This window comes from Stegostoma tigrinum, chromosome 25 (genome assembly GCF_030684315.1).
Source record: "Stegostoma tigrinum isolate sSteTig4 chromosome 25, sSteTig4.hap1, whole genome shotgun sequence".
NCBI lineage: Eukaryota > Metazoa > Chordata > Chondrichthyes > Orectolobiformes > Stegostomatidae > Stegostoma > Stegostoma tigrinum.
In genome coordinates, this window is record NC_081378.1 from 45,839,663 (window position 1) to 45,969,261 (window position 129,599).

A 129,599-nucleotide genomic window follows, 5' to 3' on the forward strand; every position below is an offset into this window, starting at 1 on the left:
TTGTGCCACCTGCAGGAGTGACAGAAAAATTCCAGGGATCATGTGGCACGGTGTTTACTTATGGATGAAGAGCTGGTGGTGTTGAAGGCAGTGAGAGATGGGTGTAAGGCTGGCAGCAGGAGTTGGTATGTATGGTAGCGTAACATTTAGGCAGGAATCCTCAGTGCCTGGGAGTGCAGCTCTGAGATTGATAGAGGTGTTGTGCATTGATTAGCATGAGTGCTTGGCGTTGCCTGAAGATCATTGATCACCCTTGTGAGGTAATTGAATGTCCTGTAGCTTTGCCTCCAGATCCTTGGCCCACCTACTTTCATTCTCTCCAGAGGGCAGAAGCTGGAGATCTCCTGTTCTTTCCGCACTGACCCCTGCAGAACCCTGCCCTCTCTCCTCATGTTTACCTCCACTACTAATGCCTTCAGCACTGCATATATGACCCTGGAACCCTCCCTATGTCCTTGCATTACCATAATTTCAATTCCAGCATTATCAGTCAGGACTGCTGTCTCTTAAGAGGGACAGTTTGCCTTGTTGTCTGCACACAATCCTGCCAATACTGAGCCCTCTTCTCCACTCCGCTAAATGCAGAGGCTACTTCCAAAGCAGATGAGTGGCAACAATTGAAGAATCTCCTTAGCCGCATGCAACAATGATGTAATTGAAGTGAGATGAGAGTGTCACTAGCTAGATCAGTGCTTATTTGCCGAATTGCTCAGAGGGAAGCTAACAGTCTGAGGTCTGTGAGTCTGGAGTCAGATCTGGTAAGGATGATGGTTTCTTCCCGAAAGGATGTTAGTGAACCACATGGGTATTTCCCAATGCTCATTGTGGTCATCATTAGATTCTTAATTCCAGATTTTTGTTGATTCAAATTCTACCATCTGTAATGGCAGGATTCTAACCCAGGTCCCCAGAACTTTTGATGGGTCTCTGGTTTAACAGTCCAGTGATAATACCACTAGGCCATCACCACAAAGTCTGCCCCTATATGAATGGGAGCAGGAAGCTCATTCTTTTGTCATGTCATTTTATGAGTTTGATGATTTTAAGACAGACTGTTCATGCAGAAGGCAATGTCAAGAACTATCTTCAGGCTTAGCCTCTTTTAAAAATCTGTTATTGCATATTAAAACAAACTGCTATTATACATGATAACAAGGTGTAGAGCTGGAAGAACGCAGCAGGCCAAGCAGCATCAGAGGAGCAGGAAGGCTGACATTTCGGGCCTAGACCCTTCTTCAGAATTTCTGTTTCAATTTCTGAAGAAGGGTCTAGGCCCAAAACGTCAGCCTTCCTGCTCCTCTGATGCTGCTTGGCCTGCTGCGTTCTTCCAGCTCTACACCTTGTTATCTCAGATTCTCTGGCATCTGCAGTTCCTACTGTCCCTGCTATTATACATGGTAATCTGAGATATGTCAGGTTCTAATCTTATTTCTACAGTATTGAAAGACTATTCTTGACATGTGTTTCTTTCTAGCAATCTCATAAGATCCCCTGTAACTATTTACAGCCACTCTGTGCAATTAATGCACATCCAGTAAGTACGAGGAGGAGATAGAAAATTTTTAATTAGTAATGGGTTAAAGGGTTTGGGAAGTGAGCAGGAAAGTGGAATTGAGGCTAAGATGAGATCAGCCATGATACTATGAAATGGTGGAGCAGGCTGAATGGCCTAAGTGCTGCTCCTAGTTCCTACGTTGTTGTGATGAAAGGGGAGCATTCCCATGACATCATCCCAAGGTTGCTCCGAAGCCCTGAAGCCCTTGGGCAACAGTCAAGAACTATGAAGACCCATCCACCTATCCAAAGCCTTCAGTTCTTTGGTAAAAAGATGTTGCAGGAATTATAGGAAAAGCAAAATCTGTGAGCCAAGAATCTGACACCATGAAAAGCAAGGAGGGATGCAAAACAGTCCCTTTGCAAGTTAACCTTTTTCTCAGGTAAGAACCAAACGTTTATGTGCAAAATCAAAACCCTTTCCCCAAGACCCTGTCTCAACTTCATCTCTCAATGTCCAGCCTTTTTTCTTGTTCAAGCACTTGAAAGACAGAGGCAATGTACCTTAAATAGGGATGACAAATTCTGCAAAATAGAAATACCAGGGAAGTTTTGGAGTCACATCACAAGTTTATTGGCTTGTGTATTGAGGTAATCTGTGGGTGGATTGCTTCACTGCTCTTGATGAAAATGGCCAATTCTGCTTATTGAACATGACACAATGTGACATTGGATTATTCGGTCTTGGTTTCTTTATCAGTTCCCATTGTATCTCAGTTGGGCAGCTGATGAGATTGAAAGGTTCTGTGTCGTTTGTCTGATTAACATGAGATGGTACAACCACTATAGTCATCCATACAGTCAGACAATTGTTGCTGTAATATCAAGCAAAAGTTCTACAATCAAAGGTAATACACATAAAGCTATCAATGAATATAACATTTTAAAATGACAAGAAGTCAGTATTTTATACTGTACGCATTGCACGGTTAGAAGAATAGTTATTGCAAATACTGCAACAGTAAGGTATTGAGGAGCAACTTCTTTACCAAGAACAAAAACAAAGTTGCTGGAAAAGCTCAGCAGATCTGGCAGCATCAATGAAGGAGAAAACAGAGCTAATGTTCTGGGTCCGGTGACCCTTCCTCAGCACGCCCTGAGTTCATTGGTTGTACACCTGCCTTGGAAAAACACCTTAGGATTTTGTCTAAGTTCTCCAAAGTGTTCCTTGTTAGTTTTCAGCACATCAGTTATTAGCACAGCAGCTGGACAAATGGCGACCTGAGGCAGACCCATCATCCACTGAAAAACTGAACAGGCTGACGATACCCCAAATGGCAGTTTCATATATTGGTACAAACCCTTATGGGTGTTAATTGTAGCAAACTTCTGGGAATCCTCATCTAAATGCAATTGCAAGTAAGCATGGGCTCATGTCCAGCTTTGTGGAGGACAAGCACCAGCTTTGCGTATAAATCCTGTCTGAGGGATTGAGTATTAACCCAGCTGCAAAAAGTGGTTTGCCATTTGTTTAAAAATCCCCACAAAGGCGAACCAACCCATTGAGCTTCACAATTGGTGCAACTGGTGCTGTCCATTCTGCAAACTGGGCTGGTTTGATGGCTCCTTCACTTTCCAGCCTTCTGATTTCTGCTTCTATTTTTGCCCATAAGGCAAATAGCACTGGGCAGACCTTGCAGAATCATGGAATTGCTTTCTGGTCAACATGCAAGGTAGCCTTGGTGTCTCTGATAGTCCATAGACCTTCTTGGAAGACTTCTGGGTAATTAATTCGAATTTCACTCAGGCAGCCATTTTCTGACTGAAAACATTGAGTCAATCTCAGTGAACTTCTTGTGAGCAATTTCGCACCATCAAGCTTGGGCCCAAGCCTTTTACGACAATTAATGGTAGTTGAACCAGCTACTTTTTGTAAGTGAACAGAAACAAAGTTGTAATCTTTATCAGTAAATGTTCACTGGTATAGGTTCATAGCCAAAATCTTACACAAACCTAATGGCTGGATTCCAGAGCAAATTTTGTAAAAAACTGGTATAGTAATCACTGATACAGTTGTGCTGTTATCGACCACCATTAAAACCAGATGACCATTTAACCAGAGATAATGGGAACTGCAGATGCTGGAGAATCCAAGATAATAAAATGTGAGGCTGGATGAACACAGCAGGCCAAGCAGCATCTCAGGAGCACAAAAGCTGACGTTTCGGGCCTAGACCCTTCATCAGAGAGGGGGATGGTGTGAGGGTTCTGGAATAAATAGGGAGAGAGGGGGAGGCGGAGTGATGCCCAGAGAGAGGAAGAAGAAGAAGGAAACAAAGGGGCTGTTGGTGATAAACTGAGAAATAGAGGAATGATGAATGGGTGCTAATGGGAAGGGTGAAGAGTTAAAAATGTGCTGGCTGTGCTGGCGGCAATCCATACAGAAGAGGATCTGTGGGTGTGGGGTTGGATATCAAACATGGATGAAGGAGATCACACTCTGAAACCTTTAAAATCAACGTCTCCAAGCAGATGTTAACTTCCTCAACCACTGCCGAACCTGAGCTACAGAATGCAAACACCCCATCCCACGCCTGTTATATCTGGTCAGTAATGAACTATGGATGTGAAGTCTGGAATATTGGGAAAGATGAAGAGAATAAATTAATAGGTTTGAAATGCAAGGTTTAAGAAATATCCCAGGATATACTGGGTGCAGTAAAGATCAAATTAAAGGAATACTGACTAATGCTGGGATGACAAAAGAACTCTCAAATAATATCAAATTGTGATAGATGGAGTTCTTCAGAAGGGTTGGAACTTAATTCCCTTTTAAGCGTTAATGGGAGAAGAACAAAACATCAAAAGTGAAGGAAGCATCTCAACAACATTAAAAGCTGGTTTCATCAGCATTCCAAAAGCCAGGACTTCACCAGTGCTCTTTGATTGGAAGTTTTGGAATGCCATGTTTGTCTCTGTTGTTCAGTATGGTCCCTGTATGACAACAATATAACCAGCATTTTTATGACACCATGTGAAAATGCAATATGGCCGTTATCTAAGGAAAGGTCTTGTATTTGGTTTGCACAGACATGGAAGTGATTTTAAAGTGCAGTTATTTTTGTAATGTAGGATTGGAATTGGAAAATTTACACACAGTAAGCTCACACAGATAGAAATGCAATGAATGATGAAAAATGCATTTATTTGTTTTTCCTAAGGTCCATGCTTAAGCCCCGTACAGCAAGGCACTCTAAATCACACCCTTGGTAATTGTTTCCTACAATTGCTACTCATTCTTACACTGAGCATTTATCTATGTTTGGAGAATATATTCTTTTTGCTGTATCAAGCATCAGATAATTTTTCTATTGAAAACAAAAGGATGTTCAGTAAACTCCAGAGCACAGGGGTAGCATGCAAAATGCTATTGGAAGTTTCTCATTGGTTCTGCTTGATGTAAATGTTTGCATTGTTTCAAAAATTGTGCTGAGTATCTAATGCTCTGTTGCAGTTCTCAGTTGAATGGTTGCATCCTAAAAAGAGTCTGCGGCTGGGCAAATGGGGGGAAGGTTCTATTGTCATATTTAGAAGGCACCCAGACAAGCATTCATTCCCTGCAAGCCAGGAGTATCACTTGGACTCTCACCACTGCCACAAGATGTGCCATGATCCTCCTTCAGATGGTAGGCTTTGCAAATGGCGGCCAGCATCCTATTATATACACCATAATGTGTGCATTTTGTCTCTACCAGATAGCGTTACCTGAAGTGGCAATACTTGAGTTATCCTTCATAAACTAAGAAACTAAAAAATAGGTAACATAGTATTGTGAGATCAAACAGTCATTCATTACAACTCAATAATATCACACAGATGTTACATTCAGAGATACATCTGGATCTGGGCTAACATTATGCTCTTTTGTTACAAAAAGTAGAATGCTTCCATCAGGATGACATTCTGTAAGAAATCTGTTTTAAGATAGAACCAGAGACATTCAGGTGGTGTGGAATGATTCAGTGACACCATGATGAGCATGTATATTAAAGGTGCACTGACTACTAACTGTGAAAAATAACATGATGCACCAGATCTTGATGCCATTTTGGGAGACAATTATGCAGATAAAATCAAGTTTAGGCTTTATCTGTGGAGCCAGGAGAAGCAAAAGACCTGACTCCTTCATCATCTTCTTTTCTTATGCACAACAAGTATCTACAAACAGCAATGTGATAAAATCAGTGGATGTGATCCAGTGATCTGTGATGGGGGGATGCATACTGGGCAGGGCACAAGGGAGGCTGCTTTCATTCTTCTTCAAAATACTGCCTTGGAAACTTTTACATTAACCTAAAACTGCAAGTCAATTTGAAGAAAATTGCCTTTTATCAATGCTATACTCATTGATTGAATGCACTCTTAAACTGCCCAGAAAATGTTAAACTTCCAAATGTTTAGACCTTCTCAAGTACAGTTAGGGATTAGTGCTAACCTAGAATCATAGAATCTCGAGAGCGCAAAAAGAGTCCATTTGACCCATCGAGTTGGCACTGACTCTCTGAAGACCATTCCACCCAGACCCACCTTTGTTACACAATAAATGAACTGAGCTAACAGCTTTATTTTAAGGTTCTTGGGGAGAGCTATAAATGGAAAAAAATGAAGTGAATGTGCAAAAATGTGCTGAAGTGTACCAGCTGAGCAAGAAACTTATGCACAGAGACACACGTGACTCTTCACTGAAGTTTAAGCATATCTAACAGTCTTACAGGGGTAGAAGGAATGATATTTTTCTTCCTTTTTATTGCAAAGAGACCATTCCAATAGAGCTGGTTCAGAATAATATAATTTATGTCATTCTTTTGTGTAATAAACATTTATGTTCTCTTGTTAAAAGTACATTGGCAGCCTCTTGCAAATGTGTTCAGTGACTGATCTCCTAAGCGATCAAAAGAGAGGAATTAAATTTTGATCTCTCAAACAGATTTCACTCTGGGACTGGCTCGTCCAGCATTATCACCAGCTGGGGTGATAACAGAGCAGGCATTCATCCTGGTCTGAGGACAGCAATAACAGAGACAGCACTTAGCCCCACTATCAATTTCAACGTTGTTGGTACAAAACACAAGACACTTTTGAAGAGCAAAAGATTGTATTTTTTCAATGCTTTTTGTCAATAGCATGAATTTATTGGGGTAAGTGCAATTTCAAAACTTGTGAATGCCTACAACTGTTAGAAGTCACATTTCAGTAGGTTAAGTAAGAGAACAGTCATTGGCATTATATGAAATTAAAGCATTAATCTTAATGACAGGCAATCTAATTAAGAAAGTGGCCCAAATGTTAAACCCAAGCACATAGTCATAGAGCAGTAGAGCATGGAAACAAATCCTTTGGTCCAACTTGTTCATGCTGACAAGATATCCTAAATTAATCCAGTCCCATTTGCCAGCATTTGGCTCATATCCCTCTAAACCCTTCCTATTGATATACCCATTCAGATGCTTTTTAAATGTTGTAACTGTACCAGCCTCCACCACTTTCTCTGGCAGCTCATTCCATACATGCACCATCCTCTGTGTGAAAAAGTTGCCACTTAGATCCCTTTTAAATCTTACTCCACTTAACTTAAACCTATGCCCTCCAGTTCTGGGCTCCCCCACCCCAGGGTAGAGACCTTGGCTAATCACCCTATCCATGTCCCTCACGATTTCATAAATCTCTATGAAGTCACCCCTCAGCCTCTGATGCTCCAAGGAAAATTGCCCCAGTCTATCCAGCCTCTCCCTATTGCAAAAAACCTCAGAACCTGGCAACATCCCTGTAAATATTTTCTGAACCCTCTCAGGTTTCCTTCCATAGCAGAGAGACTAAAATTGAATGCAATGGCATTTTCTCTAAAAATCAAGAGAATGGAAGAGAATGATGCTGTTGGTTTAGACAAACTAAACTACTTTAACTAATCTGTCACCTGTGTTCTGCAATTAAGCAATACTAAAAGGAATGGGTTGATATTTTAGGGTTTGACACTCATCTGCTGTCAGACAATCTTTGCTTGAATTCACCACAAATTTCGATTGAAAGACCTCTTTGTCTATTGGGGCAGGGAAAAGATATGTTTTAAATTACATTATGAGCTAAAGATGAAAGACAAAGGTTCAAACTAGCAAAAGGGAAATTTGAAATAATATAAGGAGTTGCTTCACAATTAAAGAATAATGTAGATGAGCAGTGGAGGTAAAACAGATGGCATGCGGAGAGAGACCAATATTCTCACAGAAAGATGTGGCACAGCATCATGGTTGCGGAAGACACACTATATTGCATGGCTGATAAAAGAGAATTTATGACTGTAAAATGTCCAGCTCTGCAGCCATGTTTCATGGCATAGTTGACTGTTATTATCAAGTGTGTGACAGCACACTATCACATGGTGGCCATTTTAGAATTAGAATTGGAGTTAGGTTTTATTGCTGCATACAGGAGCTATTGCAGGAGTACAGTGAAAAGTACACTCTGTTGCCACACACAGTTCCATTTTAGGTACAATGTACCTAGTCACAAATCTTAAGTGTTAAACCAGATTGAGTATAAAAATAAAGAAATAAAGAAAAAGTGGAAAGATGTATATTACAGCTCTTCATAGTAGAAATTAGTAAAATAAATAAAGTTTAAAAAAAAGTCATTATAGTTCTTCTACAGCCTGCAGAGGATCCACACTGGGGGCTTTCCACACGTGGCCTCATTGTCCCCTGCACTGGGCTAACCCCAGCCAGTCTGGTACGCCACTGACCGCCATCTGTGACAGGCTCAAATCACAGGGCTTCAGTCCGCCAGCTGCTGTGCTCCACACCAGGTCCGCTGACCCATGGCCATCCTGCATTTAACATGCCTTTAGGTGTCCTTACAGAAAAGAGCATCTTCTGGCAGAATGGATTCCACCCAGGGGTCAGAAACTTCCCAAACACTTGTCAGCAGATACACATGACATAGCCTTGGTACATAAGGTTAGGGATAATCCAATGCGATTCAACGTGTATATTAAGAGCAAAAGAGCAACAAGAGAGAACAGGGCCTCCTTAAAGATCAAAGAGTTTGTCTATGTGTTGAACCTCAGGAGATGGGAGGGATACTAAATGAATATTTTCCAAGAGTTTTTACTGTTGAGAAAGAAACAGAGGCTAGAGAGCTCAGGGAAATAAATATTGAAGTTTTGAAAACAGTTTACATTATAGAAGAGGAAGTGCTGGAGGTCATAGAAAGTATAAAGATGGATAAATCTCAGGGACCTGATCCAGTGTACCCCGAGACATTATGGGAAGTTATGGAAGAAATTACGAGGCCTCTAGCAGAGACATTTGTATCATCTACAACCATGGCTGAGGTGACCGACAATGGGAGAGTGGCTGAAGTTGTGCATTTATTTAAGAAAGGCTGTAGGAGAAGCCCATGAGCTATAGACTGTGAGCTTGACATTGGTGGTGGGCAAGTTGTTGGAAGTGATTTTGAAATACAGGATTTACATGCATTTGAAGAGGCAAGGAGTGATTAGAGATAGTCAGTATGGTTTTGCATGGGGGAAGTCATGTCTCACAACTTGAAGTGAGTTTTCTGAGGAAGTAACCAAAAACATCAATGAGGTCAGAGTAGTAAATGTTGTTTACGTAGAGTAATTAGTAAAGTATTTGGCAACATTCTGCATGGTAGGCTAATTAGTAAAGTTAGATCACATGGGATGTGGGGTGAGCTTTTGTCAATGGGATACAAGATTCTTTTGATGGTAGGAGACAGAGGAATTTGGTGGAGTGTTATTTTACAGAAAATCTTCTGAAGGGTCTAGACTCGAAATGTCAGTTTTCCTGCTCCTCTGATGCAGCTTGGCCTGCTGTGTTCATCCTGCTCTACATCTTGTTATCTCAAATTCATCTTGGAATTCTTTTTGAAGTATTTCCAAAGATGAAAGGTGGAGGAGAATTAAGGCGCATCCAGGAACAAGCCCTAAAGATGCACGTCAAGAAGTACTGAATCATCATAACTCAAGTGTTAGCTATCCCATTGCAATGAATGAGTAGTCAATGAATGAACGGTGAAGTTACACTGAGTCTCCACATGGAGTGCTCTCCCTGCCACTGAGAATCTCGAACCAGTGGTCACAGGGCCGGATAGTGGCGCATGCGCGGAACCGCTGCTCCGTCCTGACGTGACTTCCGGGACAGCCGCCCGGTGTCGGTTGGAGAGTGGGCAGCTGAGCTGCTATGGCGGCGGTGTGTGAACCTGTTCGAGCTCGGTTCGTCGTCGTTGGGGGAGGAGTGGCGGGGGTCACCTGTGCCGAGCAGGTAGGTGTGGGCCGGGTTGGGGGAAAGAGACACAGGAGGGGGTAGGTCAGCGAGGAGGACGGCAGGTGAGTGACATTGTGGGACTCGCTATCATGCTGCTATTCTTTTTAAAAGTTGTGGAAGAGAATGTCTTCTTTAGAAGTTAAGGCTCTTAATAGGAATAAGGCACATGTTAAAGGTATGAAATAAGAACTTTAAAAAGTTGATTTGAGTAGCTTGTTCACAGGTAGAGGAATGACTGATAATTGGGAGACCTTCAGAACTGTGATAATGAGAGTTCAGAAGCATCATATTCCTGGTAGAATGAAATGCAAGGCTGGTAAGATTAAGGAACAATGGCTGAATAAAGATATTTTAATTCTAGTCAAGAGTGAAAAAATATCGATATTAGATGTAAGCAACTGGGATGAACTCAATCTATTCAAAAGTATCAAGTGTAGGGGCATTCTTAAGAAGGAAATCAGGAAGGCAAAGATGGGATATGAAATAGCCTTGGCACATAAGGTTAAAGATAATCCCAAGAATTCTGCAAATACATTAAGAGTGAGAAAGTAGGACTCTTAAAGATCAATTAGATTGTCTTTGTCTTTGTGTTGAACTTCAGGAGATGGAAGATAAATGTTTTGCATTGTTTTTACTGTTGAGAAAGAAGTGGAGGCTAGAGAACCCAGGGAAATAAATGATGTTTTGTAAACAGTTCACATTACAGAATAGAAAGTGCTGGCAGTCTTAGAAAACATAAGTGGGTAAGTCCCCAAGACTTGATCAAGTGAGACCCAGGACATTGTGGGAAGTTAGGAAGGAAATTGCAGGGCCCTTTGCAAAGGTATTTGTATCATCTATAAACATGGTGCAGTACAGAAGGACTGGAGAGTGGCTTGTGTTGTGCCATTGTTTAGGAAAAGCCTCAAAACTAGACTTGAATCTGACATTGGTGAGTAAGTTGGTGATTTTGAAAGATAGGATTTATGTACATTTTGGAGAGGCAATTACTGATCAGGGTTTATAAGTGGTTTTGTGTGGGGGAAGTTGCGTTTCATGAACTTGAGTGAGATTTTTCAGAAAGTAACTAAAAAGATTGAGGGTAGATGTTGTTTGCATAGACTAATTAATAAAGCATTCAACAAGATTCTGCATAGTAGCTAACTAGTAAAGTTAGATTACATGGGATGCAGGGTGAGCTTGCCAATTGGATACCAAATTCTTTTGACGATAAGAGACAGAGGATTGTGGTAGAGGATAAAGTGTGCAGCTGGATGAACACAGCAGGCCAAGCAGCATCTCAGGAGCACAAAAGCTGACGTTTTGGGCCGAGACCTTTCTTCAGAGGGGGGAATGGGGAGAGGGAGCTGGAATAAATAGGGAGAGAGGGGGAGGTGGACCGAAGATGGAGAGAAAACAAGATAGGTACAGAGGAGAATATAGGTGAGGAGGTAGGGAGGGGATAGGTCAGTCCAGGGAAGATGGACAGGTCAAGGAGGTGGGATGAGGTGGTAGGTAGGAAATGGAGGTGCGGCTTGAGGTGGGAGGTAGGGATGGATGAGAGGAAGAACAGGTTAGGGAAGCAGAGACAAGCTGGGCTGGTTTTGGGATGCAGTGGGGGGAGGGGACGAGCTGGGCTGGCTTTGGGATGCAGTGGGGGAAGGGGAGATTTTGAAGCTTGTGAAGTCCACATTGATACCATTGGGCTGCAGGGTTCTCAAGCGGAATATGAGTTGCTGTTCCTGCAACCTTTGGGTGGCATCATTGCGGCACTGCAGGAGGCCCATGATGGACATGTCGTCTGAGGAATGGGAGGGGGAGTTGAAATGGTTCACGACTGGGAGGTGCAGTTGTTTGTTGCGAACCGAGCAGAGGTGTTCTGCAAAGTGGTCTCCAAGCCACCACTTGGTTTCCCCAATGTAGAGGAGGCCAAACCAGGTGCAATGGGTACAATATACCACATTGGCAGACGTGCAGGTGAATATCTGCTTGATATGGAAGGTCATCTTGGGGCCTGGGATGGGGGTGAGGGAGGAGGTGTGGGGGCAAGTGTAGCACTTCCTGCGGTTGCAGGGGAAGGTGCCGGGTGTTGTGAGTTTGGCGGGGAGTGTGTAGCGGACAAGGGAGTCACGGAGAGAGTGGTCTCTCCGGAATGCAGACAAGGGTGGGGATGGAAAAATAGCTTGGGTGGTGGGGTCGGAATGTAGGTGGCGGAAGAGCCGGAGGATGATACGTTGTATCCGGAGGTTGGTGGGGTGGTATGTGAGAACGAGGGGGGTCCTCTGGGGTGGTTGTGGCAGGGGCGGGGTGTGAGGGATGTGTTGTGGGAAATGCGGGAGACACGGTCAAGGGCCTTCTCAACCACTGTGGGGGGGAAAGTGGCGGTCCTTGAAGAACGTGGACATCTGGGATGTGTGGGAGTGGAATGCCTCATCCTGGGAGCAGATGCGGCAGAGGCGGAGGAATTGGGAATAGGGGATGGAATTTTTGCAGGAGGGTGGGTGGGAGGTGGTGTATTCGAGGTAGCTGTGGGAGTCTGGACTTGAAATGGACATCGGTTTCTAGCTGGTTACCTGAGATGGAGACTGAGGTGTCCAGGAAGGTGAGGGATGTGTTGGAGATGGTCCAGGTGAACTTGAGGTTGGGGTGGAAGGTGTTGGTAAAGTGGATGAACTGTTCGAGCTCCTCTGGGGAGCAAGAGGTGGCGCCGATACAGTCATCGATGTAACGGAGGAAGAGGTGGGGTTTGGGGCCTGTGTAGGTGCGGAAGAGGGACTGTTCCACGTAACCTACAAAGAGGCAGGCATAGCTTGGGCCCATGTGGGTACCCATGGCCACCCCCTTTGTCTGTAGGAAGTGGGAGGAATCAAAAGAGAAGTTGTTGAGGGTGAGGATGAGTTTTGCTAGGCGGATGAGGGTGTCGGTGGAGGGGGATTGGTCGGGCCTGCGGGACAGGAAGAAGCGGAGGGCCTTGACGCCATCTGCATGACGAATACAGGTGTATAGGGACTGGACGTCCATGGTGAAAATGAGGTGCTGGGGGCCAGGGAATTGGAAGTCCTGGAGGATGTGGGTGGTGTCACGGACGTAGGTAGGGAGTTCTTGGACCAAAGGGGAGAAAATGGAGTCCAGATAGGTGGAGATGAGTTCGGTGGGGCAGGAACAGGCTGAGACAATGGGTCGACCAGGGCAGGCAGGTTTGTGGATGTTGGGAAGGAGATAGAAACGGGCTGTGCGGGGTTGGGGAGCAATGAGGTTGGAGGCTGTGGGTGGGAGGTCTCCTCAGGTGATGAGGTCATGGATGGTGTTGGAGATGATGGTTTGGTGCTCGGCAGGTGGGGTCATGATCAAGGGGGCGGTAGGAGGCGGTGTCGGAGAATTGGCGTTTGGAGGTTGGAGTGGGTGATAGGGGTGGAGAGGTTGAGGCGGTTGATGTCTCGTTGATGACCCTCCCTCCACTCACCCCTTCACCCGCCTCCAACACAAGTCCTCCTCCTGGACTCCACCCCCAGGCCTCCTACCCTCCCTTGACCTCTTCATCTTCAACAGCCGTCAAGACATCAACCGCCTCAACCTCTCCACCCCTCTCACCCACTCCAACCTCTCCCCCGCAGAACAGGCATCCCTCCGCTCCAACCCCAACCCCAACCTCACCATCAAACCCGCAGACAAGGGTGGCGCAGTGGTAGTTTGGCGCACTGACCTCTGCATCACCGAGGCCAAATGCCAACTCTCCGATACCACCTCCTGCCCCCTTGATTGTGACCCCAACCCCAAGCACCAAACCATCATCTCCAACACCATCCATGACCTCATCACCTCAGGCGACCTCCCACCCACAGCGTCCAACCTCCTTGTTCCCCAACCCCGCACAGCCCGTTTCTATCTCCTTCCCAACATCCACAAACCTGCCTGCCCTGGTCGACCCATTGTCTCAGCCTGTTCCGGCCCCACCGAACTCATCTCCACCTAGCTGGACTCCATTTTCTCCCCTTTGGTCCAGGAACTCCCCACCTACATCCGTGACACCACCCACACCCTCCACTTCCTCCAGGACTTACAATTCCCTGGCCCCCAGCACCTCATTTTCACCATGGACGTCCAGTCCCGATACACCTGTATTCGTCATGCAGATGGCGTCAAGGCCCTCCGCTTCTTCCTGTCCCGCAGGCCCGACCAATCCCCCTCCACCGACACCCTCATCCGCCTATCCAAACTCGTCCTCGCCCTCAACAACTTCTCTTTCGATTCCTCCCACTTCCTACAGACAAAGGGCGTGGCCATGGGTACCCACATGGGCCCAAGCTATGCCTGCCTCTTTGTAGGTTACGTGGAACAGTCCCTCTTCCGCACCTACACAGGTCCCAAACCCCACCTCTTCCTCCGTTACATTGATGACTATATCGGCGTCGCCTCTTGCTCCCCAGAGGAGCTCGAACAGTTCGTCCCCTTTACCAACACCTTCCACCCCAACCTCAAGTTCACCTGGGCCATCTCCAACACATCCCTCACCTTCCTGGACCTCTCAGTCTCCATCTCAGGTAACCAGCTAGAAACCGATGTCCATTTCAAGCCCACTGACTCCCACAGCTACCTCGAATACACCACCTCCCACCCACCCTCCTGCAAAAATTCCATCCCCTATTCCCAATTCCTCCACCTCCGCCGCATCTGCTCCCAGGATGAGGCATTCCACTCCCGCACATCCCAGATGTCCACGTTCTTCAAGGACCGCCACTTTCCCCCCACAGTGGTTGAGAAAGCCCTTGACCGTGCCTCCCGCATTTCCCGCAACACATCCCTCACACCCCGCCCCTGACACAACCGCCCCCAGAGGACTCCCCTCGTTCTCACATACCACCCCACCAACCTCCGGATACAACGTATCATCCTCCAGCACTTCCACCACCTACAATCCGACCCCACCACCCAAGCTATTTTTCCATCCCCACCCTTGTCTGCCTTCCGGAGAGACCACTCTCTCCGTGACTCCCTTGTCCGCTCCACACTCTCCTCCAACCCGACCACACCCGGCACCTTCCCCTGCAACCGCAGGAAGTGCTACACTTGACCCCACACCACCTCTCTCACCCCCATCCCAGGCCCCAAGATGACCTTCCATATCAAGCAGATATTCACCTGCACGTCTGCCAATGTGGTATATTGTATCCATTGCACCCGGTGCGGCCTCCTCTACATTGGGGAAACCAAGTGGAGGCTTGGAGACCGCTTTGCAGAACACCTCTGCTCGGTTCGCAACAAACAACTGCACCTCCCAGTCGTGAACCATTTCAACTCCCCCTCCCATTCCTCAGACGACATGTCCATCATGGCCTTCCTGCAGTGCCACAATGATGCTACCCGAAGGTTGCAGGAACAGCAACTCATATTCTGCTTGGGAACCCTGCAACCCAATGGTATCAATGTGGACTTCACAAGCTTCAAAATCTCCCCTGCCCCCACTGCATCCCAAAACCAGCCCAGCTCGTCCCCTCCCCCCCACTGCATCCCAAAACCAGCCCAGTTTGTCTCTGCTTCCCTAACCTGTTCTTCCTCTCACCCATCCCTTCCTCCCACCTCAAGCCGCACTTCCGTTTCCGACCTACCACCTCCTTGACCTGTCCATCTTCCCTGTACTGACCTATTCCCTCCCTACCACCTCACCTGTACTCTCCTCTCTACCTATCTTGTTTTCTCTCCATCTTCGGTCCGCCTCCCCCCCTCTCCCTATTTATTCCAGCTCCCTCTCCCTATCCCCCTGTCTGAAGGGTCTAGGCCCAAAACGTCAGCTTTTGTTCTCCTGAGATGCTGCTGGGCCTGCTGTGTTCATCCAGCTCCACACTTTGTTACCTTGTATTCTCCAGCATCTGCAGTTCCCATTATCACTGATACGATTGTGGTAGAGGGTTGTTTGTCAGAACGGAAGCTTGTGACCAATGGTGTTCCACAGGAATCGCTACTGGATGTACTTTCGTTTTTCGTTATAGTAACAATTTGGATGAGCATATAGAAGAAATGTTTAGTAAGTTTACAGATGAAAGCAAAGTTGGTGGTGTAGTGGACAGTGATCAAGGTTGTCTAAGATTACAAAGGGATTTTGATTATTTGCCTCAGTTGGCTGAGGAGTGGCAGATGGCAGAGCAGTTCAATTTGGATAAAGGTCAAGTATTTTATTTTGGTAAAACAAACAAAGGCAGGAATTGTACAATTAAAAGTAGGCCTCAGGTACTGTTGTAGAACTGACAGACCTTAAGGGTTCAAGTACATAATTCTTTGAAACTTGCATCACAGACAGTAAGGCTGGCAGTGAAGGCATTTAACACACTTGCCTTCATTGCTCAGACCATTGAGAATAGGAGTTGGGATGTCATGTTGAGGTTGCACAGCAAGTTGGTGAAGCTGTGCGCCATTCTGGTAGCTCCCTTATAGGAATGATATTATTAAGCTGCAGAGGTTTGAAGAGATTTTTCAGGATGTTGCCAGGACTGGAGAGTTTGAGTTACAAGGAGAGGCTGGATATGCTGTGACTTTTTCACTCCAACATAGGAGGTTGAGAGGCAACCTTATACAGGTTTATAAAATGGCGGGAAGTGGGGGTGTGGGGAATAGTTAAGGTAAATAGCAAGGGTCTTTTCCCTAGAGTGGAGGAGTTGAAAACTAGGGTGTTTTTTTTAAGGTGAGGTGGAGAACAATTTAAAAAGGACATCAGTGGTGAATTTTTATACGAGTGGTTCATGTGTGGAATAACCTTCCAGTGAATGTGGTGGATGCAGGTACAGTTATAACATGTTTTTTTTTTAAAAAAAATTGGATAGGTTCATGAATAAGAAACGTTTTCAGGGATATGGGCCAAGTGCAGGCAGGTGGAGCTAGTTTAGTTTGGAAACATGACCGGCATGGACTGGTTGGACTGAAGGGTCTGTTTCCATGCTGTTTAACTCCATGTTTCTAGGATTGAGGAGACAGGTGAGTCGGGGGTGGATGAGTTAGTGGAGAGTTGGGTGGGGGTGGGATTGGGGGAGATGGCTGTTGGGGTAGGGCCAGGTGAGTGTGGGAGTAGGGGGAAGACAAGTTGGGAAGTGGATGGATGGGAGGGTGAGGCAACAGACTTGGTGTTTGTAGGGGGAATTGTGAAAGGCATTGAGATGGAAACTTGTGAGGGAGGAGGGTGGGAGATGGATGAGGATAGGGGATCAGGTAGTGGGTGTGAGAAAGGAGGGGGAATTGAGGTTACAGGGAAGGAGATGGGGCAGTGAGGTAAGCAGCAATGGGGGAGGAGGATAGAGGGATGAGAAGTGAGCAGGGGGAGGGAAATGGTGCCAAATGGAGCTCAACCAAAAGGATGGGGTTGGAGAAATGAGCCAGGTGGAAAAAATGGGTCCTGGTTGAGCAGGAGGAGACAAGTGAGCCAGGCTGTCAGGAGGCAGGTAGTTAGGGAATGAAACAGATGAGCTAGGGCAAGGGGAGGCAATTAACAAGAGGGTAGTTGAGGTGGTGAGATACACATGATGCAGGAGTGCAAGTTTAAGTGAGGCAGATGAGCAGGATGAGGCATGGCAGCAAGAGTGGAGTCAGCTGAGTAGAGAAAGGCACTGGGTGGAGGGAGAGAGAAAAAGAGCCAGTGGGTAGAGGGTGGAAGGACTACCAAGCTACCAGCAAGGCGGGGAGCAGAATCCTGGACAAAGACCACCCATAACTGTTGTTGACTTTCCTAACTGGAGCTCTAAATCACCATGGAGAGCCCCACCTGGGATCCCCCCTCAACATGTCCCCGTTGTCGGTGCCTGCCTGGGACTCTGTTTAATGCCAACGTTCCCACCATTAAACATACAAAGAAATTGTAGCCATAAATTGATTCTGACAGGGAAGCTTGGTTCGGAATCTCAGTATCTTTAAGGAGTCTCATTTAGAGTGTTGATACTGAGAGGATATGTTTAATGATCTATATCTAACGTTAATATGTAAGTAGCATTTGTAATTGTTTCTTTTTATTTTGGTAGCTTGCTGGTCAGTTTCCAGAAGATGATGTCCTTTTGATTACAGCGTCACCACTAATTAAGGCAGTGATGAACTTCAAACAGGTGTGCTTGGTTTATGATCAAAAAGACTAGCTCCTTGTCATTTTTACCTTTTTGTTTCTTTAACCCTTCACTAACAGAGTGGATTGTAAATTTGGCTTCTGTTTAAGGTTTCCAAGACATTAGAAGAGTTTGAAGTTGAAGAAAAGCCTTCTCACATACTTGAAGAGCACTATCCCAATATTAAAGTGATACAGTCTGCAGTTCAAAGACTGGATGCAGCAAATCATGTAAGAAAGTATTTCTTTCGAAAATGCATGCTTATTGATCACTAAGATTCATGGCGGTTGAATCAATGCAGAATATTCTATAATATCATCATATATATCTTGAAAAATATTATTCATAAGTTTAAACATTTTACCAATTCATATAGTAAACTTTCATTTTATTTTTAACTGTTATTTTACCAACGTATTGTCTATTTGTTCAAAATCTATTCCTGTGTTGCCAGAAAAATGCACTAAAATCGCCTGCATACAAGCAAACCAGTTCAGAGCAGATACAGACCACTCTGCTCTCGAGTCTGCTCCACTCTTCATTAAGATTGTGGCTAATCTGTTTACTCCACATGCCCACCTATCCCTGATATTTTTTACTCATGCTTATGAAGAATTTATCTACCTCTGTCTTAAAAATATTCAAAGCATCTGTTTCCACCTTTTGAGGAAGATAATTCCAAAGACTGAACCTCTGAGAAAAGATCATAGACGTAGGAGCAGAAATTAGACCATTCGGCCCATCGATTCTGCTCCACCATTCAATCATGGCTGATAAGTTCCTCAACCCCATTCTCCTGCTTTCTTCCTGTAACTCTTGATCCCCTTGATAATCAAGAACCTATCTATCTCGGTCTTAAATGTACTCAATGACCTGGCCTCCTCAACCTTTGGTGGCAGTGAATTCGATAGATTCACCACTGCCTGGCTAAAGAAGTTTCTCCTTATCTCCATTCTAAAAGGTCTTCCTTTTACTGTAAGGCTGTGTCCTCAGGTCCTAGATTCTCCTACCAGTGGAAGCATCTTCTCAACATCCATTTTGTCCAGGCCATTCAGTATTCTGAAAGTTTCAATTTGATCCCCCCTCTTCCTTCTAAACCCAGATGAGTATAGTCCAAGATTCCTCATATGTTAAGCTTTCCATTCCCGGGACCATTCTTGTGAAACTCCTCTGAACCCGCTCCAGGACCAGTACATCCTTCCTTAGATATGGGGCCCAAAACTGAGCACAATACCTCAAATGTGGCCTGACCAGAGCCTTGTAAAGCCTCAGTAGTATACCCCTATTCAAGTCCTTTGAAAATAAATGCCAACATTGCATTTGCCTTCCTGACTACTGACTCAACCTGCAAGTTTACCTTGAGAGAATCCCCTGGCACTTCAGATTTCTGAATTTTCTCCCCATTTCGAAAATAGTCCATGCTTTTGTCGTTCTTACCAAAGTGTATGATCTCACACTTGTCCACGTTGTACTCCATCTGCCACTTTTTTGCCCATTCTCCTAAAGTGTCCAAATCCTTCTGAAGCCTTGCCACCACCTCAATACTGCCTGCCCCTCCACCTATCTTCATATCATCTGCAAATTTAACCAGAATGCCCCACAGTTCCTTCATCGGAATCATTAATGTACAAAGTAAAATGTTGTCTCCCAGCATGGAATCTTGCAGAACACCACTTGTCACTGGCTGCCATCCTGGGAAAGACCCCTTTTATCCCCACTCTCTGCTTTCTACCAGACAGCCAGACTTCTATCCATGCTAGCACTTTGCCTCTAACACTGTGAGCCCTTATCTTTCACTTTACTTCTGTCTTCAGTGGATGATCCCTTTATCTTTAAACAGTGACGCCCAGTTTTAATGCCTTTGGAAGTTCAAGAGTACCGGTTCCCATTATCTAGTTAAATTCTCAAAAATCTCCAATATTGCTCACAATTCTGAATACAATACAGCAACTTTGTTTTAACTGGCACCTAATGAACTGGGACACTCAATAAAGCAACAAAATTATCCTAGTTTTTTTAAAATTTACTTACCTCAGTGTACATGTACTTGTTCAGTTGAATAACCACAAAATATCAACTGTTGATTCAATTTTGAGTCAGTTTTTTTCTCAGATACTGCAATGTCTGAGTGGTCAGTTGAGTGTGTGAGTGAGAAGGCTGTCTGCCATTTAAGTTGTATTTAAGGCAAAGTTGCGTTATTGTATGTGACTTATGCTGTTAATAAAATATAACTGGGGTGTGTATACACCCTGCATTACATTTCTGTTACTTATGGTAAGCAAGAAAGAAACTGGTGTCACCATCTGAAAATAATACTAAGGGGACCTACATTGTGCTGACTCGCCTTATGCTTGCCAGACCGTTCAAGGGAAGGATGTAGGCTTGGACGATAGCTAGGGACTTTTCCATTAACCAGAATACCATATTCTCTGCACGCTCAGAAGGCTAGATCTGTCTCTTTCCTCGTGAATATAAGGCATTTTATAGTGTAAATGAAACTAATATTTACCATAGCCACCAGCAGGCATTGCAGTGAGTTTTTACTTGATCATGTGGATCTCTTGATTATCCAGAATATTTGATCAACTTACATGCTTCTGGTCTCATTGATGCCGGTCAATAAAAAGGTTGCTGTCAAAATGAAGTCAAGATCCTGATGGGATCAGACTAGGATTACCAAAGTAATGCTACAATAAGTGACTTTGGTTTTGTGGAGCAGTTGAGAAAATGACCTGTTTTGCTCAGAGCACAGAAAGTTGGAATATTTAGTAAAGCTAATCAAAATTGAGGGGATTTGATCAAGAAAGTACAGAAATTGTTTACCCTGGCAAATAGATTGCTAACCAGGGGTCATAAATTTTAAATGATTGGTGGGAGTGCTAGAGGTAAATTAGGAAATTGTTCAGAGTTAAGATCTCAGATGTACTGCCTAAAATGATGGAGTCAAATTCCATCAGAACTTTTGGAACGAAATGTGATTGAAGAGACTATGTGATATGAGATAAGGCTGGGAGTGGACCTAAATTGGACAGCTGTTTCATGAACTATCACAGGGATGACCAACTGAAATGTTTCCTTCTGCTCTGTAAGATTTTATGATTGTCAGTACTTTTTTTTGACATTTTGTTAATTTATTTGCAGAAACTGCACACAGAAGAAGGCAATGAGTATATTTACGAGAAACTCTGTATATGCGCAGGAGCAAGGCCAAAACTGATAGTCCAGCACAATCCATTTGTATTAGGAATTCGGGATACAGACAGTGCAAAGGTGACAACCAATTTCAACTGAACCCATGTTGTATTCAAATTTTGGTGTATTAATTGTGAGTAAAGCTTTGAGTTCAGATATCTTGAGCCTTAAACTGCTTTTTCAATGTGACCTGAACTCTGAAAATGAAATAGTCCTTGAAGTATGCTCTAAGGTATGATAATTTACTTATGAGTTTGTAGTGATGTTGCATTTTCTTATTATTGCTTTCTATAATATCCACCACAGGCACAATAACTAATTTATGTAACAAGTTTCAATGTCACCAAAGCATTCCATGGTACTGCAGAGGACTATAGCTGGACAAGTGATATAAAAGCAAAGAAAATAACATTGGGACAGGTTACCAAAATCTTGATCAATTCTGTTTAAGCTATGTCTAAAGAAGAGTTAAGAAGCAAAAAGATTTAGGGAGGGAATTCCAGAGCTCGGGGTATGATCATCTGAGGGAGCTGCTGTGGATAATAGATTGTGCCTTGATTCAGTTATCTCTTTTGGATAATGTGATGTGATTTCATCAGCAGTAAAGTGCATTTTATGGAAAGTTAGAGAGCAGTCTTTTTTAACTTTAAAGAGCGCTAATTGGTTTTATGTTGTACAGTTGAGTTGACGTGTGTCACAAAGCTGAAGCTGTTGTAGGCAGTTAGACTCAGAAGTTTAAGTAATAAACTCCAAGTTTGCCTGGAAGCCATTGCAGGGTCATAGGGTTGGAAGAGGAGCAGCTGGAATGGAATATTGAATTTTAACATGCTGGGTATCAGACTGCAAAAGGACTCTCAGCAATTCCTACTAGGTGCAATGGTGAATGTTAGTTCCGTATACACAATAAAATGCCTTATATTCACAAGGAAGAAGGTAGATCTCTCCTAAGCATGCAAAGAAAGAGAAAAACCTGTTACTGGTGATGTTCTGGCAGTGCTTGAGTTGCTAAAAGCAAAGCAAAAGGAGGAGTCTGTTTGAGGGGAAAAAGGCATTGGAGGAAATCTATTTGGTCAAACATAGAAAGAATGCACCATGATTAAAGTCACAGAAAATATCACTTGTGATTTTGGGAAGGACTGTATTTGTCCTGTGGCAAGACTAGAAACCCATTTGGAGATAATTGCATTGGAGTTAGAAAACAATTAGATTGGATTTGAAGGTCATAACAAATCTGAGGACTTCGGAAATACCACAACAGATTATAAAGACTGGTGTTACTTTTTTGAAAATTGGATGATTTTCTAACAGTGGGAAACAGTACTTAAGGGGAGGCAAGAATTCATTGTCAACACACAATACAAGATGGAAAAGAGCCAGAGTCTAAAACCTACCTTGTCTGTAAATGAAGCACTAACATTGTAATTCATTAGAGTTTGAGCAGAGATCTAATAGAAACTTACAAGATAATGTATGGCTTAGAAAGGGTGGATGCTGGGAAGTTGTTTCCGTTAGGCGGGGAGACTAGGACCCATGGGCACAGCCTTAGAAGTAGAGGGGGTCAATTTAGAACGGAAATGAGGAGACATTTCTTCGGCCAGAGAATGGTGGGCCTGTGGAGTGCCAGGACACTAAATGTCTTCAAGGCAGAGATTGATGAATTCTTGATCTCACTAGGAATTAAGGGCTATGGGGAGAGTGCAGGGAAGTGGAGCTGAAATGCCCATCAGCCATGATTAAATGGTGGAGTGGACCCGATGGGCCAAATGGCCTTACTTCCACTCCTAATCTAGTCACCATTTAAGACATCTTTCTTTGGAATGGGGAGGTGATAAATATTAGTTGTTTCACAATTTGTGAAGCCAAAGGGGAGAAAAGATAAGGACTGTGGGCTACAATATGGCAATGCATTGTATAACTTGTTTTTTTTCTTTGTAGGAATTTCAAAGTTGTTTGGCTAAAGCTAAAAGGATTACTGTGATAGGAAATGGAGGTATAGCACTTGAACTAGTGTAAGTATGCCTTTTAGTGAAGTGTTTGATAAAGTACCCAAATTAAGTTAATCAGATTTAAGGGTTTAGAATATTGGCATTGGGAAGCATGAGCTCAGGGCTGAAGACATGAGATACAAATCTCTTCACTCTAGCTCAACCTAAAATGGTCCTGAGTCTGATTGTAAATGTTCTAATGTGAAAGCAGTGGGTTTCAGGTAGTCACCCATTACTGACAATCTCATGTATGTAGTCCACAGCGTGGATAGTGTAGGAATTGAAGATACATCACAATATTTCAGTCAAGGGGCTTTTGTTGAGTTTGGGCTGAGGCCTGTTGTTTGGGTAGATTAAGGAAATCTTTGCCATGTTGCATATGTTCTGGAAGTGTTTGATATTGTCTTGAAGGTGCCTGATTGGGAAATATTGTATTTCTCTGAACCCCTTGTGATATTTTTTAAATGCCTTGATTAAAATTCCATATTTTGTTATAAATTGTGATGTTTCTCTTGTTCAGTTGTTTCATGTGACCCAAAGTGTAGGAGTGTAAATGATTTTCCAGTGGCACCACTGAAGAGTTTGTGATAAGAAAGGAATCTAGCCTAGTAATTGTTCCTAAATTAGCAACAGATAAAATTTGGGGCTAAGGCCATGCTTATCATTTATTAATAAAACAAATGAGTAGGTATCCACTACGTTATGAATTACCATCCAAGTCCCATTCAGACACTCGGCAAATATCATGATCCAACACGTGTCTAGGTATTCTTTCATGACTGCCAATGTTGTAATGTTACTTGATACTTTTCTAAGAAGCTGCAGGAAAGAGATAAGTTAATTATTTGCCGATGGTATCAAGGAAGGTGGGAAAAAATGCTATGTGAAGTTGTCACTCCTGTTTTTAATTTAAAACAGCGTAGTGAATTGAGAAATATAGTAGCAACTTGTCAAATCATAGATGTACACTTTGTGGAGGCTGATGAAGGGAAATTGGATCAAAAGAGACATTGGAGACTGCGAGAAGTTAGTTGCATTAAATGGGCAGAATGATGAAAAATTCAATTTAATGCAGGTATACGTCACCAACAAATGAATTTCTGGATAAAACAGGAGCGGCTAAAACCTAGAAATTAATATCTTTAAAAAAAAATTTGAATGCCAGTGTTGGTTCCTGATCTTGTGATCTCACTTCCATTCTGAGGGTTGATTTAAGAGGCTGACCATTTCAAGCAAATGAAGGCAGTGCTTACCTATGTTACTTAACAGAGTTGGACCTGTTGTTCACCTTAAATGCTAGCCATTGAATACTACTTGTATGCTGTACATGTGTCCACCATGTTTAACAAATTGCCTGGTAAGAGCCTAAACTTGAATTTGTAACAGTAATATTTTCATTGGGTGCCTGAAACATCTTACAATTGTATTTTCGTTTGTATTTCTAGCTATGAAGTTGAAGGATGTGAAGTGATTTGGGCAATAAAAGATAAAGCTATTGGAAATACTTTCTTCGATGCAGGAGCAGCTGAATTTTTGATTCCTCAACTCAAAGCTGATAAGCCTGAGGTTCTTCTCCCTTGTAAAAGGACAAAATACACAACAGAAGGTAGTTGTCAAGATGCAGCTTTTACTATCCACTTTATAGTGAATGATGTGTCGATAACTTTAGGCCAATTGTGCTATTATTATTAAAGGTACATTATCATACTTGTATCTAATTTTAGAATATTTACCTTTCCCTTAACACCTTATGTGATAAAGTAGACCTGAACCTGACTGAAATTTCACTTCATCTTGCTGTTTAAGATGATCATTTTCAATGTTTTATTATATTGATGGGTGACCAATGTGTCAAGTTTGAGTGTTCCCTCACCAGAATTATATTTCTCTATTATTTCAGAAATCTTTTTAAGTACAGCCACGTTTCTTGAAACTGATTTTTTTTTAATGATGTCAGGAACTGTTGGATCTCTTGTAACCCCACGTAATTTGTCAAATACCGTGGTTTGGTGAAACTGTTTTTTACTTCTGCATGTGAACCACTGAAACTGAGACCATCTGAAGTAATTCATGAATTAAATAAAAATTTTAAAAATGTAACTGTGGCAAATGGTCTAGATGAATATCAGCTTGTAATTGTTTTGAATGCAGGTTTAGAACAGGAAAGGAAAGCTCTCACTGAAGATGGAGCACATGGCAGTGCTTTGGGACCGGACTGGCATGAGGGGATGAAGCTGAAAGGAACAAAACAAGTAATAAACTGTTTTTGATGATTCAAATCTGTGTTGTAGCACTTTGATTTTTCTTGCATCATCAAGTTTTTATTCAAAACCTATGCGGTATTTGCCATAAAGTCTCAGTTAACTTTCATACAGGGTACAGAGTGAGTGCTACACTGTTTAAAGTATTCTTTGGATGAAATGATGAGCTAGATCGCATCTGCCCTCATGAGTCTGAGTTCCCATGGTGCTATTTTGAAAACAAATGGGCTGTATTTGGCATTCTCCTGGCCAGTATTTATTCCTGAACCAACACCATTGAAAGGAATTATACGGTCCTCATCACATATGTATTTGTGGAGGTTTGTTGTATCAAATTGATTAGTATGCTTCCTACCTTATAACTAATGTCAAGAAGGCACTTAAGTGGATACAAAACCTTTGGGATGTCTTAAGGTTGTGAAACATGCTATACTTTAATTTGTTTCTCTCTTTCAGATTTCCCGCAGAGTCCATGTGGAATACCAATGTGAGATTGATAGGATTTACCTGCAAAATGAGTTTGCAGCAGCACAGAAAACATCATTGGCATTCCCTGAAAGTGGATCAGAAGAACGAAAACGAAAAGCAGATGATGGTATTTCAGATTAAGGTTTCTTTTTGTTTTGTTCGAATTTAACTTTTCTTTTGTTACACCATCTGACTTAGAAGCTGTTGTAGCCAATTTTACTTTTATCTGTAATGGTGCAATTTATGAAATAAAACACCCAACAGTGCCTCTCAGGAGTACTATAAAGCAAAAGTTGACATTGAACCATTTAAGGTGATATAATGGCAGAAAGCCCAAGCTTGGCCAAAATATGTTACAAGGAGCATCTTACAAGAAACAAAATCATGTGGACCGATTTAGAGAAAGAATTCCAGAGCTTAGGGCTTAGGCAGCTAAAGGCATGCTCACCAGTGATGGAGGAATTAAGATCAGGAATACTCGAGTCCAAAATTAGAGGAATACCGATACCTCGGATGGTTGTGGGCCAGAAGAAATTATTGAGATGGGGCAGGTTGAGAGGGAAAGGATTTTAAAATTGAGACTTTGCTTGATCAGGAGTCAGCAAGCAGAAAGGTGATTGGTGAACAGGACTTGGCCCGAGTAAGGGCACAGGCAACAATGTCAGATGGCATGACATTTGTAGCAGGTAAACAAAATGTAGAAAGCAAGCTAAGAGTGTTATTGAATAGTCAAGTCTAGAGTTGATAAAGACATGGATGAGGATTTCAGCAACAGATGTGCCGAGGCAGGAGTCAAATCTCATAATGTTATGGGGCAGGAGTACATGAACTTATTGGCTGAGCAGATATGTGGTTGGGAGCTCATCTGAGGGTTAAATGTGACCCCTGAGTTGTGAACTGTCTGGATGGATGGATGAATGAAGTGTAGTGAGCAATGTCCAGTAGTTTTATTCAAGTTTCATTGTTCTGATTTTGTTTTTAGTCATTACTTAAAGAAAGGAGGTTAAGCTTAAAACTGAAGACCCATTTATCTCCTCTTTGTAATCTGTGATTATTAGGATATTTCCAACCTAAAAGCCACAACATTGCTGCTGTGATGAATGACAGCTACTGCAATCTATGGAAATACTTGAATTTTAATATAGTTCAGAATTAATCTTGCTGTTTTGCAGAATAATTGCAATTCAAAATTCTGATAAATTTACATCCTTGTCTTGGGAGCCAGCATGATAAATCCATAGCTGACTGCAAAATGCTACAAACGAGATTCCTAACATTGATTTATAGATGGTGTATTTGATTAATTAGAATACACTGACATGCCAGTGTTTAACATACAGCAATAAGTAGTTGAAATAGCAAATGATTAAATATTAAAGGATATTAAATGAAAATTTTGCATCAGTTTTTAATGTGGCGAAAGAAATGGAGGTTAGAGAACTCTGAGAAATAAATATTGATGTTTTAAAAATAGTTCACATTATGGAGGAGGAAGTGGTGGAGGTCTTAGAAAATATAAAGGTGGATAAATCTCCAGGACCTGATCTATGCATCTCAGGACTTTGTGGGAAATTAGGGAGGAAATTTTGAGCCCTCTTGCAGAAATATTTATATCATCTAGAAATATGAGTGAGGTGTCTAATGACTGGAGAGTGGCTAATATTGTGCCTCCGTTTAAGAACGGATGTAGAGAGATATCTGGGAACGATGGACCTGTGAGTTTGACTTCTGAGTCTGAGGTGGGCGGGGAGGTGGAAATGATTCTGAAAGATAGGATTTGTATGTATTTGGAGAGGCAAGGAATGATTAGGGATAGTCAGCATGATTTAGTGAGGGAAATCATGTCTCTCAAACTTGGTTGAGTTTTTTTTGAGAAAGTAACAAAAAAGGTGGTTGAGGGCTGACTGGGAGACATTGTTTCCTTGGACTTTAGTAAAGTCTTTGACAAGGTACTGCATGGTGGACTAATTAGTAAAGTTAGTTCACATGAGATTCAGGGTGAGCTTGCCAACTGGATACAAGATTGGTTTAATGGCAGGAAATAGTGATGGTGGTGGGGGCTTGTTTTTCAGACTAGAGGTCTGTGACCTGAAGTGATCGGTGTTGGGTCGCCTTTAATCATTTATATTAATGATTTAGATGAGATTGTAGAAAGCGTGGTTAGTAAGTATGCAGATAATACCAAATTAGGTGTAGTGGACAGTGAAAATGGTTATCTGTGATTACATAGAGCTGTCAATTGGATCAATAGGCTGAAGAGTGGCAGATGGAGTTTAATTTGGATAATGCAAGGTATTGCAATTAGGTAAAACAAACAAAGGCAAGACTTATACAGTTAAAAGTAGGACCTCAGGTAATGTTGTACCAGGAGACCTAGGCATTCAGCCTAGCACGTTTGCCTTCATTGCTCAGACATTTCAGTACAGGAGTTGAAATGTTACATTGAGATTATAACAGGTGTTGCTTGGGCCTCTTCTGGAGCACTTTATCCAGTTCTAGTGTCTCTATATTATAGAAAGGATATTAAGCTGGAGAGGGTTCAGAATAGATTCACCAGGGTGCTGCGAGAACAGAGGGTGTGAGTTATAAGGAGAGGCTGGATAGGCTGGGACATTTTGCACGAGAGTGTAGGAGCTGGAGGGATGACCTTAAAGCTTAAAAAAAATCATGAAGGCTATTGATATGGTGAATAGCAGGTATCTTTTTTCTAGAATGGGGGATTTCAAGGGGACATACTTCTAAGGTGAGAAAAAGATTTTACAAAGACATGAGGGGAGAACACTTTACAGAATGGTTTGTGTGTGGAATAAACTTCCAGAGGAAGTGTGAGTACACATACAACATTTAAAAGACATTTAGGTAAGCACGTGAATAAGAAGCATTCAAAGGGATATGGGCCAAGCAGGCAAGTGGGACTAGTTTAGTTCGGGATTATGGTTGGCATGGACTGGTTGGACCGAAGCATCTGTTGCCTTGCTGTGTGCAACTGTATCTAGTCTTCTTTTCATAGTGCCTTAGGCATTTCAAAGGCGCAAAAATTAAATGAAGCACTACAATCTGGATGCAAGTTCATTAATCTCAATGTACGAATGAAGAGATAAAGTGAATATTTCCTTGCCTCTCCAAATACATACAAATCCTAACAATGGATACTACACGTTAGCTATTCTTTATTTATAGAGCTACAAAAAAGTGATTTCGTACAATATTCATGTTCTGTCAGAATGTGCGTTAGAATTCAGCCCAAACTGGTCAAAGTTCCTTCTATTTCCTGCTTATAATTATCTTGTACAACATATGCTTAGAAACAGTCCAGTCATCCTATTAAAATTATCACAGAAAACCTGTGTAATGACTTGCGTAGAGTTGTACAGCCATGTGCAATTACTTCTGAGTATTCCCTTGCTGAAACAATGAACATGTCTTACTGGAATTTACTTTTCTGTTCTTTTCAGAATCTTGGCCTATTTATGTACAATTGACAAATGGAAAAATCTATGGCTCTGATTTAATTGTGAGTGCAACTGGAGTAATACCAAATGCTGAACCATTCATCTCAGACAATCCTGTAAGTGATGTGTGTAATTGTTTCCAGCAGTTTACTCCTGCACTTGAAATCAGGGTAGTCCTTAACCAAGGATAGAGGGTATGTCTCCAGACAAATTCTGACTTTGTAAAGAGTGGGTTAGAATCCTGAATCAATTACTAAGACAGGTGTAACTATTTTTGTTTTACTTGGGATATCTGTTCAATACTTTCATTTATTCTTTCACTGGATGCACATGTTGCTTGCTGGGCTAACATGTATTGACTATCCCCAATTGCTGTTTAGAAGATGGTAATGAACTGCTTTCTTGTGCGGGTGCAGTCTATTTGGTGTTGGTACACCCAGTGTTGTTGGCAAAGGAGTTCCAGGACTTTTAAGCCATGACAATGAAAGGTCAGCAAAATAGCTCCAAGCCAGGAAGATGAATAGATGGGAGCTGCTATAGTTAGTTTGCTCATCATTGCTACAGTTCATACTTGCATCCATACAGGGAGCAAGAATCTCAAAACGCATGAATTCCAGATTCAAAACCATATGCTTGAAGAAATTTTTCATCTCCATCCTAAACGGCCAACCTCAAGCAACTCTAGTCGTTATGAAATGTGCCTGGGTTTGAATTGTTCATTTTCTCAGAGCAAGTTCTTTCAGAAAGCTACTATCAGTGGCCTTATCTGCACAGAACGTGTGCACGTTAATTTAGTTAAACAAGGGGTATTTGGCAGAACCTAAATATTAAATTCCATACTCTATACTAAATTCCCCATCTCTGACAAAATGTTGTATTACACGCAAACCTGTGCACAGTGTATGGATAATAACACAAAATTAGTTAACCAATTATGAAAACAAGAGCTGGAACTTGCTGATAAAGACCCTATTCTCAAAACCATAATGAAAATCCCAGTTAGAAGTAGACTTTTATTTAGTAACTGCATAAGAAATCAAATTTTAATTATTATTCATAACTTAAAACTGAAGTAAATACTAGCTTAGAGGTGTGGGTGGGCAATGGCCCATTTGGTACTATTGATAGATTATTAATCCAGAAACTCAGCTAATATTCTGGGGACCCAGGTTTGAATCCAGCCATGAGTGGAACTTGAATTCTATTTTTTTTCAAAAATCTGGAATTAACAATCTGCTGATGGCCATGAAATCATTGTCAGAAAAACCCATCTGTTCACTAATGTCCTTCAGGAAAGGAAATCTGCCAACTTTACTTGGTCTGGCATACACATGACTCAAGACCCACAGCAATGTGGTTGACTGTCATTTGCCCTCTGAAATGGCCTAGCAAGCCACTCAGTTATACCAATTGCTACAAAGTCTCAAAGAAATGAAACCAGACGGATCACCTGGCATCGACCCAGGCACCGAAAAAGACAATGGCAGAAACAGCCCCATCAACACTGCAAAATCCTCTTCACTAACCTCTGGAGGCTAGTGCCAATAATTGGGAGAGCTGTCTCTCAGTCTAGTTAAGCAACAGCCTGACGTAGTCATACTTATGGAATCAAACCCTTCAGACAACCATACACCACTGTCATATCTCCAGATATGCCTTGTCCTGCTGGCAGGACGGACCTGGCAGAGGTGGCAGTCTGTGATATACAGTTGAGAGGGAGTTGTCCTCTGTGACCTCAACATTGCCTCCAGACCCCATGAAGTCTTGTGGCTTCTGGTGAAACATGGGCAAGAAGCTCTCCTGATTACCATGTGCCGTCCTCCCTTAGCTGATGAATTGGTGGTATTCCATGTTGGGCAATACTTTAGCGAAGTGGTGGCAAGGATTTCAATGTCCAACACCAGAAGTGATTCACCAGCAGTACTACAGATTCAGCTGGTCAAGCCCTAAAGGACATAGCTGCTAGACCAGGTCTAGGTAGGCGGTAAAGGAATCAACAAGTGGGAAAAGCATTTTTGGCCTTACCAGTCTGCCAGCTGCTGATGCATCTGTTCATGACAGTATCAGTAAGAGTGACCACTGCACAATTGTTGTGGTGAAGTCTGAACCATCACATTGAGAATGATCTCCATCATGTTGTGGCACTCTCTCCATCCTAAATGGGACAGACTTCAAACAGACTGGGCATCCATGAGGTATTGTGGGCCATCATTAGCAGGAAAATTGTACTCCAGTGCAATCTGTAACTTCATGTCCTGGCATATAGTCTGCTCAACCATTATCACTGAGCCAGGGGATCCGTCCTGGTTCAATGGAGAGTGTAGGAGGCAATGCCAAGAGCAGCACTGTATATACCTGAAAACAAGGTGTCAACCTGGTGAAGCTACCAAACAGGACTGTTTGCATGCCAAATAGCATAGGCAGCATGTGATAGACAGAGCTATCCCACAGTGAAAATCTAAGCTCTGCAGTCCTGCCACATCCTGTCGTGAATGGTGGTGGAGAACTAAACAACTCACTGGACGAGGAGGCTTCACAAATATGCCCATCTTCAATGATTGAAGAGGCCAGCATATCAGTTCCAAAGATGAGACTGAAAATTTCACAGCAATCTTCAGCCAGAAATGCTGAGTAGATGTTCAACCTCAGCCTCCTGCAGTAGTCCCCAGCATTACGGATAACAGTCTTGAGCCAATTTGATAACTTCACATGATATCAAGAAACACTTGGAGACTGTGGATACAGCAAAGGCTACAGGCCCTGACAACATTCCAGCAATAGTACTGAAGACGTGTGCTCCAGAACTTGCTGCTCCCCTAGCCAAGCTTTTCCAGTCCAGTCACAAAACTGGTATCTGCTCGACAATGTGGAAAATTGTCATTGTATGTCCTGCCCATAAAAAGCAGGACAAATCCAACCTGGCCCAAATACTGCCCCACTGGTCTACACTCGATCATCAGTAAAGTTATGGAAGGTGTCATCAAGCAGCTAGCAATAACCTGCTCAGTGTTGCCCAATTTGGGTTCTGCGAGGGTTACTAACCTCATTTCAGCCTTGGTCCAAATATGGGCAAAAGAGCTGAATTCCAGAGGTGAGATGAGAGTGACAGCCCTTGTTATCAAGGCTGTATTCATCTGAGTGTGGGATCAAGGAGCCCGAGCAAAACTAGAATCAGTGGGTATCACTGGGCAAACTCTCTGGTGTTGAAGTCATAACTGACATATAGGAAGATGGCCGTAGTTGTTGGAGGTCCGTCATCTCAGTTCCAGGACCCCTCTGCAGGATTTCCTCGGGGTAGTATCCCAGACCCGACCAACTTCAGCTGCTTCATCAATGACCTTCTGTCCATCATGGTTAGAAGTGGTGATGTTTGCCGATGATTGCACAATGTTCAGCACCATTTGTGACTCCTCAGATACTGAAGCTGTCCATGTTCAAATGCAACAAGATCATGACAATATCTAGGCTTGGGCTGGCAAGTGGCGAATAACATTTGCATCACACAAATGCCAGGTTATGACCATCGCCAATAAGACACAATCCAACCATCACCTCTTGACGCTCATTGGTGTTACCATCACTGAATCTCCCACGGTCAACACCCTGGTGGTTATCATTGACCAGAAACTCAACTGGATTTGCCACATAAACACTGGCTGTAAAAGCAGGCCAGAAGCTAGGAATACTGTGGCGAGTAACTCACCTCCTGATGCCTCCGAAGCCTGTCTGCAGTCTACAAGGCACAAGTCCAGAGTGTGGTGGAATACTCCCCATAATTGCAGCCCCACCAACGCAGAAGAAGCTTGACACCATCCAGGACAAGACAGCCCACTTGATTGGTGCTACATCCACTCCCTTCACCACTGTTGCTCAGTAGGAGCAGTGTGTACTATCTAGGGGATAATCTGTAGAAATTTACCAAAGATGCTCAGGCAGCACCTTCCAAACCTATGACCACTCCCATCGAGAAGGACATGGGCGGCTGATCTACGGGATCACCACCACCTTCAAGTTCCTCCCCAAGTCACTCTCTATCCTGACTTGAAAATATATTCCTGTTCTTTTACTGCTAGGTCAAAAGCCTGGCATTCCCTTCCTTCATGGCATTGTGGGTCAACCCACAGATGGATTGTTGTGGTTCACAAACACAGCTGTCCACCACCACCTCAAGGGATCTAGGGACGTGCAATGAATATTGGCCAGCCAGCGATGCCTGCATCCCACAGTTGAATTGGGGATTAAAAAAGCTAGCCACTTTTTCGGTTTAGTCCAATTGAACTAAATGGCTAGAGTCAGAATTCCTGAACTGTTATGACCAGGTGGAAGATTTTACTAGTTTGAGAAGAATGACAAATATGAAATTTCTGAGGACATATCAGGGGGTACTTTTCAAACCTGTGAACTCCACATCTAGAAGACCAAGGGCAGATGATCCTTGGGAGGATCATCACCTTGTAATTCACCTCCCATCTATACATCATCCTGACTTGGAACTAATTTGCCATTCTTTCATTAGAAATCTGGAATCCATTGGCTCTCTATCTAGCAGCTTAGTTAGCAGTCAAACTTGCTGCTTTTTCTGATGGTGTCAAGCTTCTTGAGTGTTTTATAGAGCTGCATTTCTTCAGGAAAGTGGAAAATCTTCTGTTATACTCTTGATTAATTTCTCGAATGGTGAACCAGCTTTGGGGAATCTCAAGATAAGTTACTTGTTATTCAACTCCTAGGCTTTGACCTACTCTTATAGCCAAAGTGCACGTATGGCTGATGCAGTTAAATTTCTGATTACAGTTAACCCTCATGATGAAAGGGGATTTACTGACAGCAGTATAATTAAATATCAAGGGAATATGGTGAGGTTCTCTTGTTGGAGATGATTAATACCTGACAGTTGTGTGGTGTGGTGTGTTGTGTTGTGTTGCTTGCCACATCAGCCCAAACCTGAATACCACTCAGTTTTTTAATGTATATGACAATGCTCAGTGTCTGAGGAGGTGCTGATTAGATTAAATTCCCTGCAGTGTGGAAACAGGCCCTTCGGCCCAACAAGTCCACACCGCCCCTTGAAGCATCCCCCTATAACCCCCACACCCCTGAACACTGTGGGCAATTTAACATGGCCAATCCACCTAGCCTGCACATCTTTGGACTGTGGGGGGAAACTGGAACACGCGGAGGAAACCCACGCAGTCACGGGGAGAATGTGCAAACTCCAAACAGACAGTCGCCTGAGGCTGGAATCAAACCCGGGTCCCTGGCATTTGTGAGGCTGCATTGCTAACTACTGAACCACCGTGCCGCCCCCCCCCCCGAGCAGAGTATTGTGCAATCATCTGCAAACATCCCACATCGGTCCTTAGGATCGTAGAATTATCACTGCAGAAGCAGCTGAAAGGGTTGAGTCTCGGACTTTACCCGGAGGAACGACTGCAGTGATGTCCTGGTGCTGAACTGTTTGGTTTCCAAAAACCACAACATTCCATTTTGTGCTAAGTGACTCCAAGTAGCAGGGAATTTACTCCTTGATGCTACACTCCATTAGATGATACCTTGATGTCAAGAGAGTCACACTCTCCTTGCCCTTGGAATTCAGCTCTTTTGTCTGTATTTGGACCAAGACTATAATGGTGCTGAATGGCCCTGGCAGATCTGAATGAGTGTCATTGAGCAGGCAGTTGCTGAACACTTGCTGCTGAATAGTATTTACACCTTCCATCATTTTGATTGAGAGTGCAATGATGTGGTAACTGGTCAGGTGAAAAGGCTGGAGTCTACCTGTTTCCTTGGACAACTTTTATTGTTCCATACAGATTGAGACTTAAGCCATGATTGCTTAGTGACAGAAGTACAGATTTAGTTATGCCCTTCTTGATTTGCATCTGCTTTTTTAGCTTTACCTTTAATTTATAAAATGCCTTTGATATACGGATAAATAAGTGATTTGATGAATTTTCTCCAAAGTTTCAACAACTTGGGCCATACAGTGATTGAGTGTGGGGTTTTGTTTGTCGTCTATATAAGAAATTTCCAATCCAGTCCATTGCAATGGTGGAAAAGGTTATGATTGTGTCGCTTACACACCACCTTGTGGATGTTTGCAGAACAGCCAAGCAAATTGTTTCCTAATATTTCAAGTGCTTCTGACAGGGGGGGAAAAAAGTGTTATTGTCCCCTTAAGTAGAAGAAATATCCAGGCATGTTGGTTCAAATGTTTCCTACCTCAACGTGTTGTGCCTAGAGGGAGGTCCTGAAACTCATTAAAGAAAAAACAAAATGCAAAAGAAATGTCAGCTGTTTATCATGTCACATGCTGCCCAACCGCAGTTTCTCCAGTATTTCTTGCTCATATATTTCAGATCTGCATACTCCATTTTTATTTTGTTTCCTTAAGGTCATTGTCTGTTTGTGCATGTCTCTGCTGGCATCCGGATTTAATGTATTAAATAATGCTGGAAATTGGGAAGTTAGTACAAGAATGTTGCATTATTTAACAAGTCAGTGTCGCCTCAGATATTTATTTCTTAATGAACAAAACTTGTGTTTTATGCCACTACTTATGGGAGTTTATTTGACCATTACACATTAGCTGCTGCATTTCCCTAAATTAGAACTGTACCTGCACCTCAACCCTACTTATTGGCTATGAACTTGTTTGAGACGTGTTGCATTGTTTGGATTATGAACTGAAATGTGAAGTGGCTGTTCTTATAAAAGATTATTGAAAGGCTTGATACACTTTTTGAAGCCAAGTTACCAGACATTCATTGTAAGCAGCTTTCCCCTTGAATTCTCTTACTGACCATGCAGGTCTCTGAGACTTGTGCGTGGCAATGACTTCTGGAATACTGCTATTATTTAGGCATGTTGATGCAAATTGCTGCGCATGAAGTGCAGCCATGCAACTTAGCAGCAGCATCGTTAGTGCTGTTCACACTGCTGTTCAAGCAGTGAAGGCCTGGGCTGCAGACTGCAGTGGTGTTGTAAAGGTAAAATTGAGCAAGCAATGTTGCTGATTGTCCTGTGTAATGGTGAAATGTTATTGATTACAAAGGCCTCCTTCCTGCTTACTGCTATGTGTTTGGCTGCTAGGTAGCCGTGGGTGTGATTGTTTGGCCAGAAGCCAGTGGACCTTGAGAATGTCAAGTGCTGTCCTTTTTTCCTGCAGTAAATTAAGATCTCAAGCTTCCTGTCGTAAGTTGTCATAAGGTCTGGATTTTAGCCAATAATTTGGAGACTTTATACGTGTGGATCCATCTGAAACTCCCACAAACAAACAATGGTGCATTAAGGAAGATTTCAGAACAGCATGTTCTGGCATTATAAAAGGATCATCTGACCAGGGGTTATTGAACTACCTTCCCAGTTCTTTCCTTCATCCGTAACACCATTTTTTTTTTTGTCTGTATATGTGTGTAAAGAAAGTTCTATAAGAAGGTTGGAGATGTAATTGGTCGTGTGTGAACAGTTCTAAATCATTTACTTGTTACAAATCTATTTATTTGTAAGTACAGAAACCACTCTGTGCTTTGTTAACCTGGGTCTAAAAGACAGGTAAATTGGTGAATTGTGTGTACTTTCACTACATCTTTAACTTGTAACAACTCGGGGACAAGCAAATTTCCAGCATGCTATCTCTGAAATCATAACAGTGTGAAAGGTGTTGTACAAATGCAAATTCTCTGTTTAAGGAATTTTTAATTAGATTGTAATGAAAGCAAAGACTTTTTGCACTTTTTAATGGAAAATTGAATTACTATTCGAACAACTCTATATGTAGAGTTAATTGAATATTACCCTAATATGGAGTGAGCGTAACAGGATCAAATGCCGACTGGTTTTGTCAATAACTTAAAATGAAGGAGAAATTCTTAAATTGAACATTTCATTTAAAACAGTTATCAGCAGTCATATACTGACAGTGTTCCAGTAGATAATTAACAATTATGACTTCTCTTTTTATAGCTTGATGTGGCAGAAGATGGGGGCCTTATAGTAAATGAGATGATGCACACCTCAATCCCAGATATTTTTGCTGCAGGTGACGTCTGCACTGTTTCTTGGAAGCCTCGTGCACTTTGGCAACAGGTACAAGACCCACCATCTGCCACCAAGAATTTTTCACTCATTAGAAAATGCAATTTGCCTGCATATTTACAGATTTTAAAAATTCATCTGCACAACCTAATAGATGCGACTGTGGACCCAGGCTAGACAGATGGGATATTATGCAGCAAAGTGTATTGCAGCAGAAATATCGGGGGAATCGATTGAATTGGATTTCTGCTTTGAATCATTTGCCCACGTCACCAAATTCTTCAATTATAAGGTAATTTTGAAAGTAGCTGCAACAAAATGGGTAGAATTTCAGGGAAGCTACACCCAGTTCTTTTGCCTAAAACCCATGCAGTCGCACTAATAAGGGAATATTCCACATGTACTGCTTTCTGTATAGATTTACCAGCTTTTACACCATGCATGATAAAGAATAGTCCTCTAGCGTTTTTAATGTAAATGACTTTGCTGTTGTAATATTTCACTGGAGAACTTCAGTTGTCATTTAATGCTTTCAGGTTGTTAATACTTTTCTTACCTTACAGGTAGTATTGCTCGGGAAGTACAATGGCCAGGGTCTGGGGCCAGATCACGAGCTGTTGCTGCGTTGCACCACTGGCCAGGAGTATGTGAAAACAGTGATGCAGAATGGAAGGATGAAGGGAGCTGTGCTTATTGGTGAAACTGACTTAGAAGAGACATTTGAAAACCTAATTTTAAATCAGATGGATCTTTCTGCATATGGAGAAGATTTACTCAACCCAAATATTGATATTGAAGATTATTTTGATTGAGAGGAACAATTCTTAACACATTTGCGTTTTATTAGGCAGGTTTGGATATTCTGCCCTGATAGACAATAGTATGGTACTTGATGGTTATTAAAGATTCCGTGGACCTAATGGCGCAGATGCAGAGAATTCCTGTACTGTCCTAGCGAATCGTTCTCCCTCAACCAGCACCGACAAACAGATTAGATGGTCAGAGCAAATTGCTGCAGTTTCAGCTTACTTAGCCGTTTGGAGACTTTGCTGTGTATAAATTGGCTGTTGTGTTTGTTTACAAGGAAGCAACAGCACTTTTGAAGCCATTCATTGACTCAGCATTTTTAAATATCTTGAGGATTTGTAAGATTCACATTCTACCCTGAAGAGTAACAAATGCCTTCAGTTGAATTTTCACAGAAACATTGTTAATTATTTCCATCTTTCTGGCTCCTCCAAACAAATTGAGTTCTTTTAACAAAAGGACGTGCTCAGAAATTGTTTAGCGTTTGACTAAGAGTGGCCTTATAGGAATTGTTACATTGCAAAGACAACAACTTGTAACTATTTTTTAATGGCATTATGCCAGCAGCAACACCTTGCATTTGTATGGTGTCTTTAATATGGTAAAATATCCCAGGCACTTCACAAGATTATCAAACTAAATTTGATTTCAATATCTAGACATTTGTGTAGTACAAGTGAAACTTGCAATTTATTTTGTCTGTGATCAAATTTAGGTAGACATTTATCCCCTTTTAATGCTGTCATTGTACTCAAGGCTGCTCCATATTTTTTTCAGATTAAGGCAGATGAATGTAGATATCTATTTTTAAAAAGTCACATGGCCATTGAAGCCACTGATGACTTGTCAAAGACCAATCCCTCTACTGGACGTTGCAGTTAGACTGCATATTTTCATTGCACAACAAATTACCAAGCATCATTACAAAATTTATAGCTCATTCATTGTTGTAAAGGGTTTTCTAGTACTGATGTTTTCAGTCCAAGTGTCCCAGAGTACCCTGACCATTTTATTGATTATGGTTTCAAGAATATTGTTTTTCTGGATTTGAATGAAGCAGTAGGATCAATGCTATGGAATTTTGTTTATATTTTGTCAGCCTTTTCTAATGTATTCCTCTGGTGGTTGCCTAAGAACCATTTTATGTTGAAATTGTATAGTCTAAGTTTGCAGCATCCACAAACAATGTACATTGTTTTAGTTTAGATATTACTTAACAGGGCATCTGAATTACAGGTGATTGACATGTTCAAGTTTTGAGGAGCAGTCAATAAAAGGTTAGTCCCTCATTAACTTTAAAAACTGTCTCTGAAAACCCTATGTACAATCTGACCAATCATTAAACAGTGATAGAACATTTGAATTATTTAAATCCTAATAAGCTTTTCCAGCAGGGTGTGTATTCTTTGCTTTATTGAATATTTTCCCCCTCAAAAAATCAAGGTCTGCTGTTCAGTACTGCCAGCTGCGGAAAGACAAATAGAATTAAGTTGTAAAGTCTTTGAAAGACAAATGGCTTTAAAAATCCAGGTTTGCTCACTACTTCTAATCCTAAAGCCTGATGTTTTACAATTTGAACATTACCTAGTGTTAGCTTGTTTACACAGGTAGTACTCTGATTTGGTAAGTTACAGTTCAAGTCCCACTCGAATATAAGCATGTAATCCAGTTTAGAGTTAGACACATTGCTGACCGAGGGAATGCTGCGTCGCACACTACAAACAGAGCCTCTCAGGAGCTGAGAACGAAGAAGTACAATGATCTTTTACGTGGCACCTTGTCAGGAGCCTTCTGAAAATCCAAGCATGACAGTAGGTTTGCCCCCTTATTGTCAACACGTGACTCCTTCAAAGAACTTCAATACGTAGTTTAAACATGATATCCCTTTTCCCAATCCATTGCTGAGTCTTCAGATTACCTTTTTAGTTTTTTTTCAAAGTACTTAGCCATGACCATCTTAATGACCAAATCCACTGTAAGCCCCTAAGATAGAGGAGCAGAGTTAGGCCACCTGGTCATGGCTGATGTGTTTCTCAACCCTTTTTCAACCCTCTTACCTTTTTCCCTATAACCCATGATCCCCTTACCAATCAAGAACCTACCTATCAATCAATGAATTGGCCGCTGCATCAATGAGTTCCACAGATTAACTACCCTCTAGTTGAAGAAATTCCTGCTCATCTCAGTTCTAAAGGCTCACTCATTCACTCTGAGGCTGTTCTCTCGGATCTAGTATCTCCTACAAGTGAAAACCTCACCTTCGCGCCCCCCCCCCACCACTGCATCCAGAGATCTCTGAAACTTACAGAATTCAATCAGATCCCTCCCTCAAATCCTCCTCAACCCCACTGAGTGTAGTTATGGAGTCGTCAACCATTCACTATATGACAAGTACTTCATTCCCAGGATCATTCTCATAAACTTCCTCTGATTTATTGTCACATGTACTGAAATACAGTGAAAAGCATTGTTTATGAGCGGTTCAGGTGCCTCACAGCAAGCAAATGATGTACAGATCAAATAAGAATTAGAGGCATGCAGTTTACGTTATTTGAGGCTTGAGTCCATTCAACAGCCTGATAATAAGCTGATCCTGAACCTGCTGCTGCGTGTGTTCAGGCTTCTATGTCTTCTGCCTAATGGAAAAGGCTGTAGGAGGCTATTAGCAGGATGTGATGGGTGTTTGATATTGGCTTCCTTTCCACAGCAGCAAGCCATGTAAATGGAGTCTGTGGATGGAAGGTTGGCTTCGTGATGGTCTGGGTTGTGCACACCATCTTCTGGAGTTTCTTCGGGTCCTGGGAGGACCAGTTGCCATACCAGGCCATTATGCACCCGGACAGTATGCTTTCAATGGTACATCCCTAAAAGTTGGTGAGGGATCTAATGGACATATCAAATTTCCTGAACTGCCTGAAGAAAAGGACCTATTGTTGTGCCTTCTTGACTGTGTCACATCTGCATGGCAAGTGGCAGACAGGTCGTTGGTTATCATCATGCCAAGGAACTTCATGCTCTTCACTCTCTCAATCTCCGTTCCACTGATGTAGATTGGAGCATGTTCTCTTTTCTTTCTGAAGTCGATCAGTTGTTTAGTTTTGCTAACGTTGAGAGACAGATTGTTATCATTGCACCATGTCACCAAGACCTCCATCTCCCTTCTGTATTTTGATTAGTCTTTGTTAGATATCTGTCCCACGACAGTGGTTCCACCAACGAACCTGTAGATGGCATTCGTTAGGAATTCGGCAACACCATTGTGGGTGTACAGGGAGATACAGTAGGGGGCTGGAGACACAAACTTGGTGGGCTCCAGTGTTGTGTTATTGTGGAGGAGGTGCAGTTACCTATCCACATTGCAGCCTGTGGGTCAGAAAACTGCGGACCCAGTTACACAGGGGAGAGCTGAGACCAATGTTAGAGTTTTGAAATTATCCCGGAGGGGATAATGGTGTTGAAGGTGGAGTTGTAGTCAATGAACAGGAGTCTGAAGAGGTGGTCTTTGTTTTCCAGGTGTTTCCCGGGCTCGGGCTTATGGCATCCGCTGCGGACCTGTTACGTCCATAGGCAAACTGTAGGAGATCGAGGCGGATTGGGAGACTGGAGTCGATATGGGCTATGACCAGCCTCTTGAAGCACTTCATGATTATTGAAGCCAGAGCCATTGGGTGGTAGCATTAAAGCACACTGCATGTGTTTTCTTGGGTACAAGGGTGATGGTGGCCGCCTTGAAGCAGGTGGGGATTTCAGCCGGTAGGAGGGAGAGGATGAAATTGTCGGTGAATACCTCCGCCAGTTGATGCACACAGGATCTGAGTGCTCAGCCGCAAGCACCCATGCAGGCCCTCTGCTTTCCATGGATTGATTCTTAGTAAAACTGATCTGACTTCTGAAGCGGTGACAGAGGGAATAGGTATGTCTGTGACAGGCATCACCATGTCAGTGGTATTCAGTTCAAACTGAGCGTGTCAGGGAGTGATGTGTCATTGTCCACTATCTTACACGGCTTCATTTTGTATCCTGTAATGCCATTTAGGTCTTGGCATACACGGGAGTCTGTTTGGTAGGGCTCTGGGCCTCTAGCATGGTCGGGTACTGTCTCTTGGCTTCCCTGATGACTTTGTGGAGGTCATATCTGGATTTTCAGCATTGGTCCAGGTCACCTGACTTGAATGCTGCATGTCAGGTCTTCAGTAGGGAGTGGATTTCCTGGTTCATCCAAGGTTTAAGGTTGGGCAACACTTGGTTTGACAACTTTGCACAGTCCTCCATACATTTTCTAATGAAGTCTGTGACGGTGGTGGCATATTTCTCTAGGTTTACCACTGAACATGGCCCTGTCCAGCATTCTTGGAGATGGTCTTCTGTTGCCTTCGACCAGCACTGAGAGTTTTTGTGAAGGATTCTCCTGTCCCAGCTCTTGCCTGTAGGCTGGGAGGAGGAACACAGAGTGCTGGTGATCAGATTTTCCAAAGTGTGGGTGGGGTATTGAGTTATAGGCATCTTTGGTTGTGTAGCAGTGGTCTGGAATGTATTCAGTCTCCTGGTGGGGCAGGCGATGTGTTGGTGGTATTTTTGCTTGATGTTGGCTTGGTTGAAGTCGCCAGCCATAATTGTATAGGGCCTTGGGTATTTTGTCTCCAGAGTATTTGTGGTGGTGTAATTCTCATCCAAGTGCTATTTGTCATGTCTGCGTGGGGTGAGATGTAGACTGCTGTCAGGATGGCAGAGGTGAATTCTCGTGGTAGGTAGTAGGGACAGCGTTTTACTGTAAAGTATTCTACGTCTGGGGAGCAGTGGCTTGCCAGGGTCCCTTCATCCGAGCTCCAGGAGGTGTTGATCAGGAAGCATACCCCTCTGCCCTTTGCCTTACCCGTGGACGCCATGCGGCCTATGCAGTGTATGGAGAACCCGTCAGCTTGTAGGGCACATTTGGGAATGGCAGGGTGAGCCAAGTCACTGAAACAGACCACACGGTAGTCTCTCAGATAGGGAAGTATAGATCTGAGTTCATCCATTTTATTTTCAATACTTTGGACATTTGCTTAGGAGTGTGCTAGGCAGGGGAGTCTTGAAACCGTGTTGTTTCAACCTCACCTTTGGGCCAGCATGTTTTCCCTGTTTCCTCATAGGTTTCCTGCAGCTGGATGATCTACGGAGTCGGTGCTGTGGGTCTGCTGCTCCTACAGGTAAGTGAGTCAGTTCAGGACAGTCTGGACCTCCTCCAATGCCAGCACATCTTTAGATTTGGGGACCCAATATGCTCTCAATATTCCGAATGCAGTCCAAAGAATATCTTATACAGCCTCAGCCATACATCTTTGCTCTTGTATTCTAGCCCTCTTGAAATGAGCGCTAACATTGCATTTGACTTCCGAACTGCCAACTGAATCTGCATGTTAATGGTAAGAGAATGCTGAAGTAGGACTCCCAAGTTCCTTTATGCTTCAGATTTGTAAAGTTTTACACCATTTAGTAAATAGTCTACATCTCTTCTTCCTACTAAAGTGCATCACCTCACACTTGCCTACATTGTACTCCTTTTGCCATTTCTTTGCTCTCTGCTGTGGCATGTCCAAGTCCTGCAGACTCCCCACTTCCTCAAAGCTACCCATCCCTACACCTTACCCCATGACAGACTTAAAGCTAACTGGCCTATAGTTTACTGTTTTCACCTTCCCTCCTTTCTTGAATAAGGTAAATTAAATTTCCTAGTCTGATAGAACCATTCCAGAACCTTGCAAATCTCAAAAAATTAAAACCGCGCATCTCCTACCCCATTAGTCATTTTGTTTAAGATCCTAGGAAGGCGTTTGAGGTCAACATACTGCTCCATCATAATAATAAAATGTGAGGCTGGATGAACACAGCAGGCCAAGCAGCATCTCAGGAGCACAAAAGCTGACGTTTCGGGCCTAGACCCTTCATCAGATGAAGGGTCTAGGCCCGAAACGTCAGCTTTTGTGCTCCTGAGATGCTGCTTGGCCTGCTGTGTTCATCCAGCCTCACATTTTATTATCTTGGAATCTCCAGCATCTGCAGTTCCCATTATCTCTGATACTGCTCCATCAATCTGCTTTGTATCGTTTCCGTAGTGATCGTATTCACCTTGGTCCTCTCTTCCTTTTACCTCCTGATTTATGGCTATTAATGGAATGGTTTTGGTATTGCCATGGCCCTGATGAGAAGGGAGCACTAGAAATTAAGCCCCACTATTCCAGTAGTGATCATAAATATACAAATAGCCACATTAATCACCTGAGATAGTAGGAACTGCAGATGCTGGAGAATCCGAGATAACAAGGTGGAGAGCTGGATGAACGCTGTAGGCCGAGCAGCATCAGAGGAGCAGGAAAGCTGACGTTTCGGGCCTAGACTCTTTTTCTGAAGAAGGGTCTAGGCCCGAAACATCCGCTTTCCTGCTATGATGCTGCTTGGCCTGCTGTGATCATCCAGCTCTACACCTTGTTATCTCACGTTAATCACTGAGATGGGTAACTTGCCAGACTTTGACCGCGATGATAAAACAATCCCTCACTAGGTTTCATCAATGAACAAGAAAGCAAAGCTCATTCCAGACAAACTTTGCCTAACAGTAACAAAATGGATTAATTCTAAAATGCATGCATAAACTATCTGACCCTTTAAATCCCAACACACGCATAGTCATTCACAATAGAATAGACACGAGTTCTCCAGATTTACCATGGGCAAAAAACTGGCAAAAAGGAATAGATACTGTGGATCAAGAGTTTAAACCCCACAGGTAGAATGAAGTGACTTTCAGTTGGTCTAGTTTCTGATGATATCATGTTGTTGCCACTTGTGGCGATCCTCAATTCAGTAGCTGGTCAGTTAGAGCTCGGGTTTTGCTTTGATTAAAGTTTTTTTTATATTGATTTTCTTTTTAAACCTGCAAAAGACCATGTCCTTCATATGCTTCCTAAAAGCCTGCAAGCAAGAGTGTAACTGCCTTTTGTCTCCTTGACAAACTACAAATTAACTGCAAAATCTGTTGCCAGGCAATCATTTTTCCAACCCAAAGATACTGTGTCAGCATGTCTAATAAAAGTACCAAATCTGGTTCTCCCAAAATACAATTTTGTGAAATCAATAGTGAACACCACACATTCCACCCATGACATGAGTCAAGAAAAGAACTTGAATACTGTGTAGTAACAAAAACAAAGTTGCTGGAAAAGCTCAGCAGGTCTGGCAACATTTGTGAAGAAAAAAATCAGTTAACATTTCGGGTCTAGTGACCCTACCTCAGAACTTCCACTCTCCTGCAATTTTAATACAATAGTATCTACATTTCAACTTTTTCCAATTTATATTTTAAATAAAATATTAATAGTATCCTCTATAATAAAAACAAAATGAATCATTTAATGTGCCATTTTCCTCATTTATTTAGCCCCTATTCTCTCCACACCTTACCTACTCTTTTTGCTTTCAAATACTTGGAGAAACTCTCGTTTTCATTTCTTTTTAAAAATATTTATCTCGCTTTCTCTCATTCTCAAACTTGTCTCTTTATTAATCTTTTTAGTCATCTCCTTGAAACAAAGTGTAATTCCCACTATAACGAAACATGCTGTCTAGACAGAAATATTCCACTACCGCTTCTCTATTGATTGATCTCTTCACCTACCGCAGCTTTCATGCTCACATTGTTACACTTATTTAAGTTTGAAAGAATAGCCTTACACTGACTCTTCTCCCCATCAAACTCAACTTCACTCATATTGTGGTTGTTGCTGCTTTTATGCTGAGGCCATTAATTAATTCTAATAGTAAGTTTAATACCTGCTGTTTGGTTCCACACTGTTCTGCTCTAAGAAAAAAAATTCAAAATATCATTCTATGAACTAGTCACCCAGGGTACCAGTTCTGATCTGAACTTTGCAGTTTAAATGTAGATTTAAATCTCTAGGGTCACTTTTATGTCTCTTTATTGCATGTATCAAATATTTCTCTGTGCATTCTGTGTTGTGGTTACTGTTGGTCCAGTGACCCCTTTTTTCCTGCTATTCTTCAGCTCCACCCAAACTAACTCTTAATTATAATCTCCCGAATCATCAAGTAATTTTTTACTACTGCAAGAATGCAATCCTTGATTAATAGTGCTACCCCTCCACCTTTACCTAGCTTCCTAAAAATATCACTCAGTCCTCAATATTCAGAATCCTATCCCTGTCATTTGCAGCCATATATCTAATGGCTAACAGTTTGTATTTATTCACCTCAATATATGCTCACAATTTGCTTAATTTGTTAGGAATGCTATGTTATGCCTTCTGATACAAAGCCATTGTTTGCTTTTTGTTATTTTTGTAACATCTAATGTGACAGTTGATGATGTTTCCTTTGATTTTTTTACCCCCCTCTGTCTTCCTGTCATTGTATGACTTTCAGTTCCCCATTCACTCTCCTGCCTTGACTCTACCCATTGAATTCTTCTTACTATCCTCCCTCCTTACACTGGATTAAAAGCCTATTACATTTCCAACTCTTGCCCATTCTGTAGAAAGATTGCAGATATGGTTACCACTGTTGACTCACAGTGCCAAAGGCCCAGTTCAATTCCAGTCTCAGGCAACTGTCTGTGTAGAGTTTGCATGTTCTCTCCATGACTGTGTGGATTTCCTCTGGGTGATCCAGTTTTCTTCCACAGTCTGAAGATGTGCAGGTTAAATGAACTATGCAGTGTCCAGGGATATGTAAGCTATGTGTGTTAGCCATGGAAAATGCAGGGTTACATGGATAGGGTAGAGGGGTGTGTGTGGGTGGGATTCTCTCTAAAGAGACAGTACAGATTCAATAGATCAGATGGCCTCCATCAGCTCTGTAGGGATTCTAATATGAACTGTTTATTCTGTTTTTCTCTGCACAGATGCTAACAGAACTGTGCATTTTCAGGTTTTCAATATCTGCAATATTTTCTTTGTTTATTCCATTGAGCTTCAATGAGACATAGCAACTGGAAACTCTAAATGAGACTGCATTTTAAGCAACAACTACAATTGACTAAATTGAAAGCTTATGAGTAAATCACGTAAAGAGCTTTGGGTGCTAGACAATTGGAATTGAGGTAGTGAAGGGGTAGTTGTAAATCTTTAGTGCTCACAAGGCTGGAAAAATGGTTTGGATGTTGATGGATGGAGAAATGAAACATGATGGATTTTTTTTTGAAGGGAACAGTCCCTTTGGATGTTAGGAGTAGGGGAAAAAATGTGTTTAAGGCTCATGATGATCCATTTAATGTAGAGGCTGGAGGGTGCATGGTAAGGACAAGAGGAACCCTATTACAACTCGCACTGTTTTATTCTAGCTCTGTCTCAGAATTCATGGTCTGGCAAAACTTTTGGTTTGTTCTTAAAATTTTTCCCATGCAGGTAGCTTTATAGGTGTCATGTTATATTAAATAGTCTAGTTAAAGTTTCAACCAGTTCAGAGAATTGAAGGGAAGCTGAAAATTCTTTAAGGCCTGCAGCTAGACTAATAATAGTGACATATCAGTAGTAGGGGGTAGGAGCAAATGCTGCAATAGCAGGAGATTTCTGGAATCCAAACCAAGTTATGAAACAAAATTTATAGGAGAACGATCCTAGCATAGTAATGTTTCTTGTCTGATAGTTTCCAAAATGGGCACACAGCTGCTAAATGCGGGTAGAAGATATTTTTGGCATACTTGTCTCTTTAGGGAACTTTAACACAAACCTAGCAGGAGGCAGGAAGCAACCTCCAAAAACTGTCCCAGAAAATCCAGAAACCAATGCAACAGGGTATTATTTTAGCACAAGTGCTGTGAATTTTTGGATCTCATGCCAGGTATTTGGATTATTGTGGTGCTAGTTACCACTGTGTAATGTGAACATTTCATGATGATAAATGTTAGCCTACATCAAAAAGACTGTGAAAACCATGATATGTAAAAATTGGCAAGTGTCCAAACTGGATATTAAGTATTCGCAGAATCCCTGCAATGTGAAAGCAGGCTACTTGGCCCCTCAAGTTCACACCGACACAACAGCATTCCAACCGGACCCAGCCCTCTACTCTCTCCCTGCTATCCAGCATTTCCTATGGCTAATCAACCCAACTTGCACATCCCTGACTAATCCACCAAAATTGCAAAACTTTGGACTGTGGGAAACCTGGAAGAGACCCATGTAGACACAGGGCATATGTGTAAATTCCATGGTCACCCAAGACTGGAATCAAACCTGGGTGCTTGGTGCCGTAAAGCAGCAGTGCTAACCACTGAGCTGTTGTACCATCCCAACTGTGTGTCCTTTTCTGAATTCTCAAAAATGTTTCTAACCTCACAGAGGCTCATTGTTTTGTCCTATTATAAACAAATGTCTGATGCAGATTACAAGCAGATACCCTCATTGCTTTCTATTAAAACTGTGGTTATCAGTGTATTGAAAATCAGGGACAAATATTTGCCAATATTTATCTTTGCACTAATTTTAACTTTTTTAGTTATATGCTCCTGGCTACTTTGACACAGGTAAACTCAAGCATAGTATTGTAAACTTGAAATTTTATTTCAACAAATCATGGGACAGCACATTAAATGAGAGAAGGCAATAACTCAAAATACATTATGGATAAAATCATGCAGAAATATGGAAATAAAAACAGCATAAACTGAATACTGATGGAATGATTGGTTTACCATAACTGACAATATTGAACAAATAGATTTCATAATTATGCTCCAGATTCCATGGGTCCCAGCAAGACCTGGCTTCTGTTTATTTTGATGCAATTATCATTGAGACTACTACTGGACTGTAGGTTTTCTATCTCATTATCGATGGTCAACAGGAGTGAAAACTGAACATGACTCATATTTGTACTAAAAAATAGGTACTGGAAGTAATCAGTTAATCACGACTAGTACAAAGAGACAAGGCTTCTGCCATTTTGGCTTTGTACTGTTCTGCAGGATTGTCTGAGGGGCACTAACACAAAATGCCATAACCTGTCTGAGTTACTGATATGGACGGACAGTTTCATTGTTGCTGGTTTCTCCTGTCTAATTAAATTATACTTCATTTAGAGTCAACTTTGGGAATAAATTCCATTGAATTAATTAAGATGAGCACATCACTTTCTACAGTTTTCCAATTTTACGAAGTCTTGAGAAATCAAACAGCTGTTGTGGCCAACGATGGTGTAAAATTTACCACAGCTGGTATGCTGTTGACTCAAACTAATTACGAAAATTATGATGTGAAGTGAATGCTGTTCCATGGGTGCTGTAATGTGGCGGCCATGAGAGATCAGATTTGCTGCTGGGTTGTGGACACCGATGTTGTATAGCAATCCCCAGTTGTGGCTGTTTTTGTTTTTTTTTGGCATCTACAAGTCTCAGCTACAACAGTTCCCAGCCTCAAAGTATAGGCCAGAAGTAGGCATTGGTGAATTTCTGATACCAACATATTCCCAATCCCTCTATCAATGGAATCTCAAGACTGCTGCTTTAAATGTGAATCAAAGTCAATTTTTTTTTCCCTTCCTAGCTCCCCAGCAATAAGCAGTTATTAAATTTCCTAATGACAGCCTGACACAGTAAAGATTGAACAAGCTGTTGTTAGGTGGAAACAGATGACCTGGCATTTTATGGCACAGCGCCTTACAGCTCCAATATCCTCCCTGCCATCCCAATACAATTCCAGTTTACACCACGATGTAAGGCAAAGTTCTTCCATTGTACCAGCAGTACACTCTTCCCTCTGAGGCAGAAAGTCATACTTTCAAGTGTCTAAGTAAGATGGAGATATCAGTGCAGTACTAAGACAGCACTGTTTTTTTGGATTAGATTTTAAACAGAAACTCTGTCCTCTCCAGGTGGAAGTTAAAGATCCCAAAGCATTTGTGAAAGAGTTGGGCGCTCTTCCTTGTCCAAATTTCGGTCATTACGTTACTTTTGAAATGTAGTAACCAATTTCCACTTGGTACTTAACTGGCTGTGAAGCAATTTGAGACATCCTGACATCCAAAGGCACTAAAGAAATACCAGTTTATTCAACCATGATGCAGAATGCAAGGGTACTGCATGATGCGTGCCATGGCCTAAAAAAATGTGAAATATCTACAATTCCACAAACATTTTGGATATAAAATTGGTACAGCTTTGCCCAAGGCAAAATGAAATCATTAACATATAAAACTGATGCAATATTTTATTGCACTTACTTACAAGAAAAGACTACAAAAATTATTTTGGTCAGTTTTATCAATGTATAATGAGCTCCACTTTCAACAATCCGTAACCATAACTGTTACCGTTGTCACGTGCTCATAAAGGAGAAATAGACTTGTCAGTCAGGTGAAATTTTCATTTTAGCCTAGATGACAGAACACTGCAGTGGAAGCACGAAAATGGCATGTGCATCAATTTAGGAAATATTAAGCGAAATTAATTTTTTGGCCGGACTCCTTTTCCATTATGATTATCACCTGTCTTTCAATTTTTAGCATTTGATTTGTTCAAGTTCCTAGCCAACCATTCTCGTCATCCTATTGCTTACAGTAGTTACTGCAAGAAGGCATAATTTTACATAAAAAGAAATGTGCTAAGAATGTGCAAAACATGTAATATTGTGGATTACTGCAAGCAACAAGCCTTAAATTTTGTGGAGCTCTTAGTTCTGAAACAGATTTTTAGCCGGTGCACTATAATGGCGTTTGTGATTACAAATCACACTTCTGCAGCATTAGGGCTCTTCTTAGCCATTTTTTTCCCCCTTAGCTGAGAAGTCTTGCAAGCTTGCTTCTGCTGAAAGCTTTCTAATCATCAGCATCTCTCTTCTCTCTGCATTCTCTTCCAAACTGAAAAAGTATTAATTCACTCCATTAATGGAACAGTCTTCTGAGGCTAAAGCAAAAATAAGTCTAGTTACTGTGCAATTCCTAGAAATTCTGGTGTTAGTTTATTTGCTGGGGTTAGGAACAAAAGGGATGATTAATGGATACAGTATTCAGCCCCAAGGGTGGATAAGATAGCATGATTGTAACTATCTTTCTCTGACCTTTCAGACCACTATACAGGAATCTGGAATGAGCATTAATTCAAATAGCAATGAAGGTGGGAAAAGTAGTGTTTTCACCCGATTTGTCAGTCTGACTATTTCAAAAATTAACATACAGATTAAAACAAATAATTTGTTACAGAGGATGGTTATGGCCTAAGGAAGAAGTGATTATTTTTTAGCAAAAACACGGATACACATCCTGGATTTATTTAGAAGATCCAACAATTTTGGGGACATTGGGTGGTTTTTTTAGAATAGATTGTCTCAGCTGCTATGTTGAAATTTATCACAGCCATCAAAATATACACAGTTTTCATAGCAGGGTTGTTAATGTGAATTAGCTTCAAGTATAAGCTCTTAAATAAGAATATTTTTGAGCTTTGTAGCTATAGAGGAAAAACCTCAAAGAAGTGCTACTTAACTGTAATAGTCTGAGCATAGCAGAGGTATGCATTGGATTGAGTGGCCTCTTATTTTGTTATTCCAATTCCTAGGGATATCCTACTGAACTACATTTGGAGGAGGGGAGGAGACCCCTTCGGATTAGCAGTGCTTATTTGAGCAATTACCTACATTGCATTCGGTCCTTCTGAATCTTTAATAAAGCATTCACAAGATCATACCAGGTCTTAGCAAGAGTGGTGTATTGCTGTTTTGCATTCACTTATGAGGGCATTGATACAAACTAAAAGCTTTCCCTCATGACCGTGATAGCATTAAGAATGTTAACTTTTAAATATTTATTGTAGCAATGGACCTGTCAACCAAATAGTGGATGAGGAAAAGTGTTGGAAAAGCACTGAGTCAACTATACCTTGTCCTCGTGGAGGCAAATCAGTCAAGGTTAAGTGGGATATCATCTGGCATCTTGCTTTTCTTGTTGGAGGTTACTTTGTTTGCAGTAGAAGTCTGTTTACGCTTACTTCCGGTCTCCTTCTGCTGAGCATTTGAGACTTTTTCTGGCACTTCTTCAGCAGAAGAATCCAACTACAGTTGGAGAGGAGAAGTTAGATCTTTTTAAAATCAAACATTTAGCAAACTAGCACATTTTTCACAATAACAGAAATTGCTGCAGAAGTTCAGCATGTCTGGCAGCATAGAACATAGAACATTACAGCACAGTACAGGCCCTTCGGCCCTCGATCTTATGCCAACCTGTCATACCGATCTCAAGCCCATCTAACCTACACTATTCCACGTACGTCCATATGCTTATCCAATGACGACTTAAATGTACCTAAAGTTGGCGAATCTACTACCATTGCAGGCAAAGCATTCCATTCCCTTACTACTCTGAGTAAAGAAACTACCTCTGACATCCGTCCTATGTCTTTCACCCCTCAATTTAAAGCTATGCCCCCTCGTGCTCACCGTCACCATCCTAGGAAAAAGGCTCTCCCTATCCACCCTATCTAACCCTCTGATTATTTTATATGTTTCAATTAAGTCACCTCTCAACCTTCTTCTCTCTAATGAAAACAGCCTCAAGTCCCTCAGCCTTTCCTTGTAAGACCTTCCCTCCATACCAGGCAACATCCTGGTAAATCTCCTCTGCACCCTTTCCAAAGCTTCCACATCCTTCTTATTATGCGGTGATCAGAACCGTACACAATACTCCAAGTGCGGCCGCACCAGAGTTTTGTACAGCTTCACCATAACCTCTTGGTTCCAGAACTCAATCCCTCTATTAATAAAAGCTAAAACACTGTATGCCTTCTTTAACAGCCCTGTCAACCTGGGTGACAACTTTCAAGGATCTGTGTACATGGACACCGAGATCTCTCTGCTCATCTACACTACTAAGAATCTTACCAATAGCCCTGTACTTTGCCTTCTGGTCACTCCTACCAAAGTGCATCACCTCACACTTGTCTGCATTAAACCAATCTTTGGGAAGAAATCAGAGTTACTGTTTCGGGTCCAGTCACCCTTCCTCAGAACGTTAACAATGCTTTCTCTCCACAGATGCTGCCAGACCTGCTGAGTTTTTCCAACAATTTCACTTTGTTTCTGATTTCCAGCATCTGCAGCTCTTTCAGTTTTTGTTGAGCACATTTTTAATGTATTTCTATTGAAATGAACCTAATTTTCTACCCAAAACCAGGTACAAAATGCCTGATCACTGAATCAATTAAACAGCAATACCAACTGATGCCTGGACATTGAGAATTTAAGAGGCTACTCCTTAGATGTTAAGTGTACAGCAGATATTAAAGTTTTACACATCATTCATTCATTTAAACTAACAGATGCCTTTTATGACTGTATAAGGAGAGTTACGGAGAACACGTTACTCGTGTAGTTGGTGCTGCTGCAACACATCACCTAGGACAAAACAGTACAGTTGACCAGCATCTGTGACTTGAACACAACAGCTGTTTTTGCCCCATCCAATACTATGAAATTACTTCCATGTGCAATCTACAGCATTTTTCTTTAATTACTTATTAATCCGTTGTGAGCTTTGTTGGTTGGGCCAAAATTCATTGCCCATAAATAAAAAACCTCGAGAATGTAGTGTGACCTGTCTTCTCAAGAAACTGCAGTTCAATTTATAACCTTAGCGACTTTCCACAGCAGCAAGTCCAGGGTACTGCACTCTCCTGTGCCACTAAGAAGGCAGAAATATCTTGGGAAACACAACCTCCAAGCCCCATACCTGGCCTGGGAACATATGATCATGCCTTTGTCGTCACTGGAGGGACTTACGTAATACAATTTGGTCACACCATCGGCACAGGGGGCACAGCGTATCTCCCGTCAACCCTTCAGGGCATCTAATGATGGTTATAAAATTAAAAAGGGCCTTGCCGGTATTCACATACACAGATCGTTTTTCCCCCAGTTCCTTCCTTCCTTCATTGGTATGATCACTCTTTCTGTTCTTACCATACCTGGACCGTACAGTTTTATATTAATTCTTACAATATTACCTTGTTACTTCTCAGTTTCATACGCACAGAAATGACATGGTTCTTATTGTTCAGCAGGTTTGCCTTGGGTGCTTCCTTCAAGTATGAAATTGTGGCAAATGCGGTAAAGCTGAAATCTTCTCTGTAAATCAAACACCAATTCAATTAAATTGAACAGGAGCGTTGAATTACAGTTAATCTTAATGGGTGCTTTAAGGAAAAAAAAATCCATTAAAGATTCTTAGAAATTGAGGCATATTTAAGGACGATATCATTTGGTCCCCTGATACTATGTACAGCAGTCAAATCTCCAATCCCATTTCCATCTCCAGGTCATATTTCCTGATTTATTCTTATTTTTCAATATCTCTTTTAAATTAAGTTACAATTTCTGACAGGATTGCCAATGAAGCATTCTACACATTTACACAGTATTCTGACTGCTCCAGGCCATTCTTTTTCTCAGTTTTCATTTGTGGAAACAATTATTCATCATTTGCCCTCTCAAAACTGTTCATAATTTTCACACCTTTCCTTAAGATCTCTCACTTACCCCTTTCTGAGCCAGTAGTAAAGCACCAGTCTTCAAGTTTTACTTCATAACTGTAACCTCATTCTTGCAAATCTTTACTGTTGCCAGTGCATGGTTCTAAGGATTTTTTTTTATTGGAAGACCTTACCAATGGATTGTGGTACTTACTTCAAGTATTGTTCTAGAAGAAGATAGACAATTAGTTCTTCCATTTCATTCCTGGAGAGATTTGGAGGGCTTACAGAAGCCACCCTGAGTTTGGAAGGTCCCTTTCCATTCCAGGCTTCAATGAGTTTCAGTGGGGTGAGCTTTTCACCGAGCTGCTCAGCTTGTTTCAGGATTTTGATCAGATCAGCACAGTAACTTGTGACATCGACCTTTTCATATGCTGCAAGACAAGACCAAAAAAATGCATCACCACATCAGAGAGACCTGACTTTCATTTTACACAGAAAGCAGGAGCAGGAGTAGGCCTTTGAGCTAGCTCAGCCATTCATTATGATGATGGCTAATCACACAATTCAACAGCCTGTTCCTTCTTTCTCCCCTATATCCATTGATTCCCTTCATCCCCACTTCTGTATACAACACCGTCTTGAAATTTGTTGGACTCCATTGTTTTTTGTGATAGCACATTTCACAGACACACCACTCTCTGGGTAAAGAAATTTCTCCACATCTCCACAGAATGATTTATCCTTAACCTTAGACTGTGACACCTGGCTCTGTGCTCGCTGTCATCGGGAATCTCCTCACTTCAGCTACCCCGTCTAGTCCTGTTAGGATTTTATATGTTTCTCTGAGATTCCCCTCATTATTCTGAACGCTAGTGAATATAATCCTCACTGATTCAACCTCTCCTCATACGCAAGTTCTGCCATTCCAGGAATCAGTCTGATAAACCTTCAGTGCACTCCCTTTAGCTCAAGGGCATGCCTCCCATAGATAAGGAGGCCAAAACCATTCTCTCCCACATAATAGCAGCTCCTATACAGAAAAGCATTGTCTTCTATCTCTCACAACGCTTTCAATTTCCAATCTGGAGTCTAAATCCTACCTATCAAGCAACATTCACATTACATTAGAACAGCTGTCTTTCAAGTTGTTGGTGGGTGGTTAGGAGTTAAAAAGTGGAATTCAATCCAGTCAAATAGATTCAAGTGAACAGTTTTATAAATTTCATTCTCCAACATCGTACTGGTGAAAGATCATTGACCTGAAATATTAGCTCTGTTTCTCTCTTTCCTGAGCGTTTCCAGCATTTTCAGTTTTAAATATCTCTACCATGGCTGGTTACAGTTACAGAATGTTGGTTTAATATAGCCAAGCGCCAGATGTTTCATTGATACAATTACGTGCACAGGTGAACAGCTATCCTCCTGCCAACTGTCCGATGCCATTGAAAGAGGTTTCATTATTACCTATGGTTGTGTAACTTTTAGTAGCGCAATTATTGTTGTGTGAAACACCAATCACTGTCTGGCAATTGCAAACGTGATGAGAACAGAAATGTGAAACTCACGTGCTGAGTCTAACAAAGACTAACTCTGAAAACATAAATAATGATTAAAGCAATGTGACATGCCAGTGTTTATATATTTTATTATACATTTCTGGCGTGTGATGAATGTCTGAATTCTAAGGTTTTGGAGTAGATTTGTAGGTTGGGTTGTGGATGTTGTGGTTGGTTGGCTCGCTCGATGAGCTGGTTCTGCAGAAGCAGGGGAATGAAACGTCCGCGGAACAACGAACCAGCTCGGTGAGCGAGCCAACCAACCACAAGAACGTCTGAGTTACCAATGCTTCCGTTTTGCTTTTAACGAAGTGAACTTGAATCCCTGACAATATTTTCTCAGTTTATATTGTCCATGTCACAGGAAGTGTTCAGAATTACTTTCTGAACTCAGTGCTTGCAACTTTATTCTGTTTTTCTGAACAGGACTCATGTTTTGGTAAGACTACGCAATCTACACAACAGTGCACAAATATTTCTGCACCTTGTTTTAGATTAATATTTTATCTAGTAAATGTTTATTTTTGTTGATTTGAACTCCTTGGGAATTAGTAAGAAATGAACACTGTCTGCACAGTAGTCATGTACAGTCATTTTACAATATGTTCGGAAGGCACTTAACAATTTCTGTCAAAAACAAATACAATTAGTAGAGCATGGAAACAGATCCTTCAGCCCAATTTCATGCCGACCAGGTATCGCAAGTTAATCTACTCCCACTTGCCAGCATTTGGCCCTCATCCCTCTAAACCCTTCCTATTTGTGGAAATATCCAGATGCCCTTTAAATGTGATAATTGTACCAGCCTCCTCCACTTCCCCTGACATTTCATTCCATACATGCACCACCTTCTGTGTGAAAAAGTTGCTGTTTAGGTCTCTACGTGTTCCAGGATGGAGGACAGAAAAAAATTGTGGCTGCAAGAGCTGCTCTTCAGTGTTGGAAGTGATCCCCTTAAATTTTTAGAGCAGTAATTACTGTTATATAAACTGTTGCATTGTTTTGGAGCTTTGGATTTAAAAACAATCAAAACAACAGCACTTTAAAAAATGGAGGAAGAGAGACAAAGCAAATTCCAAATGAGAGGTGAAAAAACCTTCTGTGCTGACTGCCTCAGCTGTTTGAGTTTCACGTATCTCTGGACACTGGAGTTTCTTCTAAGAAAATAAAATAGGAAGGAATTACATTAACAAAACAAACCAAGACGTGACAATTCAGAAAAGTACTTTACATGTTTCACTGTTGCAGTTGTCACACATTTTGTTGCACTTTGCGGAATCCCAAACTTCATCAAAATACTGTGCTATCTGCACCCGTCTACATCTGGAAATAAAGTACAATGATAGATTACAATAATGTTCCAGCTTTTGATTCTGTACAAACATGTGAGATTTCAAAGGGTTCCGAATCTGAGCAGCAATGTGAATGTACCATGTAATTACATGCAGCAAGTTACACCAGCACAGTGTCAATACAGTGTTAAAATACAGGCTACTGAGTTTCAAATTCCATCATCTGATCTTAACACTTGCGACATTCATAAAATGGTTTTAAAAAGAAGTAAACACTAACTTATAAGTAGCCACAGCAACTAGCTGACCACACTATTAGTAAAACTTCATGAAGCCAAGGAACTTCTTGGAAAAACAAAAAAACATGTCTGAATTGAAATTAATAGTTTTATTAAAAGGCACTGAAATAAGTCCACCCAGTCTGACATGAAGAAATCCTCATTTTCCAATTTGAGTTATACCTGTACAAAAGATGAAGCTGTCACCTGCAATTATCAGGCTTGGACAGATTGAACTCAGGCTTTAAAATAAGCCAGGAAGCTGCTTTGGGAAACTGGGCTTATGGCTAGAACCAACCGGTGAAACTGCTGTCTCTCTCCCTCGCTTATTCAGTCGCCCAACAAGGAAGAGAGCTTGGTCACATATTTAATTCAAAAGAAACATCAGGCAACTGAAATATTTGCCACTGCCGATGGTGCAAGACACCAATTAAACCACTGTGATCTTAGATTAAAACCCACTCCTCAAAGGGGTGCCATAGTCGTTCAGTGGTTAACACTGCTGCTTCACAGTGCCAGGGACCTGGGTTTGATTCCACCCTCGGGCAACTGTCCGTGTGAAGTTTGCACATACTCCCCGTGTCTATTTCAGTTTCCTCTGGGTGTTCTGGTTTCCTCCCACAGTCCAAATATGTGTAGGCTAGGTGGATTGGCCCTGGGAAATGCAGGATTACAGAGTGGGAGGCGGTTCTGGATTGGATGCTCTTTGGAGAGTTGGTGTGGACTCAATGGGCTGAACGGCCTGCTTCCAAACTGTAAGGATTCCATGATCCTATTACAAAGGCGAACTTGTGGATACTATATTTAGATTTCTCAAAGGCAATTTCTCCATTGAGGCCTTAGTGCCAAAAGCTTTACAGCGGTTCAGATTTCCATGAGGACTCAATGCCTGAGTTTTAAGACAAGTAGGATGTCTTGAAAGCACATTTTTAAAAAACTAGAATCAACAGAACTATTAATTGACTACAGTCTAAAAGCACCTTCGTGAATCCTGACAGTACGCCACCATCTCATACAGTTTCTGCTGTCCTACATTCTCCATGACCACCATCGTGCTTTGCCTGAAGATATCCATAAATCCATAATACAAAATACAATCGGCCTTAAGATCATCTCGACCTAGAAAACACAACCGGAGGAGGTATGTTATAGTAGATTATAATAGATCATTTTGATCGAGAGATGAAATCATCTCACAGACCAACCAACTACTCAAAATGCTGCCTGGTTTGAAATGTGATCTGAACTATGTTAGCTAATCCCAGCCAGGGAACAGAAAGATCATTACAGTCCATCTTAGGGGAACAGCAAAGAACACACATATGCTGGCAGGCTCAGCTGAGAATCTCATCAATGTTGATTTCTAGCCTCTTGTCGAAAAGGTAGCAGAGAGGACAGAAGCACAAAGTCACCAACTGCACAAAAGGAAGACATAAACAGAACTCGGGGCAGGGAAATGCTTCCACAGGTGCAATGCACAATACGCAAAATGAATGAACACAGCGTACCTCCCTGACCTGGTAGCCTCAGGACCAGGCCTTTGCTGCCTCAGAGAATCGTTTTTTTAAAATAACTCATTCCTTGAACCCAACCTCCTTCCACTATCACGTAGGCACTGACTTGTAAAAAAGCCTTTGCTTTGTGCAAACTTCTGATGGTGATCCTCAATTGGCTATCTGCCCATGGTGTTATCATGGGTGCTGGCTGCCTTCCTCATCTGCCTCTGTGAACCCATCTTGAATTTTGTCTGACTAGTATGCTTTGGTCATTTTTGATGAGTTTCTCTTTTATCATTTAAACAGTTATGACCCTGTGCTCAAAAATAATCAAGATTAGGAACTCTTACTTGCTGCTCTTTAATCTATTCAGTTCTTAAAATGTTGAGAATTGCCTTTACAGCAGTTAAATGGGGAACTCTGTTTGCTTTATCTTAAGCTCCCTTTACAGACATTAAGCACTAGGCACTCTGCTTTCTGCACTGTAAGATATGTCTTCTTTGGGAAACCAGAAGTACTGGGTTGCTAGCTCACAGATGGCCAGGCCAGAGAGTACCAGATTAGGGTGGCACACCCAATACTGGGTATCAACTTGCTTGCTGTTTGTGATGCATTAGAAAATAAAAAAGGGAAATAACCAGTTTACTTTGCAACTGCATCATCCAGTTATTAGTATTTGCATCCAGAATCTCATCATTAACTCAATCCCCCTTTAACCTTTGTAATTGGCATCTCTCACAACGTTAACTGGCAGGGATGTCTGCTCTCTTGGCAGCTGCTAATATTAAGTGTACACAATGCACATAATGGCAACTGTACTTGATTATGAATTTATGTTAAATCTATAATTTAAATAACAAGGAGCTCATTACAAGGAAGTTCAACATGTAATTTTGAAGATCTTGGTCCAATGAACATCCATTTGTTCACATTTTACATTTATTGTACAATGAATCCCAAAGGTACTGATTACTTCAGTTGTATCCTATAACTGTGCCCCGAAACTACTGAGTTTGTGAACATATTATAGTCATATCCAGAATCTAATGCAGATTACAAAAAATTTTGGTTGACAAGAGGCATATGTTTAGGATTAACATCTAAATGAGAAAATTAGAGGATTTATTTTTCACGAAGGAGGTTATTAGAACATTAAGTGATTTTGGAAAAAACGTATCGCATTCAAATGGAAACCGGATAACTATTTGAAAAGTGAGGTTATGATACAGAATTAGGAGAGAAAGAAAGAGATAAAAATGGTCTTTATTAGTGGTAAATTTTATGTTTCTATGAAAGACCGAAATGGATAACGTCACTGTCATGTTTGCTTACTTTATGACTGTCCTAAATTCACAAGTCTTTTGATACTTCACCTGCCCGTCCACTCTCTTGGTAGTAATTCTCCATTGACTTGCTGAGAGTCTGATGGATCACAAATCGCACATCAGCTTTGTCAATACCCATGCCAAATGCCACTGTCGCCACAACAACCTGAAAAAAGAAACATCTGACAATCAGAACCAGCCCATTAAACATTGCATCATTGTACTTTCTAATTCAGGACAGTTGGTTTCCCTCTTCCCTGCAAAAATCACTTGGGAGAACACTTGAATTCAAAACTGCAGACAAACGCAATTTTTTGCATCTACTGTGCACCATGCTCAATGGAAATAGGAATGCCATTTTTAACCAATATAAAATAACAGAAAAGCATTGGTCCATTATCATTCAGTTCCCTCCCACCAAAGGTTACATCATAGATTGCGCACGGAATTAAATACTGCTGTTAAACAGAATTATAATGTACAGGTTATTGTTATATGTACAGAAAGGACTTTCTGTAGATTAATGATGGTTGCACTGGAGTACACTGGGTGGATGTCTGTTGCAATTTCATTTAGCATTGTCTCTGAAATAAGGCTAAACCTCTGGAAGAGGAAATGAATCTTACAATATAAAAATCACAGCCTGTGCAATCTCCTCGCCGAACGTCAATTTCTTAAGCAGGCTTGGAGAGCTTTATTTTCTCCCAGTAGGTATTATGTTTTTTTCAGTATTTAATGGGAGATTACAAAACTTCAGGTGATCTTTGGTACACCTGCATGATTGGTACTCGAGCTATTTTGGATAGGTGAGAGACATCAATACATCTTTTTTGTTATTTCCTCTATAAATAAGATGGTAAATGGATGAATAAAGGAATAACTGCAAATACTTTATGCTACCTGCTCCTGGTCCGTTGACTATTTCCCATGATAGAAGGAGTATTTTAACATTCAATACTTGGATAGTAATCTGCACAATCTGAGACTACACACATATTGTAGAACTCATCCTATTTTTATCTTGTTGAATTGATAATTAGACAGGCTATCAGCAGCTTTGAGTGTGTACAGACAAGCACTGAAGGTGGAAGTTACTCATATTAACTTAACAATATGTCACTTAGTGCTTCTCTCTCTGATAGGAAAACACACAAAAGCGTATCTCTGTTAGTAAACAGTGTTTTACTTTTAAACATGCTATTTTGTGGGAAGGGTCCAGTGCAGGTTTGCGCATTTTAGTACCTTGGTAAAGGGCAGCACTTAGAGTTAAACTGCAACAGACAGATAGGAATGCCCCTACTTTAACCAAGTCTGTGTGTCAGTGGAGGGAGGATTCATAAATGTAGCTAATGTGACAGTGATTGATAGCAGTAAATACAGAGGTTTGGGAAAGGTTTTCAGCAGGCAGTGCAAATTAAGTTTGCACACAAAATTATTCTCTCAGTCGGGGCAGGGTAATAGCACTCCATCTTCTAAATCTGATGTTCACATGTTCAAGTCTTACAAGAGGATTGAGCATTACATTCAGACTGACACTGCACTGTTGCACTACCACTTTTCAGATGGGATATAAATTAAGGCTCTTAAACTAGAGAGGGTTCAGAAGAGATTTACCAGGAAGCTGTCAAGTATGAAAGGTTTGAGTTATAAAGAAGGGCTGGATAGGTTGGGACGTTTTCCACTGGAGCATGGGAGGTTGAGAGATGACCGTATAGAAGTGTATAAGATCATGAGGGCTATACAGACAGTTAATGGCAGGTGTTTTTTGCCTTTGGGTGGGAGATTAAGACCAGGGGGCATATTTTTAAGGTGAGAGGACAGAGATTTTATAAAAAGACAGGAGGGGTGTTTTTTTTCATGTGGAATGAACTTCCTGAGGAATTGGTGGTTGAAGGCACAGTCACAGCATTTAAAAGACATTTAAACAAGAACATGAACAGAAATGTTTGAGGGATACGGGTCAGCAGCAGCCAGATGGGACTGGTTTAGTTTGCGATTTTGTTCAGCCTGGACTGGCTGGCACCAAAGGGTCTATTTCTGTGCTGTATGACTCTATCCGCCAACAAAGATGAACATGAAATATTTTGCAGTGCTATTTCAAAGAGGAGTGGAATTTACCAGCAAGCTGGGGAGTAAGGCCCAAAGGATTAGGCTATTGGATTAGTTTGTGGGACCTTGCTGCGTGCAGACTGGCTGCACATATTTCCTATATTATGAACGACTACACTTTAAAAGTACTTAATTGACTATGAAGCACTTGAGTGGTCCTGTGTTCATGAATGGAGTTGGACCCTCTTTCATTCCAGTAAACAGCCATATTAAAATAAACAACCGTGAAGATTATGAAAAGCTGCTATCTAATTTTACTGACCTTTATTTTGTTTAAGGTCCAATCCTTATGAACTTTACTCTTTTCAGCACCCTCCATGTTGCCATGGTAACACCCAGCTGCTATGCCAAGCTTTTGCAGACTACTAGTGACCTGCTCAGTATCTTTCTGAGAAAGGCAATAGATTATTCCTGGCGGAAAAACGTTGGCACAGTCAAAATTACAACGCAAACTGCACTACACATTTAGCTGTAACACGCTTTGGGTATAATATTAAATACAATAGTACATGGAACCACATAAAACGGATGAAATGGTTACTATAATTTGAAGTGCATCATTTCTGCCAGATAGTCAGAAAAATCCATAAACATAATTGTGAAGATTTTATAACATTAATGAGTTTTATCATATATCATAATTATTACTGCAGAACTTGAGTTCTAAAGTGAAGGAAAAATTAATTTTGGTTTTCAGCTCAGTGAATCATAATTCTGTACATTTTGAGATAATTACAGAAAAGGATAAGACTGGTCCTCAGGTGTAAGTGCTAAATTGGCCAAAGGATCAGGCAGGATTGAAAAATTAGACCGGGGTGGGGGGGGGTTTAGTGGTGGGGAAGAAGAGATGTTCAAGAATAAATCCATTTGGGAGTCTTTTAGAAGCCAGTTGACCGGAGTTCAGGACAAGCACATTCCTGTGAGGACAAAAGGTAAGAATGCCATGATTCACAAACCTTCAATGACTGGAGCTGTTCTAAGTTTACTTTAGAAAAAGCAAGTGTACATATGGTTTAGGAAACTGAAACCTAATAAAGTCCTTAAGGAATATAAAGAAACAGAAAAGAAGTTAAACCAGAAATCAGGAGGGTTAGAAGGAACCATGCAATATCCTCAGCAAATAGGATTAAGGAATATCCCAAAGTATTTTACGACTATATTAGGAGCAAAAAGGGTAACTAGGGAAGGAGATAATGGGAACTGCAGATGCTGGAGAATCTGAGATAACAAAGTGTGGAGCTGGATGAACACAGCAGGCCAAGCAGCATCTCAGGAGCAGGAAAGTTATGACCAGAGAGTTGCAGTGGGAGAGGTTTTGTGCTCCTAAGATGCTGCTTGGCCTGCTGTGTTCATCCAGCTCCACACTTTGTTAACTAGCGAAAGGGTAGGTCTGCTCAAGGACAAAGGAGGGTTTTTATGCGTGGAGCCACAGGAAGTGAGTGAAGACCTTAAGGAGTACTTAGCATCAGTATTCACCAAGGGAAAAGACATCTGATGATGGTAACATTAGAGAGAGGTTTGTTGGTACTGTGGGTCCTGTTGATATTAAGGAGGTGAAGGTTTTGGGTGCCTTGAAAACATTAAGGCTGATAAGTCCTCAGGGCTTAATGGGATCTATCTCAGGACACTGAAGGAGGCAAGGGAGGAGATTTCTGGGGCCTTGACAAGGACCTTTGTATCTTCTTTAGCTACAGGTGAGGTCACAGAAGACTGGAAAATAGCAATGTTGCTTCTTTGTTTAACAAAGGGCGACAGGGATCATCCAGAAAATTGTCGGCCAGTGAGTCTTACATCAGCAGTAGGGAAATTATTGCACAAGGTTCTTAGAGACAAGATTTAGTTGCATTTGGAGAAGAGTGAACTCATTAAGTATAGCCAGCATGGCTTTGTGCAAAGGTGGTCTCGTCTCACAAATGCGATGAAGTTTTTTTTGAAGTGATAAGATGTTAATGAGAGTAAAGCTGTGTGAATGTTGGCGAGAAGGTCCTCATACTAGGCTGGTCCAGAAGATCAAATCACATGGACTCCAATGTGAGTTGGGAAGTTGGATACAAAATTAGTTTGCCATAGAAGGCAGAAGGTAGCTCTGGGGAGGTGTTTTTCTGACTGGAGGTCTATAACCTACGCAAGACTAAGTGAGGGGACCTCTGTTGCTTGTAAAATATATAAATGATTTGGATGAAAATGGCAATGGTCTGATTAGTAAGTTTGCGGATGACACAAAAATTGTTGGGAGTTGTGAATAGTGAGGAAGGATATCAAAGGGTACAGCAGGATATAGACCAGCTGGAAACTAAGGCAGAGAAATAGTTATGGGCAGCACGCTGGCTCCGTGGTTAGCACTGCTCCCTCACAACGCCAGGGACCCAGGTTCAATTCCACCCTCAGGCGACTGTGTGGAGTTTGCACATTCTCCCCGTGTCTGCATGGGTTTCTTCCGGGTGCTCCGGTTTCCTCCCACAGTCCAAAGATGTGCAGGGTAGGTGGATTGGCCGTGCTAAATTGCCCAGGGATGCTTAGGTTAGGTGGGTTAGACATGGGAAAATGTAGGGGTTAGGGGAATGCGTCTGGGTGGTATGCTCTTTGGAGGGGTGGTGTGGACACGTTGGGCCGAATGGCCTGTTTCCACACTGTAGGAATTGTATGAAAATGGCAGATGAAGTTTATTCCTGACACGTTTGAGGTGTTGCATTTTGGGATATCAAATGCAACGGGAAATACACTGTAAATGGGAGGACTCTTAGGAGCATCAACATACAGAGGGATCTTGGGATGCAAGTCCATAGCCCCCTGATGCAGTCAGGGGCTTTGAATACAGAAGCTCACAAGTCATGTTGAAACTATAATTAGACTTTGGGCAGGCCATATTTGGAGTATTGTGAGCAATTCTGGTCACCACACTTTAGGAAGGACGTGGAGGCTTTGGACAGGGTGCAGAAGAAGATTACCATGATATTGGCTGGATTGGAATGTATTAGCTATAAGGAGAGGTTGGGCAATCTTGCATTGTTTTCACTGGAGCGTCAGAGACTGAGGGAAGACCTGGTAGAAATATATAAAATGGTTAAAGGCATGGATAGTCAGTCATTTTCCCAGGGTGGCAATGTCAAATATTAGAGAGCAAAAGTTTAAGGTTGAGTGGGGCAGAAGTTTAAAAGGAGATGTGCAAGGCAAGTTTTTTTGTTAAATCAGAAAGCAGGAGGCATGAGGAACATGCTGCCAGGGACGATGGGAAAAGCAGGTACAATTACAAAGTTTAAGAGGCATTCAGACAGATACAGGCAGAGGATAGAGGGATACGAACCATGTGCAGACTGAAGAGATCAGTTTAGAATACCATCATGGTTGGCACAGACATGGTGGGCCGAACGGCCTGTTCCTGTGCTGTACTGTCCTGTTTTCTAAGATCTGACCAGGTTTCAGCTCCGAAACTATCAAAATGGTAAATAAGGTTGGGTATCAAGCACAGAGAAGTGAAGGAATGGAAAAGGATAGACAGTTCCTTTCAGGAGAATGTACATCTTTTTACATCAACAGGCATTACAGGCAAATATGGATTTAAAAAGGAATCAAAGAGATGGCAAAATTTTTTGTTCCAACTCCATTCATGGATACTTGACACAGAGTATAACCAGAAGATTGTGATGATTGAAATTCAATGTGAAAATAAGATACCAGATTTTCCTTTGTAACGTCCATTGATAATTTTGACTATATCTTCAATGCAGGCTTCAAAACTTGCTGGCTTTTGACGGATCTGTGAAATTAGAAGAAAATATAAGTTTAAATTCAGCAAGAACAGATGGCAGATCGACTCATTTGCCAAGCTTCCTCACTTGTCAAAATTTTGAACACTGTGTACATCTGGAACAACTTCTATTCATGTAGTTCCTTTAATGTAAGGAGACATCCAAAATTGTTTCTCGGGAGAATTATAAAACAAAGCATAATACCATGCAACATTAAGAGATATTAGGTCAGATGGTCAAAAACTTGGTCAAAGATGCATAATATACACTTGTGTTAAAACTGAATTTTTGGGACGATTTAATTAGACAAACAGTTAGGAGTTGACCTCTAAACAGGTCATGTTTTCAAAGGGCTTACTTAGAACTAGAAAGTAATGGGGAAGCCCATCATTAAGAACAACAGAAACAACTCTAGCCACATGGGCATTATGAACAGTCCTAAACTAGAGAATTTAACTTTGCTTCTAACAAGGGTCCTTTACGTACCAGGTAATAACCCATTTCCATGAAGATTCTTTATCCAGTTCTGTTTATGCTAAACTGGTCATGGAGCTCCCAGTTTTTCAGGTAACTAGCATTTAGTTCCAGACTGACCAGCTTTTTGCATGTTCAGTAGTCAGCCCATCAACATGGTGCTCCCACAAAATCCAAACAGGCACTGAACTTGAACCCATTCTTACATGCTCCCACTTTAGGGATCTCCACCAACCCAGGAGAGGTTATCGTGGCTTGAACAGAGCCTGCACTTTCAATACTGCTCAGGGGTCAAGGGAACCCACTGCTAAAGTTGCTGACCATTATTTTGAGTGGCCTGTGAAAGTGTATGAGATGCTCTGTGCTCGTCAAAGGCATGTCTTCCCAGCTCAGAAGGAAATCAAATATTACAATACATGACAGAGGGCAGTCAATTGGTAAGAAAAGGCTCCTGGGCTGAGGCAACTTTACGGAAATATTTCAGATCTTGAAGGCAATCAATAAACTGTGTCCCGTATGTCTGATATTCAAAGATAGATAGAAAATATGAACATAGAATTTATGTCTTAACCCTTCGCATTAAAAACAGACAGAAAACATATGGAATAGCAAAGCAAGACAGGTACTTCACAAAGCAGCATACTTAGAAAGTTTCAGAGAAGTGATGGATTAATATGGGATAATTAAAGTGCTGAGGCAAAATGTGTGAAAAAAATCTATCACCAACCAAAGCCCAACCTGATGGATAGAGTATTGCTCTAAATGCCCAAAGAAATTAGTAACCGTGGGCTGGACAGAAATGTAGTTAGTTTAAGAAGACTAGTGATACATTACAAATAAGTTTTGTCTCTTGAAGCTTACATGATTGTTTCAGATTGCTAAAACTATTCTGTGCAACTTGCCAATTTTTCTCTCCTTCCTTTGCGCACACCCCCCCAACAGTGAGCATCATTGCAGGTTATGGGGGTGGCAGACAAATCAACTTGAATGATCTTTCAGTTCACGTATTTAATTGTGTGAGAAAAACTCCAGTCAAAAGACAGCAAATCAGAAGATTTTTGGTGCTTGGACTTTGAAGAGTGTGTACAAATTTGCAATGCCTAAGATTTTCTATTCTTTCCCACCCCGCTCCTAGAAACGCACTAAGGTGATGCACCGATTATGAAATGGTTTTCACTGCCAGCTTCAAATTAAGAAATTCATCACCCTTCAACTCTGAAAATATATAAACATGGTTGTGATATCATGTGTTGAATATGAATGTATTTGACTCTGTGTGCAAATTCTCATAAAATATATTAATAAGGCTTAAAAAAACAGCAAGTTGTTCAATATTTTGGTGCATGTTAAGTACCTCGTAAAACAGATTGGGTCTGTTGAAGGAAGCTGTAAACATGAGGCATTTGGGAACACACAGGATTTTTTTCACATCCTCCAAGACATTGCTTGTTGCGGTTGCAGTCAATCCGATTAATGGAGTCTTTGGGAACTGACGTTTCAGGATACCAAGGCTCTTGTAGTCTAGAGGTAACAAAATTTAATGTTCATCTCCAAAAGCAATTCCAGGAATAAGTCTCCTCACCTTTTAAGTTTTTCCCATAAATAAACATCGTTAGAATTTATACCCATAAAGACAGTTTTAGTCATTTGTCTAATCAACACCTTATAGCGAATCTTCCAATCTGAAATAGGGCTCTGGCCAATATCAGATACAATGTTGAGATAGTAAGAACTGCTGATGCTGGAATCAGAGATATCACAGTGTGGAGCTGGAGGAACAGAGCAAGCCAGGCAGCATCAGAGGAGCAGGAAAACTGACAGTTTAGGTTGGGAGATAATGGGAACTGCAGATGCTGGAGATTCCAAGATAATAAAATGTGAGGCTGGATGAACACAGCAGGCCAAGCAGCATCTCAGGAGCACAAAAGCTGACGTTTCGGGCCTAGACCCTTCATCAGAGAGGGGGATGGGGGGAGGGAACTGGAATAAATAGGGAGAGAGGGGGAGGCTCTCCGAGCCGCACCCCCAGCTACCTACTAACCTCATCCCACCTCCTTGACCTGTCCGTCTTCCCTGGACTGACCTATCCCCTCCCTACCTCCCCACCTACACCCTCTCCACCTATCTTCTTTGCTCTCCATCTTCGGTCCGCCTCCCCCTCTCTCCCTATTTATTCCAGTTCCCTCCCCCCATCCCCCTCTCTGATGAAGGGTCTAGGCCCGAAACGTCAGCTTTTGTGCTCCTGAGATGCTGCTTGGCCTGCTGTGTTCATCCAGCCTCACATTTTATTAGTTTAGGTTGGGACACTTCTTCAGAAATGGGGAGAGGGAAGGAAGCTGGGAAATAAATAGACAGGAAGGGTGGGGCAGGGGAAGGTAGGTGGTATGGTGATAGCTGAGTGCCAGTAGGGAGTGGAGGGGATTGGCCAGTGGGGGTGCCTTTGGAAGGTAGTCTCAGGTTCCTTGGTAACTTTCTACAATGCATCTTACAGATGGTGCACAGTGCTGCTACTGTATGTTTGTGGTGAAGGCAGTGAATAATGAAGGTGCTAGATAATGTGCCAATCAAACGGGTTGCTCTTTCTTTGATGGTGTCAAACTTTGAATGTGGCCGGAGCTTCATTCGTCCAGCCATGTTGGGAATGTTCTGTCACACTCCTAAATTGTGCCTTCTGAAGAGTGGACAGGATTTTTGGACGGGTTGAGTGTCAGTTATTTAATGCAATCTTCCTTTTGGAGCCACAATGTTTATATGGCTAGTCCAGTTCAGTTTCTGATCAATAGTAACCCTCAGGATGTTGATTGTAGGGGATTCAATGATAATAATGACTCTGAATGTCAAGGGTCAATGGTTACATTCTCCCTTTTTGGAAACAGTCATTGCTTGGCGCTTTTGCGATGCAAAGGTCACTCATCACTTATCAGTCCTAGACTACTGTTCAGGTCTTGCTACATTTGGACATAGGTCACTTTACTATCTGAAGAGTTGTAAATGGTGAAGAACATTGTGCAGTGAACAGCCTGACTTCTGACCTTATAACTGCGGGAGACACTGAGGCAGCTGAAGGTGTCTGTGCCTCAAACACACTACCCTGAGAAACTGCTGTAGTAATGACCTAAAGCTGAGATGACTGATCTCCAACAACCACAGCCAGCGTCCCTTGTATTAGATAAGACTCTAGCGTGGAGTCTTCCCATTGATTCCCTCTGATTCTAGTTTGGCTCCTTGATATCACATTTGCTCAATGCAGCCTTGCCTTGGTGTTAGATGTGGTTAAGTTTCACCTCACCTTTGGAATTTTACTCTTTTGTTCATGCTTGAACCAAGGCTATAATGAGGTCAGGAGCTGAACAATCGTAGCAGAACGCAAACTGAATATCAGTGATAAGGTTATTACCAAGCAAGCGCTGCTTAATAGCGCTGCTGATGACCACTATAACCAGTTTACTGATAATAGAGAGCAGACGGATGGGGTAGTAAGTCTTACATAACACAGTGTAGAGCTGGAGGAACACAGCAGGCCAGGTAGCATCAGAGGAGCAGGAAGCTGACGTTTCAGGTCAGGAGGCTTCTTCAGACCCTTCTTACTATCTCTGCTTTTTGCATACAGTAAATACCTGGTCAATTTTCCACATTGCCAGGTCAATGCCAGTTTTGTAGATGTACTGGAACAGCTTGACTAGGGATACAATATATTCTGGAGCTCAAATCTTTGGTACTAATACTAGAATACTGTGAGCTCCCATTGACTGTGCAGTATCCAGTGCCTTCAGCCATTTCTTCATATCACGTGAAGTGAAATGAATCTACTTGGCACTTCAGACTGAATACTGTTGCAAATGTTTCGGCCCCAACTTTTCCACTGACTCACTGGGCTCCGTTACTATTGAAGATGGTGTATTTCTGCAGCCTCAATTTTCATGAGTTGCTTAATCATCTACTGCCATTTACAACTGGATGTTGCAAAACTTAGATATGATTCATTCATTATGGAATTGCTTAGCCATGGCTTTCATTTGCTGCCGCAGCAGTTCAACATGCAGGGAGGCCTGAGTTACAGATTTTCCAGGTTGACACCTCATTTTCACATGTCTGGTTAGTCCTGGCCTGCCGTCTTGCACTCGTTATTGAACGAGGGTTGATCCTAATAATGCTGGACTGTGAGATACGCTGGCCCAGGAGGTTGCAAGTTGTAAATTCTGCGGCTGGTGGCCAACAGCACCTCATGGATATCTGGTCTTGAGTTGCTAAATCTGTTTTAAGTGCACATAGACAGTTGCATCTGCAGCAGGCAGATTGGTGAGGATAAGGAAGGTTCTGAGGAAGGGTCACTGGACTCGAAATGTTAACTCTATTTTCTCCTCCACAGATGCTGCCAGACCTGCTGAGCTTTTCCAGCAACTTTGTTTTTGTTGTTGTTGTTGTTGGTGAGGATAAGGCCAAATATGTTTTCCCTCTCGTTGGTTCCCTGCTGAAGAATCAGTTGAGCAATTATGTTCTTTCGGCCTAGACTAGCTTGGTCTATTGTGTTACTCCAAAACCACACATATTGAAGTCCCTTACCCAAAGTTACAGCAGCACCCTTATCACCCTCAGCACTCTCCCCAAGTGCCGTTCAACATGGTGGCAAGGGAAATACGTGGTTTTTAGGAGATTTCCTTGCCCATTTTTGGCCTGATGCCATGAAAAAGCATGGGGTCTAGAGTCAATTTTGAGTTCACTCAGTATAATAAGACAGACTATTGTCTGAATATTGATAGACTGGGAAAGGAGTAGGTGCAATATTGTACACCAGTAGCTGAAAGTAAGCATCCAAGTGCAGCAGATGGTGAAGAAAATAAATGGTATGTTGATTTTCATAAAGAGAAAATTCAAATACAGGGCAGGGGTATCTTGTTGCAATCATGTATCTTAACTGGCCTCTGGGCAATTACGGATGGGCAATAAATGCTGGTTTGGCTAGTGAAACTCACGTCCCATGAATGAATAATATAAATACAGGGCTTTTCTAAGACCAACCTGGAGCGATGCACATAGTTCTTCTCTCATTACCTAAGGAAGATTGTTCTGGCTACGGAAGGAATAACATCAAGTGTACCAGACCGATTCTTGGGAGGCAGGACTGACGAATGAAGACAGACTGAAATAGTTTGGAATATGTCCACTGATATTTAGAAGAATGGTGGGGGGTTGGAATTTCATTTAAGCTTATAAAATTCTTACAGGACCAGACAGGATAATGCAGGAAGGGTGTCTGATGACTGGGGAAAACAGAACCGGGGTCACATCTTAAGTTTAAGGATGCAGGGTGGGCCTTTTAAATATAAGAGGAGTAGAAACATCTTCACTCAGAGTAGTTAGCCTGAGGGATTCTCTGCCACAAGAAAGTGGCTGAATCAAAAACTTTGAATGCTTTTAAGAACCTCTTTTAACATGATAGTACAGTACATGATGATGGTTACTTAAAGCTCGAGACTGTGGACAACAATTGGTTTCTCACTAAAGACTTACCTTTAAGGGATCAACAACTATAAATGTTGCAGCTAAAAGTAAGTAGTTACATCCCGTCATTCAATCATACCTATTGTCTGGTCCTGGGCTTGGCACAGATCACAACTTACAATACAAGATGGAAATGGCCAGGGCTTGGTAGATCTGGTATTGGTTTTTCTTCTCTACTTTCTTCAGAGGGCAGCATTCTCTATGCCCAGGTGGCCCTGGAAAGAGAATATGGAGCTTTCCTCCATGCTCAAGGCCTTTTGCAATTATCAGCTGGTCAAGGGTTGGACACTTGAGCATTTTTGTTTGGTTGGGAAGTTTTATGTTGATACTGAAGTTAATTTATTTGGATTGTCTGCTTCTTTCCTACATTATTGTTACCCTAGAAGAGGTAATGATGCTGAGTCTTCTTCAATGACCTTGGGGTAACCTAGTTATACCATTACTGGTCTATCAACATTAGCCCAGCAACTGCTTGTGGAGCAACTGTTAATTCATCAGCAGTGATAGAAATTTGACAAAATTGGAGTTACTATTAATAATTTCAAAAAAGTGAGATTTGTATCTTTGTGAAAAGGAAAATCAGGAAATGTTTAAAACGAGTGGACAATTTCATAGTGCTCATTTTAAATCATCTTTCAATAGTGAAAATTACACTCCCGTAATTGGAGCATTTTACACTTAAATGTAAATAGTTTAACTTGTTTCAATTCTACCGTACACTATTTACATATATAGTTGCAGTTGGTAGAAGACTAATTGGGTCATGTATTCAAATGCCAACTTGAGAGAATGCTGCATTGTTGTGGGGTCTGCCTTTTGAACAGATATTAAAACTGTCTTCTGTCCAGGTGACTGTTCTTCGACCAAACTAACATTAACAAAACTCCTCCCAAAAAGTACAGGTTAACCAATCATTCATCTCATTTGCTTTGTGCAAGGCCTACTGTGCTCAAATTGGCTGCAACATTTATCTATGTATTAACAATGACTGTACTTCACCAATCCTAACATTGCAATGGAATGGTATATAAATACAAGTTCCTTCCTAAAGTAGAACACTGACTTATGTACTGCCAACTAAATTCAATATGTACTGTCATATTTATTGATATATAGCATTATGATATGTTTTCCACATAAGGCATCAGAACGTACAAAGACCCATTAGTCCATTAAGCCTACTCTACACATATATTGTAGCACTGTGGCTAAATACATCCTAGCCAATAAACACCATCCATCCATTCACTAAGCTATGTGACCTCCTGAGAGGAAATGAAAAAGCTCAGAGGAAATACAGGGAATATACTCAGGAAAACTCTTCTCTGAACCGCCACCATCCCTCCCTCCAATTAAGTAAAAGTAATGAAAAAGACAACAGCCTCAAGAGTTATTTATTAAGGCACTCATCTTCTACATAACACAGTCTCTGACCCAGTGAGGAAAGTGTACTCCTCCCTCTTGAAGGCGATGTGCAAAGTTGACAACCAGACAACAATCCGCAATGAATTTCAGCTGCTCACTACTCTGAGAAAAGAGACTGCCTACATCCAATCTATTCTTAATTGTACATTGTTTAAATTCACAACCCCAGTCCTCGCCAATCTGTTCAAGTGGAATAATTTAAGAGGCATATTCTCCCACCTTTTACACACATACATACACACGCACACACACGAATGTATAAATTATTCTTGGTGTATCTTCCAATTCTAGGACATGGGTACCCACCAGGTCTGAAATCATGACCCCATTGACTGCAACAATGAACCTCATCTACAGCAATACGAGTCAGGCATCCTGCGTTGTATGCCTTTTCCAGCTTGGACATGAAGACTTTACTTTTAGCAATTTTCTCCGGGGTCACATACAGGAGCTTCAACTTGGAAGACTTATTGAGCATTTCATCATGGACCCACTTGATATGCTCCTGTAAAAAGAGACTTTTATACTTAAAAATCTGCTGTACAACAGAAGCCAAATGTCACATCATGAGGAAGTGGGTGAAGGAAAAGTGCTGGGGGCAAGCAGAACATCGTAATAAAACTCGTTTCCAAATTATAGAAATAAGTAAGCCAAATACATCTTCAGCAGCAGTTAGCGAACACAACTCTGAGGTCAACATAGATTCCACAACACAATTGCTGCCTCCATGTTTTTTGTTTTAGGGCATTCAAAAGTCTGTGTCATTGTTAGAATGGAATGAAAGTCAATAGCCAATTATGGCAAAACTGAACATAAGTACTGCTGAAAGAGAAATGTATTTTGTTGAAGGACTCAAAGACAATTCATACGAATACCAATGTAAAGAGAAGAATCAACACTTATACTGGACAATACTGAAAATTTATACTCAATTACATTCAATAATTATTATTATTTATAATTAAATTGGCATACTTGTAAACTGTCCCAATGACAAAATGTTCTGTAAATTCCGTATTTCTTCAACAATAACCAATGACATCCATATAAAGCTCATTATTACTTAGTGGCAGGAAGCAGAGGGTGACGACTAAAGGATACTTGTGTAAACAGAAGCCTGTATCTAGTGAAGTACAACAGAATTCGGTGCCGGGTCTATTGCTGCTTGTTGTGTACATCAATGATGTGGACATGAATGTAGAAAGCATGATCAGTCAATTCACAGCTGACATGAAAATTGGTAGTATGGTAAATAATGAAGAGAAAAGACTCATAGACATAAACAGGGTAGTCAAAACATCTGAATAGCAGCAAATGGAATTTAATCCTGACAAGTGTAAGGTGATAACATTTTGGGAGGGCTAATAAGGCGGGGAATATACACTGAATGGTAAGACTCCAACAAATACAAAAGATCAGAGGGGTCTTGGTGTATTTGTCCCTAATTCTTGAAGGCAGAGGACAGATAAGGTGGTTAAGAAGACATATTGGATACTTGCCTTTGATTGTCAAGGCACTGAATACAAGAGCAAGGTGGTTATGGTGGAGCTGTATATAACGTTAATTGGAACTGTGTACAGTTCTGGTCACCACACTATAAATCATAGAATCTCTACAGTGAGGAAGCAGGCCATTCAGCCTATTGAGTTCTCACCAACCTCTGACGAGCATCCCACCCAGACTCACCCGCAACCCTGCATTTCCCATGGTTAAATCACCTATTTTGGCCATCCCTGAGCACTTCAGGCAATTTAGCATGGCCAATCCACCGAGCCTGCAGACTTTGGACTGTGGGAGGAACCCAGGGCACCCAGAGGAAACCCACGCAGACATGGGGAGACCATGCAAACTCTACAAAGAGGGTGGAATCAAAACCAGGTGCCTGGTGCTGTGAGGCAGCAAGTGCTAACCACTAAGTCATTATGCCACCCCTTTATGGAAGGATTTGATTGCCCTAGAGAGGGTGCAGGAGAGATTCACCAATTAGCTGACCTGCAGCAATTCAGCTATGAAGAGAAACTAGACAGGCTGGGGTTTTTTTTTCCTTATAGTGGAGAAGGCTGAGGGGAGGAGGAATCTGATTGAGGTGTACGATGTTCTGAGTGCACAGAAACCTTTCCCCTTAATCAGACAGTTAATAAGCAGAGAACAGAGTTATAAAAGAAGGAGCAGGAGGTTTAGACAAGATTTGAGGAAATATGTTTTTCACCCAGAGGGTTGCGGGTATCTGGAACTCACAGTCTAAATGGGTTTGAGAGGCAGTGATCCAAAAAACATTTTTTAGGAAATACTTAGATGTATGCTTGAAATGCCAAAGCGTACATGGCCATGTGCTAGAAAACAGGATTAAAATAGATGGAAGTATAATGAGTTGCATTGACACGATGGGTCAAAAGGCCTCTTTCTGTACTGTAAAACCACTATGACTGTATGACATTGGTGAAGATCAAATGGTTAACTGCTGGGTTCATCTTGAAGCGTAACATCATCGAACCATTCTGAAGCATCTTAAAGAATACTGTGCGAAGATCACGCAAAACTGGCATGACCACCCTATACAGATACATACACAAAGAAAGATGGCATTTACACTTCACAAGACACTTGTACAATGAAAAAAAGTGTCGCATCGTACAGCACTTTGTGGTGAATCTGACACACAATTAGCATCATAGGGTCATACAGCATGGAAACAGATCCTTTAGTCCAACTCGTCCACGTTAATCAAACTTCCCAAAATAAACTAGTCCCAATTGCCTGCATTTGATCCATATCCCTCTAAACCTTACCAATCCATGTACTTATCCAAATGTCTTTTAAATGTTCTCATAGTAATAGCATCCATCACTGCCACTGGAAGTTCATTCCACACATGAACCACTGTGTGAAAACATTGCCCTTCAAATCCCTTTTAAATCTTTCTCCTCTCATCTTAAAAATATGCACCCTAGTTATGAAATGCCTCATTCTAGGGAAGAGACCTTTGCTATTAACCTTATCTATGCCCCTCATGATTTAAAAAACCTCTAAAACTCACCCTTCAACCTCCCGCATTCCAGTGAAATAAGTCCCAGCTTATCCAGCCTCTCCTTATAACTCAGACCTTCCAGTTCCAGCAACATTCTGGTAAATCTTTTCTGAACTCTCTCCAATTTAATAATATCCTTCCAATAGTAGGGTGACCAGACTGTACACAGTACCCCAAAAATACATCACTAATGTCCTGTACAACCTCAGCGTAATGTCCCAACTCTTACACTCAATGGTCTGAGCAATGAAGGCAAGGGTGCTAAACACCTTCATAACCATCCTGTCTCTAATGCAACTTTTAAATAATTACATAACTGAACCTCTAGATCTCACTGTTGAACACCACCCAGGGCCCTACCAATAACTGTGTAAGTTCTGCCCTTGTTTGATTTACCAAAATGCAATACCTCACATTTATCCAAATTAAACTCCATTTGCCACTCTTCAGCCCATTGGCCCAGTTGAACAAGGTCCCTTTGTAATTTTAAATAACCTTCTCCACTATCAACTATATGACTAATTTTGGTGTCATCTACAAACTTACTAACCATGGCTCCTAAATTCTCATCTAAATAATTTATATAAACGACAAAAGTGGACCCAGCACCAATCCCTGCGGAACACTGCTGGTCACTGGCCTCCAGTCTGAAAAACAATTAACTATCTGACATGCATGAGCTGGCCAATGAGCTAAATGCACCGGTGCTGGGCATATTTTTCTCTTTCTAAACTTTGCTTGATAACCTGCAGAATGTTGAATTTTGCAACAGTAACAGGCCATTCAGCCTATAGAACTTGTTCCAACATTCAGCTAAATCTAAATGTAATTTGGATAAATGTGAGGTATTGCATTTTGGTAAAACAAACAAGGGCAGGGCTTGTACAATTAATGGTAGGGCCTTGGGGAGCTTTGTAGAATAGAGAGAGCTAGGAATTCTGGTGCAGAAGTCTTTGAAGTTTGTGTCACATGTAGACAAGGTGGTTAAGAAGGCATTTTGCACATTTGCCTTCACTGCTCAGAACTTTTGAGTACAGGAGTTAGGCCATTATATTGAGGATGTACAGGGTGTTAGTAATGCATCTTCTGGAGTACGGTGTCCAGTTCTGGTCTCCCTGTCAAAGGAAGGATATTATTAAGCTGGAAAGGGTTTAAAAAGGTTTATAAGGTCACGAAGGGTATAGATAAGGTGAATGGCACGTGTTGTTTCCCTAGGGTGGGGGACTTCAAGGCTATGGTACATATTTTTGAGGTGAGAGGAGAAAGATTTTTAGAAGTCATACGGGGCAGCATTTTTACACAGACAGTGGTTCATGTGTGGAATGAACAATCCGTCCCAGGCCACCCATGTTGACGTGACTGTCAAGAAAGCCTCCAGAGAAAGTAGAGACCAAGGAAATTCAGCATAAATTTTACAGATGCACCACAGAAAGCATTCTATCAGGATGCATTAATGCTTGACATGGCAACTACTCTGCCCACTGTAAGAAATTAGAGCAAGTTGTGAACACAGCCCATACCATCAAGCAAGCCAACTCCCACCCATTGACTTCATCAATACTTGACATTGCTATGGAAAGGAAGCCAACATCATCAAAGACCCCTCCCACCCCAGTTATAATCTCTTCCAACCTCTTCCGTCAGGCAGAAAATACAAAAGCTTATATACACATACAAACAGTTCAAGAACAGCTTCTTCCCTGTTGTCACAGAGTTATAGAGCTGTACAGCACCGAAACACCCAACCCTCCAGTCCAACTCGTCCGTGCCGACCAGTATCCTAAATGAATCTAGACTCATTTGCCAGCACTTGGCCCAGATTACTCTAAACCCTACCTATTCATATAACATCCAGATGCCTTTAAATGTTGTAATTGTCCCAGCCTCCACCACTTCCTCTGCCAGCTCAGAACATGCTGGGTATCCAATCGACAATCTTCAAAATCCTCAACAATCTGACTTTTGAAGCCCAGGCACCTTAGTTTTTATTGAACTCATTTGTATTTGCTGATTTTCCTGCAGCAGGGAAGTTCAGAGAGGGATGTTTTAGAGCTTACGATTTGTCAATCCACAATCAGCGCATTGATGCCTGATCAGCAAATTGAGGTATCAGCAAGTACTGGTTTACATACAGTCTTTGATGTGTCATGGTCGAATATGCACTATGTCGCCTAGAGAAACATGGCACCCCAGAAACACGTTGTTCAGTGATTGGTGGTTAATAATGTTTGAATGATTGCACGCAGGATTATTTCCTAAAAACATTTAACGTTTAAAAATATTACTTGGATAGAAATAATGTGCAATAGAATGGGGAGAAAGCTGGAGATTACCTATTGCCAATGATGCTCATTTAAAGAGCCTGTAAGAACACAATCGGCTGAATGGCCTCTTGCTGTGCCATAACCCTTTTGCAATTCCGAGATTCAAAATAACAAGTAATAACATTGTTTGGGACTGATGTCTACTGGTAGAACAGCCAGTCAGCATACCTCCAATCCTATTCACATTAACTTTATTGGCCATATTTTACAAAGGCAATCCAATCCTCAAAATACATACGATTATTAATGGATGTAAAAGATTGTAAGGCTGTATTTGAAGAAAAGTAGTGGGCCATTCCAATGTCCTGGCAACAACTTGCACCTCAACACCAATGAAACATGACAATCAATGGTGCACGAAATTTGCCAACCAGTTGATATATTTACACATGTCCAGAGACGTTTATGGGCTTTTGCATGGCGGGTTGCTGTCACTCAGCTTTCCAAACATTGCACTGTCCTCTAGGGAAAGTCTCAGAACTATGTGAGCAGGGCAAGCAAATGTTTCTCTCCTTAATCAACCAGACAGACAAATTGTCAATGAGAAGTGCCAAGTCCAAATAATTAACTGTGAAAATTTGTAATTCAATGTGAAATCAAGTGCAACAAAAAAGAAAAATTGAAATAAATTAAGTAGAAAGATAAAATCTTTTAAACTTAACTTTTACTGAGTCTCTAACAATAATTAAAATCTGAAGGTAGAGATTCCACGTAAGTATTTTTTTCTTACCTTAGTACTATTGGAATTCAGCATTGCAGATGCAATACCCAATTGTTCTAGGACCATTAGCTGATCTTCCATCAACGAGATTAAGGGACAGATTACCAGAGTGAATCCTAATCAAAAAAATGAGCAATTAATTCAAATGCAACAGCTTTCTTCCACCTTCAACATTTTGTAAAAGTCCACATTACAATGAATTCTGATCAACTTAAATATTTAGTTACATATCTTTGTTAGATAAGGGCCTTAGCGCTATTTTATAAATGATGCATTCATAGAAAGAAATTGCTTTTCAGAGCAAGAGGTGTTATGTCTTACATAATTGTATACATAAAGGACAAAAATCACTACTGTCACAGTGATTTATCATTATACTTTTGAAATTAGATTAACCTTCTTCATGCTTGGCTGTGAAACATTTGGGACATCCTGAGGACTTGAAAGGGGGCACATAAATCTGAGTATTTTCCTTACACCATTCCCAAGCCGATTTCTCCAAAATCAGCAGCAATTATCATTTTAACACAATCATTTTGAACCAGGATAAAGCAAAAGAAAAAAACAGATTTAAAAAATTCACATGACAAAGCTCTCAAAATGTTTCTACAAAGCTCAAGGAATAGAGAAAAGAGTATAACTGAAAATATTATTAATGAATTTGGAGCTACATAAAATATTGAATTACTGGGGGAAAAAATGGAATCAGCAGTTTGCAGTACATACCACTGGAACAGACAGCTGGCAGCTCATAGCACAAGCTCTTCCCACCACCTGTCGGCATTATCAGAAAGATATCCTTCCCTGACATCGTAACATTGATGGCCTGAAGCTGCAATGGTCGAAAAGTTTGCAGTTTAAATACGCTCTTCAAAGTTTCATCCACCTTCTGTGACCATGAAAAATCTGGTCAGGAGTGAAAGATAAATCATACTGGTTAGCTACATATGCCAAACAAAAACAAACCACTGAGCACTAAGTAATCCATCAATGTTAATCTCTTAATAACAAACACCCTTTTCAGGAATTAGATAACAGCAATATTTAAGTTTCTAAATTTCATACAACTTTCAACCTAGCCAATAACCTGATACTTTGCATGGTGATCTGTTTAGATAATTAATGTTTTTGAATGTGTGTAGAACATTTTTTTTCAGTTACTTATTGTAAAAAAAACTCGTCCAAGTTAATAGTGTTCCGAGTTTAACTTAAGATGTTTGAGATTTCAAGTCGTCATACAGATCTTCACTTAGACCAAAATGGTGCTTCACTGAAGTGTAGTATCTGTTGGAGGTGCCATCTTTCAGAAGAGTCACAGAACCAAGAAATCACCAAAAGGTTAAAACAAAAATTCCTTTTAACTATGCAAAAGAAGGGTGGGGAGGTCTTCCAATGTTCCACTCAATATTTTTCCCTCAAGTATCGCTACCAAAAACAGCTCGTCTGGTGACTCATTTGCTCTTTGTGGGATCTTGCTGCACACACAGCAGCTGCTACATTTTGTGAAATAATTATAAATTTCAACAATAATGCAGGATAATAAAGGTAATCCAATATATCAGAGGGTAAGATTACGTATTATATATTAAATCATTCTATTTGCATCATTCATATTGATCAACATACCAACAACTGAAATTGGCCATATCTATTCAGCAATTTCTGACACATCAAGTGATTTCTAACTTGTATAAAGCATTCTAGCAGCAAAGTAGTAGAATGTCTATTTTGTTGAATGAGGTGAGTTTTGTTTTGAAACTATCATTCCAATATGTAGGTTCACAGTGGGAACATCCATTAGGACTATTCTCACCTGAATATCTTCATGGGAATTTCTACCCATTATCTTAGCCGAACAAAAAATTACATCACGCTCGTTTGGTTGATCTCATTGGAGCTCCCAACATGTATGGCTATTAACTGCAGGAGCTCTAATCTTTACACAATAAGAAAAGATGGAAGTGGAAGCAACCAATCTGTCACCACAACGCTGGCATTTCTGAGACATGTTCCTGCTGTGCAATGTTCAGCATAAAACTGTAATTCACCATGCTTACTTTTGGCTTTCACACAAATGCAACATCATTGTCCTAATTATTATAGAGCTCTCAGCTGACACGGTCAGTGCACAGCAGAGGTGAAAAAGTTGCCTCAACACAAATAACGTGCTCAAAATGAAACCCAGTTTCATCAAGAAACATTAGAACTTTACAGTTTGAAAAGATTCGAGTTACCACAAGGAGAATGTAGCAACACAAGGTATTTCTTTAAATCTCTATCGCTCCCACAGCAAACCTAAACAGGGCAACAAAGTCATGGCAGCATCCAACTCAGAGTGGCTGTAGATGTATTGCACATTTTTGCATGTCGGGTTCAGGCCACAGTTCAGGCTTCAATGAAATGTAAAAGGTGGCAGCCGATCACTGAAATTCAGAGCCTCATGCAGATCTCAACATTCACTGACACGTCTGACACCAGGAACTGGACTTGCCAACAAAACTTGGTGCAGCGCAGGTGCAGGGCCAGAACAGAACCAAGAGTTAAGCATGTATGATATTAGTTTTCTTTAAAAAGGTTTTCCTTTCCTTGTGGATGAGGGATGAAAGTGGGAGAAGGGCTGAACTGCTTAAAAGACATCTCCGTGGCTCGTTTACAGCAGGCAATTTCTGCTCATGTCCGCTACTTTTACTACAGTGACAGGCAAATTTGGGAGAGGCAGTCCAGGGAAATTATAGTGTAGCTCATGGATTAAAAGACAGGAAGTGTCTAGTCATGATTTTCGAGATCATAGAATCCTTGCAGTGTGAAAGAGGCCAAATGCTGACAAATCGGACTAGATTAACTTAGGATATCTGGTCGGAATGGGCGAGTTGGACTGAAGCATCTGTTTCCATGTTACATTGTACAATTATATGACTCTCCATCAAGATGTTGGGGTTAGGCTTGATGGACCAGCTGGTAATTTCCTGCTCTCCAAATTCTTGGGGTTTGTGTGCCATATCTCTAAGTTTCTGGCTCCCCTCCTCATTATTCCTAGTGCCTTCCTGAAACTACATCCCATTTGTTTCTAACAATTGGTAAATCTGTAACAATCTTTCGAGAAATCAAACATTTCCTAGTCTTGAATTCATTCCTCAGATCACCACATCTTAACTATTCCTAAGCCTAAATATTCAAACTTTTCTTTACAATGAAACACATTCAGCACTCAGTTCTGGAACCAACTTTACAGAGATTGCTTAAAATGGGCTAACACTTGCAACTGAGGTGATCTCAAAACAACCTGAGTGTCTGTAGAATCAATGCCACTCCCTCCTCAGAAGATTGTGGGTTCATGTGCCATGTCTAAGGGTCAATTATATAATACAATCTGGCACACTACTTCAGTACTTCCAGATGCTGTCTTTTTGATGAGACATTCAACACTCACAATCTGCTCAGTCAGATGAGCAAAAAAGATCATGTGTCATTATTCAAAGATGTTATAGTCAATATTTAGATTTCAAACAATTACATTTAACAAGTTGCTCAATAATTACATAGGCTTGCATAGGATGTATGGTACAGAAAGAAATCATCAAGCCCAATCAGGCCATTCCAATACTTATGCTCCATTGTAGCCTTCTCCCATATTAACCTGTTGTTGTCAACCTCCATTCCTATCTACCTCATGTGCTTGTCTAGATTCCCCTCAAAAACATCTATACTATTCACTTTCACCATTCCCTGTGGTAGTGAGCTCCAAGCTCTTTGAGTTAAGCAGTTTCTTCCAAATTCCCTATTGGATTTTTTGGTCACCTCTTTATATTGAGTCAGGCTCCATTTATGCTGCTTCCCACAAGAGAAAACATTCTCTCTGCACCTGCTCTATCAAGACCTTGTATATCTTTAAAAATCTATATTACGTCATCCCTCTAATGTTTAAAGAGGAGAGAGACCTAGCCTGTCAATTCTTTTCTGATAGTTATACCCATGCATTTCTAGCATCTTCAGAAACTCCTCTAACGTCTCCATACTCACTTTTACAATATGCTAATCAGAACTGCATGCAATACCCAGCGTGCTATGCCCCTTGTCTCATTGCTGTTTGGGGGAGTTTGCTTTGTGCAGATGGATTGCAGCATTTGATGCATTACAACAGCAACTGCATTAAAATAGAATTTATTGGCTGTGAAATGGCTCGAGACGTCCTCAGAGCTTGAAACGTGCCGTATAGAGTGTTTTCCTCTTTACTTAAAATCCTTTAATCAGAAGTGGATCTGATTTGATTTCACTGACCTTTCTTGTTCCAGTCCTCCGCAGATACAGCAAGCGCTGTGCTTGATCCAGCCCCGCTATTCGCCGAAGACTCTATCTTCGTTTTTAGTGCCTGCTCCTTTGCGACCAGCATCTGCTGTCTCTCCATAAGTTCTTGAATCTGCATCTCCAAGGCTTGAATCTCACTGGAAACTGATGCCAACTGCTCCTCCAGATCTATGCAAAATGCAATTTTTAATCAAAACGCTGATGTTATTTGGCCAAAATCATTGAAACCAAATGCAAGTATCACAACTATTTACATAAATTTGAAAAGAGATATAATTAAATAAGATTTAAGTGGATATTATTGATGCAGTTTTAAAATTTGGAGATATAATTTTACAGTGACATACACAACTTTAAAATGACACAGAAAACAGCCTCAGGTCAATCTGAGGTCGAGCTAAACACCTAAGTAACAAGCCTGCAAATCTTCCAGGTCTTTGCTTTAAGGAGTAATCTTAGGGACACAGACCAGTATGGAGCAGTAGTGTTGTAGTTTCCTTGAGGCGTCTCCATACAGCCTAGAATTACAAGAGCTGATCTGCAGTGTTCCTATCCGTCCCAGAAGGTGGATAACAATACAAAAGGGCACCTAAGTAGCTGATCATGGGAGGTTACCTCCCAAATATTGGAGAATAATCATATCAAGATCAAAAGCAAAGTGGTTTCCTTCTTTCCCTTCAAAACAAGTAAGCCAGGAACAAGTTGATTCTGGAGCCAACGCTGCAATGCTGTCAGCCAGACCTGTAGCTCCACTCTCTATTTTGCTCCTTTTAGTCAGCTTAGGGTACTGGAAGGGGACGGGCCAGAGGTAAAACCATGCAGAGTAATATGCCTAATGCACCAAATTCAGCAATGACTTAATCTGGACAGCTGCAACAGGTTTCAAGTGCACTTAGAGTTAAGGATGGGTTTGAAGGTCATCTGCTAGGATTTGAGCTGCCAACCTGTATGTATAATCTGTAAATAGACTCCTCTCATCCCCTTCCTTTAAAATAAATTAATTCACTGTCAAATAGCTGTGTATCATTATCCAATTCCAAAATAAATAGTGATCCAGATAATCCATAAGATTAATATATCCACAAAAATTATTTTGCCAAAACACAATCCTTCCGTAATGATATTACCCACTGTGTGCGCAAATACACTTGGACATCCTTACAGCCGCTCCAGTATTTCAAAGTCAATTGAGTTACATCACTTCAAATGAGGTCGGTTCACTCACAATTTTGACTTTTTGTTTTAAGGTGGAGTCTGCCTGAAGCAGAAGAAAGTTTTAAAACTGGACTCTTACAGACTGGGATCTAGAACATCCTCTCCTCTGCTTCTACTGCTTGAAAAACTCAAAAAGTCCTCCACCTTCTGATGGCACAATCTCTATCAAAGATTCAAAGTCATAAAGCCTCATCTTATGGCTCCAGGTATTGTGATTAATGGCAGCCACACAGTGACTCATGGCACGACTGAAACCTAGCAATTTCCTGTCAGAGGCTAGGTATCCAGTGGACGATAATCCTATGCCTTCAAACCTATAATATCTTTGAATACACCTTGTTCTGACAGATTACACTCCCTTCCCTGTACTGCGTCTAAATTGGAAAGTTCAGCAACCTTACAGTCCCAATATTGAGGCTCAACTGATGGGATTAGAGAATAGAGTACGGCCTTACTTCCAACTCTGCACCACTGCTTTGCAAAATAACAGCACTATGAGCACAGGTTCTATGAATAAGCCCTTTAGGTTGATCAGTCTCAACTGTCTGCATGTCAACTCCTCTCCATTAAACGTAAACCTATGCTGGCATGTTCTATCGTCAAACCAACCTGGGTAGAAACATTGTGCTGGTGCTCTTCAGAAAAAATTTCAGTACTGAAGCAGCTGAATTCAGCCCTAGAATATAGGACATGAACACCAAGCATCAACACCTTGAACGGCAAAAACTTCACCAGGTTTAGTCCAATCCCAAAATTTTAGTGAAACTCTCACAAGACAGCACTCACCTGAAACTGCCTCCATTCTTGCAAAAGTGACTCCTGAATTACTGGTACACCTTAAAAACCTATAAGAAAATATGCAACCAAGTGAATTCCTAGGGCATAAATACACAGCAATTGTAAGAAACTCAGAGTTTCCATGGATCCATATTAGAGACTTCACCTTAAGTTTCTGTAAGGTTTTCATCTCAAACATTACCTACTAAACTGGTCTTAAATGCACTGTGACTGAACAAAAACAGAAGTTGCTGGAAAACCTCGGCCGGTCTGCCAGCATCTGTGAAGAAAGAAAGTTAACGTTTCGGGTCTGGTGACCCTTCTTCAGAACATATACAGGCAGCATGTTGTTGAGCAGACGAACAAAGGTTACTAACTGCAGCCTGAGAGTTGTAAGCACATAACTCCATTTTATTTACACTGCCACTTCCTTTGCCCGCCTGATTTTCGAGTCTTGCACCGGACAGTTCAGCATTCCTGGTTGCTGCAAAAAACCTCAATTGCCCTTATCTGTTAGTAATTGCAGGCAGAGATTGAGGCAAATTAGTAGCAACTTGAATTTACACTTCATACAATGACACAATCTGTCCTGGCACATCTACAATGGTGTGGGGAAGGAGGTGGAGAGGAAGGGGTTAACTAGCAGAAATAACTGATCAAAACCAGAGACAAAAACACAACTTGGGGTTTGAAATATATTTCAATTTGGTGACTTTTAGGGTTCTGTACTTAACAAATAGGACACAAGAATTAATTCTGCAATTACAAACATTTTTGAATTGTTGTCATTATCCTCAAATGAATTTTAGCCATTGTTCATTTATTATTCAGCCATAAAAGGCTAGTGCTTATAACAGTTAACAGCTTTGCTGCAGAATGAGTCAACTTCCCAGAGAATCCAGACAACAGGAGACTTCTTCAGGAATTTTCAGTTCATTAATTTTTACATTGGTCCAGCTTTAAGCTAAATTTAGATAGACTGTGTTCACAGCTCAAGGTACTCAATAAATTATTTCTGCTCAGGAAGTGTTAGCAGAAGAAAGGCTAAGGACTATTTAGCTTCCTATAATCACATGGTGCAATGAGGAGTTGTTTTTAAAACTAAGCATAGCAATCGAGTGATTCATAACAAATTCAGACAAGATGCGAGGAGAATCTGAGTGGTGGAAAGTTTTAGAAATCAGTGATTCATAGTCACCTGTTCCACCAACACATACATACAAGCAGCAGAAATAGGCTGTTCAGCTGGTTGAGTATCCTCTGTCATTCAACTACGTCATATTGGATTTGACTGTACCCTTAAATTCATGGTCCGGCCTATTCCGATAACATTTCACCCTCATGCTTGACACAAATCTATCCACCTCTGCCCTAAATATATTCCTCTCTTAATTTAAAAGAAGATAGTACCTTGGTTTCACAATTGGAATACTTGAGCCAGTAAAAGTCCAGCAGCACACAAATAAGACAGAAATTGCTGGAGAAAACCAGCAGGTCTAGCAGCATCTGTTCAGGGAGAAACAAAGTTAATGTGGAGTCCAATATGATTTCTCACAAATAATAAATGCTTGTAATTCTCCTAACAACTTCATAAGATGCATCAGTACAAGAAGTATAGGGATTTACTGCATTTTTACAGGCTCATCTTACTTTCCAATTTTTGGTCTGTTGCCTTATAGGTTACAGTGCTTCAAGTGGACACCAAGTTATCATCAACATACTGGTGGGGTCACCAGTGATCAGAAACTCAACTTAGCTAGCTACATAAATACAGTGGTTGCAGGAGCAGGTCATAGGCTAGGAATTCTGTGGCATGTAATTCATCTCCTATCTTCCCAATGCCTGTCCACCATCTACCAGGCCTAAGTCAGGAGTATGACTGAATACTTTCCACTTGTCCAGACAAGTACAGTTCCAACAACACTTAAGGAATTTGACATCATCCAGGTAAATGCCAATTCACCCCATTCAGAAACTTCAACATTTGCTCTTTTCTCAGTAGTAGCAGTGTGTACCTATTTACAAGATATACTGCAGTAACTCATCAAGGCTCCATAGATCGCACCTTCCAAACTTGTGACCTCTACCACTTAGAAGGATAAAGGCTGTAGATACATGGGAAGATCACCAGCTGCAAGTTCCCCTCCAAGCCAACAATCTCTCCCTCAATGTCAGCAAAATGGAGGAGCCTAGTCATCGACTTCAGGATGTAGAGTGGAGGACATGCCTCTGTCTGCATCAGTGGTGCTGAGATGGAGATAGACATAGAACATAGAACAGTACAGCACAGAACAGGCCCTTCAGCCCACAATGTTGTGCCGACCATTGATCCTCATGGATGCACCCTCAAATTTCTGTGACCATATGCATGTCCAGCAGTCTCTTAAATGACCCCAATGACCTTGCTTCCACAACTGCTGCTGGCAACGCATTCCATGCTCTCACAACTCTCTGCGTAAAGAACCTGCCTCTGACATCCCCTCTATACTTTCCACCAACCAGCTTAAAACTATGACCCCTCGTGCTAGCCATTTCTGCCCTGGGAAATAGTCTCTGGCTATCGACTCTATCTATGCCTCTCATTATCTTGTATACCTCAATTAGGTCCCCTCTCCTCCTCCTTTTCTCCAATGAAAAGAGACCGAGCTCAGTCAACCTCTCTTCATAAGATAAGCCCTCCAGTCCAGGCAGCATCCTGGTAAACCTCCTCTGAACCCTCTCCAAAGCATCCACATCTTTCCTATAATAGGGCGCCCAGAACTGGACGCAGTATTCCAAGTGCGGTCTAACCAAAGTTTTATAGAGCTGCAACAAGATCTCACGACTCTTAAACTCAATCCCCCTGTTAATGAAAGCCAAAACACCATATGCTTTCTTAACAACCCTGTCCACTTGGGTGGCCATTTTAAGGGATCTATGTATCTGCACACCAAGATCCCTCTGTTCCTCCACGCTGCCAAGAATCCTATCCTTAATCCTGTACTCAGCTTTCAAATTCGACCTTCCAAAATGCATCACCTCGCATTTATCCAGGTTGAACTCCATCTGCCACCTCTCAGCCCATCTCTGCATCCTGTCAATGTCCCACTGCAGCCTACAACAGCCCTCTACACTGTCAACGACACCTCCGACCTTTGTGTCGTCTGCAAACTTGCTGACCCATCCTTCAATTCCCTCGTCCAAGTCATTAATAAAAATTACAAACAGTAGAGGCCCAAGGACAGAGCCCTGTGGAACCCCACTCACCACTGACTTCCAGGCAGAATATTTTCCTTCTACTACCACACGCTGTCTTCTGTTGGCCAGCCAATTCTGTATCCAAGCAGCTAAGTTCCCCTGTATCCCATTCCTCCTGACCTTCTGAATGAGCCTTCCATGGGGAACCTTATCAAATGCCTTACTGAAGTCCATATACACCACATCCACAGCTCGACCCTCATCAACCTTACTAGTCACATCCTCAAAAAACTCGATAAGGTTTGTAAGGCATGACCTACCCCTCACAAAGCCGTGTTGACTGTATTTGATCAAGCCATGCTCTTCCAGATGGTCATAAATCTTATCCCTCAGAATCCTTTCTAACACCTTGCAGACGACAGACGTGAGACTTACCGGTCTATAATTGCCGGGGATTTCCCTATTTCCTTTCTTGAAGAGAGGAATTACATTTGCCTCTCTCCAGTCCTCAGGTACGACTCCAGTGGAGAGCGAGGATGCAAAGATCTTCGCAAGTGGCGAAGCAATTGCATTTCTCGCTTCCCAAAGCAGCCGAGGACAAATCTGATCCGGGCCTGGCGACTTGTCAATCTTAACGTTTGACAAAATTTTCAGTACATCAGCTTCCTCTATCTCTATCCATTCCAGCATGCACACCTGCTCTTCAAAGGTTTCATTCACTACACAGTTCGATTCTTTCGTAAAGACAGAAGCAAAAAACTCATTTAGGGCTTCCCCTACCTCCTCAGGCTCCACACACAAGTTCCCTATGCTATCCCTGATCGGCCCTACTCTTTCTTTGACCATTCTCTTATTCCTCACGTAAGTGTAAAATGCCTTTGTGTTTTCCCGGATTCCTTCTGCCAAGCCTTTCTCGTGCCCCCTCCTGGCTCTCCTCAGACCATTTTTGAGCTCCTTCCTTGCCTGCATGTAATCCTCTCTAGCTGAACTTGACCCTAGCTTCCTCCACCTTATGTAAGCTACCTTCTTCCTTTTCACTAGAAGCTCCACCGCTCTCGTCATCCAAGGTTCCTTTATCTTACCCCTTCTTGCCTGTCTCAGAGGGACATATTTACTCATCACTCCCAACAACTGTTCCTTAAACCATCTCCACATGTCTATAGTTCCCTTACCATGGAACAACTGCTCCCAGTCCATGCTTCCTAACTCGTGTCTAATCGCATCATAGTTTCCTCTTCCCCAATTAAATATCCTCCCATTCTGCCTAATCCTCTCCTAGACGAGAGCTTCCAATTCCTAGGAGTAAATATCACCAACAATCTATCCAGGAACATTCGTGTCAACACTGCAGTCAAGAAAGCACACCAATGCATCTACTTCCTCAGAAGCTAAGGAAATTCCACATGTCTACAATGACTCCTGCCAATTTTTACAGATGAACCATAGAAAGCATCCTATTTCCACGAGAAATTACAGAGAGTTGTGAACTTAGCCCAGTCTATCACAAAAACCAGCCTTCCTTGCACTGACTCTGTCTACACTTCCCACTACCTTAGGAAAGCAACCAATATCAAAGATCCTCTCCGCTCCCCCCGCCCCCGCCAACAGTTATACTCACTTCCACCCATTTCCATCAGGCAGAAAAGATACAGAAGTTTGAAACCATTTACCAACAGATTTAAGAACAGCCTCTTCCCCATTGTTATCAACTTATGAATGGACCTCTCGTGTTAGAGTTGATCTTTCTATACACCTTCTCTGTAGCTGTGACAATATATTCTACATTCTGTTCTATTACCCTGATGTACTTATATAAGGTATGATCGGTCCAGTTAGCATGCAAAACAATACTTTTCACTGTATATCCATACACGTGACAACAACAAATCAAGTCGAATCAAATCAAAAGCCATACACCACCCTGACTTGGAAACAAAATTGCAGTTCCTCCATGTCACCCAGTAAAAATGCTGGAATATCTTTTCTAAGAGCACTGTAGGTGTCCCTACAACACACGCAGCTCACAACCACCTTCTGAAGTCCAATTAGAGATGGCCAATAAGTTATGACCTAGCCAGTGATAGAACATAGAACACAAAACAGTCTAGCACAGTACAGCCAAAGGGCCCATGATGCGGTGCCAAACGTGTACCTTAAACCTAAGGTCTGGCCCCCACCTTATATTATCATCCACATGCCTACCTAATAGACGCTTAAATGCCTCTAATGAGGCCGACTCCACTACCCTCTCTGGCAATGCATTCCACACCCCTTTCACTTCTGAGCAAAGAACCTACCCTGGACATCTCCTGTATATTTACTTCTACTCACTTTAAAACTATGTACCCTCATAATAGCTACCTCCACCCCAGGAAAAAGTCTCTGGCTGTCCACTCCATCTATACCTCTGATCATTCTGTACACCTCTATAAAGTCACATCTCATCCTTCGTTGTTCGAAAGAGAAAAGGCCTAGCTCTCTCAACCTTTCCTCGTAAGACCTTCCCTCTGTTCCAGGCAACATGCTGGTAAATCTCCTCTGCACCTTTCCAACACTTCCACATCTTTCCTGTCATGAGGCAACCAGAACTGGACACAAGACTCCAATTGTGGCCGAACCAGGGTTTTGTACAGCTGGAGCATAACTTCACGGCTCTTGAACTCAATCCCTCTATGAATGAAAGCTAACACACCGTATGCCTTAACAACTCTATCCACCTGGGTGGCAGCCTTCAGAGAATTTTGGACATGAACCCCAAGATTCCTCTGGTCCTCCACACTGCCGAGAATCTTTCCGTTAACCCTGTATTCTGCTTTCAAGTTTTTCCTTCCAAAATGAATCACGTCACACTTTCCAGGGTTAAACTCCATCTACCAGTTCTCAGCCCAGCTCTGCTTCCCATCAAGGTCCCTTTGTAACAAAGAACAGCCCTCTGCACTGTCCACAACTTGACCCACATTTGTATCGTCCACGAACTTATTAATCCACCCGTCCACTCCTACATCCAAATCATTTACAAGAATCACAAATGAAAGAGGACCCAAAACAGATCCTTGCAGTACACCACTCATAACTGAGCACCACATTGAATATTTTCCGTCCACTACCACCCTTTGTCTTCTAAGGGTCAGCTAATTCTGAATCCAATCTGCCACATTTCCCCCAGCCCAGGCCTCCTTACTTTCTGCATGAGCCAACCATGGGGAACCTTATCAAACGCCTTACTTAAATCCATGTAGATCACATCCACTGCTCTACCTTCATCCACGTGTTTGCTCACCTCTTCAAGGAATTCAAAAAGGTTTGCGAGGCATGATCCACCCCTCACAAATCCATGCTGACTATCTGTGCCTATCCAAGTGATCATAATGCCTATCTCTCAGAGCCCAGTGATCCTGACATCCCATGAATAAATAAAAGTCACCAATTTCTCCCTCAATCACCTTTTTAAGCATTGAGTTCAACCCTCAAGTCCCCTTAAAAGTTGCTATCCCCTTGCTCTAAGTCTATAGCTGGGTAACTGGGCCTTCCTGCTCACTCTTCCATCATGGCTCCCAACTCTTACAAAATGAAAGACAAGGGACACTTTGACTATAGAACCAGGAGTAGTGTCTGATAACAACTACAATCGAAGCGGGGAGGTTGTGTGAACATTACCACCTCTCCATTGGCCAACAGTCAGTCATAGAGATGTACAGCACAGGTCCTTCGGTCCAATTCATCCATGCCAACCAAATATCCCAAAATAATCTCATCCCATTTGTCAGTATTTGGCCCATTTCCCTCTCAACCCTTCCTATTCATGTAACTATCTAGATGCCTTTTAAATGATGTAAACGTACCAGTCTCCATTACTTCCTCTGGCACCTCATTCTGTACACACACCACCCTCTGCTTGAAAAAGTTGCCCCTTTGAGCCCTTTTACATCTTTCCCCTCTCAACTTAAAGCTATGTTCTCTATTTTTAGGCTCCCCTGCCCTAGGTAAAAGGCTTTGATTATTCATCCTATCCACGCCCTTCGTGGTTTTCTAAACTTCTATGAAGGTCGTGCCTCAGCCTCCGATAGTCTAGAAGAAATTACCCCAGCCTTTTCAGCCTCTCCGTATAGCTCAAACACTCAAACCCTTTCAAGTTTCACAACATCTTTCCTTTATTAGGGAGACCAAAAGTGGCCTAACTTTGCAATAGAAACAGAAACTGGAGAAACTCACCAGATCTGGCAGCATCTGTGAAGAGAGAAAATGAGTTAATGTTGAGTCCATTATGACTGAAGACTGGATTGGAAATATTAACTATTTTTCTCTCCACCACCAGACCTGCTGAGATCTTCTGCACTTTCCATTTTTATTTCAGATTTCCAGGATCCACGGTAATTGACTCAGTTGCAGTTCAGCTTGAACTACTCAAATTCATCTCAAAGATTGCCAGAATCAATATCTCACAAGCAATCCTAGAAAATAACATCCCTTAAGGAAACAAGGGAAAGAATGAAAATAAGAGATGATTTATCAAAAAGGGGAATGGTTGGTCACACCCTTCCCCCACGATTTTAGGAACTTTCACTTTCAGAAGAAAAAAGAAGTGTCCCAAATCTATCTAAACTTTCCTCTAAGCTAAAATTTACCCAAGGAAACAAACACCCTCAGCCAAAATTTCCAGAAAGCTACCCTCAGTGACTGGCACAGTCCAGTCCATCATTAATGATTCTGAGACGATACTCCAAGGACAAGTCACCAGACCCAAAAAGTTAACTCAGATTTTCTCTTCACAGATGCTGCTGGACCTGCTGAGCTTTTCCAGCAATTTCTGATTTTGTTCCATTGTCAACGGACGGCGCCCATCACCGCACAGCGCTGCCCTTCAGAAGCTCCACTATCTAAACGTGATCAGCTGTAACTTCATTCTGATCTGAGGCTAAATGACTGATCGGGATCTATCAAAGGGGTAGCATGGTGGTTTGGTGGTTAGCACTGCTGCGTGACTGCACCAGGGACCTGGGTCCGATCCCACCCTCGGGTGACTGTCTGCGTTGAGATTTGCACGTTCTCCCCGCGTCATGTGGATTTCTTCCGGGTGCTCTGGCTTCCTCCCACAGTCCAAAGATGCGCAGGGTAGATGGATTGTCCATTGCTATATTGCCCGTAGTGTTCAGGGATGTGTAGATAAGGTGGGTTAAAGGGGATAGGTCTGAGTGGGATGTTCTGAGGGTCGGTAGACATTTGATGGACCGAAGGGCCTGGTTGGCCACTGTAGGGATTCCATGATTCTATGAATAACTTGAGGATGCAAATATCAACCTGTCACCAAGGTCCCAGCCAATCAGTATCCAGGTGTCTCGCCATTGGCCAAGAGGCAGCCAATCACGTTCAGAGCGCCTTTCCATGATGTCACGCTCAGCATAAGCCACGAGCCGTTTTTATTTAAAATTCAAGCAGCCGAATGCTTTACAAACAAAACTCCGCCACAACCGACAGCAGTGGGAACAGCGCGGAACGGGACGTTATCGCAGTTACATTACCCACCGGCCTAGTCTCGGTACATCCCGCTCCCAACCAGCGGTAAAAGCGATGATGGCTGCAGCAGCTCCGGCTCCTGCGACTGACTCAGCCGCGGCGGGGGCGGGGCTTCACCCCGTCGATCAAAGGAATGGCCCACCAATTTCACCAAATCAGAGGCCGGAGTTCCGCTCACCCGTCGTTGGCTTGGAGCAAAACCAATAGAAACGCGCAATCGCCCCCCGTCACTCCAACGGCTGTCGACAATTCTCCAATCGAAGACAAGTAGCAACCAATTCCGCACACCGCTGCCGCTTCTTCTCCAATCAGAGGCGGTCATCCCTGGCCCGTTCCTGTCAATCACATCGCAGCGCCATGAATTGGGGGCGGGAGATCCTGTCAATCAGGCCCCATGCCCTCCGTGAGAGGCGGGGCCTTGGCCAATGGGTGGGGACGCCTGTGAATCACTGCCCTGCTCCACCCATAAGGGGGACGGACACTCCCGTCAGTCACATTCCAACCCCACCCCTTGGGGGCGGGGACCCTGTCAATCAAGAGTAGATTGCGGTGTTGTCCTGCCTCCGGAAGTGATGTGTTCTCGGTTTCTAGGGGGTGTTGTGAGGAGGTGCGTCGCTTCCGGAGGACGTGGCGGCTGATGTGGATTTGGAGAAGCCGATGAGAATTTGCGGCCGTCAACATGATTTCCCTCACGGACTCGCAGAGTAAGTGACCCCTCCTGGGGCCGCGGCAGGTTGCAGGCGCCGTTGGGCCGGGCTGTAGGGGAGAGAGCCGGCCCGTGTCTGCCCTTAGAGGATCCTAGCGCTTGCGGCCTTGGGCCCAACCTGGCTTCAGGAAACAGCTGCATGCCCCGAGTATCCAGTTCGGAATCGGAGACTTTGGCCTTAGTGAAGCAAGAGGCTTTCCAGGTGTGAGCATAGGCTCGAGGCACTGGGAGTTCCTCGTAAGAGAGCACTGGACTTCCCAGTGACTGCCCTGTCCCACTGTGGTCACTAACGAAAGAAATCCAACTCCCTAGCAACATTCCATAAGTGGCCGTGTCTGGGCTTCAAATCAATGAACCACACAATGCCAGTATGTTGCAGATCACTTGGGGAAATCTCTGCTTTCCTTTTGTGGTAATTAATTAAATGTCCCGCTGTACAGTGGGCTGGAGAGAACAACTTGGCCTGCTGTGTTCATCCAGCTCCACTTTGTTATCTCGGATTCTCCTTCCATCATCTGCAGTTCCCACTACCTCTGATCGCCATTAAAAACCTACTCATGGGATGACCGGAAAATCTTTGAAAGAACACTTAATATCAGCATCACGCCTGTTGCAGCATTGTTTTATTGCATTTATAATATTTGTTCCTTGGATGTGCGAAGATGCCCTGCATGGAGACTACTTAGGCTCTTCTAAAATACACTTGAATAGCGAAGTCAATAGATTACTAAGTTGCGTGCCTGACCCAATGATTTTTAATGAACAAAGCTTTTAAAATGGAGGGAGTCTGCACATTAAATTTCAGATATAAATGCAATGCTATGAACTTACTGCATCTTAATTAATGGTTAGTCTTATGGGCTGTGACAGGCACTGTACCTGTCAGATGAAAACACTGTAAATGAAAGAACTTGCATTTGTAATGCACCTTTTGCCACTTAGGTCATCCCAAAATGCTTCACTGTCAGTTTGTACTTTTCTAAAATGTTGTAACGTAGAATACTGCATATTTTAAGTATTCAATCAACCCCTGCAGTAATGCTTTAGTAAAAAGTGTCCTGCACATTTCCTTAAACACTGGGACTTTTACATAACACATGATATTTTGTTTAATCAAGCTTAACACCAGACTAGGATTGCTTCTTGCTAAATTAAAAACCTGAATAGTTGTAGATGCCATCAGGAAGAGTTGTCAAATCTTAGCATTATTGCACTAAATGTCAGATTAGAGCTGAAGTTACATGAACACATTGACATGGTGTATCTGAAAACACTTGACATTGAGAAAGTAGCTATACATTTCCAACCTTATATCCAGGATGGTTGAAATAATCTAATCGAGAAGTAAGAATATTTCTTTCAGGGACTACTTGCAAAAAATGTCTGCAAGTGCTAGAATTGCAGTACTCTTGATTTTGCAGTACTCTCGTATTTCAAATTTCCTATAATTTTTCAGTTTTAATACGAAAATGTTATTGTATCTAATCAGGAATTGTAATGCCTTTAATGCATGTCAAATGTGCCGGGTAGTTTAATGAAGCTTTTGGTCCACGGATTTTCATTCTGACTAGAGGCTTACTTTTGTGCAGATAAATGTTCGGCTGCATAATGTGAAAATGGTAATATGATTCGAGCTTTCGTCTATCACTGAGTGTAATATGCTAAGGCTTGTGATAATCTTTCCAGCTGGCATTTCAAACTATTATTGCGTACAGAGGATAAAGAACTCTATATATAAATTTGTTTTCCAAATGTATTTATTTGTAACGCTATCAAAAAAAAACTTTCAGGTAGTGCAGAATTTGATTTACCTGCCTTGTCAGCTGGTGATTTTGTCAGGTGTCTATTGAAATTCTTCATGTTTATAGCACCTCATAGATTAAGTTAAGCTCACCTACTTCAATATTGTTGCTATTTCAAAACAAGCCGTGAATTGGGTTTCTGTGCTTACCTGTACCATTCACTGGAGGAAGTTGCCAAGACGTTTGGATACTGTATGTTTTAGTTTGAACCAAGTCAACCTGTATCAGTGCTTTGGACAATCGGTGACACATGGCCAATATTCAGTGCTGCCAACACGTTATGTGAAGGTTAGGAAATGTTCTGGTGCTTTGGTAGAGATGGGCTTGATTTTTTTTGTTCTGATGTTGTTTGAGATGCCAGTGAGCATTTACTGACTGTCTCTAGTTTCCTTTCAGAAGGTGGCTATAAGTTGCCTTGAACAGCTGCACTTGAGTGTCTGGTAAATTTACTCTGGGGTACCATTGGGGAGTTTTGAGCCAGTAACAAGTCAGGAAAGTGAGTGACCAGGAAGAAACTGTGTTAATTTTCTTTGTGCTTACTGCCTATCTTGTTCTAGGTCATTTGCTGTTGTTAAGCGACTTATATATGATGCATGTGATGGCCATGGCAGCACTGACATTGAAGGAAGTGGATGCTTGAGATGGTAGATGAGCTGTGAATTAAGTGGCTGCTTTGTTCTTCGAGCTTTTAGGTTTTTTGAATAGTACTTCAGCTACCCATGTCCTGGCAAGTGGTGATTCATCCATCAAAGTCTTGACTGCTTTGTTCTATGTGGTGGAACGGTTTTGGGAAATCACAAGGTGAGCCACATGTTGCACAATATCCAGCCTCTAACCTGCTTGTTCATCAGTGTGTTTATGTGATTCCCTTAAGATGTTGATGGTCCAGGATTCAGCAGTAGTATTGTCGTAGACTATTGGGTGATGGTTAGATTCTCTTTTTTTTGTTTAAAAAGTCAGAAATTGCAGCCGATAGGATCTGTTGTCAAATGTCATTACCACTCAACAGTCAAGCTTGTAGGTGCTCATATCTTGCTGTATGTGGGTATAGCCACATCACATGTCAGCTAAAAGAGCCTCAAAATCTTTAAAACAATACATCACAACAGTGACGACAGTTCAGAACTACCTCATCGGATGTGCTCTGCCATGAAGTGTTTTTATGATTTTTACATTTTAGAGCTTAAGGTATGATTAAATAGCATATTTTGTTTAGAAAATTTGATTGTTACATAATATCCATGTTCATATTATTCTCCTGTGTTAATATTCATCTGTTAGTTCAGGTGGTGGAACCTTATTGTAATGTATTTGTACTTATTGTTTTGCAGAAATTGGAATGGGATTAACAGGCTTTGGTGTGTTTTTCCTGTTCTTTGGTATGATTCTCTTCTTTGACAAGGCGCTTCTTGCGATAGGAAATGTAAGTTTAAATGACTAAACTTGTATGTTTCTCTAAAGTCTCATTGTACCCGTCTTGATGTGTAGACAAATCTTGCTATTTAGATAGTAAGCATTTTACCTCTTCTCTTTCTTAAAAGAACGCTTTTTATTAGTGCCTAGGTCTGTTGACTGTTCTTATGAAAAGAATTCCAGCTCTGATGTCTAATAGGTGCTGGAAAACCATTGAGCACGTTTTGATTTCTGTTTTTATAAACGCTTAAGCTGATTGTATGGAGCTAAATGACGATGGGATCGCAATGACAAAAAGTATTGTGCACTGCTGCTTAACTCAATTTGCTATTAGGCGAGGCTAGAACCTTGATTGTGAAACCGATATACTCCAGTAGTATGTAATGTGTTGCCTTGAACCATCAATTATAATTCCTCCCACTCCTGCCACCACACATTTCATAGCCTATGTTGCACGACCCCTTTTCTTTTGGCTTGCTTTTGTTCTTCATCAAATCTGTCTAGGTACACAAACTAAATGGGAAAGGCAAAATATGATTGCAACTGCTGGATATATTTTTCTCAGTGCATATGATATGATAAGTTTAAGGAGGCATTAATATATTGAAATCCAGATGTCAGTACCAGAACTGATGCCTGTCTTGTAAACTTTCAGCTAACCCTTTTGAAACTCAGGGGATTACAGACCAGTGAGCTTCACATCAGTGGTGGGGAAACTATAGGAGAACATTAATCTCTACTTAGAGAGGCAAGGTTTGATCAGTTATAGGCAATATGTCTTTGTCGGAGAGAGATCATTGTCTAACAAATCTGAATATTTTGAGGTGGTGACCGGGAGTGTAAATGAGGTCAGTGCAGTTGAAGTAGTTTATAGATTTCAACAAAGTTTTTGATACAGAAGGTAAAAGCACGTGGGATCCAGGGTAAAATTGTATAAGCGTCTAGGCCTGAAACATCAGCTTTTGTGCTCCTAAGATGCTGCTTGGCCTGCTGTGTTCATCCAGCTCCACACTTTGTTATACACTGGGATCCAGGGTAACATAGGATTGGGATCAAAAATGGATTTAGTGGTAGTAGACAGGAAGTGGTAAAAGGCCGTTTGTGTGCCAAAGAACGGTATCCAGTGTTGTACTACAGGGGTGAGTGCTGAATCTCTCATTGTTTGTGACATATACAAACAGTATGGATGAGAATATCGAGGAGAGGGTGATAAGTAAGTTTGTGAATGACACAAAGATTTACTGGGTGTTGATAACGAGGAAGAAATTCTTGGCTTACAGGAGGATGTAGTTTGGTCAGATGGATAGATCAGTTGCAGATGGAATTCAACCTATGTGTGAAATGAAGCACTTTGGAAGAAATAATGAGACAATGGAATTGTCTTCTGTACTGTATGATTCTATGATTTCTGCCCACAAGTGACTGGTTTTCTTTTTCCTTTAGCTTTTTTAAAATGGCCTGATTGCTAAGGAAGTCATCAAGTACACCTAAGTTATTTGCAGAACATACAGCTATTATACTATTTCACACTAAAGAATCTTCGTGCTTAGGATAAATTACACTTTCACTTGATAGAACTTGCAGTTGGTAAGAAATAGATGAGAGATTCAGAGTAAGAATGTAGGTTTTGAAACTGCGTTAAAGATATTATAAATGTATGATTTCAACTATCTCAGATCAGTCCTTCAAGCAAACTTTATTCTTTCTTTTTACAGATTTTATTTGTGGCAGGCTTGTCTTTTGTAATCGGCTTAGAAAGGACTTTCAGGTTCTTCTTCCAGAAACACAAAATGAAAGCCACAGGCTTCTTTCTGGGTGGTATTTTTGTTGTGCTGATTGGCTGGCCAGTAATAGGCATGGTTCTTGAAATTTATGGCTTCTTTCTTTTATTCAGGTAAGATAAATGTGAACTCTTACTGAGCTTATTCTCCATGTGATTGTCCATGAAATTATGTTGTCATGTTACAAATAGCTGCTTTATTTTGAGTAATATAATTATTTTTAGAGTTAGATTTCTAGTTCCAGTAGTAGTTTGACGAACATATAAGACATTGGAAATCGTGATCTGAAGACTTTAGATTTCAGAACTCTGTTAAATTTAAATGGCATTGCTCAGCCAGGACTCCAGTGTTAACTGCTTTCGTTTAGTTACTTTACAGAAACTGTTATCTGATTTCGGTGTCTTTCAAATAAGGAAATTATTTTATTTTTAAAAGTTTTCCCTTTTTTTGGGATGTGGGCGTTGTTGGCTAAGTCAGCATGATTTCCCATCTCTCGTTGTGCTTGAGAAAGTGTTGGTGTGCTGCTACCTTGAACCACAGGAGTCCTTGAGAAGTAGGTGCGTAAACATTGCTGTCAGGAAACAAGTTCCAGTTTTTTCACCCAACAACAATGAAAGAACAGCAGTATATGTCCCAAGTCAATATGGTGTGTGGCTTGGATGGGAACTTGCAGTTGATGACACTCCTGTGCATTTACTTCCCTCCTACTTCTAGGATTCTTCTAGGACAGTGCTGTTGATAGAGCTTTTATGAATTTCTGGAGTGCTTTTAAATGATGCACTTTGCTGTGGCTGTGCGTTGACTATAGATGGAGTGAATGTTGAAAGTGATGGATGAAGTGCCAGTGAAGCTGGCTGCTTTCTCTGGCTTCCTGTGTGTTGTTAGAGTTGCACTCCCCAAGCAAGGGTGAAGTATTCTATCATACTCCTGATTTTTGCTTTGTAGATGGTGTACAGAGAAGCCAGGAGGTAAGTTATTCGCTACAGGGTTCCCAGCCTCTGACTTCCTCTTTGTCTGCAATTTTTGTGTGGCAAGCCAAGTTCACTTAGTTGTCAATAGTAGCCCCTAAGATGGTGATTGTGAAAGATCTGACCATGGTAATGCCATTAAATGTCATGGGAGTGGCTCGACTCTCTAAAGGAGGTGCACGTTGCCTAACAACTGCATGATGTGAGTGTTACTTACCATATTATCAGCTATGTATGGATATTGTCGAGATCTAGATCTTGCTGCACATGGATATAAAATGATGGAGTGGACTCGATGGGCCAAATGGCCTTATTTCCACCCCTATATCTTATGGTCTTATAAGTTGTGACTGATGCCAAATAGTTGTGACTGATGCTAAATATTGGGCAATCATCAATGAGCATCCCCATTTCTGAAGATTTGATAGAGGAAAGGTAGTTGAAGGTGGCTGGGACACGGACACAGATCTGAGAAACCACTGCTTTTCTGGGACTGAGATTATTAACATTCAACAGCTACATTCATCTTCAGTTCAAGATATGACTTCAAACAAAGGAGAGTCACCCCCAATCCTTATTAATTTGAGTGTGCTTGACATCAAGGAAAAATCATTCTCATTTCACCTGTGGAGTTCAGCTTTTTTGGCCATGTTTAGTCCAAATGTGTAATGAGATCAGGAACTGAGTGGCCATGGTGGAACCCAAACTGAATATCAGGTATGTGGGCAATTGCTTTTAAGTGCTGCTTAACTGTACTTAACATCTCCTTCCGTCACTTTGCTGATTTGGACTGATGGGGGAGTAATTGTTCAGATTGGATTTGTCCTGTCTTTTGTGTACAGGATGTACATGGGAAGTTTTCTACATTGCTGATTGGTGCCTATGTTATAACTGTACTGGAATAGCTTGGCTAGTGGTGCAGCTACTTCTGAAGCACAGACCTTCAGTGCAACTACCATGATGTTGTCAGAGCCCATTGCCTTCAGTGCAACTACCATGATGTTGTCAGAGCCCATTGCCTTCAGTGCAACTACCATGATGTTGTCAGAGCCCATTGCCTTTGCAACATATGTATTTTCTAAATACCCAAAGTTTAATTTTCTAAAATTCTGTTTCTTTCCCTTTGTCTCTGCTAGGGGTTTCTTCCCAGTCGTGGTTGGCTTTATTAGACGAGTGCCTATATTAGGCTCAATTCTGAATTTACCTGGAATAAGCTCAGTAAGTATTTGTATTATTCAGTGCATGTTAAAAATGACAGGATTATAATTTAAAGACTTTTTTTTTCAAAATCCAGAATGCTTAATGGTGTATTTAACTGATGGCTGTTCCAAAGACTACAGTCAGTGGCGGGCAGTGAATTTCAAGACCTGTTATTTAGTGAAACCATATGAAGTGAATTCTTGTTTGCAAGGAAATAAGTTAAAACAAGCATAAACTGGATAAATAATTGTGTTACACTATGAACCTTACTTCCAAATATGTATTGCATTTTGTCGGTTGAATGAAGTTGAATTTATAAAGGATTTTACTGTATTCTAAGATTGTATAAGTGCACAGGTACATATGAAAGTAAGAGTCAGGGAAAGGTAGTCTGCCAAGCTTATCCTGTACTGTGTTAGATCAGTCAATATCCCTGACCACCAAACTCCTCTATTAACAATCATGTCACTCCTACAATACACAAACAAAAGCTTTTCTTAAAAATAAAACATTAATGCAATGGGAATAACATTGAGGAAATTATTCCCATACCTTTCATTTCATTTACAGCAAAAACCTCTAACAAAATGTTGTAACTAAGTGCTTTTAGACACAAATCTTATTGACCCTCATCTTTGAATGTCAAATGAATTGCCCTCCATATGAGGAACTGAAAACTTGGCCACAAAGAACTATTCCTGGCTTAGTGTGAACAAGATCTTTAAAAAAGAAAAGTTCTTTTGACATGAGGTATCAAGGTTTTAGGAGTGATATAGCAAAATTCTTCGACCTTTGCAAAGTGTTGTCAACATGTGGAACAGACATCTAAATAGAATAGTGAATGCAAGGAATTTTGCAGTTGTTTGAGAAACAGTTGCATCTCTCCAGAGGTCCCTGTGGTCAAGTTTCAGCAAGATCAATGATAATGTGGCTGAATTACTGAGAACTACACATCCATAACATTACAGTAAAAGTTAGTTATGTCTTTGAGGGCGGTGGTATTTTCTCTGGTATGGTTAAGTATTGTGCTCATGAGTAGAATCTTTTGCCTAACTATGGCATCAAAAATATTGATAATTCTCAGGTAAATTTTGTGTAAACATTATTACCGGTGAAAGGAATGAAGAGAATAAGTATTTTAATATTGAGTACATCTCCCTGGTATCTTTTTCAATAGGGACCTCTTTTTGGTTTGAAAGAATTAGTTAAGTTTTAGTATTTGAGTTGTGTAAAATTAGATTATAACTAGTATTTACCCGTTTCTTCCAGTTTCACTTGGCCTTCAAACTGCATTGTGGCATTGGTAGGAGGTAGAATTGTCATTGAGGAAGCTGCTACAACTTTGAAAGAAATTGTTTTTCATAGGTGGTAGATTAGCTGAACTTTCTGATGTAGATTGGAGTGTAATACAAGTGGAGGTTCCCCAGCTGTCATCTAGTTATCAAGAAAACAAGTATGTGACTTCACAGCAGAATTTCAAGTCATTTTAATCCCTGGTATTCGGCAACAAACAGGTGGATTTGGTATTTCTGCAGTCAAAACTTTTAGACCCTATTCAGTATTAATGCTCAGACAGACACAGCACATCTAAACTTACACTTGTAGGTCCAGATTTATCTTCGTATTTTTGTCTTTGGCAATGCTATTATGTAACATGGTAGAATTAAGTAGTATTGCCTATCCAAAGAATTATGTAGATGATGATGATGAGCTACATCAAGCGATTTATTTTGATGTGCAAGCAACATGTGTAAATGATATGAGCGTTCTTTACATCATTGAAGAACTGAGTAGCCAGTCTTCATTATTTTAGACAGGACACTGAAGAATGTATGGCTGCAAATCCATATGGAAGAGATCCTTGCCATATTTTCAGCAGCAAATTTTTAAAGTGTATTGTTCAAATGAAATATTGATTTTTCCATTTTTTTGTAAGTTTGTTTGTATCAGTGACTATTAAGGAGCATAAGTTAATTATCTGTCCTTCGGAGGAGGAATTGCACGTACCCTGGTAATGTCTGAAAGTGCAAAAATGCGAAATGCTTTTTATGCATTAATAGTACCTGGTTCTGTATGTTGTGCATCAGTAAATATTCACCATTAAGCAGTTTATCCTGTTGTGAACACAGTTCAGTATTACCTTTTATTTGGATGATAGTCGTATTTTCAGACATGTTAAGGATAAGATGTATTAACTAAAATACAACTTCATTTCATTCTCTTTAAAGTGTAATGGTCCCTCTCCGACTCATAGGAGTGCCCATAGACTCTAATTCAAGAATAGGTCTTGTTTGCTTCTACAACTCTATTGAGCATATGTGCTGTGTAATGGCAGAAAAGTGGGCAAATTCACAAGAACAGAGAGACTGCCTGGACAGTGACTGCACAATGAGGAATTATTGAAAAAGCAAATTTTAAATCGTGCCAATTACTTCAAATCAGCATCAGGGATGGGACAGGGGGAGAAATTTGAATGAAATTGAAGATGAACTTCATTTCAAGAATAAGGAAGACATACCAAAGCTAGGTAATGATTATTTGTTTACGTTTAATATACATTAGGATTGAAGTGCAAAAGACAGGAGCAATGAAATTAATAAGCATTTTGTACAGTTCACTTTGAAAGGAATTAATGCTGTCATTGAAGGATTTTCCTGACTATTTGGTAATGATCACCAGTTAATTTGGTAAATGAAGAAAACCCTCAGAACTTTGAGAATGGTTCCTCTGGTTCAAAGATCCCAGTTTGAACATAATTGCTGTGCATCATCAACTACTCCAGGGACAGATTAAAATACAAGTCGAGGCAGAGATCCCATAGTGATCCAGTTCCCAGTGGTTTTGAGTTAAAGCTCAGAATGTAACAGGATAGTTGATGGGGAAAATTGAAATGAAACATTAGTATTATCAATTGAGTCCTGAGGGCATGCATTTTTGGAGCAGAGTAGAAAATGTTTTGTTCTGCATCTTGCCCATGTCATTAATGACTTTATCATACAAAACAAAACTTGCACTTTCTACTGCTTGTTACTTCCCCTAATCAGAGAAGCTTTTTGTTATGTTAATTGCATTAGCAGATTATCTGTTTCTCCCACAATAATTATATACCATTGTTTAATAATTGAGTAAACTTTGAAGTAAGCCCTTACTTGTGAGTTTTCCATCAGAGCATTCTAGGTCATCTAATTTTCATGTTCTGCATGCATGTTTAATTACGACTAATTAAGCCACTCTAAAGTTCTATCTTGTGTGGGCTATCTTTCAGTTTCTTTGTGTAACGTGCAAATCTAGTTCCTGGGAGAGAAATGTACAAGAATTTGTTTACATAGTCAAGCCATGTAAATTTTTGAATAATGAATGTATTTAATGGAAATATATTTCTTAAAGTGCAAATACAGTGTGAAACAACAAAATCCCAGAAATGCCCTGCAAGTTTGTCAGCTTCAGCAAAAAGAGCAAAGAGTCATAGAGATGTACAGCACAGAAACAGACTCTTAGGTCCAACTCATCCATGCTGACCAGATACCATGAATTAATCTAGTTTTATTTGGCCCACATTCCTCTAAACCCTTGTATTCATGTACCCATCTAGATGCCTTTTAAATGTTGTAATTGTCCCAGCCACCACCTCCATCTCTGGCAGCTCATTCCATACACGCAGCAACCTCTTGGTAAAAGAAAAGTTGCCCTTTCCCCTCTTCCCCTCTCACCTTTAAACCTACGGTCCCTATCTTCTCATTAGTTTTGAGGGATATCTGCTGAAAATATAAGATGCCTCTTACCTTTTAGAGGCTTTCCCATGTCGACTGTGTTCCCAGTATTGTTTGTATTTTTTTGTAGTGACCAACACACATTGGGAATTAGTAGTAGATTTTATTGGCACATGTACTCCAGTACAGGGATATGAGTGAAAAGTGTACAAGTTTGCCTTTCCTGGCACCATCTTGGGAACAAAGATACCTAGGTATAAAATCTTAGGTACATCTGCAGTGGTGGATTTATTTAGGTCAGTTATTTTTTGGCAGACTGGCACGTTTGATATTTGAGAAAACCTCTACTTGGAAATAAAAGATGTCTTGATATTGTAACAATGTGTCATTCAGTTCATTTGATAGCAGTCTGGCTTTGTACCTGAAGTTGTGTGCTTAAATACCACAGCAGGACTTGAATACATGACCTTTTTGCAAGTCCAGTGTAGTATTAAGTGAATGGTAAATTTAGAATTATCAAGTATCTGAAGATAAAGTAGGATTGTATCTTCTTGTTGGACCAAGTTTAAAGGTCTATGATGCAGTTTGTAGCGAGTGCTGCAAGTTCTCCTGATACCCGAGTTATATTCCAGTCTGAACCAAAAATACCAGAAGTGGATAATTGATCATTCATCTTGTTGGTTTCAGTGTCTTGCTGTGTGTGATTGACTGCTGCATTTGACAACAGAACAGCAACACTGATCACACTTTAGATGTAATTTGTTGTTTACGAAATGTTTTAGAATGTGCCGAAGATGTGAACTTTTGCGTTGTTGCTAATCTTTTCCTTGTACTGCAGTGTTCTCATCTGCCTTTATGATATTCAGCATTCTGCATTTTAATAACTTTCCATTCATGCGAATGAGGGGAAAATGAGTTGTGAATGATTGCCAAGTCCAAATTCAGTAACCAACTCTACGTTGTGATTGTCGTGTGCTGCAGTAGGTTGAAGTGGTATTGGTTAGAGTAGAAGAATTAGTCATTGCAAAAAACGTTTTATTTTAAATTAAAGTGACCTTTCAAATTGGAATAATCCAAAACACACAGCCATAGACTGATCAGTAGCACATTGACCTTATCAGAATTTCTGCTATATATTCAGATAAAGTGTCTCACAGTCAAATCCAATTTATATTGACTTGATTGTGGACTACCATGCAATGGTAGAAAACATTATCTTCCCTACACTTTGTAAAATGCCCTTCTAAGATAATACTTCCTGGAGGTCCATATTCAAAATCCCAATCTCAGTTCACAGCTCCTTTTTATGTTTAAACGACCCACTGCTTTGCATTCTGTTCATTTTTGCCTTTTGTTTAAATGAACCTTCAAGAAAATGTGTTTACATAATCAAACCATCTAACACTTTGAATAATGAATTTACTGGTGCTATGCGACTTGTTAACAATTGTTCCGTTAAATATCTTTAAAGCTGACGATATCATAAAGGAGGCTGAGCATGAAGTACGTATCTTGTTATATTTTCATAATGGTCTTGTTTGCATAACCTGGAGGAAAAGCTGCTTCCTATAGCAGTATAATTTAGCATTCTTTTTAAGCAATGATATGTTGTGAACTTAAAACTATAGAGCAAAGAATTAGTTCCTCTGCCACTGGCTAGAACTATTTCACAAAGGACAGCTTATAGCACAGTTGCAGGGATTATTTGCTCAGTTTGCTATCCATTGTGGTTGATAAATTGAAAATGACCATTGGCACACCTGTAATTTTTCAGCAAGCTACTTGCTGCATTTTAAACCCTACCCCTCTTTTCTGAGATCGGAAAAGATCTCAAAGTCTTTACTGTTTCTAACTGAAATGAATTTGTTTTTCCCCATCTATTGCCAGGTTTCGGCAATCTGATTTGTTATTCCAATTGATTATTGGAATGCTTCAGCTTTTAGATTTTAGCGCATGCTGCAAATGCACAAGGGTTAGTCATGAGTTTAAATACCGATAACATTCATTTTTAATGGTGCAAATATTAGTACCACTACCAGTTTCTTCCAGGAAGTAATTCAGCGCATGAACCTATTAATTTGAAATGTATGGGCTGAGATGCTTGACTGAAGTATCCCTGAGCCATGCATCTTCCTTGTTTTGGGAAAATAGGCTAGGAACCTTGGGGATTTATTTAGTGCAAGCTGTTGGGAATTGCACTGTACTTCCCCTTCTATCTTGCCCAGCTATAGGTTAGATTTGAAATCCTACTGTGTAGAATATTTTCGGCGAAAGTCTGTGCCTTGCTTATCTGATCAAATTCATTACGGTCTTTTCATCTTTGCTGCTACATTAGATTATGGATTTCTGTGCTTTTACATTTTGTTTAAAATCTGAAGGCTAACTGCTTGAAAGCTGTTGAGATATGTTGGTGGGGATTCATCAAAGAATTTAACTAGCTTTTACTTATGATTAATTATGGAAAGGAAGGCTGAAAATATTTGGGTAAAGGAGAAGACCAGTGTTTACAAAATGAAAGATACTAACCGTAGAGATAAATTGCTTGATGCCTATGCTGTGGATATCTAAGATATTAGGAATTGAGAATAACATGAAACAAAAAGGAGACCATCTGGAAATAATCAGGTCAGGCAGCATCAATGTATAGAAGGACAGAATTAACATGTCAGATTAATCTGTAATATATTAAAAAAGCAGAAAAGTCAAACCATTCATTTCTTCAAAATTATATAATCTTGTTTAATATTAACCGTTCCAGATGAGGTTCAAGGATACGTTTGTTTTGGTTTGAAACCTAAGATCACTTTTTTATATAGGAAGGGAGCTTCCATTTGGAAAGTGTTATTTGTACTCATTTGTTATTAAACAGTGCAGCAAGGAGAGCTGTGGATATGCATTTAATTGTCACCTGATTTAGGACAACTATGTCAAAGTCTTTGAATATTAAACATAATGAAATAACACCTCTTGGTTGTATTTTAGCTAATTACAGTTTCCTTTTGTTTTTGCAGTTTGTAGATAAAGTTGGAGACAGCAACAGCATGGTATAACAGAGACTGGATGGACAACTACAGAAGCATACTGTATAATTATATTTATAAGGTTTACCTAAGGAAAACATTTCTAAATTTATATTTTACTGAGTTACCTGTGTAGGAACAAATAAAACTTGATAACGTTCTTTGTACCAAGCTACTTTGTTAGAGAGGAGAGGTGGTCATGGCATTGAATTCCACTCTCTTCAACCTGTCCTCCCCTCCCCATTGTTCCAGCTGTCTTTTCATACAGAATGCCTGAAGCCACAGCCTCCAGCAGAGAGGGCAAGGTAGGCTGGAATGTGGGCTGAACCACTACCAGCATCCATGCTGCTCGTTGATCAGCAGGAAGGAAGTGAGCCTTAAACTGGCTGAGTTGGACCAGATAAGACCAACTAAAAAGGAATATCTTTCTATTTAAACCTTATTTGATGAAGGCAAGCAATTATTGAAATACTAGAAGGACCCTGACCCACCTGGCCACTTTTTTTGGTTTGCCATTTAAGTAATACAACACTTGAATGGGCACACCTTGTCCCATTTTTCACTTAAAAATACATGTGATCTTGATCTTTTAAATAAAAGTAAATAGCTTTCATTTCTGATTGTCTTAGCCTTAATTGTGTGTGTCTCACTGCAGTTATTTTTGATCACTTTATTGTCTCTTGTGTTGTACCTGTATCTTTTTATGTGAAAGATCAGGTTAATGACGAGTTTTATCTTTCATGACTGCCTCACTTGGCAGGGATTTTGTGCAAATTAACATGACTGATGTATTATGTACCTTTAGCAGACGGTGATTACAGTTGTTAAAGCAGATTTTTTTTAGGTTATATTTTCAAACATGAACATTTTTCTTGGTGTTAAAACTAATGTAAATAAATGTTTGAAGCAAATGATTATCACTTTTTTTAACAAAATGTGCCCTTAATATGACAACACTTACAACAGTGAGTTGTTAAAACTGAGAATCAATATGTTTTGCTTGTTCATGTAGGTTTGTGTAAGGCCTGTACTTACCTGCCAATGGAAGGAAAGTTTGTTTTTTTATAAAGTGTCCTAAAAATAACATTGTCTTCCAATGGTACGGTTTTGTTCTTGACCAAAAGGAAATCCTACAATGGAAATTAACCTTTGTGATCTTTTAGAAAAAGAGATTAATAACATCCAAACTGGTGTATCAAAATTTGTCTGAAATCTTGGAAAATCTGATGTAAAAAAAATATATTGAATCTTTGTCTATATGGATGCCTGTTGCCTGTGTAACTTCTAAAATGAGACAGTATGAAAACACCAGAGCTGCTGGTCTAATTTTCATAACCTGAAATGGTATTTATACATGTATTTACATAAGGAACTGTCTAAGGTGCTAGTTTGACCGGGAGCAGAAACTAGGGGCAAGTTAATAAAGAATGAAACCAAGATGGTGTACTTTAGGGAAAAGAAAATTTGATTTTCTTTCATTTTTATAGATGAGTTTAATTTGACTATGATTCTGTATTGTGCACCAAAACAATATTACAAGTTTAAAGTACTCATTCCAGACCAAAGTTCATAGAACGCATTTGTGACATTTAGGGCAGCTGCTGAACATGTTAAGAGTTGCACTTTTTGTACCCTACTGCCCTTTGTACCCTTTGAGACTAGAAGTAACAGCATTGTGCATCTTTTCTAAATTGCAGAAAGAAAACAAAAAAATGCCCATGGTTTTTTCTTGTACTGAAAATTTTGCATGTATTTATTATATCAGTCTCTCCAAACATACACTTTCCACTGAACATGCTTCTTAATTTTTTGCATTTAATTTTTTTAAATTGTAGGTCATAAGTCAGGAAATTTTGGTGTGAATATTATTTTCCATTTTATGACTATGCAGTTCTTTCTGCCATGTCAGTATGTGTTGAAAGAAATCTTTGATTTGGAAAGCAGAAGATATCCCGACTAGTATGTTCCATGGTGAATATAATGTCACCAGGTTTGTAGAAGCACAACTCTCAAGTCCAGCTTGTCATCTGTATTTATGGGTTTTTAAAAATTGCTTGAGAATCAATCATACTTATCTCAGCAGCCCTCAGGCAGGTGGTTACTTGTGTAAATTTACCTGGTGCAAATTTGTATAGTTTTTCTAAGGTCATGAATAGAACTGTTGATCTGTTCTGGTGAGTTAACTAAAATAAACCAAATGTTGGCAAAACAGTGGATCTATAATGTTTTAATACTAGATAAAAATATGTAACCATGAAGTGATATTCTGAAAAATTTGAGTCCAGTTTATGTGGCCAGCCTTACAGGGCTTGTTTTCCAAAGATAGGATTGATCACTAAATTGATGCTGCAGATATATTACAGCTTGATGAATTGCTGAACACAACAGGAGAAAAGAGTAAAAACAGATTCAGTATAACTTGTAGTTGACAATTTAAAAAATCAGTTTAACTGAAGCCACTCCTCTTCTGATAGAAGTCTGAATCTAAAGCAAGATATGATTTCTCAAACATATGCAATGCAGTTTTCCAACTGATAATATTAAGATTCTGTAGAAATCTGTTGTATTTTTCTTAAATTCAATTCTTAGATTGTCATCTTGTGATCTAGTTGTACTACAAAGCAGGAACTTACTTCATTGACTGTGACAGTAGGCAATTGCAAAGGATATTAGGAGAATTAGCCACAGTCGTGATGTTGAAGAGAATTTTTTTTTGCATAGTTTTGAAAGTTGGGTGATAGAAATCATATTAGAACAGTTTAACAAGAACTCCCAAGTATGGGAGACTGATGTTTTAATTCTGAACCACTGATTTGAGAGAGAGAGAGACATCTGCACGTAAGCCAAGCTGAGAAGGAGGAAGGTGCAAACCAGAACACAGATTTGTGCAGGAAATGTGTGAATGTGTCAAATCCTTGTTCAATCTCTGATAGGCTCCAGTGAGGTAATGGAGATTGGCAATGACAGGACAGATTGAACTTTTTAGTACAGGACTTTCGTACATGATAGGATGAGAATGTTGGAGTAATCCAGAGGCTATTGGAAACTTGAGGACGGAGTTTCAGTGAAGGTGAAGTTGGGACAGAGGCGCATGAAGTTGCAGAGGTGGAAATCTCAGTTCATGGTCAGACAATGTTGAGTTTATGCACCATTTAATCCAAATTCAAAATAGATGCACTAGGGAACTATGGATCAATTCAACCACACTGAAACATAGAGGTTTTACTTTGCCATTGTTTGACCTGAAGAGAGTGATCATCTATTACAACTATTGAACTGAGACAAAAAAGTAGAGTTATATTTTAAGGTGAAGGCAGAGTTAGAAAATTGACTGATTAACCTTCAGCTGCATGAACCACAGGCTCTGGGATTCTCTTCTGAAGTATCTCTGCCTTTTCGAGATCAGTCCATCTCTTGGATCAAGCATTTGGTTGCATGTCCTAATGGTTCTGTAATTCAGTCCCAAATGTTGTAAATTCTGGTTTGAAGTGCCTTGGGTAATTTTTTTCGCAAATTAGAAGTGCTCTCTAAAGGCCATTACATGCAAACGTGCTAACTTGGAAAATTAGCAAATGCTGACAGACCAATCAAGGCAGGCCCAAATTAAGGGCAAGGGATCTATGCAGATGAATTAGACTGAAAATGCAGTGGCCATTAGCTAATTATAATTTAAGATTCAATAATCCCATCATTTCATTCCCTTCCCTTCTAGAGGAATAAACTGCTTCAAAATAATGAATATCAGTGATGGATTTAGATAAAAGTGCAAAAATCCTTTCTCTTGGCCAATTAGCAGCATCTGAAATTTGAAAGTAAAAGTAGGTCTGATGATTGCAGTTATGTTTTGGCCTCTGGTAAATCTGAGCTCAACTATATCATTTGGATTTGTGAACCAAAATCTTTAATAATAGTCCGATGACATATACAAAACTGTGCACTCAGTCCCTGCCCTGACCCAACTGCAGCCTGGAGGCAGTTGTGGGATGATCTGCATTGAAGGTACAATTTGCTGATTTTTAACAGAGATTACTTCTAGATACATTTTGGAGGGGTAAAGCTGTTTGTATGACTGAAATAATTGTATGATGGATTTCTGATGAAGGGCCACCCATACATTTTAGCCTGTTTATTTCTCATGCCGAATTGCTGTATATTTAAGTTATTTTCTGATGTGAGGCTAATAATTGCTGTTGATTATGGTATGTTAATGCATCACATGCACCTCTTACATTTCTCTGTTATTTTAAAGGGGTTAGTGCATATGAAGTGAAACAGGATACATCAGTAGACGTCATTAGTAATTTCTGTCCAATGGTTTCTCTGACTGACTGGAAATAAACATTTGACTTGAAACCTTAATGTGTGAAATCATGTTTTCCAAGAATAAATGGGGGTGCAGTTTGTGTTCATTCATGGTCTTTTAATACTAAACTGGAGATAAAGGTATTGTACTCTACTTACAAGTAAAACAACCACTAATTTTCATTCTATGTTAATTTCTGAGGAGGCATTCACATCTTACAATAACCATTTGAAAATTTAAATTCTGATTTTTACATTAAAAACACCCAGAAATTTAAAAGCTAGCATGTGTATAAAATTAAACACTAGCTGTTGAATAATTGTAAAATACCAGCTACCTCACTAATTTCATTTGGGAAGAAACCCGCCATTCTTTCCCAATCTGACCTCTGCCCCTCATTCAACTCTCTCGCACTCTCGCGCGCTCTCTCTCTAATCTGTTTGACTTTTTACTATCCTCCAAAGTGGCCTAGCAAGCCACTCCCAGGCAATTTAGAATGGACAGTAAATGCCGAGAGTACATTTTCAGCCGTGATCCTTGCTGTCTTTCCCTGTCATTGTTTACAGCTTTGGTAGAGATTGTGGTTCTATTTCCCCATGAAAGGATGGTAACAAAAGGATCACAAGAACACCCTGCTTTGAGTTTGAAAAAGAAACAAAAATTTGTTCACAAAATTGTCCACTGCCCACCTCAAGTATAATATTGCATTGTAGTAAAGTCTTAACTCTATACCTTTGAAAAAGAATTGGTAAAACTGTGTCATTCCTTGACAATTCCACAGTAATAGTTAATGAATTCATGGTAAATCAGCCCTCTGTCTCAAAGTGTGAACAGTACAGGACATAATTATAACTGTGTGTAAAACACTGATCATTGGTTAGGCTGGAGCAAGCAGCTGTGAAGAAAATTTATTTCTCCCCAAAAGCTGTTCTCTCAAGAAATAGAGATAACCAGGTGTCGAGCTGGATGAACACAGCAGGCCAAGCAGCATCAGAGGAGCAGGGAGGCTGATGTTTTGGGCCTAAAGGGCCTAGGCCTGAAACGTCAGCCTTCCAGCTCCTCTGATGCTGCTTGGCTGCTGTGTTCATCCAGCTCTACACCCTATGAAGAAATCGTAGGCAAACTCTTAATTGCTAGTCCCGACCTATTATTTCATCTTGAATTATATCTGCCTCACATTTGTGCGTAACTAGCTTGCATAAAGTAATATTGGATTGCTCTAATTAACCTTCAGCCCATCGTTCATTCAATCTACTTTATCCAGGCACCTCTGAGTGGAGTGGGGGGGAGGGGGGGGGGCTGTGTTTTCCCTGTTGTGACAACATCTAGATGTGAGATTGTTGACTGAGATACGGCGATGTTGGTTAGTACACAGCAAGGTCTTTATTGGAACAAATAGAGGTGGACTTACAGTAATCGATGGGCCAAATGGCCTTCCTTCCACTCCTATGTCTTATGGTCTTATAACCAGTGTGAGGATGCTAAAGTCATTAAAATCACACTGGACTCATACTCTGAAAGCTCTGGTCTTGTGGGTTCAAAGGGCAACTGGTGGAATTTGAATTCAATTAAATATCTGCAATATAAAGTGAGTGGTGGTAACCCTAAAATATGATGAATTGTGGAAAATCTGGTTCATTTAATATCCTTTTAAGGCAGGAAATTGGTGTTAATTGTTCTGCCTTACATGTGGCACCAAACCTACTGAAGTAGCCAAGCTAGAGGATCATATTAAGGCCAACAATGCCTAATCCCATGAAACAAAGATTGATTTGTATTTTAAACCCATTAATCTCCCATCTAAAACAACAGACTAAATTATCAGGAGAAAAACCGAATATAGCTAAATTAATAATATCAAACTAATACAGAGGGGAAAGATCCAAGGACTAGCCTCTGATTTCTTTGTTGAAATGATGCCCAAAGTGGACTGTAGGGAAGGCTTCACCTATCTCTAGAGGGAAATGTGACATACTGTCAAAGAAAGGGTGATTGTTTAAGCTCAAAAATATATGAAAGAACCTGGGTGTTCTTGTGGGCTGGTCACTGGAAGCAAGCATGTCAGCAAACAGTCAGCAAGACAAACAACATGTTGACCTTTGCAGAATAGTCATACTGTATTTGTGCAGGCCTTTGGTGACGCCTGCTTTTTTATTTACAGGTTTGGTCTCCTATCAAAGCCAGGGGCAAGTTTTTTTTTAAAAAAAACCTGCCATTATGGCACTGCAGTAAACTTGGTGCGCAATGTGCTCAGCCATTGTCATAGCCAAAAGAATTAATAGAACTCTTGCCTCAGCTATAATTACCTTGTGCTAATCCTGGCAGTGTGTTGAAATATTAGTGGGCTGGTCTGAGCCAAATAATGTGTGAGATGGTCATGTATGGGAAAGGTGGAAATTGCAATGGTAATTTCCATTCATTGAAACATGGAATTGTCAATGCCAACTTGGCTCAAGAGAAGAAAGATTTTCTGGGAATTAAGAGTTTTGCATTGATGCTACTATGGTATTGCGGTGAGTAAACTGTATTGTTCACATGAAAACTTTATATTTGGGATATTTCAAATCCTTTTGTCTTGTGGCACATTTGGTAAGCATTACTGACAGTTCTCTTATCTATGTTTTAAAAAAGGTCAAAGCAGTTCTGCTCTAGGGAAAGGTTTCCATTTATCCTAATAGCAATTGACATTTTTGATTTCTGAACATTGCAATTACCTCCCTGCTTCCTCAGAATGTGCAATTATAGTCACACAAAAAAGTTGTGTTTCTCTTCATCATTGGATGTCTTAACCTTTTCTTGTATTCTGCTGGATCAGCATTGTCTGGCATTCGACAAAGAAAAGTTCAGTTTTCAGTTTTCTCTTTATTTAAAGATTGATATTTTAAGTAAAAAGTTTTCTTGGCCGTTTGATTATAATATTACAAAGAATATTGGTGACAATATTATCATCTCAGTTTTGCTCTGTGGTAAAGAGGTGGTGCTCATCTTACACTTTACTGACTTTCTCTGCGTTTGTCCATGAAAAATGCTTCTGTTTCAGCATCAGGTTCAATGTGACACACTTTACAGGGGTGAAATCAGAGTAGACTCCGAACCAGCAGCTTAAAGCAGAAATTATAAATTTGATTGAATTGATGCACAAAGCAAAATTTAAGAGGGCATGAGACAGATGAAGTTAAAGAAAAAATGAGACACAGAAGCTAAGCAAAAGTTATTTTTTAAAAAACAAACTCCATTTGTTCTGAAGGAGTGAAATTCTACATTTGTAAACGTCATTATCGACGGCTCAAGAGGTTGTTCTGTTGTAATTGTCACTTATCGTGTCATTTAAATTCCCATTTCCAAAGACATTAACCACATGTTTCAGATTCTTAAAGTATCGAAATGGTGAACAAATACAACAAGTTCATGCTATTTCAGCCAGAATCCAAGGGAAAAGTAAATAAAAACAGAGGTGGTCCATAAATCATTTCAAGCATACTTCAACATTCAATAAAATCATAGCTGATCCTAGAATTCAGCGCTACTTACTTGTCTGATTCCCATATCTTAGCTTCCTTTTACAGACCAAAATTCTAATGATCCCAAATTTCAATACGTTTAATAATGTGTTTCCTCTAGGGTAGAGAATTCCAAAGATTCACAACCTGCTGAGTGAAGATTTTCTTTCCCCCTCATCCCAGTCTGAAACAGCTGACCCCTTTCTCCTGAGACTCTGCCTCTAGTCAGGAAACATCTTCTCAACTTTCACCCAGTCAAACCGTCTGTATCATGGTGTTTCAATGAGATTACCTTACTGTTCTGAAAGAGTATAAATTCATTCTGAACAATTCCTTCTCATAAAAAAATCCAATTTGTACCACTTCACTCTTAGCTCTCTGAAAATGATATTACTGCATGCCTCACCAATGAAATATCTTGTATATTAAGTACCTTTTATAAGTTTGTAAAAACTGTTAATTATTGTTAAACAACATGCCTACCACTGAAAATTACCTAATAAATGGGGGAGTCTCATTCTTTGAATTTTTAATTGCTGTTTTAGAAGGCATTCATCCGACTGAATGACGAGGAAGTAAAAGTGGTAAAGGATGGAGAATCCAGATCAAATTACCTTCTGCAAAAAGCTTGAAGCATCAGCATCCTGGGGGAAGTTCTCTGTACATGGCCAGCAAATGGATCACAATAGCACTAACAACCATCTGAAGGCTTGGGGATGAGTATAAGTGATTGTAACAATTTGGTTAGGACTGCATTAGTAATAGATGTGATATGAGGAGTGGACACTAACTTTTACAGTTTAAGTTGAAGTTCCCAGTTGTGATGCTGCCCAGCAGATATTTAAATGCTGAGGCATAATGGAGAATAGCTAATCTCCATGGTGCATCTGAGACCTAACAACGTAGGAAAGAAAAAGGATCAAAATCTGGACATTATGAAGTCAGTGATCGCTTGATCATTCCCGCCAATACATGCTTGAGTAGATCAGAAAACACAACATATGCTTAAGAATGGTCAGGAAGAGGGTTTCATTTTTAAAAGTAAGTGACTCCAGATTCAGGGAAGATTGGAGGTGTTTCCCAAGGATTGACTGCATTTGAACCAAGAGAACAAATGAATTGTCAAAATGGACAATGGGGAATGGCCACTAAGCCATTGAGAAGGAAGAGGGGAGAATAGTAAATATGCAATCAATGTGGGCAAGTTAGAGCATAGAAATAAATGAGACCAGTATATGGTGAAAAGACTTAACAAAAATATTAACATGCAGAAGGAATAATGGGTTTGGTTTTATTCACTAGTGTGTCACCAGTTGGGCCAGCGTTTCTTGCCCTCCTTTAGTTACCTTTGAGAAGGTGGTCATTACCTCCTTGAACTGCTGCAGTAGGTAGATCCACAATGCTGTTAGAGAGGGAATTCCTGGATTTTGATCCAGTGGCACTGAAGGAACTGCAGTATATTCCCACGTCAGGATGGCGAATGGCTTGGAAGAAGACTTGAAGGTGGTGGTGTTCCCATATGTTTTCTGCCCTTATCTTTCTAGATGGAAGTGGTTGTGCATTTGGAAGGTCCTGTCTAAAGATCTTTGGAGAATTCCTGCAGTGCATTTTGTAAACAGTACACACTGCTGCTGCTGAGTGTTGGTGGTGGAGGAAATGAATATTTGTGGATGTGACACCAGTCAAGTGGGCTGCTTTATCCTGCAGGGCACCAAGCATCTTGAGTATTGTTGGAGCTGCACTGTCAGGAGAGTATTCCATCACACCATGATTTGTGCTTTGTGGGTGACGGACAGGCTTTGGGGGGGTCAGGAGCTGAGCTACTTGCTGTGGCAGTCCTAGCCTCTGAACTGCTGCTGTAGCCTCTGTATTTACATGGCAAATTTGATTGAGTTTCTGGTCAATGGTAATCAACAGAATGTTGACAGCAAGGGAATCTATGATGATAATGCCATTGAATTTGAAGGAGTGGCAGTCAGATTTGTCTTTTATTGAAGATTATCATTGCTTGCTATTTATGTGGCATGAATATCACTTGCTACTTTCAGCCCAAGCCTGTACATTGTTCAGGGCTTGTGGAGGAAAGAGTTGAATTGACCAGTTACAAAAAGGGAAAAGATGTTAATGTACTCTTTCACAGAAGTGGATTTATTACCCATCCTTAATTGCATCTTCAAGGTATTTAGGAGTCAATCACATTGTTGTGATTCACATATAACCCAGGACAGGTAAGGACAACAAATTTGCATTAATAGTCATTTAGCAATACCGAACTTGAGTATTTCTGACGAAAACACATTTTGTTGAAATTTTTGTATCCTGAGACATGAACTAGGAATTGGTTTGCACCTATTTTGTGGAGGTGGAACAGGCACGGTGGTGTAGATGTTCTTTCTGGCTACAAAAGACATGGTTGAATGTATTAATACATGTAAAAATTAAAGGCAACGTTTTCATAGTCCTACTGGACCATACAGTTGCTCTTTCATTAAAGAGAGACAACTAGTGGTGGTTTAACCCAAGGGTCACCACCTCAAGCAAGGAGAAAGGTTAAGAAGGAAAGTCTTTCCGATAACCTTAGCAGATACAGGAATTGAACCCATACAGTTGGCATCACAGTACATTGATCAATACATGTAGCTTCCAGTGCACCAAACTGCAAGTCCAACTGACAACTTAAATTTGTTGTTTGTGTAATTCCTTGCATGAATTACAGAATAGTCTTAGACCCTATTTTGCAGATTTTGCAAGCTCAGGATAGTTGGTACATTCAATGCTTCGCTTTGTGAACACCTCAAAGGATATGCTGTTCAGTACAACCCATCAGTTTTGGGATGTACAGACTAGATATTTGGTATAACACTGGCACTGAAATTCACATGCCACATTACTCACTTAGGGGATAAGTTGAGCATCTTTAGTTTGACCTTTGAATTGGTATTCTTCTGAATTGCCCTGATGATTACGAGACAAAACCTTTTTTTATTCATTCACTAGATGAGGGTGGCACTGACCAGGCAGCATTTATTGGTAATCCCTAATTGCCCAGAGGGCAGTTAAGAGTCACTCACATTGTTGTGGGTTTGGAGTCACATGTGGGCCAGACCAATTAAGGATGGCAGTTTCCTTCTCTAAAGAATATTAGTGAACCAGATTTTTTTTTCCAACAATCAACAATGGATTCATGTTCAGCATTATACTCTTAATTCCAGATTTCTTTCTTATTGAACTCGAATTCCATCATCTGCTGTGGCAGGGTTTGGACCCAGGTTCCCAGAGCATTATCTAGGTGTTTGAATTAACAGTCCAGCAATAATACCACTAGGCCATTGTAGTGCCCAAATTTCCCTTAGTGGACCAAATTATGTCTGTGACAAATGGTGATAGTTTCAGTCACTATTACTGAGGTTAGCTTTCAATTCCAGATTTTTTTTTGTGGTTAATTTATTGAATTCAAGTTCTGCTGGATTTGAACCTCTGTCCTTACATCATCAGCCTGGGTTGCTGAAATATCAGGACCATACCCAGAGAAAGGCAAAGAAGTAGCTTTAAATGGAGCCAAAAATATTGCTGTATGACAAAGCGCATATTATGCAAAGTGAACTTGGTGAATTAAAAGCCATTTGTCACAAGAAGATTTTGGTTCAATGGCACAAACAGAAATTTGACAACAAACTGGAAAGTAAGTATATCAGGACTATAATACTTTTACAATGGATAGAATAAATACATAAGGAGGAAGAACAGCAAATGTTATTAAAAGTGCTCAAAATCAATTCAAATAAAGTCACTTATTAGAGAGCAAAAATAAATTATTTTAATAGTGGGGTTTTACTACAGTTTTCACAAGGGAGGAAAAATAAATTAGATAACAGATACTGTTCTTAGGGCTTTGGGTTGCGAACTTATTGATTGGAAAAAGAATAAATAGAAAACGTGGAATGGAATTCCTGTAACATGCACAAGATTCTTTCTTCAAGCAGATTGTTTAATGGTAGGGTATTTGTCTAATTACACATAAACAAGATGCAGTAGATGAATTACACGACGGCAAAGCCTCAGGGCTAATGATCACAATATGGTACAGATTGATGTCTAACTAAAAAGGGGAAAGGTTAGCATGAAAACAAGGGACCTACAGTACAGTAGAACAGATCATACAGGTATGAAAATAGACCATTTGAAATTAGATGAAAAGAGAAATGATTGTACAGATTTGCAATTTTTGTGAAGGAACTGAGATGCCTGCACGTTACTTAAGCAACAGGACTACTTCAAGTCTTCAAAATGCTATGAATAAATTTTAAAAATTGCAATTATAATTTAAGAGAGCACAAGGGGCTTGTAAATTCCATAAAAGCATGCAAAGAAATTGATAGTGAAATAGGGTTTTTGCAAGGTAAAGAACCTCACAAGTATGAAATGAAGTTAAACTTCAACTGGATACCAATCTATTCAATAACTGTCAGATGTGCTGATCAAATGAAGGACTATTTTATTTAAAGTATTGTTTTTAAAACATTTACAACAAATAAATATTAATAGTTTAAACTAAGTGAGTGAAGGTATAATGTCAGATATATATTATTTTCAAGTACTTTTGTTATTCATAGTGATTTTAATTGCTGAACTAACTTTTCTGATGCATTTATCAATTGTCCACATTCTGTTTATTTATGTGCGTAGAATGACAAAAGATGCAGAAGATTTGAATGTTCTTTCACTGAAGTTATGCATTCTAGATTATTTGTTTGTATTTGCCAATGTAAACTGTCAGACTCTAAGCACATCACTACAGTTATCCTTTAGGGATCTGCAAAGGTCAACCCTAATTGTATTAGCGTCAGAAAAGTACATTTCTGTCAAAACATGAATTGACTGTATAGTTTTCTAAAGCAGCACCAACTACCTTGCAAAGTTACACGGGTACCTCTTTGTCTGTTATTTAAGGTTATACAGTGAATGTGTTCATCAAGTGAATGGGCTCATTCACAAGGATCAAAGTTTCAAGCAGACTGAAGTACTTCACACGTAGAAAGATTGTTAAATATTCTTTAGTATTGCTTTCAACAAAATGTTGGCTAATAATGGCAGAAGTATGAAGTATATATTTTATTCAACTTTACCAGTGGCATTCACTACTCATAAAGTGATGAATAATTCAACCACATTTGAATAATTACCTGCCACAGCCTGGCTGTCTGTGCCATTCTAGGGAAAAAAATTCTTTTGATGTTACAGCCAATAAGGTATTGTACTTTCAAATACCGCCATTGCTAGCAAGTATTATTCTAATTTGGATAGTCCATCGTTACCAATCCTCCTTTCTCTATGCGAAGACCAGGAACTGACTAATTGTAGATGTAGGAGCCACTACCCTTACATAACAAGGATGTTTATTGTATGATAGCATGCCAGGCATAATTAGTAAAGAGGGGGAGGGGGGAGTTGGTTAGTTCAGTTGGCTGGATGGCTGGTTTGTGCTGAAGAGTAATGCTGACAGCGTGGGTGCAATTCTCACACCGCTGAGGTTGCTATGAAGGACTGTCGTTCTCAACCTTATCCCTCTCCTGAGCTGTTGTGAATCTGCAGTTGAGCCACCACCATTCTCTCTAATGAGCAAGCAGTCCTATGGTCCTCCTTTATAATTACTAAGGACTGTGAGAAGCTGTGCAGCATGTATTTGCACCTTTCAGGTACTCTAAGAAGTCAACTGTCTTACCATGTATCTTTACCAGTTTGGCTGGATGTTACATAAGCATTAGTTCCAACAGAAATATTACCTTATACGACATAAAATCATAGAGTCATAATGCACGGAAGCACAGCATGGAAACAAACCTTTCAGTCTGACTTGTCCATGCTAACCAGATATCTTAAATTAATCTAGTCCCATTTGCCAGCATTTGGCCCAGATCCCTCTTAAACCCTTCCTATTCATATACCCATCCAGATGCCGTTTGAATGCTGTAATCGTACCAACCTCCACCACTTCTTCTGGCAGCTCATTCCATACGTGCACCACCCTCCATGCACAGGAATTCCTAGAAACTTGGTTTTCAATCCTTAAATGCAATCACCAAATGTGTAATTAGACCCCATACACAAATGCATGCAGATCAGAGCCAGAAATGACACAACCCAACTTAACAAATCAGATCATATACACCTCAGGCAGAGTGGAACAACATCGCTTCATCAGAGGCTGTATGATGATGTTACCGAGCATGGTGATGAAACATCTGTACAATAACCAGTCAGCTCGGCAAGCAAGCCAACAACCTCATCCACAACTGGAGCTCCAAATCTTCACAAGAACCTCAAAGCAGATATAGATGGTGGTGTGTTTCCTGTAAATGTTAAAAAATCTGTACAAGTCTGGCATTTTTGACAGAATTAGAGGTAATATCAGTTGTCCATTATATAGAAATCCATTGGATATACAATACAAAAACAGGTTCTTTATCCCGACCAGTCCAAGTACATTTTTTTCCTTCATGAGCAATACTAATCCCATATTTTACTCATTGTTTCTTTACCCACTTCCATCTATTTAACATGTTTTTGAAAAGTGGTATGTTCTCCCATTGTTAATTCTTGTATGGGATTCTAAAAGTTCATAAATCTGTGCATGACAAGACTATTTACCAAAACACCCCCCCCAACCCCCACCCCTGGCTGCCTCCTCTGTCATGGGAAATTTTTAATGCGATTTGATTTATTGTTGTCACATGTACTTAGGTACAGTGAAAAGTTTTGTTTTATGTCCAGTACAGGCAGATCATATCACACAATGATTATTGAGTGGTGGAACAGAGTGAGGAATACAAAGTTTTAGCTGCAGAGAAGGTGCACAAAATCAAGATCAACAATAGATTTGAAATTTTAGAGGTCCATTCAGAAGTCTTAATAGCAGCAGGGGAGAAGCTATTCCTGAACCTGTTGGTACATGTGTTTAAGCTTTTATATTTTCTGCCTGCTAAAAGAGGTTGGAAGAGAAAATGACTGGGGTAGGAGTGATAGTTGATGTTAGCTGCCTTTCTGAGGCAGCAAGAAGTATATAGCACTGTCCCATCAAAACCGCTCATACTTCTCCAACTATAGTTTTCATAAGGTTCTGTATTGGGAACATCATGAATTTATTTTTCTTACATCCTATGCCTTGTGTAATTTGAAACAATGTAATATTTATGTTTCATGGTCTTTATCAATTAAAAGAGCTACCTTTCAAGTCCACTGTGGTCATTGCCATCATCCTGGCACAGTATTTTGGTTTCTTCGACATCATTGGAGTGTGCCTAAAACCAGATATCCGTGCCCACTCTGCCATCAGGGCCATTTTCAGTGCCATTGACGACATTGTTATACGCCCAAGTGATCCTTAATCACTACCCAATCATCACTCTGCTTTCTGCATGGTTCTTTCCTCCCATTTGCTTCTTTGCTGTTTTGTGAACCTAAACATCACATCTCTTTGTTCTTCCACCTCATTGAGCTTTCCCCTTATGCAAAGTATAATAATTTCCTCTAACTACCACCTAATAGTTACTGTCAATGACTTTTATTTGGAACATTTTCACCCATGTGAAATGTCCTTGCAACTTTTATTTACAAAATGTTTTACGATGTCTTCTACTGAATATAATCTGGAAATCTGACACCAACTCCTTACAGTCCGAATCATTTCCGCCCAATTCTGGTAAACTTCCAATAACTTATAAATAAATAAGGGGTAGGCCATTTAGAATAGAGTTGAGGAAAAACTTCTTCACCCAGAGAGTGGTGGATATATGGAATGCTCTGCCCCAGAAGGCAGTGGAGGCCAACTCTCTGGATACTTTCAAGAAAGAAATGGATAGAGCTCTTAAAGATAGTGGAATCAAGGGTTATGGGGATAAGGCAGAAACAGGATACTGATTGTGGATGATCATCCATGATCATAACGAATGGTGGTGCTGGCTCGAAGGGCCGAACAGCCTAATCCTGCACCTTTTGTCTATTGTCTATTATACTCTCTATTTCACTACTTCTGGCCATTTTAATCCAATTTTATATACCCTTGGTTTTCTTCCTGCGTGATTCTTAGTTGAAGTATTTCTGAAGTCCATTGTTGGGATTTTTCTGGATACTGATAAATTTTAAGATGCTATAAATTTCCCAGCAACTGACTGAAGTTAGGGGAGGTGATGGCCTTGTGGTTTTATTGCTGGACTGTTAACCCAGAGACCTAGACAACGTTCTGGGGGCACGGGTTCAAATCCTGTCATGGCAGATGGTGGAATTTGAATTCAATAAAATATCTGGAATTAAGAATCTAATGATGACCATGAATCCATTGTGAATTGTCAGGAAAAACCCATCTGGTTCATTAATGTCTTTTAGGGAAGGAAACTGTCATCCTTACCCAGTCTGGCCTACATGTGACTCCAGACCCACAGCAAAATGGTGGACTCTGAACTTCCCTCTGGGAAATTAGGAATGGGCAATAAATGGTGCCTAGCCAGTTACGCCTTCATCTTGTTAATGAATTTTTTTTAAAAATCTTGGGTCAAAATTTTACATGTTTTAAGATGTTTTCAGTAACAAATAAGCTTACAACATTGACCAGACAATACCCAGTGAGCAATGAATGCAACAAACTACTAAAAAGGTTCTTTTCCCATTAACCAATTAAAAGAACCAAAAAAAATCTATAGGTAGCTTCCCAACAAAATATTCTCTTCTGATTTTAGGGAGTTCACGATCACAGTTAATTGCTGTGGATAGTTGTTGACTGTATTATCTAATAGTTTTTTGAGTTTATTAAGAAGTAGCACTTTAGATATGATACATTATTTGCTTAGGCAAAGTGTACAACTGTGACAATTGAGGATAGCTCACCGACTCCAGAGGACAAACATGCAGTCGGTACGTAGTGTTTTGGTCTTGATAAGTGGTGGGGCGCAGCATCCTGCTCCCTAGGTGAAGTGTTAGAGACCTCTTCCCTCAGCCTTTCTTCACTTCTTCTCGTCCTTCCTCTACCTGCCTGGTGTAGACAGCTCATTGAAGACTGTGGTCTGAGGATTGCCCCCAATGAGGAATGCATAAAAAAGTCTGCTTGTTGAGAAGTCCCCAAAAAAAGAATTTGCCTTTTTCCCTGACTACTTATTGTTGTAACATATTTCCAGGGACATGATATTTCCTCCATATCAATTAATTTCCTGAACTCTGTTGGCCAATGTCCATGGGACAACTATACTTGATGTCAGATAACAAAGTGTGGAGCTGGATGAACACAGCAGGCCAAGCAGCATCTCAGGAGCACAAAAGCTGACATTTTGGGCCTAGACCCTTCATCAGAAAAGGGGGAGGGGGAGAGGTCTCTGAAATAAATAGGGAGGGGGAGGTGGATCGAAGGTGGATAGAGGAGAAGATAGGAGGAGAGGAGACAGATGAGTTAAAGGGGCGAGGATGGAGCCAGTACAGATGAGTGAAGGTGGAGAGGTAGGGAGGGGATAGGTCAGTCCGGGGAGGACAGACAGGTTAAGGGGGCGGGATGAGGTTAGTAGGTAGGAAATGGAGGTGTGGCTTGAAGTGGGAGGTGGGGATAGGTGAGAGCTATCCCCTCCTCCCACCTCAAGCCTCACTCTCACCTATTCCCTCCTCCCACCTCAAGCCACACTCTCACCTATTCCCTCCTCCCACCTCAAGCCGCACTCTCACCTATTCCCTCCTACCACCTAAAGCTGCACCTCCATTTCCTACCTACTAACCTCATTCCACCCCTTTGACCAGTCCATCCTCCCCGGACTGACCTATCCCCTCCCTACCTCCCCACCTACACTCACCTCTACTGGCTCCATCCCCGCCCCTTTAACTTGTCTGTCTCCTCTCCACTTATCTTCTCCTCTGTCCATCTTCAATCCACCTCCCCCGTCCTTATTTATTTCAGAACCCTCTCCCACTTCCCCTTTTCTGATGAAGGGTCTAGTCCAGAAACGTCAGCCTTTGTGCTCCTGAGATGCTGCTGGGCCTGCTGTGTTCATCCAGCTCCACACTTTGTTATCTTGGATTCTCCAGCATCTGCAGTTCCCATTGTCTCTGATACACTTGATGCCAGATGACCATTGTCTCCTTGCCTACTTCCATTTGAAGATTAGTTTTCATTCCTTCTAAGAAAACAAAAATTATTCATTTTGAAACCATCACACCAATAATCCCTGCATTCATTCTCCAGAATTATTTTGAACAAGCTTTCTTTGTGAACAATTCTTTGTGACTATTTGCTCTTTAAGTCTTTGCAAGTCTTATCTTTTCCAAGGGAAGCTCTTCCAAAAGTTAAAAGTGCTGGTGTCTTCTTCAGAGTATGTACAACTTGAGAACTTAACTTTGTTCTCCAAGGTTTTGGAGTAGATCTGTAGCTTGGGTTGTGGGTGTTGTGAGAACTTTGTTCATCACACTACAGGTATTGTCAGACTGATAAGTGTCTCCAACATTTTCTGTTTTTATTTCAAATTTTAAGTGTTATTGCTTTTATTTAAGGGGTGCCATTCTCACTAGTATTCTGTCTGGTAGTTAACACAAAAACAATCTTTCCTTCTGCTTGCTGCAGCTCTGTTCAACCTTCCTCAATAGGTCTATCTGTCTAAGTGTCTCTATCCCAAAGCCTTCTAAATCATGTATCTTTTGCAGTTGAGAAATGAGAAAACACACTTATAAATGCAGCTTCTGTACTGCCTGCCTTGCTCCTCAATCAGAATTTGAAGTGACATGACTTGGTTCAAGAGGTTCCAGGAATGAGACTCTGCCAACACCCTCAAACTCCCGGAAGAATTTTCAACCCAGACAGCTACATCCCCATTGATTTAACCTCAGATGATTAATACAAGAAAATGATTTGGAAAATGCCAACCTGTTGTCCAAGTAGTTCATTAAGCTGAGATGACAAAGAGGGAAAAACTGAATCAATGTAAGACTTGGAACAACTAATTATATCTGTCTTCATTTTCAATTCCAATGGTTACTCACATCAAACACGAATACATACTCTGTCCAAAACCCTGTCCTCTTGCTTACCGGCAATCAACTTAACCCTTTTAAGCAGTGGCTTTGCTGTTTGATCAGTGATTTCATTTTGACTATCTGTTCATATGGCCCACTTGATAATGATTCTCAAATACATTTCTTAGGGAGAATGAATGGATCATTTGAAAATACGAGTAATACCAATCAGTGCACTGCAGAATTAATTATTACAATCTGAAATCAAGTCCCATTTTTGAAAATTTTGATTCTTGAACGTGACAACGCAATGAAAAAAGGTTAAAACATGTTTGAAAACAATACCATTACTGTAGTATAAAAACAGAAAAACAGCAGGTTTGGAGATGATGAAGAGAGAGAAACAAAGTTAATATTTTGAGTCCTGTGACTATTCTTCAGTTCTGAGGTTTAATAGCTGGTTTGCAACAGATCCAAAACAAAATCCACCATTGCACCCTAGACTAAAATCAAACAAACTTTCTCTCAATGCTGCCTCTGAATAGGTTCATAGTTTAAGTTCAGTGGAGTCAAAGCTAATCATTAAAGCATTATCATTGTAACATGCAAACAGTAGCATGTAATAGCAGCACATAAAAAGAATAGAGCAATGATTGTGGATGACCTTAATCTTCATGTTGATTGGTTTAATCAAACTGGAAATGGTGGAAATGACAACAAATTCAAAGAGTGCATTAGCAATAGCTTCCCAGAGCATTATGTCATGGAACCAACCAGGCAGCAAGCTATTTTGGATCTGGTAATTGGGGCTTGTGAGGTTAGTAAATGAGGTTGGTGTAATAAATGGTCTCTGAGTATAATATTCCTGAGGAAGTAGTAATCATAACATGGTAGAATTTAATATTCAGTTTGAGAATGAAAAATTTGGGTCAGAAACAACTGCTTAACTTAAATAAAGGGACTCACAATGAAATGAGGATAGAGTTAGCTAAAGTGAACTGGGTGGATAGATTAGAAGGAATGACAGTAAGCAAGCAATGGCAGACATTTAAGATGGTAATTCATGATTCTTAGCAAAATTACATCCCAGTAAGGAGGAAAGAATTTAAGTGAGGAATAAACTAACTATGGCGATGATTATAAAGTGGAGGTTGACTCCTCCCCCCCAGAACGAAAACCAAAACACCCAAATAGGCGCACCTTGACCTTAAATCTGTTAAAAAGGAGTGTGAAAAGAAGTGTAATCTGTTTTTCAGCAACTTCTAATGTTCAAATAAACTAATTCTCTGACACTCACTTCAAAATCAACAAGTAGCAATTTATTTATCTAACTCTGACAGTGAATAAATTCACTAAACTATTAACAAATGGAGCAAACCCCTTCAAACAATTAACTATTCCCAA

The 129,599-nt window shown here is 40.8% G+C and overlaps 3 protein-coding genes across 8 annotated transcripts; 2 read left to right on the top strand and 1 right to left on the bottom strand.

The window, feature by feature from the left end:
- The first annotated feature begins 9,710 nt into the window (after positions 1-9,710).
- pyroxd1 (pyridine nucleotide-disulphide oxidoreductase domain 1) lies at positions 9,711-39,451 on the top strand. Of its 2 annotated transcripts, none has more exons than XM_048554680.2 (12): positions 9,711-9,833; positions 17,816-17,896; positions 18,004-18,123; positions 21,035-21,163; positions 23,021-23,094; positions 24,516-24,676; positions 25,222-25,322; positions 25,788-25,926; positions 29,255-29,367; positions 37,214-37,336; positions 37,440-37,577; positions 37,849-39,451. In XM_048554680.2, exons 1-12 carry the CDS (start codon positions 9,753-9,755, stop codon positions 38,095-38,097), a joined length of 1,509 nt encoding a protein of 502 aa, XP_048410637.1. In that variant the 5' UTR covers positions 9,711-9,752; the 3' UTR covers positions 38,098-39,451. The 2 variants fall into 2 exon arrangements, with proteins under 2 accessions (XP_048410637.1, XP_048410638.1); XM_048554681.2 differs by having other exon boundaries at positions 29,255-29,313.
- A 9,176-nt stretch (positions 39,452-48,627) lies between these two features.
- recql (RecQ helicase-like) lies at positions 48,628-94,922 on the bottom strand. 3 transcript variants are annotated; one of them, XM_048554299.1, is made up of 17 exons: positions 94,822-94,922; positions 87,532-87,627; positions 86,131-86,189; positions 84,103-84,297; positions 80,551-80,730; positions 79,834-79,940; positions 74,058-74,256; positions 68,179-68,345; positions 66,277-66,358; positions 62,864-63,012; positions 60,541-60,658; positions 58,652-58,790; positions 57,333-57,424; positions 54,757-54,976; positions 54,078-54,198; positions 51,959-52,131; positions 48,628-50,941 (listed from the first exon to the last, which is right to left on the bottom strand). In XM_048554299.1, exons 3-16 carry the CDS (start codon positions 86,144-86,146, stop codon positions 51,979-51,981), a joined length of 1,938 nt encoding a protein of 645 aa, XP_048410256.1. In that variant the 5' UTR covers positions 86,147-86,189; positions 87,532-87,627; positions 94,822-94,922; the 3' UTR covers positions 48,628-50,941; positions 51,959-51,978. The 3 variants fall into 3 exon arrangements, with proteins under 3 accessions (XP_048410256.1, XP_048410258.1, XP_048410257.1); XM_048554301.2 differs by lacking the exon at positions 94,822-94,922 and adding an exon at positions 93,511-93,688; XM_048554300.1 differs by lacking the exon at positions 87,532-87,627 and having other exon boundaries at positions 94,822-94,910.
- A 467-nt stretch (positions 94,923-95,389) lies between these two features.
- LOC125463151 (vesicle transport protein GOT1B) lies at positions 95,390-113,765 on the top strand. Of its 3 annotated transcripts, XM_048553970.2 has the most exons (6): positions 97,989-98,121; positions 98,652-98,743; positions 100,449-100,627; positions 102,619-102,700; positions 107,864-107,895; positions 109,404-113,765. In XM_048553970.2, exons 1-5 carry the CDS (start codon positions 98,091-98,093, stop codon positions 107,876-107,878), a joined length of 399 nt encoding a protein of 132 aa, XP_048409927.1. In that variant the 5' UTR covers positions 97,989-98,090; the 3' UTR covers positions 107,879-107,895; positions 109,404-113,765. The 3 variants fall into 3 exon arrangements, with proteins under 3 accessions (XP_048409926.1, XP_048409927.1, XP_048409925.1); XM_048553969.2 differs by lacking the exons at positions 97,989-98,121; positions 107,864-107,895 and adding an exon at positions 95,390-95,516; XM_048553968.2 differs by lacking the exon at positions 107,864-107,895 and having other exon boundaries at positions 97,992-98,121.
- Positions 113,766-129,599: the final 15,834 nt, after the last annotated feature.

Coding starts and splice junctions, on each gene's coding strand:
- pyroxd1 (XM_048554680.2), top strand. CDS start 9,753: ATGGCGGCGGTGTGTGAACCTGTTCGAGCTCGGTTCGTCGTCGTTGGG. Junction 9,834..17,815: donor GGGTCACCTGTGCCGAGCAG/GTAGGTGTGGGC, acceptor TTATTTTGGTAG/CTTGCTGGTCAGTTTCCAGA. Junction 37,578..37,848: donor CCAAATTCTTCAATTATAAG/GTAATTTTGAAA, acceptor CTTACCTTACAG/GTAGTATTGCTCGGGAAGTA.
- recql (XM_048554299.1), bottom strand. Junction 54,977..57,332: donor CAACTGCAACAGTGAAACAT/GTAAAGTACTTT, acceptor CTTGTCTTGCAG/CATATGAAAAGGTCGATGTC. Junction 54,199..54,756: donor CTTCTAGAACAATACTTGAA/GTAAGTACCACA, acceptor TTTGATTTACAG/AGAAGATTTCAGCTTTACCG.
- LOC125463151 (XM_048553968.2), top strand. CDS start 98,091: ATGTGGTGGAACGGTTTTGGGAAATCACAAG. Junction 98,122..98,651: donor CGGTTTTGGGAAATCACAAG/GTGAGCCACATG, acceptor ATTGTTTTGCAG/AAATTGGAATGGGATTAACA. Junction 98,744..100,448: donor CGCTTCTTGCGATAGGAAAT/GTAAGTTTAAAT, acceptor TTCTTTTTACAG/ATTTTATTTGTGGCAGGCTT.